The 133363-nt window shown below is 41.2% G+C and overlaps 2 protein-coding genes across 2 annotated transcripts; both read right to left on the bottom strand.

The window, feature by feature from the left end:
- Window positions 1–3574: 3574 nt before the first annotated feature.
- TLR5 (toll like receptor 5) lies at window positions 3575–6157 on the bottom strand (the record flags this gene model as incomplete). Its single annotated transcript, XM_080342065.1, has 1 exon — window positions 3575–6157. The coding sequence occupies one exon, from the start codon at window positions 6155–6157 to the stop codon at window positions 3575–3577; it is 2583 nt and encodes an 860-aa protein (XP_080198191.1).
- Window positions 6158–33254: 27097 nt separating this feature from the next.
- Window positions 33255–109785, bottom strand: SUSD4 (sushi domain containing 4; the record flags this gene model as incomplete). Its single annotated transcript, XM_080342240.1, has 8 exons — window positions 109598–109785; window positions 64268–64480; window positions 56347–56526; window positions 52704–52892; window positions 37615–37806; window positions 36982–37126; window positions 34966–35348; window positions 33255–33283 (listed from the first exon to the last, which is right to left on the bottom strand). The coding sequence occupies exons 1-8, from the start codon at window positions 109716–109718 to the stop codon at window positions 33255–33257; spliced, it is 1452 nt and encodes a 483-aa protein (XP_080198366.1). The 5' UTR covers window positions 109719–109785.
- Between the last annotated feature and the right edge of the window lie 23578 nt (window positions 109786–133363).

Genomic DNA, 133363 nt, shown 5'->3' on the forward strand with positions numbered 1-133363 from the left:
TTGAACTCTCTGTATCATATCTGTGCTAGCGTTCTCCACAGAGGCAGGACAGCTATTGGAGTGGGAGCAATGATGGATACTAACTGTACATTCACAAGGTGAGAGACCTACCAGCATGTTGAACAGTCTCTCTGAGGAGGGATTAGCAACTGGGATTAGCAAATATAATTGGATAACACTTTCCTGAGAATGGCATGGATGTCAGATGGGATGAGGAGGAGAAGCCTAATTTCACTGTGTGTGAAATAATAATAATGTAAAATATGCAATAACATGTGGACATATCATTGTTGACTTCTGGTACCCTCCATAGGGATATGTTTCTAGAATATGGGTTCTGGTCCGGAGTGCCTCGACTTCGAGTAGGAGCCCTTCAATCTCTGGACTTTGACAGGTTGGTCAGCTCTTGCTGTAGAACACCACTGCCTGCTTGACCAGTTAATGTTTATAACATATGTTGCAATGGTGGTGGTAGGCTTTTACTGTTAAATATCTGAGCTGATACCATGTGGCACTGAGTCACTGTCCTGTGATTATTCTCTGTGCTGCTACTGCAAATAAATTCACCAGCTTCCGTCTTAACAGCTTGCTTTAGAGCCAGTGTCACATTTCACACCCCATTCTGGCCACTCTCCAACAAGTTAATGTCTTTCACTGAGGAAGGTGACTAAAACTGATGAGAGTATCCTTAACTAAAGAGCCATAAAATGCTAATAGACCGGTGATGTTCCCAGCAAACCTGAAGGGAATCTGATCAATAGTTATGAGGTTGAGGCTCAATTTATGGCCTTAATTCATCAAGCATAGTCATTCTCCATTTTTGTACAGGATGCTTTTGTGGTTCCTGCTGAGCACAGGAGTATATAGTCTGCACAAGCCCTTTCTTGACAATTCCCCAGGCTTTGTCATTTAAGAAGAGGTGACTACAGAGGTGGTGGTCAGGGTCCTGTGATCTATTTGAAGTCAATTTTTCATTGTGTAGGACAGCACACCGGCTGGGAAGACTGAGAGTCTCAGGCTTAGAGTGCTTTCACAGTGAGTAAAAAATAAAGGTATTTTGGATCTCTTTAAAATTTCACATTGCAGTTATTCATACGCCTGCAAACCACTCCACAACCAGGAATGGTTCAGTAGCATGTTCTCCAAAATCATTTACTGCCCTTTGTAGACCCCTTGCAGTAGAATCTGTAAGGGACAGATGGGGGCTGGGCTACTGCAATGTTTCTAAGCTGCTTCTGTGGTAGAAAGAAGTTTTCCCAGCTGCTCCTGACACGTTTCATCTCTTTAAGTTTCCAAAATGCTATATAAGCATGGAAGCAGACAATGAAATTTCATCCAAAGGTTTTATTACGACCTTTATGTAAAAAGACAGACCTTTTCAAAGGCTGAAGTAAATGCAAATTTTATGTAGCCACCTCCCACCACTGTCATAAGCATGAAGTACATAGAAACACTTAAAACAAAATCAAAAAGCCTTGGTTTAAAGCCATCTCAGTAATCTCTGTCCTACTTGTCGTTCCTACATACGTAGGTTACCTGAAGTAAGTTTTAAGTATCTGAAGCGATAGGAGTGACTAGTAAGAATACGATGAGGTCCTAACAGAAGAGGGGGCTCAGTTAACACTTGATCAAAAATATTTTGTGACGTTCATTCAACTATAATTCCTTAAGCGTGCTTTTAAAATTCCCATCTCTTACACCATGTACAGATCCATAGACTAACAGCCTAGACCTGCACATGATCTTCATTGTACAGATTCATTCTTGCTTTGGCTACCTGTCAGTGATTTTTAACGTGAAATACTCCCTGGTATAACCTCTGACTTTAAAGGATGCCTATAAATATTTGCACTAGTTGGGGAAGAAAAAAAAGTTTGGACACTTTCAGATCAATGTAAGAGAGCTGAAATGCAGATGGTGGCTTTTCTGGCAGCTCATGGGGTATATGGGAAACCGGGGCTGCTGGTTGTTTTCCAGACCTTCCTCTGCAGCAGCATTTTGTCCCCAACGCCAGCAGCTGCAGCAGACGGATGCTGGAGGCATTTGGGAAGCCCTGGCTGTCACCCGAGCCCACAGCGACACCCAGGGCTTCATCCACATCATCCAGGCCATTTTCTAATCTGCTCCGCTGTGCCTCCTGGAAAATTTTCCAATGTTTAGCCCTTTTCTGCTCTTGAGTGACTACACTGATTGAGAAGGAAGTAATATTTTCCTGTAGTAATTTTATCAATAGAAATACTGTATACTGCTACACTGACAGTAAATTAGATCAGCCACAGGCACATCTATATTCAAACAGATGCATTCACAGGAAGTGGGTTGTACTTCTTAATCTCCATCAAAATAGTTAAGATTGTAGTATTTGTTTGCAGCTAAGGTCAAGACAGCTTATAAACCTCCCATTCCTGCTTCCTCGCTACAGCAAAAAACTCACTGAGGCCATACTGAAATGATTTGGTAAGTTTTTGTTGAATAAATGTATAAACCGAGATGAACAATACACAGAAGGAGTACGTCATCATCGAAATAATAGGTGCAGGTTTTGTAACAGTGAACACTGAGTCACACCTATTTAAAATGACCCTGAACAACGCCCTGAAGACACATACCTGAACAAACAGTGGTAAAGCGATTAGAGAGGTAAGAGAGTACCACGCATTAATGATTCTAGAAAAATACTTCAATAGAAGCAGAAAAACACCCTAGAGTTGATCAGGACCCAGGATGTACAGAGGACAACCCAAATTACACACCAATTGTCTGTACTTTCCACTCCCAGAACGTGAAAGCTGTCTGGCCATCGCTGGGCTACTGGCCATGCCACCAGTGTACAGCCCATGCAGCTGCTGAGGTAGTTTTCTTGTTTGCTTTTCAGATCAGAAGGGGATACCTGTTTCCCTGCAAGGCAGGAGGCAGCTCAACTGCAAAAGCACCAGGCTGAAACAGCAGCAAATGAAGTAGACCAATGACCATAGTTTTACCACCAAATAGAGCAGTTGTGGAGGGGAAAGGTTCAAAGTTTGTACATTCCAGTTGAGAAGCTGAGGCTAATGGAGTAGAAAAAAGAAATAAATGAAATCTGTGTTACACCAATTTAAAGCGTAAATGTGCAAAGCACTGGTTGTACTTTGAAACAGAGCATGAGCAGTTACAGAGTTCAGAAAGCACAGGAATACATAATCCATGAACCAACAGTTCACACGTGAGAACACGCTTGCTCCCGTAAAGTACTGTGGGCTCTTTAGAAAAAAACAAAAACAACAAAAGCATCCTTCTCTAAGTGAAACAGACCTGTAAGTAAGTAGTACACTGAAAATCAGGACTAAAGTGTCTGAAGCTGAGCATCCAAAATATGAAGCATCTGTGATTCATTTAACTCTTCTGAAAATGAGTGTCATAGTCTATAAAAATTGCACTTACATACATTTTCTGGTTACTTTCAAGCTGTTTCCATGTTTAGAAGGATTTATACTGAAATAGTTATCTTTCTACCTGAAAGATGATGCAAACTTCTATTTATTCTTGCCGTTCCTGGCACAGCTGGAAATGGAATTTATAGAAAGCCCATACAGTGTCAATGTGAGACCGTTGTTACAGTCTGCAGCTCTATACCATTGGCCGCCTTCTGCACTTTTTTCTCCTTCAGAATTTGACAAGAAAGATTATTTAAAAACCAGTTTACATCTTGATAATCTTCAGGCCATCGCAAATATTGGCTCCTTTGTAAAAAGTTCCGAATCGGTTTGTGTTTCATCAGTTGATATTGAGAAAGTGATCCAGCCACTACCATAATGAGGACATCTTTCAGATCAGTAAAGTACCTGCTTTGGGCAAAATTAAAGGCTTCCACACACCACCCGTCTTTGAGAAACTGCCTGGTCACAATGCAAATTGTCTTCTTGCTGTTCGAAATGGCATCACGAATATTGTTGATATGTTCTTCCCCAGGTAAGAAATCTCTTTCCTCAAAGCACAAGGTAAATCTGTTTTTATCAAAATACTGTGAATCCAGATGCTTTATCAAGGAATTCTGGACCCATTCAAAGTCATTTTTGCTGTAACACAAATATGCATCATATCTGTATTCACTTTTATCTGCTGCTTGTGGATGCCTGTCTATAATTTTTTCTGTGATAGTTTTATACCAGACAAAACAAATCCCTCGGCAGCGAGTAAAAATGATGACTGCTGTCAGAAACATTAGAAGAGTGACAAAGGTGAAGACAAATAGTGAGAACCTGAGCATCTGGTGGAGTTCATCTTCATCGCAATCATCATATGTCAGAAAGGACAGTGGTACCCCTGCAAATGCAGGTGGGTATACACAGTACCTGTCAGCTTCTGAGCCAGCCAGGGTTACATTGGTTTCATTTAGCCACACTAGTAGATTCTTTAAAGTACAATCACAGACATAATTATTATGTGTTATATCCAGAATACTCAAAGTCATAAAGACTTCAGGCTCAGGGGATAAAAGCTGATTTCCAGTTAAGTTTAGGTTGGTTAGGCTTTGTGGAAAAATCCCAGGAGAAAGATGAGACAATAGGTTGGAAGCTAGATTAAGTCTTTTTAGAGATGTTAGACCTCTAAAAATCTCCTGTGGAAGAGCACTGAGGTAGTTGTTATTCAGATGTAGAACCTGAAGTCTTGACAGTGCCCCGAACACATCCAAACATAAACCTCTCTCCCATACAAGCTGCAACATATTTTCGCCTAGATCCATATAGATTAACTGACTGTTTTCTATAGCATTTTCACTCTTCACACAGTAAGAGAAGCGATTCTGTTTTAAGAAGATATACTGCACATCTGGAACTTGGAAAAGAATATACAGGTCACCCACATTTGCCAACCAATTTCGTTCCAAGTCAAGGTGTGTTGTTGCTATTGCTGTGCCAGCTACAGACATTAGTTTATTATCACCTAAAAAGACAGAGGTCACATGTGGAAAGGAAGGGAGTTTTTTAATGGCATTGTCTCGGAGATCAATTATTTTCAGGCTTACTAAGTTACTGAATGAATTTTTACCAATCATCCCGATATGATTTTGCTGTAAATCAATATACAGTATACTGCGTAGACCCTGAAAAGTATAATCATACAACTCACCTATAAGATTACTTGACAGATTGAGAGCTTTTAGGTTTCCCAAGCCAAAAAATGCTTGCCTTTGGATTTGATTTATCTTGTTTTTGAAAAGGTTCAGAAATTCCAGATTACCAAGGCTTTGAAAGATTAAAGAATTGAGAGAGAAAATGTAACCATTTGAAATATCAAGCAAATGAAGATCACTTCTTGCTAGCCCTGCAAATGTATTATTATCTGGATTTTTTAAGTTATTAAAGCCAAAACCCGAACCCATTATATGAGGGCCAAATATTAAAGAACCAATTTGAGTACCTTTAATGGCTGCACAGAAATATTGGACTTTCTCTGTGCTCCAGCCATTCCCACTAAGGTCTAGTGAGTCAAATGTAATATTTCTGAAAGGATTTTGGCATTTAGCCCAGACCGTTTCATTCGTCTTGTACAATTCATTAGAACTGAGGCTAAAAAACATGAAGTGTTTTCCTCGGAAGCTGGTAAGATTGCTTTCACACAGGTTGGATATCATGTTGAATTTCAGGTTCACAGTTTTTAAGACTGTTAGATTATAAAATAAGGGATGAGGATGAAGTTTAGTGATTTGGTTCCCTGAAAGATCCACTTCTTCTAACGAGCTCAAATCTTGAAAGTAGCGGTCCTCTAGGATGGAATCTCCCAGGTTGTTCTGAAACAGACGGAGTACACTCAGATGTTGCAAGCCTACAAAAGCATCAAGATCCAGCTGAAGAATGTTATTGAATCCCAAGTCTAAGACACGAAGGTTTGGCAGGTTCCTGAAAGCTCCTTTTCCTATGGTAACAGGATAGACATACTGCGCTCCGATTTCCAACAACAACAAGTGCTCCAGCAGTGGAAAGGAAGTTGCAGTCACTTGTCTGATGTAGTTGAAAGCTAGCAAAAGCTTCACTGTGTCCTTTGGCACAAGTGGAATATCTGTGAGGTTGCAGAAATGATACAGGGAGACTTGGGCTTCTGAAGAACAGCTTCTAGATGCACATATATCACTAGCTAGTGATATTCCAATGACAAGTACTAGCTGTTGACGTAACATCACGAGTCTATGTGAAAAAAGTGAAAATAGTAAGCATTAATTCTGGAGTTGGCAGTAAGCTGTAGAGCATGTTTTTAACAGTTGTGCAATAAAAGACTAACGTCACACTAAAACTGACTAGTGATTTGAGATTTATCCTTTCTCTGGAGTACCTTTATGTACATTCAGGGTGGCACCAAAACCCCACTAGGTAAGCATGAAAATCTTGGCCTAGCTATTTAAATTACATCATGGGACTGATAATGCTGTTGTATTAGCTTAATTCCTTAATCAGTTATCCAAACAGTTGAAACAGTTTGGATTACCGAAGTAAGGTGCAGTCATCCAGTCATCTCAACCAAGCAAGCAAACGCTGCTCTTTCCCTGAGCGCTCTCCTGGTAAGAGCAATCTTGCTATTTGGAGTTCACATAGAAGTCCCTAACAGCCATGGCTGTCACATAGAAGTCCCTAACAGCCATGAATTTTTAAAAGAAGGATCTCTTTTGGGGGTCCTTGAGCCTCAGATTAACCATGTAATGTGAAATTGTTCTTGAAAGGGTTGTAAAATAGTTTTGCAAGTATAGGCAGGAACAAGGCTAACAGTGAAGGAAAAGAAAAAAAACGCAGCGTCCTGAAACTGTGCTGCAAGATTTCATGCTTTGTGAAAAACTGCATTTCCTGAACTGTAAATTCCTCAGACAAAAAGGTGCATAACATAATTTATGCAGCTCACTGATGAACCCATTCATTAATTTATTCCCACTCTGGATTTCCCTTGCATTATGCCATCTGTCTGCCTGTCTCTATCTGAGACAAAGACCTCTTCAGAGCAAGGAATTTCTTTTTTATTGAGCATGGTAAAAAAAACAGAGCAAATTATTAGCCATAAAGTGGTTGTTTATGTACTGTAGTTTTTTTTTTAAAAAAACTAACTAAGATTGTAACCATCTGCCTCTCCTTTAAAAAAAAACATTTATTGAAGTGAAATGACAGCTCAATGGAAGAATTTTTTGTGACCTCCCACTCAATCTGCTTAAAAATCAGAAAGCGTAAATTCTTGCAGAACCAAAGCCCCGATAGCCATCTAATGACTGCAAAGTAAATCTACTTCAGGGAGGAAACAAGTTGGGCTTTGAGCCAGTAATTAAGAAGAGGTAAACCCCACTAATTACTATTATGATTTGAGCACACTGCTTCTTTAAAGCAGAAGTACAAAATGCTACGCAGAACATTGCACTTGAACTGAAATCATCTTATGCTTGTTGTCATCCTACAAAGTGATTTCTGGGAAACGAAAAAGCATGTCAGTAGAAACCATTATGATATTCCCATTGCAAATGCCAAGGGAAAGAGCTGGCCATTTTTTAGACTATCTGCTAAATAGGAAGAACAAGGATGTTGTAGTACCATTGAATCTCATAACTGACACAATCTCACTGTACTTAACACTTTCAATGATGTTCTCAAAGTCATCTGATTATACTAAAACTTTAATTTGTAACAACTGTGACTAACATGGGGAGTCTGCAAACACATACATGGAAACTTAAAATACTACTCTCATTTTTTAAGACAATTTCATGGTTTTGGAACATGATCTGATTCTTGAAAGTAAAAAATATTATTAATATAGGATTGGGTGCTAAATTCTGAAGTCCTGGCATTCAAATTTCATTCACATTTTGTCTCATTAAGGAATTTAGGATGTGCTGCAAAGAAAAGCAAATCGCAGGTACTGAGTATCAAAATTCTGGTAAGAGGTTTTAACTGAATCTATGGGGAATAAATCCTAGGACTAGAAAATCATAGTGTTTTCTACCCTCTTTTTTGACCTAGCACGCACTGTTAAAAGGGGACTTTATAAACAGTAAACTGTATAATGTTTGTCTTTATGACCACGAAGTGGTGTAGGTTATTAAAATAAAACAGAACTAAGCATAGAGCAGGTTGAGATCTTGTTTACTTTTTACTCTTCTGTCTGCTTGAACCATGGAAACAAATGACCACATTTCCCTTTTATTATTTGTTAACTATCACTATTACTTGTTGACACCATAATATAAGATGTTTAGCACAAATGGTTTCAAATTACATTTATCTTTCATACATTTCCATTTCCATTCCTTGTTTTTTTCCCAAATGCAATGGCTGGTTTTTCACATATGGGCAAAATGACAGCATCATCAAAAGCAGTGACAAATAGAAACTACTTTGGAAGTCAAAATTTAATAGACATGTATCAAATTAGCCACAAGAAAAAGCTCAAAATGTTTAGAGTGGAAAAACTGGAAAATGTTGGAGTTTTTTAATTAAAAAAAATATTTTTATTATTGGAAAATAAGAAAATGGTGAAATATTTCTCGCCATCTTTGCTTTATACTTATCTGCTTTTCTGTATTCTTGTAAGTTAAAGAAACCTCTAATAATCTCTTAACAGTTGTTACAGTCCGCCTCCACTCTGGTTTATTGACATGGAACATTTGTAAACTCTTTGCTCCCTCAGTTATTTTCTGCGTAAGTTACTACATTTTCCCCCAAATCGTGGCCCTCCGTGAGCAAGAGGAGGATGCCGACAGTAAGTAATGCCTCTTACTGCTCTCATGAGAACACCACACATTTTTAATTTAACAGAATCCCCTGTGTAGCATTCATACAATGCTTCACCATTGTACATTAACACGTAAAATCTTCTGGGAAGAATATTCTTCCCACAAAATGACCATCATCCCGTTAAGTTACATGCCTGGGCATGGAGGTGAAGTGATACGTAAATGCTTCATTTGTTACTGAAAACTGGAGCTATGAAGCTTAGAGAACCAGAGCTCAGCATGTGAGATTTTGTTTCGTTTACTGCATTGATGTTGGGCTAAAAGGTAATGGGAAAACGTAGGAGGGGAGGAAAAATGCAGCAAATACTTTTGGGGTGGAATATCCTAAGCTGCTATGTTTCCGAGCAATTAAAAGAACTTTTACAATGCAGGGTGGATATCCTACCTGGATGTAAAGGCAGCAGGCAAGCGCATACAGACTGCAAATGGTCTCAGCCTTCTTGGGAAGTGTGAGTCTGGATCAGGGAAGGCTGATGCAGATGCTCTGAGTAGTCTGGAACTGACCTACACTGTTGTACTATCTTTTTTGTTTTAAACTCAGTTTTGTTAACTTGGATTTAAATCACCCAGAGACCTTCACTGCACAGCAAAAAGGGAACTGGTGGTTCCTGAGAGTGGGTGCTGTAGTGGTGTCTGTCTCAGCACAGCGGCGCACACCTTGGGACATCCACAGAGGCTGATGCTGAGCAGTGCCTGAAGCATAGTTGAAGAGGAGGACTAAGACCGTCTCCTTTTTGATGTAGAAAAGCCAGAAAAGAAGTTAGAGTAACAACTGTCTGATGGAGAGTTAGCAAGCACTTGCCATTCCCCTTTCCACACCCCCAATGAAAACACACTGGAGTCCACATATAAAAAGAATGGGTTACATACCCTATTTTTGTCCTTGCTGGTGGCCGAGATCGTTTGCTTGCTTTTTAAGAGAGTGACCTGAAAGGAAAATTTTGGTTTCAGAAGTGGTTTTGTGTAGCATTCAGCAGTATGTTGACTCTCTTCAGCAGCCTCCCCTGCTTCCGTCACATAACCCTGGGTCAAATATGAACCAGCACACCCCAGTGGGAGTGAACAGACCCATCCCGTATGTGCTCGTGAAAATGAGCAGCGGACCTAAATGGTTCTCAGTTGTCAGCCAGAGATTTTGGGGAACCAAGCAGCAGAGGCGTTGGCTATCTGGGTGGACTCTAGAGAAGACCAGTCTGATATAATCATCAATGAGATTTACAGAGTTTAAAAATATTTTTAATAACCTATTGCACTGACCATTCCCTCCTAAGGACAACTTTCCTAGACAACTCAGTCAGCCAGAGGAATTGTGTGCCCACCACAAGCACAGACTGCTGAAAGTAATTCCACAAAGATGAAGTCCTGTGATCAAGAATACCGATCATTATGTGTTCGCGTTGTGGTCAGTGGATAAAAAGGTAAAGACAGAGGTAAAGCTGGTAAATATTCCATTATCTGCACCAAAAAACAAAGCAAAACTCCAAGATGTAAATATTTTGCTCATGTTAATTTTCACAAAAACAATCCAGGCTTTTTTTCTGTAAGTCACTGAATCACAGATGAGTAGGGTATATATATAATAAAGGTAGCAGTATCTTTTGATGAGTGTGTGAGAATCTCATCTCTAATTGCTGCAAGCCTGCTTTAGAAATAAGGATTAAGGGATAAACATTAAGCCTACCGCCAAGTTGGAAGGTTTTTTTCTCCCTTTAGCTCCATGACTAAGGGCTTTGCTGTTTGGACAGCAAGATGTGAGAGCTCACTTGGAGCCTGCCTGAGTGCTGCGGGTGCCCTTATGTCTTTCTATGAAACACCACTAGTTGTCACCAGTAGCACAAAAACTCTTCAGAGAAAGGTAAGAAAGAAAGAGGATTAAACAAATTCAGGGTGTATTTCTTGCCTGGAAAATCAAAGCATCGTCCTCTTTTCTCCCCTATATACCCAAAACCATTAGGTACTGAAGAGACAAGGACCATCTTAATTGTCCCTTATATATTTTTTTTTTTCTGTAGTGAGATGTATTTGTATATATAATTACACTGATTTAACTTAGAATTTTATATGCACAGTGCTTTCATCATCAGGGTACAACTTTTCCTGTGAATGTTTTGAAAATATATTTAAGCCAACTTCTATATGTATATGTCCAGAGTCCAGCTAACTGAACAGAGACTGTTTTGTATTCACCTAACCTAAACTACACTGAGTTTGCAGCAATGTTTATGAATAAATTTCTTGATACACTGGTGCCACACTTCTGCTTTCTGGTAAATTCTAAGATTTCAAATAATTCTCTGGTTTCAAACCTAATCACCAGTAGGTATTTCTGTGTAGAAAACAATATAATTTCAAATGTTTTGCTTCTGATTCTTAGATACTAATACAAATACATTTTTGCTGACTTCTGTCCCTCTCCTGCATTCACCAGAGTAGCTCTCCTGCCTGACAAGGATTGATACGTTTACATTTGTGACAGAATGAATTGGGGGTCCTGCCCATATACAGCTTCTGAATTCTGCTTGAAGTACTTAATGTTCTTAGTATTAAATTGTTCTGGCATACTGTCCTGGACCAGAAACAACAGTCAGTTTTTCAGTACTTTGGGACAAGGGATTAGCCAGTTCCTAGAAGAGTTAGTTAACCCCAGATCTTTCTGCCAGAACCTGTCAAAGTGCAGCATTCACAAACAATATTAATAAAGAAATCAACTGTAGGTTCAAAGCAAATGGGCATGAACAAGCCACAGGGAAAGGGAAACAGCAGGAAGAGTTTGGAACCTTTGGGTGAGGACATTTTTGCTTAGTTTCAGGTTAACTCTCACTCAGTATAGATAATCTCAGCTGGAAGGACTGAGATTTCAAATGGCTCTTGATTCAGTCCATGAGTTGTGGAACAAGGTTCCCAACAAAGTCAAATAAATCCTTTCTTCTCTCTCACTTCCTTTTTCAAACCTAGTTTACTTTTGAGAACAAATGTTAGGAAAATGTTCATGTCCTGATAGTATTACAGTTTAAATACCTGATCTCTGTACATCTGTAACCAATCTTTGGCCATGTTGCATATAAGATGCTTGCAAAGGCTCCAGGAAAGGGGTTATGGCAGATACAGCAGTCCACTACCACTCAGCCATGGTGACAGGACAAAGCTGAGCTGTAAGATACAACAAAACACACATAGAGCTTTATGGGAGTTAGGCCTGAAACGGTCTCTCACAGTTTAGCAGCGTGGGACTGCTGAGCCAGCTCATTAGTGCTGGAGGAGACTATGTGAGACTCTGCTTCTGACCTGAGACTTGAAATGTAAATCAATGATTTCAGTTCCCATCTCCCTCTCCTTTTCTTCAGTCCCTTTCTCTTTTCCCTAGACTTTGACTTAGGCATGGACCAAGTGCACCAGCATATAAAGGGAGTCTAGCTCCTGCATTAGTATGACCACTGCATCTGTCCTCTTTCCACATTGCTGTTTAGTGTGGATGTAAAGGTAAGACTTAAGCTATCTGCCTGGGGAATTTTGGATGTTAGCTGCCCAATCAGAAAAGTAATTCCCAACCAAAGACCCAGAGTGAAGACTAGAAAACATGCACGAACCTAACGCAGCCCTTGCATAATGATATGGCCCATCCCTGGCACATGACTAGTGCAGCTCCTGCCTTATTTGGATTGCATTGACCCTTCTGTGGAAACACTCAAACAGAAGGAAGACAACTTGGGAGTAGGGGGGTGAAAGGAAGAAAATAACAAGCACTGCAAACAATGGAAACTTGTCTGTCATTTATATGTCATGGAGTTGAGACATTCTCTAAAGTATCTAGAACAGTTAAGGTGATTACCGATGACTTTAAAGTTTAAAGAATGGGTCAAAGCTATTGAGGCTGGAGGCTGTAACTTTGGAAACTGGTACCTCAAAGTGGAAGGTGATACTAAAAGAAGAACTGAGGAGTTAACTATAGATCCCCAATTCTGCATAAACAAGGGGAATACTGACTGGATGCAACATTATGGCAGAAGAGTGTACTAACAAAGGGAAGCAGAGGACAGTTGCTAATTCTGTACTCAAAATTAGGCTCTAAAGATGAAGTCTGGTGATGGATTTTAGCTAAACTAGCATTTTGGATTAAACAACCACAGTCAAGCAACCAATGTTACACTCCAAAGTAATTCACAAAGTTTATCTTACAATCCCTGCTCAGCAAAAAAATCCTCACAACTCTTGCATTCTTGTTTGCATAGCCAAGATTCTGCAGTAGAGATACAACATACTGTTACCTAACATACGTGCTTACAGCCTTGTGATTAAAGCCATTTCCTTGAAGGAGAACCAGACAAGCTTCTCAGACTGAGGAAGGTTGAATACTCAGGTCTTCCACTTCCTTTAATGGTCTCACTGGGTCATAATATCAGAGACCTCTCATTTCCGTGGCTAAAGCATGCAAGAAAATGTCCGTGGCTGGTATGCCTTGCACTAAACCCAAAGCTGCAGCTTTGCTGGAAGTGTTCCATGCAGGCTCCATGGGGGGCCGTGTTCTTAACATCCATCTCCACAACATCTGCAATCACTGTGCAAGGTTCCTCACCCTGGGGTGCCCCTTTGCAATGGCTTACACATGCTGGGAGCAGCAGCACAAATGGGGGTGCTGTATGGGTTTATGACTGAAGGAAGGGCCTGCTGGATCAGCTTCTGGGGACTTGGCTGCCTAAAATCTACTGAAATTCACCTGAACAGACAAATGTGTCTCAATTTCAGTCTTCAGTTCTTGGGCCTCTTCCTGCGATCCAAATTAAAGAGCCTCTTTGTTCAGTTTTCCCTATCTATGCACATGTCACAATTCTGTAGGCAACTGAGAGTAATTTCTACCTCTCGGAGAAAGTGCAGAACAAGTAAAATACCCTTGTCTATTTCCCTGATATCATTAGTCTTTTCTTCACTCTCGGCAACAATTATGGCATGTTTCCCAGAGGCTGGTGATACACACTGACCAGGAAGTACTATTTGTATTTCGTGCTTGGTAAAAATTTTCAGAAAAAAACCCCAAAGACCTTCAAAGAGCACATTTTTCTGTTCCTTGGACAGTCAGCCTACAGACAGGGAGTTTGTTTGTAATATTTATCTAGGCCATTAAAGAGATCTTAAAAGATATATCACAAACAGTAAGCCTTTGTTCTTAGACTGGCCAGATAAAGGCCAACTGCTATTGTGAAAATTTGTATTGCTGCTGTTATCTGATTAGATCAAATCTACTTACTGAAACAGAAATACAACTCCGAGCTTTTGTCCAGGCTCTAAGCCATCATAATATATGCATTTGTGCTCATAAAAAGCTGTGCAGTGTAAACAAACTTTTCTTCATGGGGCCTGTCTAGCTGATTGCAATCTAAAAAAGAAAAAAAAAAAATGTCATTAATTAGATGATTAATGAATGTGTCCCTTCCCACCCCATCAGCCTCTCCCTTAAATTGTTAGGATGCTTAACTCTAATACAGCATTTTGTGACTTAAAATTGGGAAGCATGTTATAAGGCAAGTGAGTTCTGTGACAGTTCCTAGCATAGATGGGGAAAACCTAACACAATAAGGCATTTCATGACTTGATAGAGCAGAAGGACCATGAAAAACAGCCACTAGTTTGGGTAATCAGAAGCTACCTATGGGATGTAATTATCTAGTTCCTGTTCATTACCTAGAATTATTTGGTTTGACATCCCCTCAGATTATATGACAAGATGCGACACACACACTTCAAATACAGTGTAATTCCTCTATTCTCATTACAACAGTTCTTGAAAAGAAAGTCTCCAGAAGGATGGGGAAATTAACTTAAAAGTATAGACTAAAATACACTCTGGCCTATTTCTCTGGGGAACAGGAGTAAACTGAACGGGCACAGGGAAGGTGCTGTAACCCCAGACTCTAGCTCCTGGCCTCATTCAGTTGTTTTTAGCCCCTGGCACTGTTCTGAGTGTCTCCCTCCTGAGCAGAGCCAGCTGGCTCTCTTCCCTGCTTGAGCAGCCAGCTGGGCTGGTTCTTCCAGTGAAGTGCCCCAACACTGGGCACTGGTCCATCTGCCAGCCCCAGCAGCCAGACTCCTCTGCCCCCGTGTCTCACAGGGAAGGGTGAGGGCAGAGAGCACCTCAGCTAGGCTTGAGCAGAGGACCAACAAATTGTCTTATGCTCTTCCAGGTCCTATGGAAATGAACTTCTCGAGCCTTCAGTGAAGATTCCTGAGATTGTTTCCCAGGAGAGACACTCATTCAAAGCTGCACAAACCACTTGTGGGCAGTCACAGTCACCACTCAGGTACTCTTGCCTCGCACCCTGAGTCCATGTTCACTCTTTTTTTGCTTTGAAAACTGTCATGGGATAACTGCTTGTTCTAGACTAGACGCCACTCCAGGGAAGTAGTGTTTCCGTCCTGTTAGTTTCCCTTCCCTCTTAGCCATCATTTTGGACTGTGTTTTTCACAAAGTGGATTTAGCCCAGGGACAAAAGGTCCCTTTTTGTGCTCACAAGATAATTAGAAGCAGCTAGGATTAAAACTCTCACCTGGAAAATATCAAAGTGATAATAGGAAAAGGACTCTCAAGAATGACAGCCTAGTTTTTAACTTACAGGAGGTCAGCTTTCACAGATGTGACAGAAATTCTTGAGGAAGCAGCAGTAAGCGGAGAAGCAGCACTCAGACTGTAACTCCTCAGGTCACAAGCAGAGCTCCATACAGCCTTCCCTGCAAAGCTAACCTTTTTATAAAGCTCATCAGCACTATCATACCAGTGAAACAGTGGTCAGGCATAAAACAGTGGTGATGGTTCAGTAGCTGAAATAGGCAAAGATGACTAAATGGCTAGCTGGAAGGGAAGTGGCATGGTTGCCACACCTGCACTCCTGAGACCCAACCTGAGCGTGTTACTTATTAAGGAATTATTAAAAAAGTGTGGAGACAGGTACCTAAACATTTAGAGCAAAACGGTAAAATTGATAACAAAGAGATGTTTTTTGCATCATGTTATAAGAAAAGCAATCAAAAGACAACAAGCTGCAAATGCCCAGTGACAGAATAACCATAAATGTAGTACAAAAGTGAGACAGTCAGTCAATCAGCCCAGCATTTAACTGAAGTTAGGAACCTGCTCCACTCTTTCCTGGAATGGAGACATTGAAAGGATACCTTCCAAATCTCTTTGAAAAAGGCTTTAGATCAGAATAAGTTTGTTGGTGGAGGAGAAAAATTACACTCACAAGTATCGCTGCCATAACTGTACTGCAGAACCTGTTGTGCAAAGTAGACCTAACAGGTGAAGAAGGTAGAAAAGCAGCTGGTAGCCTTTCTGAAACAGTTCCTGTGTGAGGCTGTTGGTGAGTCAGCTATTTCATTGATGCACAGGATGGTAGGACAGTCCTCGGGGTCACCTGCATGTCCATCCCAGGTTGAGTGCTTATCTACGGGTTATTCTTATACCAGATGGACCCAACCTGACCAAGATACCTATCTGTGACACAGGCTAACCTGCATGAAAGGCTTTAGGGTGGGAAGCAGGAGACCAAATTACACACTCCATGCAGAGCATGTAAAAAGATATGTGCCTGATTTCTGAATCCATAAAAGACCAGCAGTCTGACACCTAGAGACTGCCACAACAGAAATCCCTGTGCAGGGTATCCTTTAAATTCTGTCCCAGACCAGCTCTTTCTAGAGAGAAAGCTAGCAGTGTCTTCATTTAGCATTTTAATCTATCACATGAAACAGCTACACTCCATTCTATTTTCTGCACAATGCAATACCAAACCCTTTCATCTCACAAATATCCATTAACTGTGGAAGCACTGGTTATTTTGGACTGGAAGGCACTCTCCTCTTCTGCTGTTACAGCTTTTCCAGCTGATGTTCACGGTTCACTAAATCAAAGATATGTTTCAGCCTAATGAGGGGCTGGGGGATACTTTGCGTGGAGGCCAAGTGAGGGGAGGAGGAGATCTGCTCTGAGCAGTTTCCACATTCTGACTGTGCACATGTTCAGCCCAGAAACTACCCCTGGAGAACAGCTTCAAGGCCCTTCTTGCCCTCTCCTCTAGTTTCTGCCTCTTACCATCTCAATCGACTTCTAGAAGTTCTTTCACAGTGACGCAGCTTCAAAAGGAAGCTGAAGAGTCAGTGCCAAAACGAGTCTGTCGCCAATTGGGAGGAAAGATGGAAAGACGTATGTCTCATTTGCCTTCAGGCAGACAACGCAGTTGAATGAGCTCTCCCATGACCTGGGTGAAAGCTTCTATCCATGAACCACTGAATTAAAGGTGTACAGTAACAGTTCACCACTCCTTTTAAAAATAATTTGGTTGCCACTGGTGCATTTTGCACTGGGTCTGAGCTAGAAGTGTCTCTACATCAAAACACCCATGCGATGTAGCCAGATTAGACACTGACTGATCAGACCTGTCAGACTGAGGCACTGTCAGGTGTCCGCAGGAACAAAACATTTTGTTTCGGAATACCGAAGGGAGGGCTGGGGAACTCCGCTGACACTCACAGGCTGGACTCTTCCAGCATCAGGCGCAGGTGAGGCTGTGCCTAATCCAGTCCTACCTCAGGGCCTTCCGGCCTTTCGGAATTTTGTACCCTGCGTATCTCTTTTTCCCTTAAAGTGCGCATAACAATCCCTGCCTGCCCTGGAAGAAAAAGGAAAGCCAAATAACATACTGCTTTGAAAAATGCGAAGTGCAACCGAGGCGCAAAAATTTTTTCCTAAGCGTGGATAACACGTCCTATTTCGGAGGAGGGAAGGCTGAGGGTGACAAGGGATGGAGAAGCCTGATGCTTACACAACGGCAGGTTGCGAAGCAGCTGCACGGAGCTACCGCACCGTCCCCGCCTGCTGCCCGCTCCCCGCCCGCCGGCCGCGGTCCGCACCCCTGGTGTGTCCCCGCCGCGGGACCCGCCGAGCACCGGGCGCCGGCACCGCCTCACGCCGCCCGCGCTCACCTCCGCCGGCACGGCCCGCGCCGCCACCGCACCGGCCCGACCCGCGGGGCTGAGCCCGGCCCGCCCCGGAGCGGAGCGGCCGTTAACGGAAACGCGGCGCGCGGCGGCCCAGCCGTAACGGCCGCGGGGCTGGGACACGCGCACCCGAGCCGGCGGCTCCGCGGGGCCTGAAGAGCGGTCACCCCGGCCCCTACATGCACCGGCCGGGGGACGTGAGGAAGCTCGGCCCACGCTCGGCCCACGCTCGGCCCGGGTGACACGGCGCGGGTGCTGAGCACGGTCAGGCCCTGGGCATCGCGGCTTTCCCGTTGCAGGAGCCTGCCTCAGGGCGGCGGAACGAGATGCTGCAGAGGGGGGGTCTGGGGGTTCTGGTCGACGGCAAGTTGAACTTGAGCCAACAGTGTCCCTGGGAGCCAAGAGGGCAACCGTGTCCTGGGTGCACCAAGCACAGCATGGCCAGCCGGGCAGGGAGGTGATTGTCCCGCTCTGTTCTGCACTGGTGCGGCCTCACCTGTGCTGTGTGCAGGTCTGGGTGTCACAGGATAAAAAAAGATCTAAAGCTACTGGAGAGTGTCCAGAAGAGGGCTACGAAGCTGGTGAAGGTTTTAGAGGGGAAGGTGTATGAGGAGTGGCTAAAGTTACTGGTTCAGCCTGGAGGAGACTGAGGGGAGCCCTCATGGTGGCTACAGCTTCCTCACAAGGGAGGAGCAGGGGCAGGTGCTGAGCTCTTCTCTCTGGTTCTGATGGAACTTGAGGGAATGGCAGGAAGATGTGCCAGGGGAGGTTTAGGTTGGACTTTAGGAAAAGGTTCTTCACCCAGAGGGTGGTGGACACTGGAACAGGCTCCCCAGGGAGGTGTCACAGCCCCAAGCCTGACAGTGTTCAAGAAGAGACTGGACAACACCCTCAGACACATGGTGTAAATTTTGGGGTTGTCCTGTGCAGGGACAGGAGTTGGACTCGATGATCCTTGTGGGTCCCTTCCAACTCAGGACGTTCTATGATTCTATGGCTTTCACAACAGCAAAAAACCAGAATTGGGCTTAAGCTACTCACACACACAATGCCATGGTACAGAAAGGGCAGCACAGCACAGGTGGGGTGCTGCAGGGGTAAATAGTAGTGGGAAATGGTGATGGTGTGGATATGGAATGGGAAAAAAAAAAGCTAAAAGAAGAAAAGTAGAGACGTAAAGTCATCTGTGAAGAAATACTGGCAGGTAAATTCCCCTGGAAATCCTCCCTGGCTTTCTAACCACAGCCACTAAATGCCAAGAAGGGGTCAGGCAAGGGGAAAGAAACTAGGCTGAGAGGTGCAGCCAGGGCACAGGAGCCAGCTTTTATGGCCTTTGCTCAATGTAAGCGTTGTAATGATGGTCACTTGGACACAACTCAGCCTAAGCAATGTAAAAAATTGTGTTTTCTGCTTGGTGCTTGAGCTGTTTCTTCTGATCTTTTGCAGGTAGAAAGAGCTAGCTCATCTCTGTCTCTTACCTGCAATCTGGCTGACCCTCTGATGTGCACTTAAATTGACCCAAGGTGACTGCAAACAGCTGATTATCTACTCTCATTCTTATTCTATTTCTGATGGTCATTATATCCCGTTTTCTACATTATCTTATACTAAGTAGAATACTTAGGCTTACTAAAGAAGTTAAGATTGAATGATAGATCTGTAGCTGAAGTCATTTATTTGCCTGTTACTGTAATTCTTAAAGAGGATTCCAGGAATGAAAAAATAGGGTAAAAGAGAGAAATTTTTATTTTAAAATATTATAGTCACTTACATTGTATTTTTGCATTTAAATAAAATTTCTGGAAATGGATGCTGTTTGAGGAAGTGGCCACTTCTAAGCTAACTCTGGAGCACACCACACTGCCTGGCTGTATCCACAGCAGTGAGCTGGGGATTTAGTAAAATTGCATGGGAAACACAGGTGACTAAAACATTGGATCTACAATATACAGCATGTTAACCAAAACATGACCTAATCTGGACAGTTGGAAATGCAGAACTTGATGGTTGTGTCTCTTTTACTTATAATTTAATAGATGGAACTGGATGCCTGAAGTTCTGGATATTTTCAGGATAACTCTCAGCTGTAATTAATAGGAAATGCAGTAAGTCTGTACTAAGTCTCGTTTCTACTGAGCCTGCCACTGCAGCACCTCTTTCCAGGTGGTGACGGTAAGAACCAGCATCAGGATTTAGATGTGTTTGCACCCAGTTTACACGTCTTGAAGTGGGTCTAATGTAGATGCTTCATGTATAATTCTGTTGTAGCTCGTTGAGGCAGGTAGGGAACACCCAGGTTTTTGTGGATCCTCTCAACTTAGGCCTGTTTGTTCATATACATAAAAGGCTGATATATTTTATATTGATGTTACTGAAACAAGGCCTAGAACCCAGTGAGAGTTTAAGTGCCAGCTGGGCTGGTCTCAGATTGTGAATAAAAACTTTAGAAGTGGCTGAAGCAGCAGGTAAGCAGGACTGCTATCCCTTCACAGCTATAGTCTTTGAACATCTTTTTGTTTAACATATAATGTACATTTCAGCATGGAAACAAAGTATTCCCTGCTGCTTGTTGTACAACTGCTGCTAACAGGTGGCCACAAATTTACAGAAGTGTTTTTTGCAAAAGCTCTTGCCAAGTTATGGTTGAAAATCCAACCTGGAATTTTTTTTAGTTTGGTGCATTGACTTTGATTTATCACTGAACAATGCTCACACACTATTATTACAATTGCAGACTTACTTCTGGATTACATCTTTTTGATTCAAATTACTAAAAACCTCCAAGTTTAACTTGTGTAAATCACAGGACTCTATAAAAGATGCCAATATATTCAGGTAGTTGTGTAACTCAGAAAAGAAACAGCTAAGTTGTCTGTTAATGCAGCAGTATTTTCTGTAGCACTGTGCTGACATCTTTAAACGCCTTCTTGCACAGAGGAAGTAATGTAATTCCAAATGATCTAGATGAGCATGTTATATTTTGAAGACAAAAGGCATACCTACGCAACCGTCTCATGTTGTTCTATCACTTGTAAGAAATGATGGAAACTAAACCAAAAGCTGTCTTTCTGCCAAGCTGTCTGTGTTAAGCAGAGACTTGTTTTTTGTTCCTCTATTGTTTTATGCAAGTCACATACATGTAGCAAGCTAGCCACCAAGCAGGCACTATAAGGGATCAGGAAAGAGGAAAAAGAAACATGAAAACACCAAAAATTAGGAACAGTTGCTTATAGAACTTTACTGTGTCCTAGATTTATGCAGTTTTTTCAAATTAAGCACTGAGATACCTAATTTTAAGCATATTACTAATTTCAAGAAAATACCATATGTGACGGTTCATTTATAAAAGGTCAATAAATGCTTTAACATATTTTGTAACACATAGTCATTTGTCTCATGTTTTGATAAAGACTGCAACAGGTTAATAGGCTGTTTATTGCCATGGTTTATTACCAGCTATGATGTCTTCTACTGATGTGCTTGTAATACTTCCAATGTAGCCCACTCCGTTTTAAACATGCTAATAAAATACATTAATAATGTGCAATCTTTATAAGCCCCCTTAAAATGCAACTAGGATATAATCTTTATTGAAATAAGACCCAAACAGGTGCTCTCTCTTGTGTTTAATGGAGTGGATTTAATATGGAAAAAATGTGCTTCCAGCCAAAGAACAGGCTTTTGTGTGTGCCGATTGTGCAAATGACATTTGCCAGTTGTAATGAACTCAGACTATGAAATTCTAATAGCCACTGAAGGTTATCTATGGCGAATGACTAATACCTTCTAAATTAAGGTCTATAATTACACTCTACTGATCATTGCATTAAATTACTGGTTTCTTACATGTAAGACACTTACCAAATGTGTATCTTATTGTACCTCTGGGCTCAACCTATGATGTACAATAGGAAGGTGAAATACATGATCATTTCCCACAGGCTGCTTCTAAAGCAGGCTTCCACCCACACAAGATCAACGCTGTAATAAGGTCATTATTTCTAGAGACATACATTTTCATATCTTGTATAGGTAATGACATTGGGGTCCTTTACCTTGTAAGTCTCAGTTAGAATTATAATATTAAATACCAAGAATTATTTTATTTTTTCCCACATGTATTTCACAACAAGCACAGGAAAATCTGTGATCTTCTTAATAAACCTCCAACTTGAAAAAAAAAACAAACCTGTGTGGGTTGTGTTGTGTGTTTGGGGAATTATTAATGTGTTTTAGAAAGCTTTTATCAAAGCAATGAACTCAACAGTTTGTCCACAGAATGGACAGAATAAGATAAATTTCAACATGTACAAAGATAATTATTCTCCCTTTATGCATACAGAAGGATCAAAAGTGAGCCTCTACAGTTACATTTTTTCCTGGTTAAGTTAGCATCAATTTTGGTCTGAATGTGCTTCTGTGAGTTTCATTCTTAGCGAGACTGAACACTTCAGAGAGGCAGGTTTTTGCATTTGTATGCCTTTATAGCCTTGGATACTACTGAGTTCAATTACAAATATGACTGTTAATTTGCACAAAGAAGAGAAGAGCAAGATCAGTGAAGTCTGAGCAAAGTTTGATCAATTGATGAAAGTGCTTTGTCAGTCTTGACATAAGAATAATTAAACATACTACATTTTAGCTTGAAAATTATGATATTTTATTAAGGTCTGAGTAGGCTGGAGGAGAAAAATGTACTCCCACACTTAAAACTAGCCTATAAAATACAGCCCCAGATTGTCTGACATCCACAGCTGTACAGGGCAAGTCCCAATTTTGGGCTGTGTTGTCAGGCCAGCCAGATGCAGCAGCAACTTCTCCCTGCGGCTTCTCAGGCTAGAAAGAAACCTTTGTTCAGGCAGCACCCACTGGCCAGGCAGCTGTTCCCCGTATTCTGCAAAGAAAAGCTGCCCGGAGCTGAAACCTGGTTTTATATTAACCGAAATACCTTTCAAATTTTGAGACTGTAGTAAATTGGCCTGTGACAGCTTTCTGTTATTGAATTGTCCAGCATTTGTATGTGAGTGTGCATATGCACACACTTGTGCAAGCTCAGGTCTCTGCCTGCCAAAACCCCCCAGGAATCACACAGTGCAGTATCAGATAAGAGAGGACAAACACCCCCAAGAAATAATTCTTGCAGTGTTAACAGAAAGCAAAGAGGAAGGTAAAACAAAATCCACTGGTAACACCAAAAGAAATGTCCTGTGAAATTGAAAATTGTACATGCTGACAACATGCCAAGTTTCTGCGTGCAATTGGGATTTGAAAGTCAGCACCTCCACGACAGCCTTGTGACTCCTGTTGCACTTGAGACATCTGTCAGTTAACAAGAGCGTATTCAGCTGGGATGGCTGGATTGCTCCATTCTGACCACTTCTCCACTGCGAAAATGACAGATGAATTGCAAGATGTCATGTTGTGCCACTAAAAAAAAAAAAAGGCTGAGCAGAGCGTAAAAGCAGCAGATCACTTCTTGCACTCCCAGGCATATCTTATTAAAGATGTCTGAAGTGGGTTATTAGCAAAGCACTTAATATCCTAGAGAAAAAGTCCTTCATGGAAAGATGCCTACAACAATAATAATCTGGTCTTGATACTAGATCACATTTGTAGCAAGTATCAGGAGGAAGAAATAATCCAGATTCCAGAGGAAGGACAGCTGGGCAGCTGTGTGAGTTCCCAGGCTGACTGGCAACCCCTCTGCTGCTGCTGCTGCTGCTGCTGCTGCCTCTGGCACCTACACCCAGGGCAGGAGAGGCCCCAGAGGTGTGCAGGAAGGGAGACCTGCCCACCATGGAGCTGTGCTGGAGCCCCCACTTCCCAGCAGCACTCTGCCACCGCAGCCTCTCCGGAGAGGTGACCTGCCACACAGCAGCTAATCGCATCGACTGGGGTCTCACCTGCCAGGATAGAAAAATAGAGCAGTTGTGCCGCACCTCACTCGGTGCCTGCTTTAGCCAAGCTTCAACCAGTGCTGCTTGCACTCCTGCTTTTACACTGACAGCAGGCTGCCAGCCAGAAGTAACTGGAGGAAGTGCTTGGAGCGGCATGTGACATCGCTTCTGGCTTCATCCACACCTGAGAGTCCCACCTTTCTGACATGAAATGTTTTCACTGTTGTATGGTCTCTTCCTTTGTTTTTCCTACCTGGTTTGACTTGACAGCAGCTTCTGCTCATTTTGTGCTGTCAGCACAAGCCATAAGACACTGCTCTTATCTACCCCTGTTCCTGCCACAAAAAGCGCTGCCGAAGGAAAAAAGAGAGGTGCTGCAGAGGCTAAGTTTCTGTGACTCACTGCCTATGAAGCAACCATCACCTCACAAATCATGTTTGCCTGAAAATAGCATGCTTGCCATTTTCAGTAACCTCACACATTGCTGATCTTTTTCATTTACTTTGTACATTTGACAGAAGTTTGTGTTTAGTCGCCTTTGCTACTGGTTTTCCCAGCCGATGCGCCAGTATTTGCATTGACAGAGCTGTGTGGGTCAAGACCCAGTGCAGATAGGCTACAACAGCATAAACCCACGTCTTTTTTGCACTTGTGTATATGGTGCAAATAAACAGCCTTCAGCAGCGAACATCTGGTGTTTTTAAGAGAGCAGAATCAATGCCAAGGAGTAAAACAGTTGCTCAAGTAGAACATTTCCCAGTTGTCACAAATTTGTGCTTTGGAATTTTTTTTTGCATTTCCTACCTTTTTAGAACTATCTAGAAACAGTTGTGTTTGGCATCTGCACATGTGAGTCCATCTACATTTGGTATTTAAATCTATTGCAATCTGCTTGGCATGAGTTTCCCTGTAAGATTTCAGCATATACTTACTGCTCTCCACAGTCGTTCTTAATTTCTTTCTCTGTGGCCATGCTAATTAAAGCCTTAGCTCATCTTCCTTTTAAGGTCCAAATTCTTTTCACTCTGTAAAAGAGGAAAATATTAATCAAATGTCAGAGGTCTTCAAGCTGTTGTATTTGTATTGCAGCCTGCGATTATTACGCCAGACTCTCTGTGACCAGCAGCCTGGGGTGGATGCCTTTCTCACTCAGTAAACAAATCTTTTCCACAGAGCTTAAATATGTAATTGCATGGCAGAGGCTGTTTCTTTCTGCAAAAGCACTTATGAACACATCTTGCATTAAGCTTTGCGATTTCAGTGCAATCATGGGCTGATATTTTTCTGCTTTACACGCTGCTTTTTCCTTCCAGGGTCCTAATTGTGAAGATGAGATTTGGCTGTGCTGTTGTGAACTTCCAATTCTTCAAGTGCATGGCTTATCTGAACAGAAAAATGAATGCACAGGGACAACACGACAACGAGGCTACTCCTAAGCTTTATTTTTTTTGTTTAAGGTTTTTTAGTTTGTTTAATTTTCAGTGGCCCTCACTTTGGAGTCAGCGTGAGTTGAAAATAACTGATTACATGATTATTTGGGAAAAAAGTCCCCTTTCTACTTAACTGTGTTTGGATTTGGACCAGGGAAATGAGGTGGATGGGGTTCAGTCTTCTTTTGGGCTAATTAAATGATCATTTAATTTCTTGAGAAAGGATGGCCACTGCCTTTCCTTCTGAAGAAACTCAAAATCTAAATTTATCTTGGATCTTTTTTTTATTTATAGTTTTTAAATTATGTAGTTTAAAAAAAAAAAAAAGGCATTTAGAAAATGAGGCAGAGCAGCAGGTTGTTCTTGCCAACATTACAAACAAACTGAGGCAATGCCCCTTGTGCTGGAAACCGACAGGCAGACCTGCGAGGATGAAATCATATTTTAACACTGAATTTGGAAAGCAGCAAATCCTCTCAAGAAAATCCGTCTGCGTTAACGGATGGAAGTAATTTTCTCTCTTGTTAGATATTCTAGAGCAGGCAGATACTTGATTTACATCTGCCATCTCCTAGCGACATAAAATATATGATTTGGTGACATAGTCTCAATGAAGAAACTGAAGTTCAGGGAACAATTAATCACTTTCTTGCTCATAATTTAATACAAAGATATTTAGGGTACTTAGGCATCCAAAGGTGAAGACAGCACCATGCTTGATTTAAAAAGGGTCTAAGAGGGGAACTGTCTTGTTCTCACTTACTTGTCAGTGCCGAGAGCAGCCAGAGGCTATTGACAACCTGTTGCACAGCCCTGTGTTGTGAAGGTGTAAATGAACAGAGTACCACAATGCACCCGCTCAGCCTCAATTCACCACAAATAGTGGAATGCGAGTAAAATCAGAGAGCTGGGTGGAGTTCTAGGGTCCAGTTTTCCTCTAAAGGAGTGTAATGCTAAAACCCACCTTTCCTTGGATGGGAGCATATGGCCTTTCTTCTGCTTCTGGGAATTAGGAGAGGAGGGATCCCGACTGCACGGTCAGAAAGAGCTCGTTGCTGAAAGGGGCTCAGTGGTCTCAGTTCCCATCCATTTCACTGGAAGCTGTGCATATATCCATATGCATATGTAACAGCTCCGAGATTCAAAATTTAAGGAACAGGCGACCACCAGACCAGAGAAAACTGACTGGAGAGGCATTATTACCTTTCAGGGTGCTTCACCTTGATAATTCTTTCCCCACTTTTTCCCTAAAACGGAGAGAACATTATAATCTAAGTCTTGTCGTAGCTATGTCTATCTCTAGTAAGATATATTTGTGACAGATTGGCCCAGCACCATAAACATAATTAAAATGCTGGACTCTTTACAGCTGCCATGATGTCCTTTTTAACGCCAGGCTTCAGCACTTCTGCAGCTGTATCCAAGCTGAACATTGCTGCCATGTGAATGGATACAGAAGTGAACCTGGTAAGTCACTGTGGCAGTTCTCCTCCCACGTGATTGCCCATAATCCAACGGAAAACCAAGCATTTGGTGTATAAGCAGCCAGCTGACTTTGCCAGTTGGACTAACCCTCAGTTTTGCTGCAGCACTTCAATAAAAGCCAATTATACCAAACTCCATTGACGTCTGTATCAGTGATAGCCTACAGACATTTATAGTCCATCAATGAATAGGCTAAGCTAAGCTAAATTGTTCTGCTAAACTTTTAGTATATAATTAACCCTGAATTATCAACAACAGGCAGCTATGGTAATGGTTATGAAAGAAATAGCAACCAGTTGCACAGTTATTAACACAAGAGCACTAAACAAGGCAGACAAACAGCATGTGCCATGGAATTAATAGAAGGGACAACGGTGGCAAGTGCAACCTCCCACAGGGTGGTACAGTTCCAGGGGCTGAGATCGCTGCTGAAAGACACTTGCTTTGGCAAGAGCAGCAGGAACTCAGCAGTATGTGGATGGAAGTCAAAAGCGGATGGTAATAAGGAGTGTTAAAAATAAATCTAGCCTAATTAGGTTAAAACAAAAAAAAAAGAAAAGAAAGAAGATGTGAACCTGACAGCTCAGCAACTGGCAAGTGTTTAGTTCAAGCAGTTGTCCTGGGGACAAGAAATTATACTGGAGCACCGGGAAGCAGACAGATGAAGTGACCTGCTGTGCACTCTGTGCTCCCTCACTGGACCATATCAGTGCCCATTTTCTGGAGGTGTGAACTCACCAGTTTTAGAAAGGAGGGTCTCTTTAAAAAGTCTTCCTTTGAAACACCCTAAAATATTAGCTAATTCTTAAAAATCTTAGTTACTGTGTTTGTATAGGAACGTTCACGTACATCTGTGAATTCTGGGCCAATTAAAGATTGTGAGCTGACAGGCTTGGGACCAAGGCAGGCAGATACACCATGCGTGGAGCAGTGTGGGCTCCCCTTGGTGTCCCTGTCTTACCATTTCCACAGACCATTTGTCAGCAGTGAGGAGCTCCACGCCCCTCCTTGTCCTCTCTGCTGAGAATGTAAATGAGGAAGGCAAATAAGAGCAACCTCTTATGCGGGAAGAGACGTGTCCTGCTGTGTACTGCACAGCAATTAAGCAACTTGTTTCACTTCCCAGCATGACTGAGATGACGGGATGAAACTGGAACAACAGTATTAGTTACCTTAAGAAAAAAAAAAGAGCAAAGGGGAAACACGGAGCAAAAACCACAGTAAAATGAAGAAGTGGATCCAAACCAAAACTAAGGCCCTACTGCAAGCAGAACCAGTCTGACCATTGAAATACAGAGGTGCTGGAAAAGAGCCACTGGAACCCCAAATCAGGAAACTTGTCTTCCCTCCCTGCTTCTTGACTTTGTTTTGAACCAGTTGTATTAAGAAAACAGCTTCCTCTGTTCTTACTGGAGAACATGGCGAACTTACTCATGTACTCCCTGGACTTTATTAAAATCTATGTGGCTTTTCTTCCTTCTCCAAGTTTCTGTTTAATATATTTTATCATGTGAATGCAGTTTTCCTGAGTTATAAAACGTTCCTATACAGCAGCTCCCCTGCCCTGTAGGACAGTCCCTTTGCTTTGCTGAGGAAAGCTGCCTCAAGAATCCCAGCCAGCCTTAGCTGTTCAGTTTGTCTGTGTTCTTTGTGGATTATTAAAAGTCTGCTCTGACAACTGGACAGCAAATAATTTAATCTCAAGCTAGTGCCCTTTCTGTTATTGTTACATACCATATGTCCTAGAAAAATGGGCTGTAAGGATGGGCTGTATGCTACTATATAATGATACTGACAAGAGACATCTATCATAGAATCATAGAATCATTTCAGTTGGAAGAGGCCCTCAGGATCATTGAGTCCAACCATAACCTAACTTAACTCTAGCACTAAACCATGTCCCTAAGAACCTCATCTAAATGCCTTTTAAACGCCTCCAGGGATGGCGACTCCACCACTTCCCTGGGCAGCCTGTTCCAATGATGCATGAAAGAACATTATTCTGGGGGAGGAGGATGCGTCTGTCTGTTCTGGGTGCACACCCTGGCCTGGGGGAGTGATAGGCAAAGCAGGGCCTGTCTCCCCTCTGCTGTAGTGCAACTCTTTTGGGAACTGTGTTGAAGGAACTGGACATCCTCTTAACAACGGAAGATGCTCCTGGGTGTTGGGCAGATGTTTACTTGTTTTCTAGTTCTTCCTGCCCACAAGTCCTCCCTGAGAAGCCATGGGAGCCCAAGAGCAGGAGCTTGAGATGTGCTTCTTTCATCTGTGCTCCTCCTCCTTCTCTGATAGCGGATGCGGTGAGCTATGCTACTGTCTGCAGCACAGTGCAGAGAGAACAAACAGCTTTTGGGGCATGGGAAGCTAGTTTTGCATAAACATGACAATGGGCTCTGTGCTCCAGTGCCTGAGCTGCTGTTTTTCCTTGAATTCAATAGATGTCTTCAGATAATTGGCAAGAGAAGATTTACTTCACCTAATGTGCAGTGGAGTATTAGAAAGGCTGCATTCATTTAACTGCTTAATATAGACATGAAGACCAGAAAATCCCAAATTTGGATTTGTCACAGAACAAAATTCTGAAATCAATGTCACTTTAATGCAACAGGGTTTAATTCACAGGATTTTACTGGAATTCAGCCCACGCTACACGAAAGCTTCTGTTGGTGGAACAGAGAGTATTTCTGGCTGTGATTTTGACCACTGCTGACCAGTTTGCCCAGTACCATCAGTTTGGAATTAGTCTATATGGAGAAAACCATGCATCAGCCAAGTTTAGTTCTCATAAGCGGGGAATCACACACAAACAGAACAAAAAGGGGCCCCAAGAATTTGCATAGTGCATCTTGCCCTAGTGTTTTCTTGTCCCCTATTTATTTCAAATAGTCTTAAAAAATCTCCAGTAACACAGTTTTTTGATAGCTTTCTTAGATCATCTCTCCCTGCTTGTAACCATCTCTATGGCTAGAAGGTTTTTCCTAATAATCTAACCTAATTGTCTCACGCTGCAATTAAGCCTATTATTTTTGCCTTACTCATGTAGATAATTCCCTTCTTCTTTGCAAAATATGCTTCTTACAAAAACCCCAATTTCTGTGGCCCCTCTGGTCTCCTGTTGTTCACACTGAACAACAGTTCCTTGATCTCTAACATGACCTGTGAGGACAGGCTCTTCCAAACTTCTAATCATTCTTGATTCTCTCTGCTTGGTTTCCCTCCAGCTACTTTACATTTCCCTTGAAGAGGAAAAAATGTGCTCAACGCTGGACACACTGCTCTAGCCGAGGCCTTACCTAGTGCTGAGTGGAGCTCAAGGATTGCTTCATGCATTTTAGAAGTTATAGTTCTGTGTAAACATCGCCGTATTGACATTTAACATTTTCACAACAGCCAGGTCCTGTTGACTCATGTTCAGGTTGTGATTCACTCCCTGCAGAGCTGCTGCAAGACCTTGGATCCCACCCTTCCCCCAGCAATCTGCAGGTCAAGCCCTTGTTCATAAGTCAGTGTTGAAGGCTGACACATTGCTCATTTCTCCTCCTCCCTTTTCGCTTTTAGAAATATTGGCAGGCTGAAGCCAGTTCTTGTTTTTCTTGCCTGGAGTTCTCAGTACGTACCCTTTCCTCCCTCTGCCGAAGGCACACACATTGTCTGTCCTCACTAACAAGCTGCTTCTCCCTTCCACAGCAAGGGTTTTCCTGGGTTTGTTTTTATTCACATCCAGTTAGCTCAAGCGACAACAACTTATCTGCATAAGACGTGCTCATTCTCCCATCTGGTTTCATTTGCACAGCAAACACACTGTCACAATCTTCCCAGCACTCCGGTCTCTCGGAGCCCCGAGAGCATCCACCCTCCCAAAGGTTTGGTTGCTGGGGCTCAGGGTTTGAGGTGACCTGTGGTCTTAGGCCAGGGTGCTGTGGGGGGTCTCCAGGCTGGTGGGGCAGCTGGGGGGCTGGGCAAGTTGGGAAGTAGCCCTCAGCCCAGGGCATTGCCTGTGGGTCAGGGCACGGGTGCAGATCTGGGGGAAGGCAGAGGTCTCATGAGAACTCAAGCCCCACATGGAAAAAAACACGCATCAGGAAGTCCTCTCCCCTCAAATATTAAAGCATGCCAAAACCCCAAATGCAACCACATAAATTATCCCCCCAAAATACCCTTTCAGGAAGTCTTATACACACTAAGCAAAAAATGGTATAAACCTCTCTTTTACCTTTGCAAGTTAAATTCAGTACGGTGCTATCAAAGGACTGTCAAGCAATATTAAAACATCAATGTTTTCTAGTGTATTTGCAGTTCTGCACTTTTTATAATAAAATGGTCTAATAAGCCATACATTTACATTTCTTAAGTTAACCTGTCTGGCTCCCTTAACAAAATGACTGCAATACAATACATATAGCAGTGTAAATCTGTAAAATTGTAGAGCTACAAGTATTAATCAAAAGCTTTCATAACAGAAATTAATAAATGGAAGTCCAGAAATTTAATAAGGAATGAAGTTTCACAAGCTGTTAAAAGACCAGCAAAACCAGATTTAATAATATTTTATAGGGCATCTAAAGTAAGTTCAATACTTTCAATGACATTGTGAAACAAAAATCACTTAACTGACTGTAGGGTTGAGACATGCTTCAGTTCAAGGTCGGTATTACAGCACTCTTGTCTTGTTTGCTGAGGTGACAATCTTGAACCTCAGCTGGTAGTGCAAACACCTCTGGAAAGCACAGGACCTAAAAAGAAAGGGGTAGCAAAGGAAGTACTAACACCCAATGGAGATGACTCTGGGATAAACCTTAAGATATGATCACAACTGAGACAATTTCAGAGGAAAAAATTGCTAAGGCTATATAAGCAAGCATGGAGAATAATGTGGAATATGTCTTTCAATACTCATCACTATGTTCTCATCAACGATACTGTGGAATAACTGAGATTATTGTAATAATTACCTCTCCATTATACAGACTTTCTCTCCATTTGCTTCTTGCTGTCATATACAGTTGCTGACAGGGTGCTGATAAACACTTTCTTGAATGGTTGCAGCATTTCTATCCTTTTACTAGCCTGACTCATGAGTGGGACCACTAAGATGCTACCATGATACAAATAAGTAATTAAAAAATAATGAAACAATAACAGCAACTTGTAGTGATCCTTTTTTTAGTGCAATAGAGATATTATTGGTTTACTTTGTACACAAAATCAGAACTCAGTTGCATTTTTCTTTCGGTTTGGATTGGCTCACATGATGGCAATCTCTGTCATTAACATATGGTAAGTTCTTCCTTCAAACACTGACAGTTTAACATATGTTTCATTTGTGCAATACCAAAAAATAAGACAAGAAAATCTGCTTGGCTTTCTTCAAGTGTATGAAACAGTCAAGAGCTTTCCTGACAAATAACAAATAGCCTGTAACACCACAAAGATGAACCTTTCATAGAGACTTCAGCACTATGTTCCGGCATAGAGGAGAGAAAACCCAAGAGCAGGATCCGTAGAAGCTGTGCCACTGCTGCACCCATTTCCCGTGCTGTGCTTCACCAAAACTGTCCCTTCAGAGCTGGATAATGACTGCTGAAAATGCTACAGATCAGGTGTCCTGCTGCCATCTCAGCCTTCAGGCAGGAGCAGTTGAAACAAGTGAGAAAGGGAAAAAAAGGCCAACTACACACAGTTGGATAAATCAAAGGAACTGAAACTGAACTTTATTATCTTTTTAAAAAGTATTCTACAATAATGGCTCAGAATACTACCACAACATACAGGGACAAGGCAGTGCTCTGGGCTATGACTGTAGATTACTCTAGTATATATATTTGTAAGAGCTTAAGAAAGGTTGAAGCTTGGCAGTTCAACATTTCTTAAGCACATATTTAATAATTTTAACATTTTCTAGATCTCTCATATTGTAGCAGGATTTATCAAATGCAATGTAGTCACAGAAGTCTTGCATAAATACAAATATCAATATTTTACCTTGAATATTGTATATGCTATAAATTCTTCTTGATCTTTAAAAAAATCTCCAGATCATTATGTGACCTGAGAGTCTTTCATTTTCTTTCTCTTTAAGAGTTTTTAAATATATATATTTATATATATTTGCTATCATACATCAAAGTATATATGAATCCCATCATTTCTGTTATATTTTCTGCAGACATGGTCTGAAACAAAATCACCAACAACTAAATCAAAAGCTTCCTGGTTAACATAGGAAAGCCGAAGAGGATCTTTCCTCTTTTATTTTTCTGTTTCAGTAGTAGTATTTTTTTTAAACTTGTAAGGATTCTTCATTAACTAGAGGTCCATAGATCATTTAAAGCAGTCTTTATAAGCAAATATACACACTTTGACATGCTTTTGTGAGGCAGTTAGTATCAAAATCCAGTAGTATTTCTTACAGAACCACATGACATTCTGCGATGCAGATATACGTTTCTAAAAAGCCACAGTTCTTTTTCTACATCTGCTCTCATCAAATCCCCAGGATTCATTCATAAAACTGCTGCTGTTCCAAATGCTGAGGCTATTATCCCCACTGTGGATTAAGATGTACACCCAATCTGGTGACATCAGCGTCTGAAAGACTGACAAGTAGGAAAATACCCTCCCCAAATCCACAGATAGTCTTTTCTATCTCTAAATCCGCATGTTTCATGTCACTCAACAGTGCAAAGCAACGAAGATATGTCTCTGTGCAGGCTAAGGGTCTTCTTCCATCAAAGGAATCTCTAGGGGAAAAAAAGAAATAGCATTGATTGCTGATTGTAACTTGCCTTTACACTTTTGCAGAGCATATTAGCAATTCTGCAAAACCAGAAATTGATGGTGCAGAAATCTGAACAAGACATATGGTGTCTCCAATTCTAGACTCACGCTCTAACACCAATATGAAAACTAACCTATCAATATCAAAACCACACAGATCTTCTAAAACAAGTTAGGCCCACAAAAACCTGAATGCAAACATCCTTTCTACTACATTAATCCCTGGAACAGCATTCACAGTAGGCAGAGACTTTTAGTGGCATTATTGTAATTTCTCCCTCCTCCTTCTAGCTGTCCTCATCCCCTTGTGATGCCGTTACAAGTGAGCCCCAACCCTCTGGAGCAGGAAGGCTTCCTCCACCCAGAGCTTCAGCCACACTGAGTTGAGGACACTGAGCTTCAGCTCTGCCATCGATAAATCCCATGGAGATTGCTTTGCCTAGCGACTGCCAGTGCCTGTGGAGAGCAGGATCTGAGCCACTCCTTTTCAGTGTCTCCAAGGAACGCTATCAAGGTTCCTTAATGCACTGAGCAGCACACTGTACAGCTCCATTAGAACTCAGTGAAACGATATCAGTGCATACTCGTGTTTGATGTTAATGCAGACAAGAATATATTGGGTGAGAGCTTGGGTGATCCTTTCCAGGCTGCACATGAAAAAAATACACTCCTTCCATCCTTGGAACTCAAGTGCTTAGAAGGGCTGTGAGGACTTGGTTTCTAGAAGTGTTGGATTCATTACTTCCAGTGCTTAAAAGGGGCCTACAAGAAAGATGGGGACAGACTTTTTAGCAGGGCCTGTTGTGATAGGACAAGGGGTGATAGTTTTAAACTAAAGGAGGGGAGATTCAGGCTAGACATGAGGAAGAGATTTTTTTACAATGAGGGTGGTGAAATACTGGCCCAGAGAGGTGGCAGATGCCCCATCCATGGAGACATTCCAGGTCAGGCTGGACGGGGCTCTGAGCAACCTGATCTGGGTGAAGATGTCCCTGCTCACTGCAGGAGGTTGGACTAGATGACCTTTGAAGGTGCCTTCCAACCCAAACTGTTAATGACTGATCCTATGGCACTCTCCCTTCTCATACGTGGTCCGGTGGGTACGTTCTCCTTACTCTGTGTCTCCCATGTCCATGGCTTAATGCGTACATGCCTTGGACCGAACAGTTTGCTGTATGCACAGACACTATGAGTTTGTTAATGAAGGCTGCTAATTTTGGCTAAGTATGAAAACATAATTTGCTTTATGTTTTAAGGAGAAAGTCCTGTTCTTTGCTGTGAGCACCATGGTATGTGAGGGAGTTGTGAGAGTTGGAGCTGAGGAACAGATGAACAAACCAACATAGGCAAGCTTTGCTACTGACATCCCTGTTGATGACACTGCTGTTACGGCATCTGGAGATAAACCTGGCCTGTCCCACCCTCCGGCAGTCAAATCCCTTGTACCACAGCTAGCAACGACGTATCTCAGACATGAAGCTCTATGACCATGGAGTAGTATCGTTTAAAAAATGTCCAAATTAAGATGTGGACAAAAATTGGAGAAAGCAGGAGCAGGTCAGCTGGGTTTACTCCTGCTCTGACAGTGCAAACAAATGATGGCTCCTGTTTACAGACTCATCTATTGCACCTATGCAAGACTCACCATCTGCAATATCGATCCGCGGACTTGTGGATGCAGCCTCCCCGGCAGCACTATGGGATACATCAGTTCGATCTGGACCGGGAAGCACTGCCGCTTGGCACGCTGGGGAGGGGTACAAACTTTGGAGCAGTTCAGAGGAGCCTGACCTATTGTCACAGGTCTCACATTCGCTAGGCATCGTGTCTGTAATCTGGGGACCAGGGTAAGCAGGAGGATTCTGATCTTCTGTTGGCAAAATATGCCCCTGCTCTGTGGCAGCGGAGTATCCAGGTGCCAGAGCATTCAAGCCACTGCTTACAGCTTCATCGTAGGAAGGCAGCATGACCGGAACGCCATCCACCACCAAGAAGTCAGGGTCACCCATGGAGCCCTCCTGGTTGCCTCTATGTCAAACACAGACAAGTTATCACAGAGAGCAGGAGCATGTCAGAAGCACCTCAGAGCCACCACTGAACTTAAGTAAATACAGCACTTTCCTAATCATCCAAAATAAAGCTACAGGGTCATTAGCATTCACAGAAATGTTTGCTTCATGGGTTTGTTCAGGTTGACAGGTGGAATCTGTTACAATTGGAAAAATGAAACCAGTAACGTGAAGAATGGTTTTGGGAGGGGAAAGAAAGCAGGTGCTTGGAAGAGATTAGGAGCACTGTTTGCTGTACTGTGCACAGTGAGTATCATGGATATAAAATCACAGATGTAGTTCACCAGTCAAAAGTGTCTGCACGCCTGGAAAGATGTGTGCTAGGGAAAAAAAGTGTCTACAGCCCACGTAAACAGGCACTGAAATTACTACTACTGGATGCCAGGGCTTTGGTGACCTTCTTCAGGTCTTACTTTCAAAAGATGAGGGCTTCCTTAACCAGTACTAAGCCAGTTTCTTTCAAAACAAATCTTTTGTATTATATTGGAAAGGTCTGTTAAACCCTAAAGTATCTGTTTAGTAGCCAGTTAAACCACAGTAGAGTCCTAGCAGGAAGGAATTGGTCCCAGGTACCTGTAGGTCATGAAAACCTCTGAAAAGGAGAGGACAGAATGCCATTTCAATAAGACAAGCTATAAAGCTATCCACAGTGCAACCTGTTACCCTTAAGATCTTCCTAGTTATATACATATATGTGTACTACTCCTCCTTTACTGTATATGTGCATATAAATTCACACATTACTTACATAGTCTGTATACTTTTATGTACACATTTCTTTAACATTAAAATCACCAAGTCCTTTCTGCTGCATGTATTTAGTTACATACAGATTTTTCACCCCTGTTTTCTGCATGTGGTAGAATAGACACAAGAAAATGCAAGTGCAGCAGAGAAGGAGTCACACAGTAAAGATCCATAGCAAACTGAGCACACTGAAAACCTGAAACAAGTCTAAACTCAGATACAGTAGTAGCTTTGCCTAAAATTCTACATGCCTGCCTTTGTTTTTCCAGTTGTAAGATAATAATAATACCCACCTAACTGTCTCATGAGGAGTGCTGTGATTATCAATGACAAATGCTCAGAGCTGCACCATATTTTATGGAAATAAAGGAAGATGTAGGAGATATTTATGAATTGTGATGAAAATAATACTCATGAAGGGAAAGCAAACTTTTAATATAAATTTGTCCGTAGAGAAAAAGAAACTCACTCTTAAAATTTACATTACTAAGTCTATAGTAGTTAAAAAATTAATTCCCCCAGCACCTGAAAATGAGTATTTAAAAATATTGTCAGCTATTTTTACATGCAGAAGCAGCAATTTTCAGTAGTAGAGCTGTAATTATTCCCAAAGTGAATCTGGCAAACTTTGCCTTTTATCTTAGTTGCAGAATGGACTACTGCAGGTTTTTGGGGCTGCCCTTCCACACTGGGGGTTCAGAGACTTCTGCTCAATGCAGAAGAAGGTATCTGCAAGTCTCGTGAGCTGCTCTGTCTCCTCAGTAAGGAGTGCTGAGTGTAAAAACTGACTCCATGCCCTCAATTTTTTTTTAGAAAAAATAAATTTTAAAAAAAAGAGTACAAACCTTGGAAGGAAATGTGTCTTAAATTTGGTCTGGAACATCCTGGCTAAAATAACCAGTAGCAATACTAATAAAACACTGGTAGCAGTAAATGCCACTATTTTCCATGTAGTCAGGAGAGTCTCCTGTGTATTTGGCCAGGTTTGTTCTGTAACAAAAAGGCAATACAAGAGTTGTGCTTGATTATTACTGTTACTAGTTTGTATTAATACTTCACAATACTCAGAAGGAGATCTTTTATATGTATGTTTTATAAAAACACATGAACCCAATCCCAGATATGAAAAGCAACCTTAACATTAAGCTTGCTTTTTCTCCTTGACTTTTTTAATACAAGCAATCATGAATTTAGCTTTAATACATATAAAAATATCTAGAAGATATTTAAAAATACATTTGAAGAGCTTACAATTGAAATGGTTTAGGATCATTCAGAGTCTTGGAAATAAAAATATACTGTATTTAATAACATCTATATATACTGTATTTAATAACATAACATAACTGTATTTAATAACATTAAAATCAATGTTCATCACTTAACCCTAAAACAGATGAAGTTCGCCAGGCATTACAGACCAACAAATTTTGTCTAAAAAAAAAAGGGTGGAAATAATGCCATTGCTGTTCCCTTACCTGTTTTGACACAGTATACTTGGTAGGAGGGGAACCACTCTCCATACTGGCAGGTGATGTACTTGTAGTCGTTGGTGAGGGTGTAACCAGGATCACAGTAGAACTCCACCACCGTCCCGTGGTTGTAGCGCTCGCAAGGCCGTGGGTGGCAGATGTAGTCTCCATGACTCACCATTGGAGGTAGTGGACAAACTTGGGCAAGGAAACAAAGAGAAAAGGAGAAAGACATTAACGCCAGCACCTCACTGCCGGGTAGCTTCAGTGTGTCAAAATACACAGGGCACGCTTCAGGCTCCCTTTCGGGGTCACGGCAGTTTTGGGGTTCATCTCAGCGGTACCAGACCGCTGCTGGGGGATCACCAGCGGATGGATGTACACACCTCCAAGGGCTGGGTGATTTTCATCTCTCACCGACACCAGCAAGCTCTGCTGTCACCTCTTTATTTAAAGGCCTGGGAGATGGGATCTGGGAAGATTCCCAACTTCTGGGGGGAGGCGAGAGGAAAATAAAAGGGGAAACATATGCCTATATGGGGATGGAGAGGGACATTCAAAATAAGGACAATCCCTCTCCTTATGAAGCATCTCAAATTCACCTGTAACGTCCCATATTTTGTTTCATTAACATAATTAAATTGTTATATGCACTAATTAAATATCTAAATATTCACTCTTCAGAATTAGCTTGTCATCAACACAATGCACAATGACGCTTAAGCACTTACAGTCTGTACCACTGTAGAATTTTTAAGCTGGGCTCAGACTCTACCAGCACTAGTTGTGTTTTGTTATCTCTGAGCAGCCCTACAGATCTCGGTGGGATCGCTGGTGGAGTGAGGTCTTAAACTGAACTGAGGCTGAGCCTGTGTTAATTAAGTACAGCAGTTTACATAAGGTTATGTAAATAAGACAGAATTGCAATATAAACATGTGGAACTTTAATTGTAGGCCCTGAAACTATAAGAAATGTCTGAGCAGACGAACTCAATGGAGAGCCGAGGGAGTACTCTCTAGGAAACAGTAGCAGGAAAGCAGCTCACAAGCAGTATTTTTATAAGAGAGGAAACTTTTCCACTAAGTGTTAGTTGATAAATATTTTCTTAAGTGCTCCTAACGCAGAGGAAAAAAAGCCCTACAAAGTGTAATGATGTCTCAAATGGCTACATACTGGCCCAAAAAGGGCTTAAATTACTGGATGACTTGTTTTATTTCCCTTCAGAGGCAGGAACTAACTGGCTCAGTGCCCCATCTACAGGCTGTTCCCTTTGCCTCCTGCCTGCCTCATGCAGGCAAGACCTACTGCATTGATTTAAATAATGAAAATGCCATCTCTCGGAAGAAGAATCTTCCCAGAAATTACAATTCAGCTGCTTCTCTCTGTGAATCTTGTTACATGAATAATGCATTTTGTAAAAAAAAAAATACACAAGATATTAAATGAATCTTCAAGAGAGGCTGATTACAATGTGTACCAATGTCTATTCCCCATCCCCTGGAGACATGGCTTTGTTTGCATTTTCACTGGCAAGGCTTAATAATAACTTGAAATCAGAGCAAGTAATTCACATAAAAATTCACATCCTCAATACTCTGCATACTTTCCAAAGTCTCTGGGGCCACAAGAAAAAGGAATGCTTTACTGGTTAGTCAACTCAAGATTGAAAACAATTTTCTTGACTAGGGCAAAGGTGTCAGACTGAAATAGTAGAAAAGAACCTGTTGTCCCTATCAGGGATTAGTCTTATATTAAAAGAAAATGATCAGTGAAAGCAATGATTCTGGCTTGCCATAAAGAAACCTGGTATGTTTTTATTCTATACACTTAGAGCATGAGAACAAAGTTTGAGCTTCTTTGCAACTGAGTTTTGCCAAGCTACAGCAGGCTGCAAGAGATGTGTGGATGCCCAGGACCTTTCTAGGAATGAACAAGTAGAGCACACCTCATCACAAAGAGCAACACTCAGAGAAACAGATTTTCCTCTCCAGCAGTGTACGTGATGCCTCGTCCCTCACCTCTTAATGTCATTAAGAACCAAAGCAGACTGCTGAATAAAAAAAGCCTCAAAGTTGGTGTCCCAGCAATGTGGGTCGGATCAGGAATGACACATTTCCAGGCAGATTGAAAACTACACTCTGCGGACAACCCAGGTACGGAACCGTCAGTCTATTTACAAATAGAGAGCTATTTTATAAAACCTGACAACAAGAGCATCACTCTTTGTGTAGAATATGTCTCCGATGCTAAAAAGGAGTGCCACCCCTTCCACTGACACCTGCCATATTTCAAGGGAAATGCTCATGTGATTGGTGCTGCCTGGAAACTTCTGCAAACATTTATTTAATGGACTGCCAAGCAGTCATCATGAACTGCAGTCGAGTTTTAAGCAGTCATATGTGCCAACAGCTCTTGAATTCAACACACTTAAAATTAGCAGATGCAATGGAGCAGGTCTGAAAACTTTATGTTCATCCAGTTTCAGAATTTCCCAACATTACCATGGGCAAACTGGCCGCCGTCAATAATGGTCGGGTTCAGAGCCTCTTTTTCCAAATCAAGTCAAATGAGATACATCACAAACAACCAAAAATGAATTTGCTTTGGGCAATTAGTTGTACCCCCGCATCCCTTTCTCAACTTACTCCATTCCCATGGTCACTCTGCCCAAGATCCTTTAAAATCAGTGGACGGACAGTCATGAAATGGCTTTAGTTTTGATCATAGGAAAGCAAGATTATTAAAGTCTGGAGGGCCACTGAACACTCTTGGCTCCCAAAGACAGAAGATTTTTTAGTGCAGAACTAGTAATTTTACAGGGTCAGATCCCTTATTTATGCTGAATATCACTGTATGGTACTGGTTCCACAGGTTAAAGGAATGTGCCAGGTCAAACATGGAGGAAAACCTAAGCCCACTGAAATTTTCTAGGAAAGTTAAAATTCTAGCATTCCCAGTGATCAATCCTAATTGTATTTGGAAATTACGGGCCATGGACTTCAGGCGAATGCATCAAACTCAGAGAACGAAAGTAGCCACAAGCTGATTAAAATAAAAGTGTGTCTGACAAGTGCATTTTAACTGTCAAAGCTCACAGCAGTATGAATGGTAAATAATCATAGAAACAAGTGAATTCTACTTCAGGAAGTTCTCACAACCTAAAAATGCCCTAGGTGCTGTTCTTAAATATGACACCAAATCTTTACTACCAACAGCTTTCAGCATCTTCACTTTATAAGGCTTCTGAGACTTTAGTGCACTAATTACAACATCCAGAATGGATAATTTAGTATTATCTTCTGACAACCAACATTAAAAGGCCACATGTGTGTGTCCTTAGCTTTGGAGCTTGTCAGAGGGATGGACATAATTCAGGCAGTGTCTACTGATGGTTCTGCAGCACATGATCCTGGGTGTCTGTCTTTGTAGAGCAATTGGCCCCAGACTGTAAGGGGATTTACAAGAACATTACAGGGCAGAATTCTCATCTGAAAAGCTGAATCATTAATCGAAAAGAAAGAAAAAGTGTGTTTATATGGCAAACAGATCCCTTCTGGGATGCTTAAGATGCCTGTTACTCCAGGAAGTTGGAGGGATTCCTGATAGATTTGATGGACCTCCCTGCCTGTTCTTAGGAGCTGCTGGCTCTCCTCTGAGAGGAGCTATGGGCTTTCTGCTCCGATTTTAATGCAAATTTAGTCTTCTTAGGAAGAGCTTAAAACCTGGGGAGTTGAGTCTTGTGTTACAAACAGTGTCCCATACTGGCTTGGATCAGTGGCAAAGGCAGGTCTGCCCCACCATGTGCTCCCTTCATCGCAGCCTCCTCAGTGCAACAGCTGCATCCCTTGGACCAGGGTCACAGCAAGGGTGACACTGGCTGCGGGCACCTAATGCCCAGACACTGGAGGAATAAATGGGGTTCACCCAGTAATTTTTCCTACTCATTATGGTCAAGAAGCTTTTTAAATGCTGCCCAGAGGATGTCACAGTAATTCTGCACTGTTCACACTGGAACTGCAGGAGGGAGGGAAAGATTTTCTGGCATTAGGATATTCTCAGTTAACATTGATGGCACAGAATAAAGATGTCACATCACTTTTTAAAAGTGACTGGTAGAGAGATAACAGTGGAGTTACAGATATTTACAGTGCTTAAAACCTTCTTTTTAGCTAGTCAGTTCAGTTACTAGTTGGTTTAGTCTCTTGTCAAAGTAGGTGGGAGGTAAATTATTCAGGTTTTGCCCAGCTTTTACACATGAGCCAAAAAATAAAAGCAAAAATGTCTTGAAATATGTTCTATTATAAAAAGGGGGTAGGAATAAGCAGGAAGCTTATTTTCTACTTTCGATTTTTTGAATAGTAGGTTTTTCTCTCTAGCTACTAATCTGCCTTTCATGCAGGACATTAGTTGTTCATCTAGCTGGGTTAGTAGATAAATCCAGTGCAAACCCAGACATTTTCTGCTTGACACAGGGATGGACAGAGTTAGCGACATTTACACCCAATAAAAAATAACACTTCATCCAAACACACCGTGAATGCCTGCTTATTATGCAAAGAGTGAGAAAAGATTAAGATGAAACTTGATGAGAAAGACACAGATAAAAACCTGCCAGTTCCAATGTGGGGGGAAAATGATTGTGTATCTTGCTAGACAGCAGAGAGGTGGGCCCACTGGTTCCTGCACAAACTGGAAGAGAACAAGAGCTTCTCCTGACCCTCATTTGTTCTTGTACATACCAATGAACAGCAGAAGTCTGGACACCTGTCACCTGGCTACTGCCATTGATTCTCCATGAGAATGCAGCAGTATGTGTCCCAGCAAGTCTGACTCTTCCCATCCAGGGTGGCCTGGTCCCCACCTGAGACTTTACCAGCTGGAGTCTGAGGCCTCGGTATGGATCCTTTTCCAGATACTGCCTTCATACAAACACATGCTTGGGTACATAGGATCTAAAAATTCATTTTCTTTTTTACAGGCACACAGAAGATGAAGATTATTTTTATTCCTTTTCCTGCTTCTTTATGAAGACTGTGCTAAGACAACTTGGTTCCTTGGTTACTTCAGTGTCATCACCCTTCAGACCTTCAGAATAACATAAATACTCAACCAAGAAGCCTTTCTCTCATATACCTCAACAATTTCTGTCCATTTCACCTGTCAGACCTGGCCATTTCCACAGCTGTTACCAGCACATGAATCACACTTGTACACACAGTAGAGAGCTAATTTCAACATCCTTGTCCTCTCATGTATACATAACAACACATTATAAGATAGTCAGTATGGAGGGGAACGTAATGCCTGTATCCTGTATTCAGTTGATGGAACACTGGTATCAGCACCTTTCACAAAGGAAAATGTTTCTTAATAGTTATGAGTTTGTGAAAAACAGCAAACAAAAAGAAAATAAATTAATGGTATTCAAAAAAAGTAGCTGTCAGTTGTGGATTATTAAACTCTATATACTGTTTAGAGAATTTACAAATTTATTTATTAATCAAAATATCTCAAGACAAAAACTCATAGACAAAAATTGGTATTTCTAGTGCAATATCAAATAGGAAAATTCATGGGGGAAAGAGAAGTGGATGGCCAACAGGAAGAAGAGGAGGCAAAGGGAATTACTTCTGCATTTTAAATATTAATCAAAATGATTTTTTTATTATTAGATTTCAATTTATAGTAATATTTTTTGAAGTATTTTAATTCTAAAATTGCAAAACAAAAATTCCCATTAAATTGTCCAATACTGTAAGTAGGATTGAAGAAAAACTGTTGGACTCAACCACTCGTAACTAGTTGAGAGCTTGAAGAAGATATTAAGAGGTTTTTTAAAGGAAGGAAGTAGCAAACCCACTTGCTTTAAAATAAGCCCTGTCAAAACATTTCTGTCTAGAACAGCTGCTTAACGAGACTTTATTTTTAATGGCGCTCTTCAGAAATGTAAGCAGAACAGGAAGCATTATTAAAGTAACTTTTCATTTACTGTGAACATCAGCTTAACAATATCCTAAAGATACATTCCTATAACAAATGGTGCTGGCATTGTGAAGAGAGACATAGTGCTTATTATAACTGTGCTGGAACAAGTGAGAAAAACGTTGAGGTCATTGGATGTGTGTTTTGAAAGTGAAGACACGCTTTGAGGAACTTTTCTAATTACTTATTCCCACAGCAAAACAACAGCACCCATAGTAATACCAGAGTAGAAAGATTAGTGGAAACTACTAAGCGAGCACTAATATATAGAGCAACTCCTATTAAGCCTGATGGCAAACATAACTTAAAGTAACAAAGATACAAGATGCCTATTTTGAGCTCTGAAGTTGCCAGCAAATTTATTTATTGAAAACCTACAGCACGAATTATTTAAAATACTGTATTCTTAGCCAATAATTTCCAAATTCTTTCCAATTTTAACCTTTCTCGATTACTTAAACCTTCACAAGGCCACTTATGTGTTTTGTTCTGAAAAGACACCTAATGGTTAAGCAAATTCTTCTCAACCATTCAGCAAGTCAGTGTTCAAGCAGCGAGGAATATACCCCAGAAGCTGCTTGGTCAATCCCTAGATGACCACCCCTGGGTAATTCTGTAGTAGCTACAATAGCAAGGTTGGCCTTTCAATGTGTGTACAGTGAGAAGCACTTTTCACCTTCTATGAAGTGTGAAATGAATGGAAAATCAGGTTTTTAATGAAGAGCTGCTTCTCTGGTCTAGCTTTGACAAACACCATCTTGCTGTAAATCGTTATCACTGACACCAGCTGTATGAACCCAAATGAAACGTTATAAAACTAGTTTCGAGCTTATTTTAATAATAGTTTAACATTAGCTGATTCCTAAATGGAAACAGAAGGTGATTTACAACTACTTATTGTACACAGAGCTTCCCTGTTACTGGAGTTACAAATTACGGAGCCTGTTTTGCAGTTCCATTCAGCTGAGCTCCTGGAGGGGCATCACACCAAATTCACACTCATCCTCAATAATCCTGCTGTCTCCAGCACAGCAACCTGTGAAGCATTGATCTTAATGCCAGAGTCTTCCATTTCAAACGCATTTCACAACAGACACAGGATGAAACACACCCCAAGTGATCTTTCTTCTATAACTTATAAGTTAAAAAGTGCAATTTTCATTTAAACTACAAAAAATGACAAGCTTGCAGCAATAGAGTGTTTTATCAAGAGGCCCAAAATTATCTTTAAGGAAATATTTACACTTGTTATTCGCATGGGAGTCCTTGGAGCACTGTGGTCTCATTTACAGGAGACCATTTAAGCTTTCTTCATCACTTGCTTTTAGGTTTTTTTTCTTCCTTTTCTCATGAGCGGTTGACTTTATGATCAATAATGGTCTTTTTAGGACTGAGAAGCAGACACTGGGGACTGCAGAGACACCTAACAGGAAAGAATCAGAGAGCTTCAAAATAATTCAAGGCTTGGGTATTTGACAAGAAACACACGATAACCCCAGACCTGGAAAAGGTTGAAGTGCTTAGAAGATGAAGGGAAGCAGAGGAGGGAGAGAGAAAGCTGCTGGGAAGGTGGCTTAGAAAACCAGGTAGATAAAAGCACCTGACAGCGATGTCTGAAGAAGCCAGTGCTCACTGTGAGCTGGACAGATCAGTGTTTTTATGTTGCTGTAATCCCTCTTTCTTTAATAGCCTCTTCGCCTTTGCTTATAAACAAGAATCCCTTGAGCCTGTGTGATGTCACCTATAGCAGTCATCAGCGATTGACAGAGAGGAGGAATGCCAAACCCAGCTGGACCTGCTGGCATAGACAAACTATTCCAGGGCTTAGCTGAAGGCTGAGGATATCAAACTCTACCACTTGGGAAGGAAGAGCATGAGACCACATTCTCAAAGGAGTGCTCCTAGGAAAAAAACAATGGGGACGAAAACCAGCAAGTTATGTGAGCACTGTAATACCACAAGCCAGCTCTCAAGACTAGAGGTGTCAAAGAGTATCCATTTCTGTTATTTATGTTTAGTTATCAAGTGCCTGCCTACACTAATTGGTAAAAATGTCACACTTTAAATATAATTTTTATCTCTGGAAGTGAACAAACCTACACAGCAAGTAGGCTTCTTAATGCATAGAGACTGTAGCTACATTTCCTGCCATTTCTGGAAGATGTTCCATGATTGTGCTGTGCTGCCACTTCTAATGAATGTGTCCATAAAGCACAAAGGTACTTAATTTCAAGGTACACAATGCAGTGTGCCTTTCCTTCCCAAGGAACCCTGCCACATACAGTTAAAGATTAATATTATAAAGCAGCCTTCAGGGAGAAATTTTGTCTGCTTTCCCCCACCTAATCATTAGCATATTTAAAGCGCCGTGAATAAAATACCACATGCATCTGGCAGCTAGTGTGGAACTTCAGGGCAGAAATTATGGCTCCATAAAAAACTTGGGATGTCTGGCTGATTCTGGAAATGCTAAGGAGTTTCTGAAAGGTGCACAGGTGATAGAGCAGGAGTAAAACAGTGATTTACTGCCAACAGTTCTGTGCATCAAGCAGAAACAGAAGACATAAAAGAAACAGATTACAAGTTGTTGTTCTGTTGCTTTCTTGAAAAACTAGGAACGGTGGAGAAGGCATCTATTACAATCACAGCCAAGATCAAAGAAGATTTCTGCAATGCAGAAGAGGAGCAGTTACTTAGAAATACAATAGTATTTATCTTCTTCAAACGATGTCTTCAACTTGGAGACTGTTCTCTAAACCTCCATAAAAAGAGCTGTAAAATGTCCACGGCTGTGTATCATTCTGTCTTGAAACGTGGTGTGGTTTTCTTTCCGTTCCACTTTGCAACACGCTTGCTGGAGCTAAGAGATTGTATTAAGCAGTATGTCCACAGAAGAATATGACATATCTGCCCAGTATTTCATGTCACTGCGCTCTTTCTGAATTCAGTTCTTTTCCACGCCTGTGGGTAAAGGTGTACAGATGAATTTCAGCACAAACCCCCCATATTCCAAGTCACCTATGAGCAGCTCCTTAATGTGTTCAACTTCCACACTCACAGAGAGTGGCCTGATGTATAATTTCTGCAGTCTCCAGTGATGAATGAATGAACTGTCTACAGTGTGCAGAAACACATAGAGTTATTGAGGGTTTTTTTAAAGAAAACTAACCTTTAAACCTTCTTCATCACACTTGTTTTCTGTGACTCAGTCACCCCCAAGGGTGAAAGACTTTCAGCCAATTTCATCCTTTGGCCATCAGCTTAAAGGTGTCACCACTGTTGAGGTGTTGCCCAAGTAAAGGTGCTTAAAAATATTGCTGGCTGCTGCTGTTGGAGTGTTTATTGCCGGTTGTCATTCCTGAGTTGCAAGAAGTATTGCTGTAGGCAGTGAATATATTCTGAAGCGCCACTCTAGTCACAGCTGTTAAAACCAAGGCCATCAATGTGTCTTATGTTAACATTAACTCAGTTAACTTGGATGACCTCTTTGGCAGTTGAGCAATATTTATTCTCCCTCCTGCCTGCAAGCTGAGTAGGTGTAAACATAGAATAGAATCCTGGTATCTACCTGTCTTAATTTCTTAATACTATAATGTCTCACAACTGGCTTGTATTGCTGCCCTCTGCTCTCTACAGGATTTTCATCTGTTGGAGATCTGCTGCATCAACATTATCTTCCCTGAGGATACGCATCAGTCTGTCATGTTGGAATTTATCTAAAGCCTTCTCAATGTCAACAAAGAAACACAGAGAAAAATCCATTCATAGCAACGTACAATATCTCAAGCTTAGGATTGCTTACTTTATTCTGAGGCCTGAACATAAACTGATGACAGGCTGACTTGTATCTTTTTTCTCAGTGTATTGGTGCATGTTCCATCAAGAATATAAAATATTTTAAGGGCACAGCTTATCAAATGTATAGCTTGGTGTCAATCACTGTTTATGACATTAGAAATTGTTATATAAAATGAAGATTTTTGAAGCTTTCCTTCACAATATCCTGCATGTAGTTTGTTAAAACGTTTAAGCTAATTTGTTTTGAAACATTAAGTGCGTATGGCATTTAATGTGTAATATCACCCTCCTGCAGTGCTCTTTCACACTCTTTACTTTCTAAGTTCTGTGTCAGAAATATCAGACCCTCCTTATAAGTGAATATCCTCAGGTTTATGAACAGAATAATTTTAAAGCAGTCCTGTATTGTTGCCTGTCCTTCCAGAATATTTTTTTTAAATTTTTATCATACTTTGCTGGTTTTAATTCTCATCTGACTAACCCTGTCTTGTTCTTCAGAAATTTCCTGGTGCTCTAGGTGGGGTTTGCCTTGCACTTCTTCTGGTTTGTTGTGCGATTTTCTTAAACCCTTCCTTCTCCTATATTTCTTTCATAGCTCCTATAACTTTCAGGATCCCTTCTGTAATCAGCTTAGTATTACATCTTTTCATGTCACCCCACAACGAGGTGGTTTTATATACCATAGTTCTGAAATGCCTTCAGTTTTCCTCTATGTTTTTCTTCTCCTCACCAAATCTCCCCTTTGACTTCTAGTCCTCATGTTTGTTTCATTTTTATTTTGCATCTACCCACAAAAGTTTGAAGTATTATCTATTTAACATTCTTTCAAGCCTAACCTCAGCTAGAGAGCCTGTTGATTCTAGCATGTAGAATGAAGTTTTGATATTGTAATGTATCTGATTTCCTGCAGCACTGGCTTTTGTGGTCAGCTGGGATGATGCTGAAACCAGACATTCCAGATAACAGGATTGTGTCTGTTGCTTGCAAGTTCAATCAACCTGTTTTCCCTTTTACTCTTAAATACAAAGCCAGGAATTCCTAATTACACTATCCATGAAACTGCTTTATCTTCTAGTGTTAGCACAATGATTAAATTCTCCCAGCCTTTCCTATCTCTGTCTGCTTTCCCCCCACTGTTCTTTATAGGAACTGTTCATTAACATCTTCTTGGAAATGTTCTGAAGGGCATGAAAGATTAAAATGCAGAGCCCAGATGGAAAGGTGTGTAATCATATGCAGATTTTTTATTCACCTTAAAGTATCATATCATAAATAATCTGTAGTTTTTACGTTTCGTTCCACAGAGTTCCATACCAGCATGTTTTCTAGTGTTTGCTCTCCTCCAATGTTTCTGGAAGCCATCTGATTTTCCAACTAATGTTTATACCCCATGTAGTAATCTTCAATTTAAGTTCTGCCCCCTCCAATCTTTCGCATATCTGATTTTACAGAAGGCGATCACTACCTCACATTAATTTCTAGAGATGAATGATTAACCCCAAATTGGTAAGTTAAAAATCATATAAATAAGTAAATTAACATTTTCCTTAGATCCTTGAAGTGTCTAACAAGTTTCAGTAGAAATTTTAAAAAAGGTTTGCAGAATTATGGAATTCCGCCAGAAAAAAAGGATATTAAAAAACTTCAAGATGTTAACCAAGGAATTAAAGGAGAAGAAAATTTAGTATTAAAATGCGTTATCTTATTCTCTAAATGATTGTAAAATTTTCTAACGCTGATAAAACAACACAGTTTCTTCTACCTTCATTCTTAGATGCAGCTGAACAATTTCAACTGAAGCTTCCCAAATGATACAGCTTGAGACAGACGCTCAAAAATTAATCTGAATGTTTTAAATTTGGCAAATGTACAAGCATTTAAGAAGAGGATTTCATACCAGTAAATACTTGGCAGTCTGAGCTAGAGGCATCCTTATTTGCCTGAGCTACAACAACGTCCCTGAGCAGATGCAAACAGCTGTTTCTGAGAAGCCACTGCAAAGCGCTGCACTTCAGTACCAGGTAACATAATTTTTGTGCACTGCTGTGATTAAAGCAACAGTGATTTTAATTATCAGAAATATCTTTTTCCCTATCAGCAAAAATTAGTGTCCCACAAGGGCTGGTGGAAGCTCTGTGCTTGGCAATACCGAGAGTAAGACTGGCCTGAGCATTAGAAATCATGCTGTAGGATGGGGGCTGTGTGGTCTCTAATGTAACTATTTACATGGAGCTACAAACCCTTCATTCAGAATTTATTTGGCCTAATAAAGAGGGAAAAATTCACGTGATTGACACATAGTATTTATGTGATTACACACACATTTAAGGAACTCTTGCTGTGAAGGCTGCAAGAAGAACATATATCAAAACAAGAAAGCTGTGAGCAGCTTACGGCAGAGTAAAAGCTCTAAAATGATTTGTGATGGCTTCAAAACAACCATTTACTTTTAATCATTACTGTACTAAAATACTGAGCAGGAAATGTCATTAGAATAAATTTTGAGTTGATCACGGAAATAAATAAATTGAATTAATTTGTTATTTGCAGATTTCTTCTATGAAAAATACTGCTTGGTGACCTTATACCTCACACGTGAAAGGAATGCTGAAAAAATGAGCTTGACATCGGCATGCAAGGTGCAGAATAAAAAATATGCAGGGAAGGAGTTTAGTTCACTAATTGAGAGTAGTGGATTGCAACAGGATTCCTGGAGTCTGGCACTCCTTGCATAAATCACTTGAACAAACGCTTTGAAACGAGGGCATCCCAAGTTGATTGACCCTATCTGGATTTCATTTTGAAGTTCTCTGCATGCCAGCTGAAGCATCCCTACAAAAGAGTTCACAAGGGAGGCTGCCAGGGGTGACCTTTTAGTGATGCTGCTGCCTCTTCTGCTGCAACAGAAGCAGGTAGAGCTCCAAAGTGGAAGAGAACCTGCTCTTGCAAGCGTTATGCTTGTGCTGGTTTGACTGAAAATTGGTTCATTTTCTTCATGCAGATAGAAACCTTTCTTTTTCATAGCTAGCATGCTCATTATTTGGACTTAGTTTGAGAACAAGCAGATAACACCCCAGCACAGAGTTAATGTTTTTAATTGCTCTGGTCTGAGAGCCAAGGACATTCTGAGCGCTCTGCCCACAGGTGTGAGACAGTGAGGAAGGGGGGCATGGATTGGACAGAGCTTGACTGATATCCAGATTGATCAATAGGAGTATCCTATTCGTATCATGCTAATTATTTAAGGAGAGTTGGGAGTTGGGATCTTCTGGTTTTGCTCTTCTGCTTTCTTGCTTGCTTGCTCTTTTTTTGTCAAAGTTGGGGGAGTTTTTGGTGCGGGACATTTAGTCCGGTTTTTGCCATTTTGCAGAGGCCTCTGAGCCTTTCTGCCTTTTTCCTCTTCTCTCCCTGGGATCAGTAGTTCGGACGAGGTGTGGCTTGCTGGGACTGGCTGCTCAGTTGTGGACAGAGTTCATGAGGAATTGCCTTGAGTATCTTTTATTTCTATTATATATATATTTACTAGTAGTGTATTAGTATTTTGTTATTCTATTAAACTGTGTTTATCTCAATCCAAGTTTCTCCCTTCCCTTTTGATTCTCTCCCCTGCTGGGGGGGAGGGAGTGGTGGAGGACGGGGTGAACGAGCAGCTATTGTGGTTATATTGCTAGCTCGGGTTAAACCACAACATCCTCTAGACTTTGGTCTTCTGTAGTTCACTGAACACGTGAACAGATGGGATGCTAACATGAAATCACCACAGAAAGTTTTAACATTTAAAGACAGCAAGTGATTAAGAAAGTGATTAAAAGGGAGGATGGATCTAAACCAAGACTCAGGAGGCCTCCCAGATGGCCTTGACCCAGAGGCTGACACACATTGACCCCCTCCCATCACAGATCATTGTTGTTCACTGGGGATGATAACTTCTGACGTGTTATTTAAAATGTAGAACTGTCAGGGCAGCAGTTCTGATCTCATGCTTTAAATTATAAAGAAAAAAGAGCCTCTCCATGACTTTACAATACAAGCAATAAACAATGAGCACATGAGTTTTCTTGGGAATTTGATAGGAGCTGGAATGCTCACTTGTGTTAAGAGAGAGTAAGACACAACTTTTCCTGCTTCATACACTTGAACTTCTGTATTTTAATGCTCTTATATTCCTAACAGGCGAATTGTCAATTTTATCAAAACAGTTACAGTGTCTGGATTAAGTCTAACAGGGCCCTTCTGATTTTTTAATGTATTTTCCATGCTATGAACAACAACAAACTGACCTTCTGCAAATGTCATGCACAGAGCTCATTTGGGATTAATCTGTTATGGTGTGCCAAATATTTTTTAAAAATCCTCTTGTTATGTCATTCTAAAATTGCAAAGGCTTTTTTAAATTTTGGAACTTGAATTGTCAGTTAAAAGTAAGGATCATTTTATTACTTCTGTGCAATGTATCATGTTGTTGATGCTGTTGGCAAATTTCTGCACTTCCCGACTGCTTAGCATTTAGCTCAGTGACATAAGCATCACATATGAATTCCTACAATTGATTTTAGCTAAATTCTACATACAAATAGCTTCCTTACAGGCTTGAAATAGAGCAAAATGTAGTCCTTTTAGGGGAATGAAATGCAGAGGATTCTGATGCCTTCCTAGGGTGCTTCATTCAAGATGCAGTATGAAGATGGAGAAAGGCAGTTAACGAGGTTTTGACAGTATATGGAGCAATCCATTTGGTATCTTTGTTTTAAATGTATGGGATGCAAATACAAATGCACTACAATATCCTCCATTCCAGCACTGCAGACAGTCACGAAGTATTCCTTTGGCTTAGTATGATTTACCTCTGTTTCACACTGAATGCTTTTTATGTTCTTAATCAATAAACTAGCTCAGTCATTTTAGTTGCAAATCCTTCCTTAAGGTTAACTACTATAAGAGATAACAAGTATTCAAACGTGCAGCATCGTGTAGCACTCTGACCATCTGCACACAAATGTGAATGCCATAACTTCCTCAGTATTTCAATTAAAAAAGCTGCAAATAATTTACATTTTGAGGGCAAAGAAATCAATGTTAAGAGCTTCCCCTCTTGCACGTCGGACACCAAGAGAGCAAACATGAGTTAGAGAACACCAGGAGCTAACAGTGCAATGAGCCACGCTAGGTTGCACGCAACAAAACCCAGATACAGTCTGCATGGCCTGCAGAAACATTATATATAGCATAACTGTATTTATAACCCTGAGTTAAAATTATACAGAGCATGCTGATTTTTCAAAATGGAAAGAAAAACAAACAATAAGACATTTACCTTCCACATCAAGGCACCTAGGTGGGCTATCTGACCAGATAAGGTTATACATGCACTCAAGGAACTCTGCCCCTTCTAGTTTATATCCAGGAAAGCACTGATAATACACCACTGTTCCTACGGGGAAGGAGGACTCGAACTCAGATATGTTAATGTAACTATGAGGAAGAACCAATGGCCTCAGGCAACCTGCAAATTAAGAAAAGGGAGGTATCTTTTATTATAAGGTGCTTGTCTCAGACATCTTAACACATCTTTGTTATAATTCCTAAATCGAGGAGTACAATACTTTTCATCTTTTCTACTATGAATGGTATGCCTGCATGAGCTACCTCAGATACATGTCTCATTATCCTGTTTCAAACACTTTTGTTGTTTAGCCAACACACTTTGCTAGCGTAGAATTCACTCTCAGCATTTTGTTTCACAAACAGTCACTGCTTTAGCAGATGGCAATTTCTTTTTGAGGTAGAATCTTTAATAAGTAAAGATTGTCATTTATATAAACCATGAGTTACATTCCTCCTCTTAAAATTGACAGGCATGCAAAACAACTTTAATATTAAAACTGCTCCTGTGACAACTGTAAAAGATTTGAAGATAGAATTAATGATTTTGAAATTCCAGTTCAAGAAAGTCAAAAGGGACATGACTTCCTATGAGCAGTCCCATGATAAACACTGAACGAGGTCCCAGATTAGGTTATGAAAAAGTTAAGGTACCCGTTATCACCAGAAATTGTAAATGTAGTCAGAGACTATATTCTACTTCTGGAATTACTTCTGAGGGATTTGTACCATGGATGGCACTGAGCGGTGACAGTTAAATGGTCACCAACCCTATGTGGTGCAAGCAAGAGCAGTGAATTAAATAGATGCCATGATTTCATAACATGTCATTCACATATATTCCAAGTCTGTTTTGAGCTGGTATTTAGATAAGAGTTTGTACTAGAGGAAAAAAAATCCTCATGGTCTTAGAAATGACCCTCTGGGTAATACTTAATACTGTTGATTTTTTAATTTGCAGCAGTGTGAAGGAAAGATGATTAGTAATCAGGGAATGAAAAACAATATTATAAAGCTATGAGACTAATAGGATCTGTGTTATGGCAATCCATAAATAGGTCTCTTGTTATTACTAGGAATTTGTGAAGGATGTTCACAGGACTCTCCTAATTTTAAGCCTGAGGGGGAAACTAAAATCAGTCTGAGAACTTATTTTAAGATCCCAGCATCTAAAAGAAACAGTCTTGGCAGCACTTCAACTAGTTATTTCCTTGCAATGGTCTTTTGAGGGAGAGGGACAAAAGCAAAGAAAACGACAGAAAAAGCTTGAAAGGTTTTTATAGCACATGGTGCCACCAGCGCAATGGTTTTGATAGCTGTTTTACTAGCTGCTCAAATAAAGCTTCAAGCATCCTATCTACAGGTTAGTGCTGGCAGACCTGATCAAGTATGCCCCACACATAACACACCAGCTCCTGCAAACAGAGCAGCCCACTGAGCAGGACGATATAAACAGCTTCCAGTGGGACAGAAAGAGAGCGCGCAGGCTGCCCAAGCAAGGCTGAGCTTACTCTCCTCTGAACTGTATCAGGGAAAATTGCATCCTGCTGGCTCAGAATTTTAATGCTCATGGAGAGCAGGACAGAGATGTAGTTGAATTCGCATGAGAGCCAAGTGTTTGTGAAAATCCCCAGGCCTCCAAACACCTTGAGCTGCTTGAAAACTTCATTTTGACAGTTTTTGGTCAAGTCATAAATATTATTTCAGATCAGTAATTATCATTATTATTATTATCTCGTGGCAAAATAGTTTTAGGTTGGATTCTTATACACTGAACAACCCTTTCCTACTGCTCCGACAGAAAAAAAGACATCTTAGTGTCATGAGACTCCCCTGCCTGTTGTAATCAAAGGGCCACAGAAATGTAATTGACAGCCTGCCTAGTGCAAGTAGACAAGTGCCTTTGATATTATTAATGCTTGACTTAGCAAAAACAAAAATCTGGAGTCCATTTTAGAACAGGTTTACAGAATTTGGCAAAATATGGCATACACTTGAACCTGAATTGCCTGTTCTCTACCTGTTTGGTAGTTACAGCACTTTGCTCTTGTGCAATTGATTTAACAACTTTTATTAGCACTGCTTTTATTTTTAAAAGCAGTTAATGTTGAATGTTGAGTAGAGTATTCACTGTGTTTCACAGTATAAATATAGCAACAGAAGAAAGCAACAAGCCAAAGGGCACTTGGGGTACTTTTACTTACATAGTTAATACTCACACAAAATTTCCACCTGGATTTGTGGCAATACGGTACCTACAAATTAATCTTATGAGCATTCATCTCACCTACCTACAAGAATCTTAATTTACCTTGATTAGGTGTGAGGTGCACCCACTCCCAAAAATGGGCTGTGTACTTCATATTGCCACACCCTATGGCATTGCTGATCAGATACCCTGAAATTAGTGCCCACTTTTTAATGAGCTTGTGAATCCTGTAATATGCCTGAATTTCTACATGCCTGTACCATTGGCTATGACAAGACCTTTGAGACACAGTTTGACATGCTCCAAACTGAGGGTGCCAGCTGCGGAGATCCATACAAATGAAGCTCCTGTAACTTTGGACTCTGGTGCCCATCAATCTCATTGCTTCATAGCAGAAACACCAGTCCATGACTTTTGTGTCTTGCCCTGCCACCGTCACTCCTGAGGTGTCCCAGCCTCCCTGCCTGCTCCGACACTGCAAATTGATGTGATGGTGCAGGTACCTACGGAGAACTGTCAGCTTTAGGAGGCAGCAGATGGGTTTGAGGAAATTTAATCATAACTCAGTCCTCTCCTTAGCATAGATAGTTAAAATCTCTCAATGCTGTTCAGCTGGTCAGGATTGTTACCAAAAGGTCAACTGATTAAAACCAAGTCAATAGTACTAACCCATGAGTGTTATAAAGGTAACAGCAGTGCAGGGTTACTGAATTTCCATTCACTAAGGCTGGCTTACCCCCAACCACCGCAGCCTAAGCGAAGCTGGGATCTCATGCTACGAATACTACTAGTTCTATGGCTAATGGATTTTCTGGCCAAAAGTCATTCCTGTGCACACTCTGAATTTTCGGTCAACATCTATGGGTTTAATAGACTGGGAACCTGATCGACAACTCTGCTGAAAACTCCAGTAGAAGAACAGGTTCCACCTTCTCTCCTCTACCCCTGCTCACTGCACAAGACAAAAAAAAAGGTAAAATTGCAGTCAGAAGCTCAAATTTTTCCAGAAATTAATTGGTGCAAAAATGTCAGTTGCCCATCAGATCTTTTGCTGAACTTTTGGCCAATTTAACCCTGAGTTTTTTAAAAAATGCACTGTATCTGTGTCAGATTTTAGACTAGCAAACAAAAAGCAATATTTAAAGTAGTATTTTAAGTATTGGTATGTTCAGAAAGTGGCATCTTCTTTCCTTCAGTGAGCAATGGGGAAGAGAAATAAAAATCTTAGCAGCAGCAGCAGCACTATTCAAATACAGTACAGTGAAGCTTATAAAATCAGTGACATCCTTACAACTGTAGAGAAAAATATTGGCAAACTATCACAAGGTGCATGAGCTTTAAAACAGGATGTGCTGGTGTACTAAACCTTGACAAATGGGCAGATTATCCCATGTTCCATCGTCTTGACATATTGAAACCATGTTGTCTAAGTCAGGGTAACGGATCTGGAATCCTTCATGACAGCTGATTATTAACTTATCGCCAGTCCTGTATGTCTTGTTATGAATCTCTGCATCTTCAACATGTGGAACAAGGCAATCTGTGACTTCATGAAAAAAAGAATAGGAACTTCATTAAAAAATCATGACTAGCTACTCAATAATCAAGCTCTTAAGCAAAAGTTATCAGTTAAGGTAAGTGGTCTGCCCTAACTGCTTGGAAAATACATGCATTTCAGCAAACATGTCCTTTCCCTAGTTACAAAGTCTATAGCACTGTAGTAGAAGCTGACATGCTGCAATAATGGATCATTCCCCCAGACTTCTTAAACAAACAAAATGAAGAGCATTTAGGAAGACTTTTACATTTTGCCCTTCCATTCCGCATGTGTGCAAATTACACCGCAAAGTCTGACTATTCTGAAGTCCCAAGCGAAGGCAGATTCTTTGACAGCACTGAGGACAGGACAAAAGAAAAGATAAAATACAGACATGGCATGAGGAACACAGATAAACTGCTGTTTTGGCAGAGAGACAGATGAAAACCTGGTACATTTACAAGGGTTTATCCAGCTCCATTCCACAGAGTTCACTATGAGAATGTCTTCACTTTAATCTCATTGATTCTGTTTTAAATCAGATAACTTTATGTGCCTGAATTCATATGCCTTCAGAAGCCATGATTTTTTAGGCTCTGAGCATCATCTCAAGTGCTTATAGAAGACTCTCTGCAAGGGAAATGAGTGCAAACCTCTAGTGATGTACAGGAAGGTACCTGCCTGCAATATGTGTATCGGACAGTCTTATATTTCACTATATATACCAGTGCCAAAGACAACAAAGTATAAAATAAAACCCAGAAGACTAAAAAAATGAAGGATGTTGTGGGAAGTGGAAGGAAAGGGTGAGGCAGGGTAAAAAATCCTCTGCTAATGCTGAATAATGAAGAGAAAAGCCAAGAGGATATAAAGGGATAGTCCAGGTGACTCAGAGTTCGTCGTCCTCATACATGCAAAGTGAGAATAAACAGAGAAGAGAAAAAGCCTAAATATAAGGAAAATATAATCAAAATTATATGTTTGTCTGCCAGCAAGCAATCCATGAGAGAGATAGTGATAGAAATTTCCAGGCATCAAAACCCACAAAGTGTTTCAAACAAAAGCAAGACAGTAAAAATATTAGCCTGTTTTATGCTGGCTTTTTTTTTCCCCCAAGACTTGTGGTAATAAGACACAATTATCTTCATTTAGGAATGCAATATTTATTAAAAAAAGCTTCAGAAGTCCTTTGAGACTTGCATGAAAGAGAAAGATTCTGCCATTTTCATCGGTAATTCTCACTAAAGATGAAGAGGTAACTCTAAATTTGTATTTAGCAATTAATTGTGAGCATCCACAAAGCAAAGCGACAACAACAGTTTGCTTGTTTGCTTCAAAGCGCAAATAGAAGCAAGATAAACTGTCATTTAGCACAGCACAAGCAAACTACTAAGAGAAAATGTATTTCATAATGTATTTATTTATCTAGGCAAACTAGGGGAGCAATTATTCTGAGAGTCCATCACTACATTTCATTAATATGAAGTGGAAGAGTGTGCTTCCCCAGCTAAAACAAATTTTACTTTATACCTTCCTGTTACAGGGATGTTTTCTAAAGTACATGGTACTTAGTTAACTTTCTTATGGGGCCTGGACATATTATTAGTCAACAATTCCCCAGTTTCACTTGTTACTGTGAGGTCCTTGGCTGCTGCTGTGAGTACCTCCTGCTGCTGGTCCCAGGAAGGGCTGGCAGTCTGCCAGGCTGTCTGAGAACCTGCACCAAGAACTTTTATTAGAGTTTATTCATTTATAAATGCCCAAGTCTGGGAGGATGCATACATAACAGAAGGATATAAAATGCACTGTGATGAGTTGCAGCCATCACCTTTGAAGACTGGACAATTTTCTCTCTCTGGCAAGTGAATAATAGAATCATGGAATCAAGGAACAGTTTGGGTTGGAAGGAACCTTCAAAGCTCATCCATTCCAACCCCCCTGCAATGAGCACGGACACCTTCAACCAGATCAGGTTGCTCAGAGCCCCGTCCAGCCTGGCCTTGAGTGTCTCCAGGGATGGGGCATCTACCACCTCTCTGGGCAACCTGGGCCAGTGTTTCACCACCCCCATTGTAAAAAATTTCTTCCTCGTGTCTAGCCTGAATCTCCCCTCCTTTAGTTTCGAACCATCACCCCCTTGTCCTGTCACAACAGGCCCTGCTAAAAAGTCTGTCCCCATCTTTCTTACAGGTCCCTTTTAAAGACTGGAAGTAATGAATCCAACACTTCTAGAAGACAACTCCTAACAGCCCTTCTAAGCACTTGAATGCCAGGGATGGAAGGAGTGTATTTTTTTCATGTGCAGCCTGGAAAAGATCACCCAAACTCTCATCAAATATATTCTTGTCTGCAGGCCCCTTTTCAGTATCAGCAGAGAGTGCTGATGCTAAGCCCTCAAAGCTGTCATGAAGAGGCTGCCCTGGGCACCCCTAAGGATGGGCTGAGATAGGAGGGGGACCCTGCTCTGTTGCCACGCAGGAGGAGGTCAGAGATGGATGTCAGAAGATATCAGTGAACAGCTCACTCTCTTGGCATAACAGCTTTCTGTTGCTATACAAACAAAAGAGGTGTGTATACACAGACTACAGTAAAATATGAGAGTTCACTTTCAAAGTGGGGGAAATTGATTCTGTAACAATGCCCTATTACAGCGACTTCATCCCCATTATTCCAAGTAACAGCCATAGATCGAATCACTTTAATCGGCTACATGTTGGCAGGGAACAGCGATAAGTTGCTGACTGTACCATCCCTCGCCTGCGATATCCTGGCTGAGGTTGATAACAGGTCTGTCACAAGCCCTGGCTAAACATGGGACCAGTGGGCCACGGTATTACAGCTATTTTTCCTCATGGCTTGTAAGCAAATGCGTTCCTGCTGGCTGAATTTGTATTGTTTAGGAATTAGCCAGGCATAAATTGAAGTAGCCACCTCTCCTTTAATAACTGGATTAGGTGACACAAATTCTGCTTGGAAAAGCTGAGAATAAGTGACTGAATTTTAAAATATCCTGTCCTAGAAAATAAACTGCTTTATTCTAAGGACTTTTCAGCAAATCCATGGAAGCTGCTAAACCATTCAAGGGAATACACGGTCTTTAACCAGCATCGAACAGCAATGGCTATGACTTATGCTCCTCTCTGGCAGTTTTACACAAGCTGCTTATATCTACTGTGTGAATATTAAAGTGGGTCAGCCAAAAGAATGCCCAAGTTAGGAACACATATCTTATCTTGCAGGGGCACAAAGAGGTGGGGTGCAGCCAGGTGCAAAGGCTCATCTTCACCTAACAGAACCACAGAATGTTAGGGATTGGAAGGGACCTCAAAAGATCTAGTCCAATCCCCCAATCTACTTTCAAGTAGATGCAGCTTTGTACATTAGGAGCTCATTGCTTTAGCAAAGCATGTCCCCCGCCATCACAGGAGGATTTTTTTTTTTTGTCTGAAGAGTAAAATTTGTTAAATACTATAGTCACAGTGCTTTAGTTTATGCATATGTAAACCATGCATCATCTCTTAGAACTGTTTTTTCCAGCCCATGGGGAAGGAGGACCATCCTCCCTCCTCAGAAGACCAACTGCACCATAAAGGTAACTCAGAAGAAAGGCATGACCTGGACACTACAGAGATAGCCACAGCATCCATGGGTACCAGCTGGCTTGGCATGCCTTCTGTCTATGCAGGTGAACTCTTACCCTCCAAAAATTGTCCCTGGTCCATGCTAATCCATAGGGTGCTTGCAGGAATTGTTTGGGGAGCACTGCTTTACCTTGGTCAATACCGTGTCAGGGACCTTTCTAGCACCACAACAGTATGTGCAGTTGCACAGCCATGCCCTGGCTCATGCTCTGGCACTGTTTTGTTTACTAATCTACACGTAAACTCAAATGCAGAAGTCCAGTGCTCCTATGTATCTCACTGTGGAGCGGTCTCTGAATTAGCCTTGACCACATCTAGCCACAACACTGACAGGCTGGAACGGAGAGGAACAGGGAGGAAGGATGAGAGGAATATCATAAAGGGTGGGTTGGATGCTGAGACAACTCATCTGCACTCTGTCCTTTTAAAAGCAAACATTAAAGATCAATATTGTCTTTTTTGGTTTAGTTTGGTTTTGTTTTGTGTTTTAGTAGTGTTAAATCCATAGTACTGTCTTAGTACAGTAGTTCTGTGGATGGCAAACGCAGTATTTCAGTGCATACTAAATAACACCTTCTCTTTATTGTCTTTGCTTGTATTACAAGAGGGCACAGAGGCTTCGCCTGAGATCTGTGGCCGTCGTGCTAAGCACAGGTTACAACCATTGTATAGTGCTTGCAACTAGGCTTAAGAATCAGCAAACACTGGGCAAGACAGACAAGAGATGGAGAAAAAAATATTTCAGTTGTCTCACAGACCCAGGGACAAAGACAAAGAGAAATGAGACCTAAATGTCATACAGGAAAACTGTGGCCAAACAATGCTCTAGTCCACTACTTTTACGGCAGGTTTATCATCCCTGTCAGTGGGAGGATGAGGCACTGAGGACATCTCACAGGCATCTGCTTGCAGAAGCACTGGGAGAGAAGGGGACAGCTCTTTGCTTGGTTGCCAGCCTCACGTAGACTGTAAATTTAGATTAAACCTCATAGGGAAGAGGTCACATTTGTTCCAAGTAGGGCAACAGTCTCAGCAGCCACATTATCACAGTGGGGGAAGATTAAAGTTTGAACAACATGACATATTGTTCTTAAACACTAAATACAAAATTACTACCTTAGAGCTTTGGTATTTATGTGCACAACCTTATTAGAATTGATGGAAGTGACAGTCACAACATGCAGTAGATCAACAGGAGAACATAACTCTAAGCACACAGATTTTTGACAGGGCATTTATTGGGCACCCAGTCATGCAACTTCATTCTCATACTGACACATAACATCTCCCGGCTCTTAATGAGAAATGACAGACCTATAAAATCAAATAGATTGGATGAAGAGCTCCAGGCAAATGTATTAGTTTTAAAATCAACTACATTCTGGAACAGGTTGCTTTACTTCCTTTAGTTAATAGCATTTGCTTGTGATTAGAGATTGTTCTAGTAAACACATAACTACAACTAAATATACATAAGATATAGACATGAAATTATATGTAACCATCCTTAGTTGAATCCAAACTTCTGAGATTAACTTAAAATGAACTACAGTATCAGCTGGCAATATCTGACATCTGCATATACTGTGATGAGAGGTATGTATAGCACACTACAGCATACATGGCAATCAGCCCCTGCTTTAAATGAGTAACTGCAATATAGAGTTTATTTCGCCTTCTGATAGCTAATGATGAATGTCAAAACATTAACTTCTTACTTCTCCAGTAGTAGTTGCTAAAAATTTCAGATTTCTTTTTATACATCATTACAGAATTTCTGCAATGAAGACTTTTATGTATGTTATTAGTCAGCTGAGAATTACAAACTCTGTTATAATTCCTCTTTAACTGCTCTCCAGATGTGCCACCTCCCTGCTGTGCCCATCTCTCATCATTCTTCTCCCAGTACACAAAATGATCACTCTAAAAAGCACTTAAGCAAATGCTTAGGTCTCATGGATTGCCACTGAACCTTTGCTTAGTATTTGTTCTGAATCAATGCTTGTATTGTGCTTTGGAAAGAAGAATTAATTCCATCTTCTATTTTTTTTCCCATTGCTAAACCCTAGGATTGTTTTAATAATACCTGAGGTATTATTCTACTGTTAATCAGGAAAGTAATTAAGCACTTGCTTCACTAAATCCTAAATCAGGTTTCTGCTCTTCAGTCCAAATAATTTTGAGCACAGAACTTTAACAAGACTAATCACATAATTACAGTTATGCTCAAGCTTAAGTGCTTTGCTTGATCAGAGCATTGGCTTGCAATCTTTTTTAAGTGTTCTGTGCTGTAAAGTAATGATTATCTCTTCAGCAACTGTTGTCACATCACCCATCACATCCTCATCTTCCAATTTCTTCCTTTTTTTGAAAACACCTGGCTTGAGCGTTGATCACACTGACATCAGTGGCAGTTCTGCTGTTGATGCCACTATGATCAGAAACTTCCTCCATAGATGTCCACTGGACTGGGTGGTCTAAGAAGAGGTTTGAATATTCAATAAAACATGCTAATGCTTAATGTAACAACTGCAGTGGATGACAGAGGTACTATTTCAAAGATGTGCATCAACATTCCTAGAAGCTACCTGCAATGGTAGATTTTTCCAAGCATTACAGCTTTTTCTAGTAGTCTGAATACCCAGTTTAGACATATTCTGCTGTCACTCTACATGTATTTTTTCTTCAATTGCCATGAGGTGAGAGGCAAGGGCATTTATGAAAGGTGGCTGTAATGGGAATGGGCATGAATTTCATACATACATTATTTTCAAAGGCACCAGGTTGTTTCTTTGACGTTGCCCCATGCCACCATTATGACCAGATGCTATTGGCCTCAACTGCCTTTACATTCTGTACATCAGGTGTCATCTCAGTGTATGCACTGAGACAGCTCCAATCTCTCATGCACCCCTTTCACATAGACCATTGTTTAGGGTTGTGTCCTTCACGTGTACCTCCTAAGCATGGTCCTCCCAGGCCCTGCTTGCTCCTGTTGTGGCACATCCCTTTGTGCAGCCCTGTCCTGGCACAGGAATCTCATACCCACCCACCCATCAGCATGAACAAGTACTTGCGGCTTTTATACACGCTGAGTGATGCATGATCCTATGCAGGAAATGTGGTTATTAGCCACACAATTCTTCATCTACTTTTGAATGAAGTCCATATATTTATCTGACTTTAAATGACAGAAGGCATCCTGAAACAGATTTTATCTTACTCCACCTTGAAGACAATGAGGTCATGGCTAACAACTTCAGTAGAGAAACCACAACACTAAAATGTATGCAGTTGATTTAACTAACACTTTTCATGTCTGTTGATTTTAATAGCTCTGTTGACAAAAAATAAATCAACAAAAATAACAAGTTATATCTATAATATACTTGGTGAAATAAATTGTTTGTGCTGCTATGTGCTATTCTGGCCAAAATTTACACTTATGACATTCAAATTAATCCTGTCTCTGTCTAACTCCTACAAGAAGAAAGTAATTTAACGTCCCAATTATTTAAAACCAAATATAATTTCAAAAATGCAATATGATAAAAATAAATTGGTTTATGTTATAATAGTTGAATTATCTCAAAGTAAACTTCTACTGTGACCTTAAACTTCTGCAGTCCATGTGTGTTTGATTTTACTACTTGAATCATGTACACATCATAAAATGTAATTGTTTAAAACTCCTGATTAGCAGGAACAATAACACTGGAAATTCATTATATTTTCCTAGTAAAATATTGCATAAAGGATTATTAAGTGGGTAGCTTTAACAAATAGTTACAAACAGTTTACTTATACTGGAGGATGTTTTCTCTCTCTGCATCCATTTGTAACAAGCTAAAAGGAAAAATGTATTATTTTTTCTTCAGATTTATATCCCTTTCAACACATGCATGCACTCACATAACTTCTCACAGTATAAATTTAACTGACAAATGGGGATCACGGATGGGATGGATGGGAAACTAAATTATGTATCAGATAAGACACAGCAAAATGGACTCCAGTCTTTTGTGTTTTGTCCTGAGACACACGTACATGGTACATGGACAAGTGAGAAGAACTGACACTGGTGAAATGCTTTAAGAAAACTGCCTTACCTTCTTGTAGGCACACAGGTTTATCACTGGGTTTCCAGCTCAGGGAGCCATTAAAGTGTCTCACACAAAGTTTTTTTGAAGTACCATTAAGCCTGTATCCTTCTTGGCAATGGAACCGGACTACCACGCTTTCAAAGAAAACACCTGCACTGGGTGTCTTGTATCCATGTTCAGGAGCTCCAGGATCAGCACAAGTATGTAGGTCATCAAACCCTGTGTCAGGCAAAGAAACAATCAGACTGTGTTCACTTACTCCACATGCAGCTGTAGTTGCGCTTTTTCTACATTTTTCCATTTGATGTTTGCTCTGCGTGGAGGGCTCATATCTTCCACTAATGATTGATAGCAAGCCAGGGGAGGTTTAGGTTGGACATCAGGAAAAGGTTCTTCACCCAGAGGGTGCTGGAGCACTGGAACAGGCTCCCCAGGGAAGTGTCACGGCCCCAAGCCTGACAATGTTCAAGGAGACTGCACAACACCCTCAGACACATGGTGTGAACTGTGGGGTTGTCCTGTGCAGGGACAGGAGTTGGACTCGATGTTCCTTGTGGGACCCTTCCAATTCAGGACATTCTATGATTCTATGATACTTGGTAATGGGTACTCCTGACTCGGGAGAGGAGCAACCTCCAGCTACAGCAGAAATACTCAGGTGACAGAAACATTCCTGTTGTGTTGTGCAGCTACTGAGGAAGCAAAATCAACCACACTCCTCAGCAGCTGACCTGGAGAAAAAATAAAGCACTTGACCCAGCCTACCAGTGGGGATTGCACAGTAATGTGTCTGTAATTACTCCTGGGGACTATGGGATTTTGGAGGTCTAGTACAGTCACTGGAAAGAATAATAGTGTGTCAGAAGCAGAGAGGAAGAAGAAATAAAGAAAAGGGTATGAAAACTAACTGCTATCCAAAGGCATAGTAACTAAAGCAGAAGATGAGCGGCTAGGTACAGGGAGATTTTGAGCTGGGAGGGAGCTCTACCACAGGGAAAAAGGACACTGCAATGTTGGATGCAAGTGATCCCTTATCACCTTAGCTTGGTGGTGCTATCAAATTCTTAAAATACTATTGTGGGAGCACTGTATTACTGCACTGATGCCAGAAGAGAGTTTGTAAAGCCCTTTACTTCCACAAAATTAACTGTAAAATAACAAACAAAAACCCAACAGTTGCAATCGTAAAGTGTGACTGTGTATCGCTTTATCAAACTCATTTCAATGTCATTTGCATAAACTGAAACTTTTTTTACTGCAAAGCAACAAAGGTTTAGAGCAGCACTGAACAAGTACTGCACACTGAAAGAGCAAATAACTTTGCAACAGGAGCAGCGGGGGGGCAATTAATGCCAGTGGGAGAGATGCCTGGAAATTTGAAAATCATTGCAGTGTAGCTTTAATGTTTTGGGTTAAAAGAATAGTATCAGAGAGCTACTTCCTGCATGATAAGGATGAAGTGCCTCCATGGTACAGTCAGAGAGAAGGATGATATTACAGTAAAAGACTTTTAAAAATAAATCCCTGTTTCCTGAGGCCAAATCATTCCCTCCACCAAAGGGCTTGGTGTGACGCTGTGGCAGCCAAATGGAGAGCACTGAAGGTGATAAAGGGCTCCAGCACTTGAACACTTAATTTCTCCCTTCAGCCCCCTGGCTGAAGGCTGTTAGTGCAGAACACAAGAAGCACATGCTGAGCCACTGTGCTGTACATCTGACTAGCTGCTCCTGCCCGCAGAGGCAGGGCACAGCGCTGGGTCACCAGACAGGTTTGCATCTTCCCAATTCTATCCACGGCTGATTTTATGTGAGTCTGGATCACTGCACTGATCTCCCCAACCAGGCTACAATTTCCAGAAGGTGACCTGATGGCCAGAACCCAGACCAAATAGCTGTGTGCCATGTCATGGTGAGACCCTACCTGAAGTCCTGTGTCCAGCTCTGGAGCCCTCAGTACAGGAAAGACATGGACCTGTTGGAGAGGGGCCAGAGGAGGTCACAGAAATGATCAGAGGGCTGGAGCAGCTCTGCTGTGAGGACAGGCTGAGAGAGATGGGGCTGTTCAGAGAAGAGAAGGCTCTGGACAGAACTTATTAAAGCCTTTCAGTACTTAAAAGGGGCCTATAAGAAAGATGGGGACAGATTTCTTAGCAGGGCCTGTCCTGATAAGACAAGGAGTAATGGTTTGAAACTAAAAGAGTGGAGATTCAGGCTAGACATGAGGAAGAGATGTTTTACAATGAGGGTGGTGAAACACTGGGCCAGATTGCCCAGAGAGGTGGTAGATGCCCCATCCCTGGAGACATTCCAGGCCAGGCTGGACGGGGCTCTGAGCAACCCGATTTAGTTGAAAATGTTCCTGCTGTTGCAGGGGGTTGGACTAGATGGGCTTTGAAGGTCCCTTCAACCCAAACTATTCTGTAAGTCTATGGGTGCTGGAAAGAGCCATCACCTACAGCCACCCGCTGCCCCTCTGCAGTGCTCCAATACCCAGCACTCTTCACCTAAAGAGGTCTCACTTTTAATAGTTTCTGCTTTCTTTGCTGAAGCAGCACAAGAGCAGCAGAGCCTCTGCTCTTAGGTGGCTTGACTCCTCCAGCCAGTGAAATTTATCATGAGAAGTGAAGGGTCAGTGCAGTAGCCAAGTCAAACAAATCTCTGAACTTCACACCCCTAATCTGCTGAATGGCTGAAGATCTCCAGTGCAAATTGCCCAAGACCCTCTGTTATTTGCTAATACGACAAACAAGAGAAACACAGTCATTATGTTCATGGGAATACATACTGTAGGCAATACTTAATAATAGAGGAGGGCTGTCCATTTTTACTGGAGATTAAAAAGAAGCTTCTTACGCTTCAGGCACCAAACTCACATCCTTCAATGAAGTCAGCGATGATCCTAATTATTTTCCACTAAACCAAGAGATAACATGACATTTAGCTCAATTTTATTACTTGGGTAATCTCAGAGTTTGCAGTCAGGCAAGGAATATCATAACCCACCTTGAAATATGTGTCCTTTCTTATTAACCACATCAGGGAAATGTACACAACTGCCTAATACTGTGCCTCTGCAATAACCAAAAAAATCCAAAAACAAAACAAAAAATGTGCAGAGGTCACATACAATTTGCCAGGTAAAAAAATAAGCCAAGCTCACTTCTCAGTTTTCATTAAGTCAAATATGCAAAGTTAGAGATTTGGGGACAATCAGCACAAAAGCCAACATAGAAGGCAAGAACGTTTTCTTCCCTGGTGCAGCCTTATTCAGTGACCATGCTGCCACTTCTCTGGTGACCTTTGACAAGCAAAGATTTTCATTCCTCCTAGGGATCATTTTGCAGTAGGTTGATCTCTTAGGTTATTTTCTCGAGAACAGTTTGTGAGCAGACAAATCTATCCCCAAGAGGAATTCCCAAGAAGAAACTGGAACACGAATAGAAAAATTGAATTATGTACTCCCTAGTTTCTACAAAGCCAGCAGCCAGCTGTTATTCAGCTACTGAATAAGAGATGACACACAGAATCAGCACAGGATCGCTGCTTCCATGCAGCATTTCCAGTGCTCGTTCCTGAAGCAAGGAAGAAGGAAAAAGCCTCAGAGAATAGCCAGTTAGGCGGATTACACAAAATATGTTAAGTTCTCATGCTAAGACCATAAAGGCAAAGTAAACAAAATCCCAGCCCCATCTTTTCTCCACCGATATCAACGGTAGGTTTGGCCCAAATCTTGGCTGCGCTACAATCAGTGGAAGTTACTTGCATGGCAAATTTCTTTGTGAAGACATGTATGATCCAGGTGCCGAGCAGTGAAGCTGGTGCTGTCCACCTGCACTATTCCTGAGGAGAAGGTGAGGACCTGAGGGAGGAACAGCGATGCTGGCATCTCCTGGTACTCTGAGGGTACCACAGGCATTTTGAAAGGGCCACTACAACCTAGAGAAGCTAAGAAGTGCCCTAATTTTCACCAAGGTTGCTCCTCTCTTGCACGAGAGGTGTGATGAGTATTTGACAGCTTAGTCAGCTGAGAGCTAAGTCCATCAATCTTCTCCAATTTTAGTATAAAACTTCTGGTACAATATTCAAGAACAACAATGCTGAAACAACCCTGAGAATTGCCATCTTCCAGTTGTCCTTAATGAGATAAGACTTGGACCCTTTACGTAATAATCCTTTTCATATCATCTCACCTAGTTAAGCTCCACCCTATCAAAAATGAGTAAATGCATGTCTCCAGTAAAATACAGCTTGGTATATTAAGTCTTTTATTCCCATGATCTTTAGTTTGTTTCCTTTTTCAAAGCTATGCTTTTAAGAGTAGCTACTCAAAGTTATGATATAGTATTTTTATAATGGTAGGAGTAATCTCATGTTATAGACAGGACATCTTTTGCTTTTGTCCCTTTAGAACCTGATTAAACCAGCCAAAATAGTTTTCAGCCTGAGTCATAAGATAAGTCTTTGGAAAGAACGATAAAAGTTACATAAATGGGTAAGCCAATCAATTGATGATAACAGAAAGGTGTTATCCTGCAGGAAAGAGTATATCAAATAAGATTTTAGATTACTTAGAACTACAATGGATTCTGTTTCTTTATACATCCTTTCATGATTCTTTGGGGAGGAAACAAATTAAATTTTACTTTGACTTCTGCACTTTTTCTCATGGTTACAAAGAGGGAAGAGGTACCTACTAGTAAAAATTATACAACACACTTGTCATATAATGCAGTAAATTTTCATGTTACCTATAACAGCAAAAATTTAGTAAGGTCAGCAGCCATCATCATAACACTGCATCACTAGAACAACTTTACGGGATGCTATTGTAGGGGTTTAAATCCCCGAAGTAAAAACTGCAAAATTAGCGCTGAAATGGCCTATTTCAGTAATCAGAATAAGTTAATATTCAATCTGCCTTGAAGTTTCATGGTACCTTTAAGGGATGTTGTATAAACGAGCAATAATACCTTATGGCAAGGGTCTGGTCATCTTTATCAGTAACACATGCAGTTGATACAGAACGTATTTCTACTGCTGGACCAACAGGAGGTCATCAGAAAATAGTAGTGCTCTTAACCTGGATAAAACACAAGCATTTTATGTGGGTTCCTATTTTACTTAAACTACTTGTCATTATCAGTCAGAGAAAAATTATGTCAAATTAGTCAGAAGACTGAAAAATAAGCAATGCCCTCCTTGGGGTGTAAAATGAACCATTATAATGCATCTGACTGGACTTCATTTCTAGAATTCTGCATTGTATGTTCTCAAACATCTAATGATTAAACTTGTCCCTGATTAAAACCTTGAGATTTCGGAAGCCAGGACAAAATCACATATTTGTGATCATAAGAAATTATGATAGCCACAGCTGAATTTCAGACACTCCTGAAAAAAAGGCAGGAGGAGGAACCCCTCAGCTCTTCGCATCATTCTCCATTTCTCTGCACGTTTTTCTCACTTTCCTCTTTTGTTTTTCTTGTTCCCCTTCTTTCTTCACCTCCATATCTTACAGCTCTCTGTAAATTCATGGTGCTGGCAAGGTGATTTGATGGACTTATTTGCTTCTAAAACTGCTATATAGCATTTCACTGACAAACTGCTGATGCATGTTAGCTCAGAAATGGCCGCACTCATTCCTGAACAGAGACATCACTCTCTTTCCAGTTTGTTACATACACACAGTGAAGGAAAAGTGACATATAATGTGTAATAATATTAAAGATGTAGAGAATTTTCAGCATTTGTCTTCAGTACAATGCAGAATGGGTTTCTGGTACAGCAACACCTGTATTTGGGTTCACTAAATCAGCAAGTCTGTTCTCTCTCAGGCAGTGGGAGGCAGAGGCTTTGCAGCTTCTGGCAGGACCAGGCTGCCTGCACGCACATTTGACAAGGAGTCTGTAAACACTGCAGGAGCAGGTTATCTTAGGCCAGCTCTCAGTTAAAAGCCATACTAGGACTAAACCAGAAGGGCCAGAAGCGCAAACATGCTGAGGGCTCGCTTGTCTCTTACAAAGGAAAAGTCATTTTGATCCCTTTAAGAGTTTCTGCCCTGTTTTTGCTGAAGCCACACATGCACAGCCTTTTGTGCCTTTGGCTGTTTACGCTTCCTCGCTGTTGATGATGTTAATTGAACTATCCACATACCCCATAACAAGAAAAGGAAGGATGTGGTTCAGTTAGCATCTAGCCTTGGAAGTGAAAGGAAATTATAAACCTGTGATTTCATTAGTGAAATGCCTGCTAAAATCTAAACCCTCTTCAATCCCTTAAGGGTCACTAATGCTTAAGCTTCCCTGAGACTTTGGCAGCTTTGTAAAACCCTGCACTGTTTAAGATGTGAATCACAACCTCTTTTGCTATCCTTGCAGAACATACTCCCAACTCCCAGCACTGTTGGACATCCCTCCTTACTCCAGGGCAGCCTAACAAGCCACTGGAAGAACAAGAGAAGTTCAAATTACTTTGTAGGAGAAACAGAAGAACAAATAAGACCTCCAGGGTGTGGGTACTTTGTTTAAGCCACAAGCAGATCTATAAAATGAAGAACACCACTAAGCTTAATTCTTCATATAACTCAAGAGCGTCATTGCAGAAAAAAACCAAAATCGGAGTGTAATGCAGTTCATGATCACCAAAACCACCCATATGCAATAAAAAATGAACATGCAAGCCCCGCACAAAGGGCAACAGGCTTCAAGAGAGGCAACTAATCATTCAAAAGGCTGAAAGGTTGCCTCATTTGCAAGTCCCCATTTATCTTATTTTTCCATTTCACACACTCCCACCTGTGCTCTGCACCCTCCTTCATATCAATTCACCCAAGCCGACCCAGCACCTGCGCTTGCACCCTCCTACTAAGACCTCCAGGCTTCTAAATCTTGCCCACCACCCTGCTCACCACTTCTCTTTCTCCTCTTCCCAGCGTGTGCTTGGAAAGGAGCTGTCACTCACGGAGGCTCCTGAGAGCGATGGGTCAGCTCAACCTTGAAATCCCTACTCAGGCATGACAAGTCCCTGGGCATTTCTGCGCTAAATCAAACTGACATCTCCCTGGAAAGCCCAAGGATTGCTGCTGCTGCTGCTGCTTCCAGAGGGGGCACAGGGGAAGGAATGCAAGGAGCTGTAAGCAGGACAAAGCACACATGGGGGGCAAAAACAGTTTTCCAGGAGCCAGGCTGGAGCTACTTCTGCCTGGGAACCTCACCAGGAAAAAGGGGACAAAGCCAAAGCGTCACCAGGGCAGGTCCAAGGGCACTGCACAGATGATTGCGGATATAAAAACAGCATCTTTATTTCAGGTGTCATGCCTCCAATTAGTTACTCCAATTACTGTTCAACACTCAGGGATGATAGCACACCCCAGCTGGTGCTTGACCTGAATTTTCTACCCATGGAGGTGATCACCATTTTTAATTTTGAATGTGAACCTTGATATAGGATTCATTTATTGCCTTGACATTAGGCTAATGCAGGAGGAAAAACTGCTTAAGACTGCTGGGAAAGTAAGATGGTTTAGAATACAGTTAGCAGAGCACTTCAGTGAACCCAGAGCAAACTAAAAAAAGATGCATTTGTTTCTTCTGGAAAATGAGTTTCTTCTAATTAACATCTTAAACAGCACAGGCCTGCCCCTTTAATCATAACTTCGTGCAATTAATATAGCTATGTCATCTTTGTAAATAAGCCATTTCATTTATAATGCAAGAAGTACTTGTTGCTTTCAGCCTTTTGTAATCCAACAAGTCTGACTGCATAATTTATGAACCCTTATGAAATGTCATGTGCTACTGCGTGATCCTCTGAACCTCCCGTCACTTAAATGAAAAACAAAAGGCAGAAAGTACATCTGCTGCTGGTTCTGCTGGCAGAGCTCAGTTCTTCTATGTTTTTATTACAGAAAGTTACTGTGGCTGTCCTGGGGTATGATTCAGGGTGAATAAAAGCCAATTTATCACACCAGAAACCCCACAACCTCCTCCCAGTTCCTAAATATTTAAACTGGAAATACAGTTTTTGAAGAAAGCCACTGAAAATTATAACACTTCCACGCTGAAGCCTAAACTGAAGCCAGTTCAAATCAAGCATTAGGCAGAAAAAAACCTAAAAAGCTGAAGCCAGAGTTCGTTTTGCCTTCTGCAAATATAAGGTGAATATTTTCTTCATTTCCGTTTATTCAACTCTTTTGGCTTAATGACTAGTCCTATTCAAGCTGCAAACTCTACCAGGAGTTCAAAACGTATGAAACGATGTTTTTCTTTTCAATTCTGTGAAAAAGAACCAGGTGAGAAGGAATGACTTCTTCCATTTTCTTGTTACAGACAATATTTCACAATTCTAAGTCTATTTTTAATACTAAGTATGTTTAGATAAACTTATTTTTATGCATATTTACTAAACTTAAGGTAACTTCAACTACTTTTAAATGGTTATTCTTTAGAATGGTAGTTCCATGCTTATTTTCTGAACCCTGAATATCTATGAATTCTAACTGCACAATACATGGTTTGAAATAGATGCTGAGCTTTTGAAACAATCAAATAAAAAAAAAATCAAAATACATATTTTACCATAATAGAAACAAGGATGCAGTAAATGCACGCTAAGCTCTATATACTTCAATAAATGCGCATATACCTAACACATCCTCCTATTCATTATGCTGATTACACGCTGTAATAAAGATGATATTTGCCAACATATGCTTGTTGACTGGTGACCCATAAGAAACATCATAAGGAATATGTACAAATCCAAAATATATTACTGTATCACTTATGCCAAGATTTCTTTTTTAATGATTTAAATTGATATATGAGCTCATTTAAATCAACCAACCCCACTTATATTTTCATCCTCATATGTAACATTTCATATATTACATGTCTAAGGATTTCATTAGAGTTGCAATATTGTCGATGTGGGAATCCAGCCTTAGATCACTAAACAGGATTAATAACAACATAGAAAGCTACTAATAAAAAAAGTGCCTAGTAAAATAAAACTATGCGTCCATAATTTCAAGAATGTTATGGGCCTGCTGTGTTTTAAAAAGCAGTATCTAAGTATTGTTGTTTATCAGTCCCATATTTTCAGCACTCTGGAAAAATTAATTACTGTTACTAAGAGTTAGCTTAAACATTTTTAGTCTAGACATGCATCCCTTAGGAAATATAGCAAAAAACATAAAAAATGAATAATGAGCTAGTTACTATAGTAATATTTCTTCTAGGCCGATAGCATATAATATTATTCATCATAGCAAATCCAAAGTAATGAAATGTCACACTGTTCAGCAGAGGTCCTTGTTTCTATAAGATGCAGGAATCAAAGACTCAGAGGTATAAGTTGGGGGTTTGATATTTATGCTCTAATCGACTACAGACTTCCCTAGATAATGCTATATTTTTATTGTACACAACAGTATGATAATTCAACAATTTTTGCTTTTCAGCTGCACTACAGAAATTGATTTTATGCTTTCCAAATAACAGGCAGAATTTGGTATAGGGACAATCAGGATTAATGTGTGAGCATTATAATATTACACTTCTAAATAATGTGCTCTCTAGAGAAGACTGAGAGACAAGGGATTTTAAAAGCTGGTACATACTTAAAGCAGGGGAGCGGAGAGACATATTTTCCAGCTTTTGTGCTTGATTCCTTATCACAAATCCTCTGATGCTTCTGGATACTCTGACAGCTCATGCCCTACAGTGATTTTTCTCTATATGCACCTACCCATGACACTGTGCCCTTTCCTCTTAGATGAGGGGCCTCATTGCAGCCATCAATTTTTTAATTAGCCTTTTCCTCTCTGGATGTTTTGCTTGCTGATACTTATTTGGCTAGCCTTGCAAAGCTGGGGCATTATTTTGCTGGTTCACCAGGTGTTTTTCCACGTGACGACTGCAACTGCGCCTTTTACATTTGATTCGGATCACACCACAAAACACTTCTATGCAGGTAAAGCTCTTAGAAAGCAAGCAGATAATATCGACTGGAAAAAAATACCCTGACTGATTTCAGTCCTAATCGGGACGCAAGGAGAACTTTTGGTTTTCTTCTATATTGAAAAGTGGCTTTCTGTTCCTATACTCTGCTAGTACTGTTAGCATTAAGCACAGGTTTCAGTCTGTTTTGTCCCTTCATGAGAATGCATTCACTGACGAAAAATGAGACAACGTTGGCTTGTTATTTTCCAAGAATGAGACAAACCCACAAAATTGTATAGAAAGGAAGCAGGAATCCAGTTGGGCACTGACAATGAACCACTGTCATCGTACTAAAATGCTTTTTACTTAAATTACTCATTTAAAATGCTCTGTCCTGTGAGTTATTCCTTCCATTCTGAAAAGGCTGGAAAAATCAGTAGTAGGTTAAGATGATACAGAAGCATATTTTTTTCCTTATGTGTTGATTCATAATTGTGTTCAATTGAATATATCGATACGGGGTAAACCCCCTAAAATTTGTTCTGTTTAAACAGCTGGTCAGGAGTGGGACTGTAACAGCAGAGAATCCAATTGCGGGGCTGCCTCCACTAAAACTCCTGTGCCCGTTTCACAGGTGCAGTCCTACCCAAGGACCGCCCAACAGCTGGAACGCCATGGCAGCCTGTCCGCAGCATCAGAGCGAGCAACTTAAGGAACAAAGTCACAGAAGAGCTAGTGAGCAAGATGGAAGCATTTATAATTAAAACATTGTGCCACTACAGAGCCATCATATTTAACGCCCTAAAAAAGAAAAATCAAGCAAAATGTCTATGACAAATTTCACCGGTGTGCTCTCAATTCTTGAGGCATCATCAAAAAATCATCAGCCTGTCAAGGGCCCTCTGGCCCAATATTTCCCCTTTCAACACAATCTGTTTCCTCTACAACCAGCTTCTACAATTCTTCTATTATTCCAAATCTTCACCTATATTTTCCCTGGTGGCAGTTTACGAAAGTCAAGATAGACAATATCTCCTGCATTACCCTTCCATGGGAAGCCAGCTGCCATCTCAGGAGATTCACAGATTAATCTGACACAATCTTTCTTTAATACATCTATGCTTTATTTTATATCATACCTCCAAGACCTTTAATATTGCCTAGATCATGGGGTTTTCTTTCTTTTTTTAAATTGTATTTCTTTAATCTGTGAGTATTAGAGGTAGTGTCTTAGGACACTATTGAAGTCACTCCCTTTCAGTTATGGATTGGCAATGAAGGAGGAGGAAAGAGGAGGAAGCTGAAGACAGAAGAGAAACTGAAGAAACTGGAGCAGGAACAGCAGGAGCAACTTGGCAAAGGTACAGAGATGGGATGTAGTGACATAAAACCGTGTTAGCCTGGAAGCTGACTGACAGCTATCTGGATGGTGATACCACTAGAAGATAAGAGAGAAGGAGATGGGAATGCAAGCAGCAGCCCAACAGGGTTCCCAGTAGGCTAAAATGGGGAGCTAGAGTGGGACAAGAGGGAAGAGATGGGGAAACCCCGAGTCACAGGTAGCAGGAGTGAGAGGATGGGCAGTGCCGGGAACAAGAACAGGGCATCAATGCCAGGAAGGTGCCTGGCAGAACAGTTTTGGAGGCTGGAAACCCCCTATGAGAGCCTTCCCGAGGGTTAATGGCCTGTTCTTTCGGACCAGAAGAACCTGATTTTTATTTTTTTTATTCTGCTGACACCTGTGAAAACAACAGACTCTATAATGTACTCTGCAGTGATGACACTGAAGTTGAGACTGCCAGATGAAATCTAATACACTTTATATAATGTACACACACCGCTACTAGTCAGTTGAAAGATTAGGAGTTATGGCATTGATGTGCACAGATAATAGGTAATGCTGAGCTACCTGATGCTCAAAATATTTTCATATAAGCCAATCTGAAAATCACATATACTGGTTAAATTTAAAGACTATGGGCTTCTGTTCTTTGGAAAGTATTCACATCCCTTTCTGTCATGAAAATATATTCTCATCATTTTTAAGGACTAGAGGAAGAATGAGCTGTTATTAAATTTTTCATGGTACTGTACATCGATTAGCTGGGAGCTAAGAAAGGTTCAGAACTAGCAAAGAGATGGTTCTTTGTTCTTTTCAAGGGGTAAGAGTTTTAACCACATAAACAAGCAATTTATTTTAAACTTATTTATGTTAACAGATATTAATTTGAGGATTTCTGAAGCTTCTCTTTCCCCAGAGTGTTGAATTGTTCTTTTCAGAGCAACAGCTGCAGCAAACCTAGTTAAAATAAAAAGCAGGCGGTACACAGATCCATACATATACTTTGCAAGAAACAGGCAGCATATGCAGATTTATATGTGTGCCTGTCCCCTAGGATGTCATAATTGTGTTTGTTCTTTTAATAACTTTAGGCTCCAGTGATCAGAATAAAAATTATATGCTGAAGCTAATGCTTCATCTTTAGTTCACCTCACTACCCTGAATTGTATGGTAAGCAGACTTAAATAAATGCAGGAGTCTGGCTCTCTCCTTACACCGTAGACCCAGCCACGCACATAATAAGTTGCCTGATTTAATTCAGGGTCTCTCTTTTCAAATCTTACTTTGTTTCTACAAAATATTTGGCTCAGCCATTTCTTTTTATAACTGCACAGATTTTCGAGCCTGCCTTCCAGTGTCAAGTGATTTGTAGTCTCTACCAATACAAGCAGCACATCAAGCTTCCTGACTTGCAAGAACAGGTGGGATATTTAGACAATTATGTTATTCCTAATTATTATATCTACACTTACCATCTACATCTTCTTTCTATAAATGTAGCCCAAAATAGTAAGTCAGTTAAGTAGCTTATTAAGTAGGTATGGCCTTTCAACACCTATAGTGATTACAGCATGCCAGTACTAATCTTATGATAATAAATGATTTTTTACTCCTATAACCAGACTCCAGATCACCCTATAATGAAGACAGGCACACATATTACCAGTTGACATGAGGGGCACTGAGACAATTAGAAGTAGGTCATAAACACCACAGGCTAATAGCACAGTGGTCAGTAGAAAGCCAGACTCCAGTCTGCCAGTACCTTGTCCAATATGCCTTACTACATTAAGGTTAAATGTGAGCTGAACATGCCTAAATATCCTGCCACTTTCCGTTTCTGACCACGTTAGAAATATTTTTTTAATAATCTGACACCATCTTGAGCCTCATTTGAGATCAGAGATGAACTGCTTTAGGAAGATCAGATGATCCTTGCAGGCCTTGCTGGATTAGGCAAGACCAATTGCCTTGTTTTGTTATGCACAAAATTCATGGGCATTTTTTGCTTCCAATAACTCAAAATCAGTTTCACAATAAATTCTGAAACTGGCTGTTGATAAAGCTGGTGTAAGAAGAACATTGATGTCATCCCTGCTCCAGTTTCCTGATCATTACACTATCTTTCCCCTTTGTTCTTCATCATTACCAGTTTAACTGTCCTCTCAAGAACAATAACGACCCTTTCTTTCCATATCTCCTTTATCTTCACCCAGCTTTCTTCGGTGACTCTCTTGTGTGCCACTTTCCAAAAATCTCTCTTAAAATCTTTTCCTTTCTTTCATCTCATTATAACTGGCAGGAGTCATCCACCACGACTTGGCATATAGCATTTGGTGCTAGAAAGGCCTTCCTAGAGCTGTCTCAAAGCCCGCGTCTCCTCACTATTCCCACTAACATCTCTGCTCTTGCGTCAATCTCTGCCAGGACTCTGAGGGCATTGATAGGCTTTAATGGCACTGACTCGCCTCACCTGGGACCCTCACTGACACCCTCTGCCCATGGCCCAGGAGCTCCAGGTTGCCCAGGCCTGGGCACCCAGACCTTGCCTGGGTTATGCTGCAGTCATGCCTGTCTCCAGCCCTGTCTCTGGCCCCATCTTCTGAGTGGACCTTGGATCCATGTTGTAGATCCATCTCCTGCTTCTCTGACTGGGTGGCCCTGGACCTCGTTCATCCCCTAGCTGTGTCTGGAGCTGTTGATGGACCCCAGTACCAGCACCCAGCTCTGCTGAGACCCTGTGGAACTGCACCCTGACCAGTGAGGGCACAGCCATGCTGGGGTCACCCTTGGCTCTTGGGTTGTCCTCCTCTGTGGAACAGCCGCACTCCCATTGCTCCCTGACATTCGAGCCAGGCCACACATACCCACAGCCCTTTCCCTTCCTTTCCCTTTCCTTTCCCTTCCCTTTCCCTTCCCTTCCCTTGTTCAAGCCCCTCATCCTGTTCTTCCTCACCATACTCCTCTGTTGTCTATTCTTTCTGTACCCTACATTTCTTCTACATTCTCCCTGGGACAGACTTCTTTAGCTGCTTTGTTTTTCTCTCGGGCTTGAATTTATCTTTTTATGTCACCTCCATATCCACTCGATTCTCTCCATTCATGTCCTGTTGTCTTTTAAACTTCTTCTCAAAACCCCACTTATTTCATTTATCCTTCACCAGGCCCAGCTGCTTTCCACTTTGAGGGTTATTCTCCATGAGGCCTTTGAGTTTAGGCTATAAAATCCAAAGACAAGAAAGCAATCTTTCCACACTTGGTGGTCTCTTACATAGTCTGCCCTAACTGTGGCCTGAAAATGTTCACCTTTTAATTATTTTGCATTCCTGCAAAAAAAGCCACAGGTACCTTCTGAAATTTCTTCATCTGCCATTAATTTTCTATGAATACGTTGCAATACCTAAAAACCAGAGAGATTGCAATTGATCCGATCTGCCTTATTATTAAGAAACGCTTGTTCCCAATATGAAAAGAAGTATCTCTGCTCCCGATTTCTGACTCAAGCCATTTCATAGCCCACATGCTGCTCAGCAAAGATGCATCAGTCATCACACATCAGGCAGGAGTGACCTCCACAGGTAGTTAGGAGTTCCCACGCTGAGACGTTATGCGGTGTGAAGTGTATGACTTGACTTGAAGATCTTTCCCACTGACAAAACATGCCTTTCGACCATGCATTTAGACCTACTGCTCTCCTAAAATGCAGCGTCTTGTGCCCTATCGGTGTCATGTTGAAACTAGGCATTGTTAAAGAAAGGAGATTGTTTTGATTAAATGAGATTAAATGAAAGGCTAAAGGACATATACACAATACTGTAAAGGAATAAATGCCAACTTTGTGTTTAGTAGCTGTCTTAATATGGAAGAGGCAACTTACTCCTTAGTCCAGATACTACTCAGACATTAAGAATAGGGCCAATGTCATTTATTATCCCTTGTCAAAGCGATCTTTTGGAAGAGCAACCTGAATGTTTAGCTGTGCTAGGATTAGGCCTGACTCTGTAAGCACGGCTCTGCATTGTCTCATAGAGGGCCTGTGATGAAGATGAGAGCATACACACCACATGTACACACATACACATGCACATACATAAACATATCCTGGGCTTTAGCTTCAATAGAAACAAAGGATTGAAGGATTCTCTCAGGGACCTCACCATTCTTCCTGCCTAGCTAATTCATTTATATTACAAGTTTAAACTTCTTAAACTCAGTTGAAAAGGAACTTCCTCAGAAAAAATACCAACTAGGCAATGTTATCAATTGCGCTTGATTCTCTGAGGGAAATACAAAAGCTAAGTTACCCTTGCATGTCCAGCACTTCATAAACCAATCCACTCTATAGCTTACTTGATGCCTTACTAGACATAATGCCTTATAACTCTGCTATCGTAATGAAAATAACTACGTACACATATGTCCTTGTACGCCTTAAAACTCAGCATGCTTCCTTTGTCATCATACAATTATGCATACAGTACAGCACTTACATAAGCCTAATTGAAAATGCAGTGAAGATTGAGGTAAACTGACAGTATCCCATGGAAAAAATGAAGAAACTGCTATTCCTCAAAGCCTCTGTGTGCATTTCTGGCTTGAAAAACCTCAGCTTTCTCTTAGGTGGCAAGAGATGCTGTTTCAACTTTATCAGCTGTTCTACATGGTACAAGAACAAATAAGCCCAATTGGGATGAATTCAGCAATTTAAAAAAAAAATAATTTAATCAGTAATTGGGTAAACTTAATCTGACACAAAACCCCCCACATCTTGTTCACTTACTTTTGAAATACAGCATACCCAAACTGGGAGGAAATTGTTTTAGTGTGATTTGTAACAGTCATGAAGAGTTACATTATTTTCGGTAATGACATTGTGAGATACATTTTCTCTTTTGGGAGTAAGCTTCTGAAGTATTTTAATCTGTCTCATCTACCGTTACAGACTTCAGCAAAACTGTGAAATCCTCATGAGAATCAGGCCTCTATATAAATCCAGTAATAACCCATGATCATCTCTCCACTTTGGTTTTATTTATGTTGTAGATACTAGGCTTCTGCAAACTTCCACCAATCAGTGGAAATTAGCTAAATATATAACCCAGTGGGCCATTTAAAGGGATTTTGCTGCATTTGTGGGCAGCTTTCAGTACCCAGCCTGAAACCTTCCAAGTATTAGTCCATGACCTACAGAAAATGTATGAACTGGACAGCACGAGCTCTCTGTGTACAAGTGGGAAGGGCGCTACTTAAAACCTGTCCTTGCTTTGGCAGCTGGGGGAGATGTTAATACCCTCTCTTAGGCTGGCAGAGGCTGCCTAGAGCCTGGTTTAAGCTGGTGTCTGTACAATCAAGCTATCGGGGCTTAACTAGGTAGTGTGTGGCAGCTGAGCAGTAGTGACAGGCTGTGCATGCTCTTTGCACATGAGATGAAATGCATTAGCTTTAACTTCTTGCATCCAGACTATTTGCCAGATGGATTCCTAACAAACAACAGAACCAAACTGCTGAATTATTTTACATATGCTCGGAAAGCTTGGGAAAAAATAAACACACAAAAGAAGTAACTAATGGGAACTGAGTGATGCGCTTTCGAGCACAATGGACTCCATCATTATTTAAAAAAACATCTGTACACTACAATTCTATTAAAAAAAAAAGTCAAAAGTCAAAGTAGCTTCCCATTTCCAAGTGAGAAAACATGTCCAATTTTTTAGATAATCAAAAAGAGAGGCTTTATTTTGACTGAGTAGATCTCACGTGTTTTTCCTATCTGAGCATATTGCTCAATAGCGATGGTGTACAAATGTGTTAAATTAAAGCTGATACTGTGCTGCAAATTCTTTAGCTATCTCTGCAAGAAATCACCTTTTCCCTCGTCAGTATGAATATACATTGCTGCTCCTGTACAACAGTTGTGTTATTATTATTATTGTTTCTTTTGGATTGGGCTTCCAGTCCTACAGGGCACTCTGCCCTTTTCATCTTTCTTTAAAAAAAAAAAAAAGGCAAAAAATCCCCCAAACCAAATTAAGATAACGTAGCCACCAGAGGGAGCCTCTGATATCTTGCTAGAGAAGAAAAAAACGATTGAAAGCGACAAAGAAATTAATGAAAATAATTATAGTTGAGAAATTGGGTTCCAAGAAGCAGCAGGTTTGCCTTAGGACCAAAACGTGTATCAGTGTAAGGTTTTGTAAAAAGATGTAATTTACAGCATAACTGGCTCCTTTCAATTTAGAAAGCATGCTGAGGAAGGACAAGAATCAGACTGGGATAGGAATGAATTCGATTAACAGTTGCTTCACCTAAAAATACAGCAACTCTTCATTCTCAATGAGTAGCTAGAAGCAATTCAGATTACTCAAGAGAGCTAGCCTTTTGCAACCAAATGTTAATATATAAATACACTGATGCAGTAGAATAGTATCAAATTTTCACTACCCGTACATAAACTTTTAAACGGATTTGCAAAAGAAAACATACAACATGTGTCCTCTGTATGGAACCTGTGTGTACACAGGTTTTATATGCATCATAGCTGCCTTGCCAACCAGATGGATGAAAGCAGAGCTCTTTAGAAAAGGCAGCAGAGCTTTTTCAGACCTCTCATCATCTTGCACAATCCCTCTCATGTTCCCTAGGTAGCTGACCTTCAAAATGTCATTAAAAACATGAAATATTAAAAATACACTACTACAGAGTAGCATCTGTGTTTTATATCCCATTCCTTCCATGGCTCTTCAGAAGAAATCTGCCTTAAAGCATATATTGCTTAGAGGATGAAAAAGGATACAGCATGTTTGTATCCAGTATCTCCAAAAGTACATTTATTGAAATATTCATCACTTGTTCTCGTCCCTGAACTACTTCTGAATTGCTTATTCTGTCTTTGAAAAGATGCTTGCTATATAAAGACTTCATGTGTTGTTATTCTTAACTATCACCCTTCTAACCAAGAAAACTTGCCAGAGGGGCTTTACTTCACAATGACAAGAATTTATGCTTTAGTTTACGTAGTTTGCAACTGGGATGTTTCCCTTTCTCTTCCTACTAATGGAAGAAAATGTTGCCAGGCAGGCCGATTGCTAGATAATTCATGGTACTTGGTCTCTCAAGATGCTTCTCTTGTATGCTAGGGGACTTCAGTTCTGGATTTTTCTCTTCCATAACTGAAGAAAAAATCCTACAGGAATCAACACTGATAACACTGATCATTTGAAGCTTTCTTTCACACATCTAAAATAACCCTACACAGGCAACCTGGATTAAACTAAATTATAGTCTTGAGAAAGATCACACATGTCTGCAACAGGCTCAGATATAAGAGGACAGGAAGAATGGCCTTATGAGCAAGCCTAACTTCAGCATTTTGTAACCTGAGGATTTTGCAGTCTGATGTCCTTTCAACCTCTTCAAGTATGTCTTTAACTGAGTATGACTTTAAGAAGGCAGACTGATGCTTTCCTTCACGTGGCTCCGTTCTGACCAACACTCTTCTGGGTACAAGGGTAGCTCCTGCCTCAAACTCAAGCCCAGTTACTCCTTCCCTCAAGTTACAAAGGGGAGGCTGCACCTCTCTCCTGCAACCTGAAGCTCCAGGTGCATGGGGCAGGACAACATGCAGCGTAGGAATACTGACATACTTTTGCTAGCACCTAAATGCCTTTTGAGCATTTGCAACCTCTGATAACTAACTGACGCAAAAAGTAACACATTGGGCACAATTAGGTATTATTAAAATCTCGTTCTAACATTTCCTGAAATCCAAAGTTATGAAGGCAGAGCTAAAACAAGCATCGAAAATTTCAGCTAAATGGTTATGAAGTTAGGGCTTATAATCCTTCTAAGGATTTGTGCTGAAGCCGCTCTAGATACAGGCATCACCACCAACTCCACCTTTCCAACACAGCACAGCACAGCACAGCCTGTCTTGACAACACAGCAGCTCATCACAGCTAATATAATCATGGTTATATAAACAATCCCAGCACAAGGCACTTGCTATAAATGTTGATGTCACAGTGATTTTTTGAAAAACAACATTTCTATTAACATTCTGTCTCCAGCTTTCCCAGCTGGCTGACTGCAGACCATTTCCCAGGATGTTCCAGTTCCTCCCTGCAGAGCTCTCTCATGTATTTTAATAATAATTCATAACATTTCTATTGCACCTTTCACTTTGACTCCCACTGACATATTCGGCTGTGACTTTCAGAGCAGCAGTAATACTGTTGTAGCTGTGATTGCCTTCACGCCACGCCACAGCAACATTTGTAGGGAAAAGAAATATATTTTGCTAGACCAATTAAGTTAATTACAAAAAAATGGACCATCTCAGAGTCATACAAGGCCTTCCTCACAAAATCTGCTGTATTTTCTCTACTACAATTATAAACTAGAAAATACCCATTTAATGCCATGCTGGCCAAAAGATTTAATTGATTGGCAATATAACCTAACAAGGCTGCAGGAGTTAAAAGTTTGCGAAGATTTTATATTTAGAACCAAGAGCAAAATCTAATCAAGCTAGAATAATATTTTCAAATGCACCTTTCCTCTCCCTCTTATTATTTGTCTCTTCAGTGACCTTTTCCCTCTTTTGATATATATATGGATCAGTGAGGAACTACTTAAGTTTTATGCATAAAATTAAGAGACCAAGAAATACATGTCAGAACAAAGACACATCAATCTAATGCAACAGCAATAAAAGCGAAAATGAGAAAAAGTCAGATCTTTTCCTAGCATTTTTACCCTGAGTTTCAGGAACAAGTACAGTAAGCAATCACATGCTGACATAAATTAGTCTACATCTAGTAGCAAGGCCAAAAGAAAGTAAGCAAACATCAGTGAATACAGTCCAAAAAGCATAAAAATGATGCAAAGTGCTAGAAAGTAAAAAACTAACACACTTAGTGGATGGGGATTGCATATTTCTTCCACAGCCCAGTGGATGGGGATTGCATATTTCTTCCACAGCCCCAGCAGCATCTCTCCAGCCCCAAACAGTTAACTTCTACAACCAGGCACTTTTTGACTTCCAAGATCTCACCTAAAACTGGCATCTCTGCTGAGATTGCGCAAGGTCATGAGGAGAGCAAGTGTGATGCAAACACTTGAGCAACCATAAAATCCATTTTACGTTTGTGAGGTCATTTAATACCTATTTAGATGGCAGCAATATTTGAACTAAAGTCACTGAATCAGGAGCTTAATATATAATTGTTTCTTTAACACTCTGGCCAGATTTAAGGTTTCAAGGCCATTGTGGATTTTATCTAAGCAAGTATGAGATGCTGGCAACAGAGCATTTTATTGCTATACTATGAAAATATTGGCTCTACATGTTCAGAGTGAGATATGGGAAGAAGTGTCTCAAGATGCATGTCTCTGAAATCAGATATTTTGCATCTTACTTTTAAAAACCATTCAATTAATTTCTGTGTCATATATGCTTCCCATACTTGAGAGACCTTTGATCCTCTATGGGCAAAGCAGGAGAAGTACATCTAGGATTGATTGTTAAACAACAACTAACTGTAATAGCCAGCATATTCCAATAAAAGCCAGTTCATATGACCCTCTGCATCTTTGTTTTAACCAAGCCAAGAACACTCCTGCTAAGCCATCTGTTCCTATAATGAAAGCAGCAACACAAGGACACTGAAGAATGTGAGCTGTGCCTTAGCAGTTTGGTCCTATTTGCGCCAAGGCAGCATACGGTCACGTTGTGTGTTCATAAAGACACCAATGCAACAAACTGTTCCCCTAATTTCAGCTGAGGGTAGTAGCCAGACTATGTAAAAACCAACTATGTCAGTCATAATAGCAATGACAGTGCTGATAATAGTAATAACAGACCACAATAGCACTGCCACACATAATGTCTCTATAGTTTCCTAATTTTCTAATGGTCATTGCCTTTACTTACATTGCACTGTAGACATGTAACTCTGTATTGAAAGGGTTGTTACATTATTTCACCTTGATCAAGTACTATATTCGTTCTAGACTAAAGTTAGAAGAGTTATGAAAGAAAGGGGAAGAAACGTAGATTATATGCTGCCAGAATAAAGTATTTCTTAGGCCATATTTTCAGTTTGGAATCATTCAGGCTCTTGAACATGAGCAAAAATATCCACATGTGTACTATACTTGTTGGATAAACTTAAAAAATTCAAACAGCAGGTCTCAGATTTTCAGCTGCTTCTTTGTGTTAGGAACATACCTCAGCCTTGCACCCAACTTGCTCCAAGTCCATGCGCTTTGGACATGACCTGTGCATCATACTCAGCTATTCCACAACTGTATAATGTCTGTATAACAGAGTGTGACCCACACACTTCCCATGTCCTTGACAGGATTGATAGACAAGGCTTCCTCTGATGTGAGTTGATATGTGGTTGATATGTGAGTTGATATGTGGTATATCACAGAATAACATGCTGACTAATAGGATTTGTAAGCATCTGAAAACTAACTCCCCTTTAAAATGTGTGCCTGCGTAACACCAAACTTGGATGTAGATGCACAAATAACAAAAAAAAGGTACTGTACACTAGGCTGGGCAGTGGAATTTGTTACAGCTGACTATGAACTGTGGATGAGTCAAACATGAGCCAAAGTGGAGAGCTCAGCTTGCACTATCCTGACTTACAACATTCCTCTCAGACATTCACATAGGATCAGAACAGACAGCTAGTCTTCTGCTTTGAAAACATCTCCCTGGTGTAGTTTTGTAAGATTCAATTCTCTCTTGTATAACAAAAGGAGATAAATTTCCAGTGAAGGCTGTGAGGTTTTATGTCTCCTGTGACACACAGCTGATACTCTACTTTGTACATCCATCATTTCAAACACACAGATGAAACTTTCACTGAACTATCTTGATTCCCAGGTCTGGCCAAGGAAGAATTGAATCCTTGAAAAGGAAAATATTTTAAAGAATTTGCTATGTTGTGAAGGTTGCTTTCGATCAAAGGCAGGTGGTAGGTAGTCTGTTGCAGTCTTGAGTGTCTTCTGGATTCTTTACTTGGTATACACATGGTTTCTGTAATTATAAATACTTCTTCCACTGTTGAGTCACTTATTACTTGAAGTCATTGCCAAAGCGTCTTTCTCATCTGGTTTAACTACCATATCACACTATACATGGAGACAGATGAGAAAGCTACAGAGTTTATAACTGAGGGGAAAGAAGAACATATTCCCAATGACCCAGCATGCCATATTTGTTTCAGGACCCCAAATCAAACTAATCTTCCAAATCTCAGAGTGAGAAGGTTCCACCCTCTCCTGCAACTGCCTCTATATGGCTACAGCAGCTGCAATCTCTCCATGTCCCTAAGACCAAAACGCCGAAGACAACACCTGAGACTACAAGAGATGAGGGTGACAAAGGCTGTCACAATTTCACCTCTTCTGTGGAGTTCTCACGTATGGAGTATGATCATGATCTCAAAACTTACTGTTACCAGAATGAAACAAAAGAGTCATATCACAATATAGGTTTTTTTCTATAGGAATTTTCTCAATGAGAACAAGTGGGAAAAGCATAAGGAAAAACTATAGCCCTGTTGCACTCTTGCTTTATGCACTGCAGAAGAAAGGGAAATATATATGGTCAGTGATTGCTTTTTTTACTTTTTTCTGCACAGAAAACTTCAGTATTCTGTGTTTAGTATTCTATAGTTTACAGATTAGACAGATGCACAAGGGCAAATTGAGCTTAAAAATGTGAAAGCCAAAGTGCACGATTCCCATTACTTCTGCGGTTCTCTCTCAATGCGAAGTTCTACTGCAAACCAGTCAGATTAAATCTTTTGTTGGAAAATGCATGCAGGACTGATTATGAATGACCTCAATGCATCTCAAACGATTCAACCTAGTACAAGGACAGATGGGAAGCTACAAGTGATGAGATCCTCCTTCCAGGAGATTTAGAAGAATGTGATACACAGAGGGTTAGTTTTAAAGAAGCACTCAAAACAATGAATAGCTTGAATCTTAAGTTTTGAGGATGTTCCTAAGGAAAAATATGCTTTATTTCAGCTATTTCACAAATTAAATCTTAAAATTTCATCAACTCCTGACCCATCATACAAGGCAGAACTTTTCAGAGGCAGAAATAGAACAGAAAGAAACCATATGTGTGGAATGATTGTTTAGAAAACCAAAATGTTGTATAAAACACATGCAAGGCATTAAGGAAACTGAGGCAGGAGACCAGCTCCACTAGTTTCTTCAGCCCACACAGACACATGCCCAAAGGATGAAACAATCTTCTTCTACATGTTATATCTATTCTTTACCATTATAATTCAGAAACAGTCAGATATTTTGCCTAAGGAGTCTTCCCAGCTGGCAATGCTAACACATCATTGAAAAATCATATATCCGTTTCAAAACTAAAGAGAAATACAATTTGGTAACAATTACTTCAGCTATTTATTCCTCCAGATTTCACATATGAAGACACAGCTTTCCATCCCTGAAATAAACTCACCCTGCAGGCGGGATATGGGTGAGGGGTTCTCACCACTGTGTCCCAGTGAATGGAGATGCATAGAAACATCTCAGCTGCTTCTGTATGACAAATCCAACATGCAGCGGAATCGTAGTGGCTCAGCTCATTTGAGGTAGACTATGGGCAGGCATTGCCTTTATTTCACATAGCAGCTTTTAGATGTGGTCACACAAGCTGTAGAAGACGACAAAGACAACACTACACCTACTGATTCCAAGGGTACCTGTAGCACAAACAGTGCTTGAAGAAGCCATGTGGCGAGGCCACAGCAGGGACAGTATCTGCGAGCAAGAGTGGTAACCACTTCAGAATGAGAGGAATGCTCTCCTGCACGTACAGAAGACACACTTACGTAGGCTTTGAACAAGGGAGAGATGTTCATCCTGAATAATCAGTCTTAGAAACTGTCACCTGTGCTGGCAGAATGGACAGAAGATCCATGCTTAAATAAATATAACTTGTTTGATTTCACTGCCTCCAGCAAATGCTGCAGTATATATTTACATGAAGAACTGAGGAATGAGTAGGTGGAATACAATACTCCACTCCATTCCAGAAGTACGTTGCATGACAACCCCACAAACCCAAGCGTGGAGCAATTTTACGATTATTTTTCTGCCTACTAAAAATCTGTAACTTTGCTGTTAAACTTGACATTTGGAGAAGATTCATTAATGGTCTAACAGGAGGTGAATCTACTCATATGGCACATTTATTTTCAGTAGCAAGGGATATATGACCTCACCCAAAGGCTGTGGGAGAGGTTTTCAGTTCAGAGCACCCGGGGGACAAACCCAAGCGTCAGGAGTTGGACTCCAAAGTAAGAAGACAACATTAAGAGCCACTACAATTAAAAGAGCACAATGATAAAGGCACTGCCCTCGTTTAGCAGGCAACCAAGTCTCTGAGCAGTTTTGCAGCCAGAATAACCAGGGGATCAGACTGCAGCTCTCATGTGTAGCTCCAGTTCTTAAAATTTACCCATTTAGGAACCTTTTTGTCGTAGTTCATTCAACTCATAGCATATACAGCATTATCTATTGACAAATAACCATTACAACATATAGGCATAGGAGAACATGTACTAACAAATTGTCAGATTCAATATTTGCTTGGTTGTAGCTGACTCATTATGCAACTTGAACTTTTTATTTAAATACAGTATGCGCGCACAGTATGTCTCTTGGTATTTGCTTTGTTTTTTGAAATATGCTGTTAAGTGAAAAATGTTCTGCTGTACAAACCAAAGATGTTGAACACAGTAAGCTACTGTCAGTCTTAAAATACATACTAATTTTTCTAACAGCTACATTGCATAAATAGATATTTAGAGTCTGTTTAAAAACAGATTATTTATATAACAGTTCATAATAAACCCTGTAGCAACAGCACCATTTTCATGCAAATTTGTACTCCTTTTGTCTAATATTATTGTTCAAAGGTAAAACAGTTCCAAAGACAAAGCACTATTTAGTGATGTAGTTTTTCATCTACATAAAATCTGATCAATATCAATTTTATAAATATAATGGGCAAAATTCAGCTGTATTATAAATCCACAGCTTTCAGAATATTCTATAATTAATATTTCTTGCCTTTGCAGAACGCTGGGCAGATGGTCACATTTTCTAGAGATTTCAGTACAGTGGCGAGAAGTCATTCCCCACTAATGGTGCCATATGATTAAGGTGTCTTAGGTCAGGGTCCTGTTTTGAAAGATGGTACAAAATCACAACTTTCAAGGACTTTTACTAGAAACTTGGGGTAAACCAGCTCTGAAAATGAAGTACTTTGATTAAACTGGTGGTCTTCAGTGCTTCTTTTTATGTTAATAACATTTGATCGTGGGATGCTGCCTCATGTGTCAAGGGCTCAGCCCCAGGCAAAGATTTTACATTAAATGGTAAAATAAATGCTTAGAGGACAAACTCCAGAACCCAAAAGAAACACAAGCAATTGGTTGTTCAAATAAACTGCAGGCACAATACAACCTTCAGAAGGCCAGTGGGTCTCCCCTGCTCAGTTTTACAAGTTACACGATCAGGTAGGGCAGAAAAATTTTGCTGTGTAGGCATTAGCCTAACACAGATGAAGTCTATTGAGTAGAAATATAAACTTCTAAATTGGTATTAAGATTTAAAAAACTGAAGTGAGCTAAATGTTATATTTTAAAATGTCTTCAATGTTTATACAGCATCTCTAGAAGTATGATCCTGCAAGGAAAATTTGGCCATTGACTTCCTCTGCTTAATTGTGACATTTTATTTCTGATGCAATCCAAAGCATAAGTCCTCTGGTCTTCACTGAACCAGGTAACATTCAGAAAATACATAGGAGAGGCCACAGCACCAGCCTTGTGTGACAACTGGCCGCTAAATATAAAACTTTCAGGCACAGGCGAACAATTCACTCTCTTTGCCTGTTCAGTACTGGCTTTCCCTTCAAAACTGACAGCAGTTATCAGGAATTAGTGCCAAGCGACCTGGGGCTATGAGACAGGTAGGTATCCCACAAGAGTACAGTAAGAGAAGGCCCTCAGGTGAAAGTAACTTCAGATTTGGAGCTAACAAGTGATAACCTATTGAAAGAAGAAGAATTGATGACCAAGTACAAATGCCTGTTGTACTCAGCCCTCTTGAACATACCCCATTCAAAATTCATTTTTGATTTTTTTTACAAGTCAAAAAGTCCTATTTCTGGCTGCTTAACCTTGCATTCTGTATTACGCATGTGTAAAGAACAGGATTATTGTGTACAAGTATATTTTTTCCTCAAGCAATGTAGAAAGGAGTTGGTGTTCGCATATCTGTAAGGCGTATGTGTGAGCATTCATCCATATTAACATTTTTGGTTTGTCAGTGGCTAGGTCTGTGTGCAAGTAATCAAAAGACAGGTTGAGACACAACAAGGAAATATGTCCCTTCTGCAAAATTGAATCAATCATGTGCTGTCAACAGAAATTTAACTCACAAAGAGCTTCAGTCTTACAATATGTTATTGCCTTAAAGGCCATGCTGTTAAAGGAAATTATATAGATTAAGTCATTTCTCACCACAGTATTACATCCTTTATTTAAATGTCTAACAAAGGAACAAACAAACAAAACCCATAGCTGTCAAAGAATTTTACCATCTAGGTCTGTAACTCAATGACCACTGCTAAAACCAAGGTGGCTGGGAGCCTTTGTGCAACCTGCCATACACATGTCAGGGATATTAGCTTTTTTTTTTCCTGACAGCTCTTTTTTTTTTTTCACCCAAGCAGTGTATTGCAGTTGACACAATTTCTTTTCTCTGAAGAGCAGAGAGAACAGAAGTCATCTGAGTTTCGTTTCTCTGCCTGCTCAGGGGATCTGAGGAAACAGGGAGAACAGATGGGCGAAGTAGCACGTGTAGAAGTATCTCTGAACCCAGCAACTCACTCATCAGAAGACCTAAAAGGGACACTTCAGCTGTCACATTCCCTAAGGTATCAGGTAACATTTTTGGTGTTGTTTTTTTGTTGTTGTTGCTGGGGAGTTGTTGTTGTATGGTTGGATTTGTTTGTTTTTTAGGTTTCTTTGTGGGGTTTTTGTGTGTTTGTTTTTGTTTGTGGGCATTTTTTGGTGTGGTTATTTTCTGTTTTGTTTGGTTGGTTGGTTGGTTGGTTGTTTTTTTTGTGGTTTTGGTTTGGTTTGATTGTTTTTTGTTTTGTTTTTTTTTTTAATCACAGGCATTTTAATATATTAAGCCTGAAAGGAGAACATCTGTGGGACTTTTGGTATTGATAGCATTCTGTTAGTCTAAGAAACCAAAAGGCTCTGTCCGCTGGGACAAATTTATGACCTTCCAGAAAAGGGCTTGGATTATGATGTGACTGAAGAGCTGCCCAATTCCACTAATAGAAACCACTACAATTAGCACAGGGAAGGTACAACTGAGCTCTGTTCCCACCGTGGAACTTTATTTCCTGAGTCTGGGTAGCTCCTCATAAGAAAAAGGATTTACATCCTAGCAGCACATAACACCCACGGACCCTGACAGATTTAGTAAGAGGTACAGTGATTCAGTACAGAGAGGAGGGATTAAAAATAGTGACGTTGTGGCTAAATTGCCTCCACTGTGTCTCTAAACACTGACAACCTCAAAGCAGCCACTTAATGACACTTAAAAACCATCTGTGCAATTGCAATTGTGTGTCCACAAGCAAAGGTCATGAAGCATTATCTGGACGTGAAAGCAACAAGGCCAAGAAAAAGACAACTCAGAAAAAAAGCCCAATTGTGCAGGTAATTAGTGAACTAAACCAATATTTCGTATTCCAAGCATTATGGCTTTAAAAAGGAATGAGTCAAAAAAGCAAGAAGAGAGAGGCATAGCATAAGCTCAGCGCATCACTGTGCCCCAGAATATAATTTAATGGATACAGAAGAGCTCATATAGACAGAGAGACTGATTCTACTTCCACTATCTGCAATCAGTAGGTTTGTTCTGGGATAAAACAAACATCCATAATCAATACTGAAGAAATACTTGAGCAACTGATCAAGGAATAATTCATCCCTGTACAAAGCTTACCCTTGTAAGTCTGCCAAGGTCAGTGTCACTTCAGGTTATCAGCTGCTAGAAGTGCTGGCTAAGTTAAAACTGCCTAGAGCAAGCCTTGAACTTACATACCTGACTTCTTTGACAAAATGTATGTGTCTTACGTTATCTGAGTTTGCAATCCCCTGATAACACAAGGCACATTCTTCCCCCATATTCCTTATTCTCTGCCCTGACTTCCCTTTTCGGCTCAGATAAATCTTCTATATGTAGCAGAACGAAGCTTGATTACAGAGAACATACTAGTATCGCTCAGTTAACATTCACCATCATATGTCCTTCTTAAGAAATAGTTCAAATTAGACTTAAATACTACTAAGATTTTGGTGGGTTTTGTTTTGGTTTTGGTTTGTGTGTTTGTTTTCCAGGAAAAGGTTTCTCTATGTGCAGTTTCCCACTGTGATTTAAAAAAAACAAATCTTTTCTTCAACTTAACATTCAAGCAGTAATCTCCTTATCAAATATGCTGCATCACCATTATGAGCTATAGTCTGAAGAAGACCGAAACCTCATGTAATCTGAACGCAGGTTTTTGCCTTGGTCATACTCTTTGCAAGTACCCCAAAGGGAGCAGCACCTCTCTGATCTGTCCCCTACCTTTGCAGCAGCTCAGGGCCTTTTTTCCACTGAAAGTTTATGGACTTAAGTTTACTTCACTGCTTAAGCCAATTCTAAAGCAGTTCTTAAACTCCAAAGTCACTTAAGTGCTTTTTTTTTTTAAGATGCAAGCATGTTTTTTCCTTCCAAATCTCGACAGTTCCACCGCTCACCTTTACTTAGAAATTCAGTGTTAGAAGCTGAAAGTTCTTGGATGCCACATGAGGTTTTAACGCCAGTTAATTTCCCAGGTAACCCAGGCACAGACACAGAGGCCATGCAACCTGCTGGGCTTTGCAGCACTCTACAAGACTAGGAGTAAAAGCTTTCAGAAATCAGTGTAATTTTCCAAACTGAATCTGGATCATTTATCCCACAGGAAAATGTGATTCTTCTGTTATTATATCAGTACTACTAAACATTCCACGTCTGAAAATTACTCTTCAAACATAAAATAATTAGCATTCTGAAGGGAAATTGAGAAAATATTTATGCTTTGACTAGCACAAACCAAATCCAAAGACTTCTGTGTTGCTGTTTCAGTTAAATCAGCCACCTTTTCTACTTCAGCTATTTCTAGCAACAGTTCAAGTTGCAAAGTCTCTCTCCTTAGAAATACTAAGCAAGGACCCATACTGCACAAGAAGAGCAGAGAGCCATTCTCTCAAGGAGTGAGCCTATTGTGAAAAGAAACCGAACAGATACATAACATCCTGCAGAAATCTGATTAAAACAGAAACATGAAGGTTAAACCTCTCAGCAATATCAGATTGTTTAACAAAAGACGCAGCTGGTATGGAAAGATGAACCTTTGCTCTACTGTCTCCCCTTCAGAGCTAAAAATAATAGTGAGTCATGCCAGTAGCTGTGTTGCTATTTAGCTTTACAAATTCAGGTCATGAGGCTTATATGTACAAAATCATTCCTTTCCTATCATGAATCATGAAATGATAGTAAGGACATAAGCACTAAGGAACTGGGCAGCAACCAGCCCTTGGTTTCAAAACTCAGTAGGATAGTGCAGGAATAAACAAAATTAATACAGTCAAGTTCAATAAGAGAGTCAAGACTGAAATTACCATTACAACCAGGAAGAAAAGGGAAGCCATACATAAACCTCTGAGTAGCACATCACTCAATCCCTTTTTTCCCCCTCTAGTACATCCCTGCCTTTCCTTTTCTGGCATTTTTTTGGTATTTCAGATCAAGGCAAAAGGTTACAAAGTGTTTGTGAATAATTTTTTTAAAGCTAGCTGATCTAGATAGATACACCAGATGTTCTGTAGAAGGCTGCACACGAGCCAAATTACAAAAGAAGCATATTAAACACTTTTTAAGTGCCTTGTAGCTTCACAGAGAATCTCCCAGAAAAGGCACTACCAGTCCACCTGTTCATTTTATTTTCAGGTAAGTACTTTTGAAAACAGGTCAGAGGAGGAGATAAGCATGGACCAAGGCTGTAAGGGAGCAAAAATGAGTGGTCTTCAGCTACTGAAAGGAGAGGCTGTATATCCAACCAGAAGGACCAGCATCATCTTGTGTTCTAGAAATATGAGGTTTTCTTCATCCCTGTGTGTAAACTGAGGTGTGGCATTGTTTTAGAACTGTTTCATAAGGCCAAATGCCTTCATCTCATACAACCTGTGCTCACTCCTACCTCCTTCATTCCCAAGGTCATGTGTAGGAGATAAAACAGAGGATCCAGATTTGCTCTTGTAGGAAATTTGGCAACGTCACTGGCAATCAGAGCGCCCACGGCCTGAACAACTGCCTCAGGGCGAGAAAGGAAATTCACTAGAGAAATGGAAAGCTGATGAATAGGAAAATCCCCACATCAACTGATTTCCAAAGATGTCCAGATTAGGGAAAAAACGGCAAATGGTATTTCCAAGTAACAAATAGCAGCATTGTGTTAGTATTCGCAGTAAGCTGCCAGCCTCATTGGCTCCTGAAACTCTGCTGCAGCTCCCCGGACTGCTTTGGTTTTGTACTTCAGAGGAGATTTTATTATAACAGAATCACTTGACTGCAAAGACAGAAAAAATCAGCACATGGAAAATAATTTTTTTTAACAATATACATATAGATAGACTATCAAAGGACTTCTTCCTCTCCATCAAAACAACTGAAGAATTAAATTGAGATTAAGTATGCCAAAAAGCAATCATAAACAACAATTGCTAAGATGACTATACAGTTGCAACTGGGAACTGTTACATTGTTTCCTTGGAAAAAAAAATTATCAGACTTCTGATCGGATGCATAACTATTTCATCTGAAAGCCTGCATTTGTAAATCAGAGCTTTAAACAGGCCAGAATGGCAACTGTAATGAATCATTCACCTATGATACTAATGCACTGTGGCAAAATCTCTTCAGCTGACATAATCCTGAGCTACTTTAAATCAGTGTCCCCTTATATTTTTTTATATTCTAAAAAAAAAAATGCTTTCAGTACAATTTCTGTCAGTCTGCTTTATCAAGCTAGATCCCTGTAAACTTGGCCTGGCCAACAAAATAACTTTCTGAGCTGCATAGATCTACTTGCTCTGAGCACGAGGTTTCTCAGCCAGCCTGTAGGAATAACCAAGACAACATTATCACATGCAGAACCCAGAGTTAAACATGTACCCATTAGCATCGAGGAAACACACCTCCCATCACATCAACGCTACTGCAAAAAGGCATCTTTCATCCTGGTTTTGACAAAATCCATCTCCCCACAGTGAATGCAATTTATCTGATGGATTTCTCTTTGAAATGAGGAATGAAGTCCTTCTCTGTAATGTTACTGTATATGAAATAAAAATGAAACAGAATCTAAATATACGCAACACTACTGTGCTCTCCATCCCTCACATTAATCCGATATCATTCTTGCACCTAAACAGAAGCATTAGAAGCAACACTCATCCATTTTGCAGGGTAAAAACCAACCCTGTAAATGTTAAGAACAAGCATAAGAACCTTGAAAACGACTGTCAGTGAGAGTAGCATATACTTTACAATGTCATTGCTGGTTTGGTTTTTTGATTTTTTTTTTAATTTCTTACTCATGTCCAGCATATATGCAAATATCTATCTATCTATCTATCTATCTCCATGTGTGATAACCTTGAAGTGCTCCCCCACTTACCAGAACAAAGGACCATGTTATGCCATAAACATTTAGGTTTTGTTACTTTGGGAGGACAAGATAGATGGCTGTGGAGGGAGACATCTCATCTTATCTTCTCCAAGGTTTTGTGTTTGGTGGAAGAGACAGATGGCTGTGGTGGCAGACACCTTGTAAGATAAAGGCAATCAACAGTGTTGCTCTGAAGGCCTCATGGCCTAACTGGAATTATAGAGGTGAACCATTTGTCAGACAACCAATTATTAGGAGAAACCACGAACCAACAGCTACTCCTGACAGGCAAAACAATTCACTTCTGGTCAGTACCATGAACTTTCCCCTAGTTTGAAGACCCCAGACCCATTTCCAGAAGAGTCTTCCTAATTAGCGTGAAGAGCAAACAGAGGGAGGAGATGAACCACCCAGATGTAAATGAACTGGGTTATAAAATGACCCCATGTGTGGCATCAGTTGTGGCGTGTATATGCTGTGCAGAGTGACCGAAGTCTTCAACGCGACCACCCTCCCTCCATAGGACATCATCACTGGATCGATAACCTGTGGAGTGGTGATTGATATCTTTCTCTCTCTCTCTGTCTGATATCTTAGTCTCTCTTCTCTCACCCTTTTTTATCTCTTCCTTTTCTAGAACATATAAAAGTAATATCATTTTAAGTTCTGCTACTAAAGTCTTGTTAAGTTTTGCATTATAGTTACTAATTGTTCCCAACTCACCGTTTTTAGAAGGACGTTTGCTGACAATATATTGATAAATCTAGTCACATTATAACATACTTTTGCCAAGTCACTGATCACTGTAATTTGTATTCCACCACGTGCTTTTAGTAAATTCATAATTGAATTGGAACCCTGGAGTGATTGTTATTCACTTCGCATTACCATGCAGAAATACCCAGAGTTAACTTGCACCTGATCTCATCTGTTGGGTCAGGGTGTGTGTCACGTTCAGAGTTAACTCATCCCTCATCCCATCTGTTAGGACAAGACACCATGTAAGATTAATACGGGCACACTTAAGTATATCAGAGTATGGGTGCCTTCATCCCTCCTTGATAACCAGATGTCCCTGCTAGTCCATGTGCCCTTTCCTGCAATTTCTTCCACTGCACCTCTTACAGCTGGTGTGCAGCGGTGTGTCCCATTATGACCCAATTTCAAAGAGAACATAGGTATAATGGAGTTTGATTTTATCTATATACATTTTACAATAATTTGCAAATTTTGTTCGGTGAATATTTTCACTGGTATATTCCCTTTGGAATAAAATATCCTAGCCTCTGCAAGCCAGCCTAGTCTTGGTAAAATCAGTCCCAGACTGTACCTTCCTCATGCTGGTCTCCAAGACAGACACACTGCATAAGGGCAACAGTGACAGATGACACACAGGCTATCAGCAGTGAATGGCTCTGCTAGATTTGAAAGACTAATTCTTCCATCTGCACAACTATTTCTGATTGTCATTCTTCAAAAAGAGAGGGGGCTAAAGCCTGAAACAACAACCCTGCTCTCTGGGATGTGAATCATATATGGACAGAGAGAGAGGGAGAATTTTAAAATGTGGGTAGTACACTGGTAGTACAGAGGTATCTGAATGCTGTCAAAAGACCAGACTACAGCAAACTAACAAACTAAATTGCACAGCAGCACACAAAAGTTTCGTAAACTAAGGATTTTGTTGCTTCTGATAAATCTACACCATTGATGCTTCCAGACAGAAGGAGGGCTTATTTGCTCTGTTTCTTGCCTGCTGCTGTGACTGAAGGGCTTGCTGAGGAGCTCAAAGGCAAGTGGGACATCAGACGATTGCACCCTTAGGCTGGCTACAGTCAGGTGGGGTGGAAGGCTGTGCTGCCACAACCATGTCATACCCTTCAGCCCACCCCTGTAAGTCCAGGTGATATTAACCTGGAGTTATATTTAATTAAAAGAGAGGCTGCATACTCCATACATCACAGAATCACAGAATGGTTGGGGTTGGAAGGGACCTCTGGAGATCATCCAGTCCAACCCACCTGCTACAGCAGGTTCACCCAGAGTAGATCGCACAGGAATGTGTCCAGGCAGGTCTTGAATGTCTCCAGAGAAGGAGACTCCACAACCTCTCTGGGCAGCCTGTTCCAGTGCTCCGGCACCTTTGAAGTAAAGAAGTTTCTCCTCATGTTTAGATGGAACCTCCTGTACTTCAATCTATGCCTGTTACCTCTCATCCTATCATTGAGCACCGCCGAAAAGAGTCTAGTTCCAACTTCATGACACCCACCATTGCCATATTTTTAAGCATAGAAAGATACTTCTTCCCTGGCCTCACAGAAGAATCTCAGGTATCAGAGAAGAGAGCAAACAAGGAGCACAAAAATGGGAGCATATGCTTGTTTGAGTCAGCAGTGAGAAGAACTGCCCAGGGTGGTGTCTCTGAAGCTAAGGAGGGATAGGGCAGGAGTTAGTGTTGCAATCAAGCTTGTGTGGTGCTCCCCCAGAATGGCTGTGACTGTACATTTTAGGGGTTGTGGTCCCCCTTCAGAAGAGAGAGAGATGTTCTGCATTTTACAAGACCAAGACAAATGTCCGTGTATTCTCATTTTTGCTATTGCTCATGATAATGCCATTTAATCTTCATTCCTTCAAGATTACTGCAAATCTGGTAATTGCAATCAAGCTATTTTATAAGTCAAATTTACAGGAGATAAAATTATTTATTTATTTTCAGTTCTAAGTGGATCATTTGTGTTTTCCCTGAGTAATATGATGTGTACAAAATATGCCTAAAAATGTCAGCTGAGTGGAGAGATACAGAAAAATGACTGTCTGTCATAAGTACCCATGGCTTTCAGAATACGAATCATTATTACGCAAACATAGGAATAGCATAGTAGGCTTACACAGAGTATTAGAAATAGATAAAAGACATACTCTATGCCATGAAGTTCTTACAGCTAAAAGATTTACTCAAGCAAGTAGCTCTGTTGACTTAAATTCCACATCATCACAGTCCTCCTCCTGCTAATTCAGCTTTTAGCATATCTCTAAATCTCTCAAACTTCCATTTGAGCCAAAAGAAGCCACTCCTCCACACACACTCCCTAATATACCCACTGTGCCACTCCAGATTACAGAACGACACAATCTTTGTGGATACCCTCCATGAGCAACCGTTTTACTGGCAATGGGAACACAGGCACTGGAGGTGACAGCTATAAGTAGCTGCTTGTCAAATTTCCTGTTAAAATTGTTTATTTGCAAATACACATGAAAGTCTTAAGCTACTGACTGGCTTTTGTGTGAATCTAATCTATTACCATGGGGCTAGTCAGTATACACAACTCCACTCAATCTACAGAAGTAAAATATGAATTCACTTGGGTGCAATTTAGTGTGGCAATAACCATCCTGTTTACATCACGATCAAGTACAAAGAGTAGGTCTAATATCCCCAAGGAGAACAGACTGTGTAAATAAGCATCTTTTACAGGAGGGCTCTGAGATTTATTCCTGATTCTTTCCAATAGTGACTTTGGAAAATCCTTGCAAGCCTTTCCAAACTAGCAAGACAAAGCTGACCTTTCTGATAGCTGCTGGTAAGATACCTGATCTCCTGTTAAATACGAACTTAGCTATGACCTTCAGTAAACTAGCAAATCATAAGTTCCACCCTGAAGAATCACAACGGTACCAACGTATGAACAGAGGGCAGTTACAGCTAAATCTCAGCTCCCAGGCTGTTACCTAATATCTAACTTTTCAGAGACACTTTGCTGGGCTGGAGCAGCCAGGATTCTTCCCACCCTGCCCCAGGGCAGGAGTAGTTGGAGTCAGGATGGCCAAACACAGAGCGCCAGTGGGTTTGCACTGACAGGCAGCACAGAGGAGGAAGTAAAAACTGAGAATCTTACACCAGAGACACAAATCCTCAGAGAGTCCTATGTTACAGCAAAGCAGATTCAAATTAGACTTCAGAAAAACCTTTTTGATGGCTAAGAGAGTGAAGCACTGGGATAGATACTTGTAGAGTTTCCAACACAAAGTCTTGAATGATAAGTGCCCTGAGGTACGTATGCGGGTCCTGTTCTGGGCAGGAGGATGAACCACAGGTGCTTCTGAGGTCTTATCCAGCAATATTTCTGTGATGCTGCTCTCAAGTCCATTGTCCCACCTCCAGAAAAATAGAAGTGAGTTTTTAATTCCATAGCTTTTTTTTAGTCTACACATTCACTGGTGCTAATGACCGAAGTGAGAACAGGACGACACGTTTACAGCCTTCCACTTAGGAGCATCTTTTCCTCCCCCCAGCATGTATGGGAGCTTTTCTTGAATCTGTATGGTGCTCTCCAGTCTCCTGACAGACCAACAACCATGCGTGCTGCTGCCTTTCTGCACTGTCAAAAAAAGAAGATCTGAAGGCTTTGCATGTTCAAAGACAATCTCTTCTTTTTAGTGTATTCTCTAGGTCTCTGGAATGGGAGTCCAGTGATATAACAATTCCCCTGTTTCATATGCATGCTGTATTCCGCTTTTTCTTTAGCAGTGTACAAGAGAGTTTATTTTTAGGACGCTATCCCATGATACCCTTAATAACGCAACTTCTACATAATCTAACCCTCAGTAACTTATTTTCTTCTTCAATCTATTGTAAGCCCTGTCTCCTCTTTTCAGCTTCCAAGCAAACTTTTTTCTTCCAGATTTAGTAAATTTTTATGAAGTGCAGAATTTGGCTTTACACAGAAACTCTGCTGCACCCTTAGCCCTGGTATGCTTCCCAGCTCTGCATTTTGCACAGCTTCACCACCAGCAAATGAATCAGCAACAAACCAGGCACTATACCTATTGCATCCTTCTATGTCCTTTACATTACACCTTAAGTTTTCATGAGCAAATGATTGCAAGCTGAACTCATTTTTTACATTTTTATATTATATATCCACTGATTTCTAAACCGCAATGGGCAGTATAAGGCAATGGCACTCATGACACAGACTTCACGGAGCTGCAATGCTCCTTTCCTCTCTAACCACTTAAGTATGTTAGAATTATTTAAAAATTATATGCAACACTTTTTTAATGTTGTCCTTTCATGTAAACTATCGTCACAAACCGCATGATTGAATAAAGCAGAAATATTCCTGCTAATACGTGCTTTTCACTATGAGAAACTGCATGAGACCATTTTTCAGTGCTCAACCTTAACTTATAACATTTTATTTTCTTTTTTATTATTCAGAAGAAGATGTTTTCAGTGTCTGGAAAAATACCATGTACTACCTCAGACATAAAGGAGTAAGGCAAACAAAAAAACCACAACACACTCGAAAAACTCCCTCTGTGATTTGCTTAAGTGGCAATTTATGTGGATAGGAAATATGTTGCTCATTTCAGTTAGAAGAGAGTCACAGCCAAAAAAAATCCTATTATAAACTATACACAAATGTGGATTAGGAATTTCCCTAAATTCTATTTACAGAAGAAGCGCTGGATGAAGATCCAGAGGATCTCTTCCCAGTCTATGGTGAGATCTGTTTCTTATGTGAAAAGTGGTTTTAAGTATTTTAAGTATTCTATCTTTCTGTAGTTATTTTGCCATCTACAAAGGGACATAATAAAACTTATTTTTTATTTATAAAGTGATGTGAACTCTATGGATGAGAAGGACTATACTAAAAACAAGTCACATTTGTAGCATTATTGTTACTATTAAGCTAATACAAGCAAGAATATCTGTCAACTTCTAGGTTTAATGGGATATGCCTATCAAAAGTGACACTGGCAGAAAAGACCCATATGCTACTTTTTAAAGTTGGTCATACTGACAAAAACCAAGGTTTGTTTAATAGAAGAATGTTCCTGATAAATTCTGGAGCTTCCCTACAGAGCAAAAACTTAGTATAACCCCTTAATAACGAGCAGAAGAGAAAACCAGGTTGGCCACTGTCCAGTTTAAAAGCTGATATGACTCAGGGGTCATCCATCACAATCCATCCATCGCACTGCTTTCACTATGTGGAGAAAGAAACACCCCGATTCAGATAAATCCCATCAGCAGCCCGGCTGTTCAGGAAAAGCCATCGGGAGCCCCCTCTGAAAAACAGGTGGCCAAAGTGGGTGTGCTCAGAAGGTGTGGACATCAAAAGCTGCTGCTATAAACTGCTCCACTGTGAAATCTAGTCAATGCACAGCCTGTAAGTGATTTCAGAATGCTATGCTTGTGCCACGCTAAAGAAAGTAGCTGAGAAGATGTAAAACCAAGTGAGGAGATGTTGGTTTCACAGTTAAATTGCTGAATTTGGTAAGATGCATGTACCTTCAGCCCACTTAATATGGTAGTAAAGCAAATTTCTACACTTACAGAATCAAATTGTACACAGTACACCACTTCATCCCTTGAGCTCATTTTCTGACTAAGTTAGGTTCATCACTAAGTGCAGCCCAGGTTTTCATTCACATTTGCACTAGCATATGGCAAATATGAATTCAGGCCATACTTTGTTGTCTTTCTGACACCTAAAACCTCACTGAAATGCACAGCACGAGTGCAAGGTTTTCTGCTTTTTAATAGTGTGTTGTAAAAATATGAATTGCAATCCGCTGTAGGCAATATTTAGAAAAAAATGAAGTACACAATCAATGCTATAGAAAAAATCCAGAATCTGTAAAAGTCAAAAAGGAGGTTCCAGTATAGGTTGGGAAATTACATATTAGAGAGCAGTGTAAAGGAAAGGGACCTGGGGATCCCGGTGAACAACAGGATGACCATGAGCCAGCACTATGCCCTTGTGGCCAGGAAGGCCAATGGCATCCTGGGGTGTATTAGAAGGGGGGTGGTCAGTAGGTCCAGAGAGGTTCTCCTTCCCCTCTACTCTGCCCTGGTGAGACCCCATCTGGAATATTGTGTCCAGTTCTGGGCCTCTCAGTTCCAGAAGGACAGGGAACTGCTGGAGAGGGTCCAGCGTAGAACAACAAAGATGATTAAGGGAGTGGAGCACCTCCCTTATGAGGAAAGGCTGAGGGAGCTGGGTCTCTTTAGTTTGGAGGAGACTGAGGGGTGACTTTATTAATGTTTATAAATATATAAAGGGTGAGTGCCACGAGGACGGAGCCAGGCTCTTCTCAGTGGCAAACAATGATAGGACAAGGGGTAATGGGATCAAACTGGAACACAAGAGGTTCCACTTAAATTTGAGAAAAAACTTCTTCTCAGTGAGGGTGCCAGAGCACTGGAACAGGCTGCCCAGGGGGGTTGTGGAGTCTCCTTCTCTGGAGACATTCAAAACCCGCCTGGACATGTTCCTGTGCGACCTCACATAGAAGTTCCTGCTCCAGCAGGGGGATTGGACTGGATGATCTTTTGAGGTCCCTTCCAATCCCAAACATACTGTGATACTGTGATAACATCTTAATTCTGGTAAGTATATTTGATTATTAATCCACACAACAACAACAAAAAAGAATGTTAAAGAACCTGCTACTTTGGTAAAATTTAGTTTATACTTTGTTAAAATCCCTATTTCTCACTCTGTAACATTTTCTTTAGGAGGTTCTCAAACTACCTCATAACATGCCCATGAAATACATCACTTATCTACTTTACAGATGAGAAAATCAAGCAAAGCATAATTAATTAATTCTTCTAAAGTTGTAATCATCCTTAATACAGAGATCAAAGATATTCTACTGTACTTCTGGGAATAAGGGAGCAAAGTAGAGAAGTGAAGTTCACCCCAGTCTCTGAATTCCATGGTAAATCAGAGATAAACTTCCTGCTTAAATGGTGCTAAGTAACCGATTTAAGATTAATTTATCAAATATGCCCACCTCTCACAAGGTTTTAGGCAGAAGGATGTGCCACTGAGACAAACAATGAGCTGCCATCCTACAACGTCACTGGTTTTGCCAATTGCAATCAGAATAGCTACAAAATGGTACTTAACTACTAACTTAAGTCTGCAGAGAGGGCGACAAAGGTTGTATGACAGAGATCTGGGATTGAGGATAAGATTGTGTGATGGTGTGAAAAAACTGTTCCTTCCAAAATCCTCAACACCTCCAATAAGCTGGAGGTTAAAAACAATCCTGCAAAATAACCGATGATTTAATCAAATATACAGAGACCTCTAGGCTCAACTGCCTACGTGGCTTGATAAGTGAAGCAGACACACTGAGAGGGAGGGAGTAAAATACATTAGCTACAGTGTTACCAAGAGGGTATCCGAAAACATTCTGATTTTTGGGAAAATGTTATTTATAATGTCACACGTATGCAGGGCAGTTAGAGGGAACCTTTGGTTGAGTTCTCTTGCAAAGAACAACTGCAGGTAAGCCCTATGGTGGGCCCATCATCAGCACAAAACAGAAACCTGTGTGACCGCAGGGAAACAAGTCCACCATCCTTAGAAACTTGAGTGATGCGGGTTTGGTAACCACTACATCCAAAGGCTGTGGTTAGATACTATAACCAAGGCGCAACCAAGACTTCAATTAAAAGAAAAAAAAAAACATGGAGCAGTAAAAATTCAGCTTTGGTCTAGAAAAAACAAAAACAAAAACCCAAAACTGAACACAAACAAAACAAACCCTACCCCTCACTATTTTGCATGGTATCGCATTCAATATCAAAATCACATTCAATGCATGGTAACATCCAATACAACATTGAAGGCCTCACAACATGCCAGATTTCTTTACCATCATGCATGATGTATAGCACTTCCCATCCTTAAAACACCCACTGATGTTAAGGGATGCTGCCTGCAGGACATGAGACCAGGGTTACCAGGCAAATTGATTGCAACGCCAAAAAAAACAGTAACACAGCATGGGAAGAACCGGCCAGGTAGCAGCACTGCAGGAACAAGCCTGGGAGCTACAAGGAATCATGAATATAAACCAACAGCAACATATAATGACAGCAAAGGTAAACTGGGATGCCTGGACAGAAGCAGAGCCTCTAAGGCAAGGGCAGCTATGCCTCAGCTCTGTTCAGCGCCAGTGAGGCTGTTGAGCAGCACATTCCACAGGGACATGGCTGCACAGGAACAAGTTCATGGTCTGAATGACCAGCAATCCAGAAAGTATGATGTAGACTTAGGAAAAGTTTGGAGAAACTGGAGCCATCCAGTCTTTGGAGGAGCTGGAGTCTGTCTTTCTGCGGCAGAAGACTAAAGAGATGGAACAGAACATGAAAGACACAAAGCTGAGGAGCAGTAGATCTGCTGAACATCTGCCATGAACAGGATGGGAAATAGCAGGCTTAGACAGCAGCAAGGATGCTCCAGATTAGACCTTAGGAAAAAACTTTATAGTGTAAAGGACAATAAAGCAGTGGTAGAGGGTGCTTAAAGGAGAGGTGGAGACTTTTAAAGAGGATTAAACAAGCATCTTGCAAGAATACGAGTACTCCTGACCCTGCTTGAGGCCAGCAGGCAAGACAAGGTGACACCACATAGCCCCACCCAAGAGGGTGTTGCAGGACTGAGCCTCTCCAAGGCGCCATGTAGAAGACACTGCAGGAAAACAGAGCTCACCCAACTGACATAGGACAATAAAGCAGTCATGTGCCCAGGAGACATCTGTGTAGAATGACAAAATCCTAAGGCCACACGACCTCAAAAACTGAAGCTTACAGAAGTTTTTCCTCTCCTTTCTCGTCTGACTCCCCTCCCTTGCAATTTTAACATAATCCCAGGGATTTCAAATATATGTAAAAGCATATCATTCCCCTGTACTTGGCGCTGGTGAGGCCCCATCTTGAATCCTGTGTTCAGTTTTGGGCCCCTCAGTACAAGAAAGACATTGAGGTGCTGGAGAGAGTTCAGAGAAGGGCAACGAAGCCAGTGAGGGGTCTGGAGCACAAGTGTGATGAGGAGCAGCTGAGGGAACTGGGGCTGTTCAGCCTGGAGAAAAGGAGGCTGAGGGGAGACCTTATCACTGTCTGCAGCTACCTGAAAGGAGGTTGTAGCATGGAGGGGGTTGGGCTCTTCTCCCAAGTAACAAGTGATAGGACAAGAGGAAATGGCCTCAAGTTGCACCAAGGGAGGTTTAGATTGGATATTAGGAAAAACTTCTTCACAGAAAGGGTTGTGAAGCACTGGAACAGGCTGCCCAGGGAAGTGGTGGAGTCACCATTCTTGAAGGTGTTTAAAAGATGTGTAGATGAGGTTCTTAGGGACATGGTTTAGTGTCAGAGTTAGGTTACGGTTGGATTTGATGATCCTGAGGATCTCTTCCAACCAAAATGATTCTATGTTCTTACGGCTACAATGTTTGGACTCAGTGATCTTAAAGGTCTTTTCCAACCAAAATGATTCTATGATTTGATGATCTCCATACTACAGGTTTAACAACTTAGAACTCTGAAATAATTTATCATCAGCTTCATCCACTTGCGCATTTCATTTTTCTTCTCACTAGCTTTCCCACTCTGCTCCTACTTTCTTACTTTTTTTTTTTTTTACCTCTACATCATGGAATTATAGCAAAAAGCAAGATGATAAACAAAAATGATTAGATGAAAGCCACAAGCTGAAGTATGGGAGATTTACTTTATCCTTGGTATCAGCAGAGTTAAATACATCAGGGAGGAATGAGGTATATCGATAGCTGAAAGGTTTTTTCATTTGAGTTCACTTCTACAGCAAATTTTCTGCTAGATCCACTTTTGAGAAAGAATGTAATAAACAGAGTTATTCTCTGTAGGGTTATTGACAAGAAAAAAAAAGAGTTATAAGTAGTATTGATTTAGGGTGGAATGGTAGAACGTGACAATCAATAGAGCTTAGTCAGATATAAAATAGGAGGAGTGACACAAGTCATGACAGGGTTATTACAAGAGCCAAATCCTGATACCAGCTAAGAAAGAGCGGAAGCTCTAAATGGGATCCAAAATGTAAGCCATGGATTACTTTATAGAAAAAAAAATAACCCTAAACTATTCATTTTCATTTTGTAATATGTGAGATAGTTTTTATTTCAGCATATTGTCACTGCTGTTTTTCTAAAGCTTTTGAAATAAATTCTTTCCACCTCCATAGTATTTTCATTAAATGTCATCAAAGCTCTTTTCAAATCTCTGAGAGAAGTATGATTATCCTTATTTAACAGATAATGAGAAGATAGAAAGAGATTTGGACTACATTTTCCGAAGCAGTTAGTAATGTCTCTGCCTTCTGTCTGGATACACAAATCCATAAACCAAGAGTCCTACAGACGTGAAATTTTCAAAAATGCCAGGAAACCACAACTTTGGTTGATGCCAATGGCCGCTTACAAGTTCTCAAACTTGGGGTCACAGGCTGGGGAGCCAAAAGCTGAGCCTTTGGGGCAAGCTGTGTGAGCACAGTAAGCTCACTCAAAGATACGACAGAGCCTAAAATAGGAGGGATTCTAATTTACAGTCCTCTATTCTAATTACAGAGCTCATTATTTTTACCACTCAAATGACTCAGGGTGAAAAAATCCCAACAACTGTATATTGTACCACATGAAAGATCTACCACATTTACCAGTATTTATATAGTACTTAACTTCTGAGCACAATCACACTGGGAAATAATAACAATAATAACTTAGGAACAGCAATGACTATTTTTCACTGGCTATTTTAACCACGCGCAATCGTTCAGTGCATTGTCATTTCCTAGACTCTAGACCAAAAAACCCCGAACCTCTTGAAAGATCCTGAAATGCCTCACGAATGGAATTTGATATAAATTAGTTACACTACCAAGGTGAAAGGCAGTGGTGTTAATAACAATGAACATCACACATGAATTTATTGCAGGCATTGATGAAAACATTCAAGGGAGACACGAGGCATATTTTGAAGAACCTCTGGCACAAATCAGCTACATAAATGCCGACAATCAAACAGCAGGGTATACACAGCCTCAGGGAGGAGGGGGCCTTGGATCAGTCTCATTTTTATGAATGGAGCCGTTAGAAGGGGGCTAGAGAACGACAGGAACTCACGCAACTCCAGTTGCGAGGAACGTACAAGACAGGCAGCATGGCATCACCACACTGAAACGCGAGCTGGCCAGGAAACCAAGGGTAACGCAGTTGCAGGGAAAAAACAACAACAACAAAAAAAGCCATTGCTTTCTAAAGAGGGATTCTTAGAGACTGCAACAGTTTAAAAGCTTGTTTAGCTGGAATCACATTTGCAGTCACGGGATTTCTATTGGAAAATGGCATTATAGGCTCGAGATAGAAAATTAGGACTGAATCACATCAGGAGGAAGATGGACAAGACGACCTCTCGAGGTCCTCTTCAGCTGTATTTCTGTAAGTCTATGTTCAGTGACCGAAAACACATCTGGATCAGAGCTGCTTGGGCTCAGGCATTCAAGTTAGAAAATTTTGGCATAAGTCTCTGGCATGAGAAGAAGTGCTTGCAAATTTCATATTGGTCTCTGTCTGCCATTAGTAATGCAATTCAATCATAAAATGGCTTATTCCCCCAACACAAATATATAATATCACAGCAGAAATGGGAAGCTTCTTTCATTATCACAGCTAAGTTCATTTTACAGCAAAGCAGTTTACTTTAAGACTTTTCCAGCAATCCAACTCTAATTATGGAATGAATTTAAAGCAATTTTGTAATTAAATGTACCTGCTGAAAATATCTCACAGGCTCAATAATTTAAAATGATAGTGTAAAAATGTAATTAAAATGAAAAAGGCCAAATAAGACTGGGTCGCTCCTCCACAAGGAAAAGCGCTGAAGGACATTCCAATCGTTCCGTTTTCCGACCAAATTGCCTGTTTCCTCCCCAAATTTCTGTTTTCCCCAGTTGCGGGGAGATTTAGCACCAAGAGTCATCTGAGAGATCTCCGAGTGAACCGCGGGGGAGGGGTGGCTTTTTTTCTTTTTTTTTTTTTTAATAATAAACCAACACGGTGTTTCAAAATCCTGCTGTACTTCCACGGAGCTGCTGCTCCCTGGCAGGGGCCGGGCTGAGGCTCCCTCCTCCCGGGGGTCTCCACGCGGGGGGCCGGAGGCTGCGCACCCCCGCGGCGGGCAGGGGGACCTGGGATGGGGCGGGGGGCACAGGACGGAGCGGCACTCCACTCTGCTCCCCTCGGAGGGGGCGCCGGGCGCTGGGGGAGGAAGTTTCCCCACTCCCCCCTCCCCGGGGCTGCGGGGGTGGGGATGGCTCGGCCCGGATACCGGGTACCGGGCGGAGGAAGGGGCTGGGGCCGGGGCCGGGGTCGCTCACTCACCGCCCGCCGCCGGCCCCTGGCCGAGGCTCAGCGCCAGCTGCAGCCAGAGCGCCGCGGCCAGCGCCCGCCGCCGCGCCGCCGGGAGGGCACCGCCGCCGCTCGCCTGCTTCCCATGACACATCTTCTGCCCGCCAAAGGCATCCGGTTCGCCGCCGCCTGCAACGAGAGAGCCGCTCCGCCTCGCCGGTTGCCCGGGGCTCAGCGCCGGTTTCGCGGGTCGCCCCCGCCGCCCCCTCCCCGCCCGCCCCGGGGCACGCACCTGCCCGACCCCGCAGCTCCGCCGGCCGTGCGCCCCCGCACTCCCCCGCCGCGCTGCCCGCCCTCGCCGCCGCTACCTGCGGGGGCCCCGCCGCCAGCGCCGGCGGGCACCTCCGCGGCTGCTGCCTCCGCCGCTGCGGCTCGGCAGCCTGCCGAGGCCGGGCGGGCGCGCACAGACACGCACACAGACACGCAGAGACACGCACACGCAGGCACGGCTGCCCCTACCTGGGAGGGGGGCAGCGGGGAGCCGCAGCGCGCACCTGCCCGGCCCGCCCGTCCGCGGCCGCGGAGCGGAGCGCCGCCGCGGGGAGCCCTGCGCTGCGGGACCGCCGGCGCCCAGCGGCAGCGCGGGCAGCCCCGCCGCGGCGCACACGCATGGCAGCCGCGGGCACGGCTGCGGCGGCTCTCCGTGGCGCGGCACGGCGTGGGTGTCCCGCCGGGTGGCAGCCGGAGAGAGGGGCTGGCGGCGGGGAGGCCGGGTGGACGCGGGGGGGACTCTCACTGCACTGCTCCGGCGGCGCCGAAACACTTCCAAGGGCAGAAAAACGCGAAGTTAAGGCTTGTGGTCCTCGTAGTTTCTGGTCGTTTTCTAAAGGGAGTTAATGGTTGGCAGCTCTGAGGGAACATCCTTAAGATGTCTTGTGCTTCATGGGATAGGCATAACGTTAAATATGAGATACAGTTTATCAATGCCAATGCCAGTGCTGCATCATTCACAGTTCGTGGGAGGGCGAAGGTGTATAACAAGTGCTCTCGACCATCAGCTGCTGTTGAGGAAAGGCAGTACACCCAGGCCTGCCGGCTGAAGCAATTTCCCTGGTGGGAAGCAGTACCCAGCTGGATTTAGTTGATCTGTGAAATTCACTGCCACAAATCACTGAATGAGACACTGTCTCGTAGCTTAAACTGCTGCGGTATAGCTCTGTGCTTGCTAGTACCATCTGCAGTGACAGAGTTAGGGGTATTGCCCCTTCACCCTCAGCTGGGCACTCCAAGCCTTCTCTCGCTCAGAGGCAGCTGAAGGTCTCCTCTAACTGAGGAGGTTGCAGAGATGGTGTTTTTGAAACGGATTAAGGTGTGCAGCACATTCCTGGGACACAGAGAGGGGGAAGAAAACCGGTGACAAGAGAAGGCACATTTGTGACATAACACACTTGGGTTCAATGCAAAACCATATCCAAACATACACGGGCTCCTACTTAGAGAATGTGGAAATAGCACATCCCAATGCTTCAAAGCTGATAGTCAATATTGGTAAATGGATACGTACAGCTGGAGTTGCTTTCAAGTATCTCAGCTACCTGCTGCTGTCTCCTCCAAGTTAAAACTTAAGGCTTTTCAAGAGGGATTTTAGCTCAACTCTGTGCATCATGCATCAGTTCAAAGAGCAGTGTAAGCAGCATAGTTCTTTATCTCTCTACTCTCCCCTGGAGAAAATGAGCATCTTGTAGTGAAATACAGGTCTTCCATTTAGAAAGGAAAGAAGTATATGGCTGATTTTCAGCTAAGAGAGTGTTTTGTCTCTGAGATACCTTTGCTACTCCTTTTAAACAGGAAAATTTGGGAACTATAGAACCTTTGCACCCAAGCATCGTTACCTGACCAGGTGAGTTTTCATCTCCCCAGTCCAGCCCAAAGATAGAGTTCAGGTTAGTAATAGCACTTTTAAGCCAAGCAAATACAATGTAGAGACAATTACATGATAGAGATGGTTCTTCTAAGGCTATAAGCTGCTAGCTGCTACAAGTGACAGGACAGAGCAATAATGCAGCAATTTCTATTATCTGTAATAGGAGTATATTTATTTTTATGTCACTGGTTTGATAACTTTAATTTTTGAAATAAGAATAGCAAAAGATACTGCCCCTAGTGAGCTAGTACTATTCCTGTTTTTCACCAATTAAAATGCAAAGTGCTGGCTGTTAAATCTATGTTCAGTGTGGAGGGGAGCATTACACCCTGATACATACTGGCCTTCTGAGGAGGAAAAGACTAATGAAATAATGCCCATCGGTGTTGATGGGTACTACTTAACCCTCGTTACTGCAGTTTGCTCCTTTCCTCACATGTGTGTGGCTGTGCTCCTGATACTGTTCAGACTGAGGAAGGACAACCAAGCACTCTGGGCATCCATCAGCCACCCCAGGTGAATAGGAGTACATTCAACCTTTTGCTTGTGGAGCAGCTCTTCTTCAAAATCTTATTGAGCTGTAAAAATTTACCTCTTGCTGAGTAACATGTAGATGCAGTCTGTAAGATGGAGATGGCGGTCGAAGGGCTGGAGGGGCTGGCCCTCAGGGTGTGAAGTAGTTTGCTGTCAGCCAGGAGTGGGAAAGGACTCCTGCAGCCCAGGAAAACTCAAACTGAGGCAGGTGCAGCAAGAGGTGGAGAAGGATGGAGCCTGAGGCAAGCGTGACCACAGAGAGGCAGAGGGGAGCGAGCTGCTCCTCATCAGCTTGGACTTTGTTTCTGGAAAGTTTAGATTGCCTGAAGGGCTACAACAGCTCAGTGACCAGAACTGACATCTGTAATCAATTTTAGTGCATCCCCCTGAGCTGAAGTGGGGCCAGAACAGTGATGAACAGGCCAGATCTAGAGCTCCGAGCTGCTGTTACACAGCACAGATTGTAAAATACAGGAGGATTTCTCCCCTGACAATCCCTCCCAGTGTTTCACAGCCACAGATTTTGTGATTTTGTGCCTTCCCACACTTGGTTGCCCCTCTGCTATTTACTTTAAGCAAGTTTGTAAACTGTGCCTCAAACATGTAGGGTCTAATCCTGAATTGCCTCTGGGGGAAATAACCCCTCATCAGCGCTGGCACAGACAGACTGGAAGTAAGTCAGAAACATTACATGAGGTTGGTTTTGGTTTTTTTTCTCTGTACATCCTCAGAGCTGCCTTCATCTCCCCACACCATAGTTGTGGCTAAAATCACCTCTCATTAGCAGCCATTCCCCAGAATGAAGAAGAAAGCGCCAGTACCTGTCTGTGTCCACCAAAAGCAGATTCCTGCTATTCGGATCTATAAACATCAAGGTGGTGGTGGTGGCAGGGGGAGATCTCCGCTTCCTCTCAGCAGGTCATAGGTACTGCCATGTGATGCGAGGCATTTCTAGCTGGCTTTGCCCTCGTCAGAGGGAAAGGGCTTCAGCTCCCCTCCAGCTGCTGCACACAGCAGGCTCCTGGCTGCTTCTATTATAGCAAGTGTAGGGTGGGCATCCCAGCTAGATTCTGGCTGTTCGTGGACTTATCTTCTCACAGAGCTTCGTAATCTTCTTCATGAGTAAAACATTGTGCACATATTTAAAGTCACAGGATTTTATTTTTATCTTGCCATGCACACTCATTTATTTAATTCACTTATTTTCATCTTCTCATGTACACTCAGTTATTTGATTATCTTGTTCTGAGATCCATGCTGAACAAAAGGCTAGGTTAAAAAGTGCAGCCAAGTGCATCCAGCCCAGAAAGTGGCCCCTCACTCCAGGCCAAGTGACAAGAGCAGTCACATTGACTCTTCTCAGGAGTAAAGAACGTGAAGACCATACCCACCCTACACAGCACTGGGCCCTGAGTCCTTAATACAATATAATCCTTCTGTGTGTGTGTGTGTGTGTGTGTGTGAAGGTGGGGGAAGTTCTGTTCAAAGCATCCAAGACAACACGAGAGTCTGTGCCATCACCGGTCGGAGTGGTGCTCTCGCAGTGTGACCCCGATGATTGGTGTTGCACGGCTGGTGCTGCAGCACAGGAAAGTGCTCAAGGATGCTCGAAGATGCAAAACCAGGACAAAAGGAGGCCAGGGGAAGCCAAATCTGGTGTAGTTACATTCACAGTGCTTATTGGGAATGTCTGTGGAGTAAATTATTTCCAGAACTGCAGACAGGTATTGTTTCAAAAGGAACAAATTCATTCACTCCAAAAATATTGCTAGGGAATGAGTTAACATGTGTCCAGTGTAGACAATCTGGGACCAAGAGCTGTGAGTGAAAATAGAGCAGACACATCCAAAGAGCTCTTCAGTACCTAAGGTAGGAGTCAGATGGAAGGGAGGCTTTTAGGTCCAAATTCACAATACAGCTTTCCTCCCATAACCAAAACAGCTATTTCTTAGCCTGGGATATGCCAAAATTCATGTGGTTCTTCCTTTTTTTACCCGAAGCTTTGGACACTCACTATTGCAGTTATTCAAGCATTGTCCCATGCTCAGCAGCTCAAGAGCCTGAACCTGTTCAGGACCAGGAGACACAGGTGGGGCCACATGTGATGTGCACCATCAGCGCACTCCTTGGTGCCAGGCAGCTCACGCTTTCCACAGACCAAACTGTGTGCAAACTAGGTGAGAATAATGTGATTCTGTCCATCTTTGCTGGACAACAAAACAGAGCTCTCATCCAGGAATTGGGAAACCAAATTCCTTGGTCTGATAGAGCTCCAATCTCTATCTCTTTGCTTTTCTCAGTGTACAGATGCTATAGACAATGAAGCTACATCTACATAAGTAAATTAAACAGTTCTAGGACACCCCATCCCTGGGAACATTCCAGGCCAGGCTGGACGGGGCTCTGAGCAACCTGATCTGGTTGAAGATGTCCCTGCTCATTGCAGGGGGGTCGGACTAGATGAGCTTTGAAGGTCCTTCCAACCCAAACTGTTCTATGATTCTGTGACACCAAATGTCATTTCTCTGTATTGTTAATTTTTTTATCACAGCGTTAGCTTGGGCTATCTAACACTCTTCCAAGCCTGGTTCAGGAGATGCTGTGGGCCAGAGACTGTTCCCCATAGGTGGTTTGTGTACAGCTTCTCAGTTCTGGAAAGCAAAGAATTTTAATGTTATGAACATCAACCATTCTGTGATGGTTGGCCTCACTGCATCAGAGTGGCTATGAACACCTTAAATTTGCTAGCAAAAATGTAACCCAAAATGTTGGGTACTGTATCTTTGTGTGATTAATTATTTTTTGTTGCTGTTGGTCTCTGATTGTTTGTTTTTCATTTCTATATATATATATATATTCCATTAAGATATTCCTTCTCTGTATCTTACCTGCTCAAAAGCATGGTCAGAAGGAATTGTCCTAGTGATGTGTCTGTTGGCTTGTTAAGTTTAGTCCTTTAGTTAGATTCCAGCTGGGGTGAAAAGGATGTACTGGTGATTGTAGCTGAGGGTAACAAGGGAATGTCTTTGTGACAGTGTGAGACAATAAAAAAGACACCAGGGCAAGTTAGTTGCAGTTGAATGAGTGTAGGGGTGGTCAGTCCATAGGGAAAAGAACAGCTTAGCACGCAAGTCTGCAATTAATTATTTCAAAATATAAAATGGCAATGACTAGCATTGAGATTTGGCTGGCAGAACATAATTCCAGGCTCAAATTACGAATTGTTGCAACACATCCTCCAGATCTCCAGGCCACAGCCCAGCTTACTTTTCATCAATGACGAGGAAGAACTGTTGGTTCCCAGCCCCTCAGCCCACAGGTATCATGTTGTTAAACACAATTCTGCATGTAAAAGAAGAAAAAAGCTCAAGCATTATCAAATGAAATGCAGGAGTGTGTTAAGGGGAGTTCTGCATGCCGTGTAAGGCACAAAACTATTAAGGGCTAAGATTTAATAATGACCTAGTCATGTCCTTATAGCAGATAATAGCCTAAGATATGTGGCATTTATTATATTTTTAACAGGCTCAAGTTTTCAAGCATTTTCAAATAAACATGTGGCTGCTGATGTTACTCATTTGTTAGCCCCCCATATAGATCAGATAAGCCATTCAGACAATTTCTTCATACATAGAGTATGCTAGATTTCTGTTTTAATTTAAAAATATTAATAAGCCAAGATGTCACAAAAAGAAGATGTGCCTGGGTGACCCGGGGAGGCATACATTATTAAACACAGATGCTTTGAAATAAAGGTTTTATCTTCTTAGGTGTTAATGTTGATGTCTTACTGTTAATATTAATGAATGAACAAGTTCCTTAGTATTTTCCAATCTATTTCCAAGTGTACTTTTGTCACTACTAGAGCATTCCTGGAGACCCTCCTCTTCACTGTGGGATTGCCTTTGCTTGACTTTGCAAGAGGATACCCCCCAGCACCTCTCTGGGTATATTTGTATCGGAAATCTTGATTTCATCACTCCATTTCATCTCTGTCTAAAAAGGCCAGTGTTCCTACCTACATCTGCCTGAAGAACGTGATTGCCGTCCATTCAGTAATTGCAGGAAAGCAATTATTCTAAGCAGAATACTTTAAGGTGATTGCTTAGAGAGAGGTTTGCCTCCTAAGTGTGCTTTCAAGAACAGGTATGCAATTAGGAGGACAATTATTTTGATAAATTCTGAACCACTAACAATTACGATGGCTCAAGAAAAGCAGCCCTAAAATAGTTGACTCCTGGTTCTGCAGATACTAAGTGCTGGCTGCTTTCAACTCCTACCAAATTCAGATGAGAGTTGAAGGCATTTAGTTTCTTACAAAGTCAGGATTCAAGAAGAGGCTTTCCCTTCCCTAAACATAATCACTCTTTTTTGAAGGTGGGAAGACACCCTGAAGAAAATGACAGGAATATGAAAGGAGAATTATTTTTCCTTCACTGAGCCATTACCACTGACAGGTGTAAAACCACATCTGGGACCAATACACAAACATTAATAACCAGCCATCAGTGTAGTTTTACCAATTAGTGCTAATTACATTTCCTTAGAAAAACTGGCAGCATAGGGAGGGTGGAGTTTGAACTACTTTTTTTTTGTTTTGTACTGACCTATATAACTAATGAAAAGTTTTAATTAACGGAAACATATACTTTATTTTTATTACTGTCAACACAGTTTAGAGGAGATTACAGGAAAAAAGTGATACCTGGCTAATTGGAGAACTGGACTACATAAGACTTAGTGGAACATCTGTTCTTCAGCTGAACACATGGAGATTTTTGTACTTTTCTGATTATAGCTAAATTGTACTTGCCACTAGTCCTGTGACTACATTTGGCCCTTGATTTTCATTAGACAGTAATTTACAGCAAAAGAATGTGAAGTGAAACAATTCCAGGACCTAAAACAATTTAAATTGTTTATGAGTGCTTTTCTTTTCATCCCCTGGACAAGAAGAGGCTAGCAAATACGAAGTGCAATATGCAGTGTTTGATTTGCAACACCATTCTGAGCATGAATGGTATTCATCACCTTTAAGTATAAACTCATGATTAATTTTTCTATGCCCACAGCACACTTGACACAGTTAATTTTCTTCGTATTATGATACCTGAGGTTCTGCATAAGAGGGCCCAGCGTCTTTCACCTCCAGCTCACAAATTCGTTACTCACTGAAGGCTGGTCTGTGTAAATTAAGGTGCTCAGCCCCATTCATTTTCCCACTGGAAAAGTTCCAAAAATCTCACTTTCTGTCCCTTTTTGCCAGTTTGGCAGAGGCAGCCAAGAGCAGAATTAGGAAGCATACATTCGACTTCCATCATGCCTTTGGGGTGGGCAGCACAGCCCAGTACATAGGGACCTGTACAGGGACAGCAGGACACGAATCCCTTCCTACCACTGAACTTGCAGCTATTATACAAGCAAGTCTCTTGGACTCCGCTTCCCCAAAGGACACTTAAATTCAAAATTGCAATCTCCAGACTGCTGCTCAGCTGCAATTTAACTCAAAGGCGCTTCACTGTTTCTTAGAAAAACTTCCCAGGGGTTTGGGGCGTGTGTTTCTGGGTGTGGGCTCAGCCTCGGCAGCAGCGATCTTGTGCTTGCCTAGGAAGTGCCGTACCTCCCTGTGCTGGATTGACAGGAGCAAGTAGCAAGATGCAGCCCCTTTCAAACCAGAAGGGATGTGCCTTCCCTTATCCAAGCTGAGCAGCTGAGCTTTCCACCCAGGTGCAGAAGAAATCTGCTTCCATGGCCCAGGGGGATCCAGGACCTTGTGTCTCATGTCTCTGCAGGGTTGGTGTAGACACAGTGTGTTTGCCTAGAAGCATTTAATTAACCATGTAAAAAGTGAAAAAATGGCGCTACCTTTTTCCTTGCAGAAAGAGCAGCTTTATGTGTTCCTTCAGGACACAAGGAAAGAAGGAGGAATCAGAATGGAGTCCCCATGAGAGAGAAAAATGAAAGAGCTGAAGCAAGTGCATTCACAAGTATTCTTGGAAAGGCTATGGCATGAATAGAGCTGATGTTTGAGATTGCTTCCAGTGCAAATACCTCTACCTTTACTATCCTGAAAGCAGAATAACAGAAAAAGGTAATGGTATGATTATATAGCACTATGTAATAGCTTTCTAAGTTGTTTAGATTTTTATATTGGTTCCTAACCAAATGCCATGCAAATCCTTAACTTAATAACATGTGGTCAAATATGAATTTGGGAAGAACTGATTTACCTGCATCTTATATATCTATGCATTTTTTGTTTCTTGATAGAGATACAGTGGTTTGTGCTAACTTCATTTGGTAACAAAGCCATGCAAAAGCTACAGAAGGATAATTGTGTCATTGTTACACTAGCATTTTTGTAAATTTATTTGGGATCTGTTCTGATGCACATCTTAAAACCACAGTATCAAGTTGCAAAACTTTTATAATAATCTCCAATGTAAAGCACCAGCCATACAGTTTGAATTAGTGCAGCCAGAAGAAAGGGAACAGAGAGAAAAACCTACTAGACAGCATTCAGCATTGGGAGGCTTTGAAGAAGCAGAGATTTGGATCTGAGCTGTTCTCCTCTCTTATTTCCATGTTTATTTTCTACTTTTTTCATGTCGTCACAAAAATAACTCCGTTCACCTATAGCCGCATTACCACTGAGTCGTGCCAATTATATCAGCTGCTCATTTGGCTGTCAGTGCAGGCAACAGTTCAGGTTTGTTCAGGTTTCTCCCTGCATGTGATCCTTTTTTCCTTTTTGGTGCTACATTTTTGTAGTTGATTATCTCTCAGCTCTTACCGGGTGAGACGATAACAAATCTAAAGCTGTCTAGAAAAAGCATGATCACCATTACTGCATACTGTTGCCACCCTGAAATTCCAAACAACAACAGGATTAGTTTGAACTGAAGACTAAACTAGATTAGGCTGCATTAGCTGTTCTCCCTTATCTTAAAAAAAAACCAAACCAAAACAGAACAAACAAACAACAAAAAACCCAAACAAACACCCCACCCCACCTACCCCTGCCCCCAACAACAAAAACCCCCCAAACCCCGAAGAACAAACAAGAAGAAAATCAGCAGTTCTTAAAAGCAGGAGAAGGAAATAAAATCAGGATAAGTCCATGCTGGTACATGCCAGGGTGTGTGACTTTGGTGGCAGTCCTTCCGTTCTGTAGTCCATGGAGGGGAAGCTGTGGGTCAAGAGCCACTGGACAAGTAAAGGCAGGAGAAGAAGGGTGATAAGAAAAAGGCTTGTTTGGAATTGGGGTGAGTTACCCTATGACAATCTGTTTGGAGACAGAAGAGATGAGAGAGGGAGAAAGCCCCCTGTAGCCTGGAGGAGAGGGCAGCAGTCTGCCAATGACACTTTGCATCTGGCAACAGTGTGGGTTGGAAAAGCCTTTGAAATGATACTGCCTTCTTCTTTTCTTTATGTTCCTGCCTTCTCCATGCAAGGTCTCCAGACAGAAGCTCCCCAGAGCAATGGCTGAAACTCTACTTAGCTACACAGGAGTTCTGGGTTTTTTTTTTTCTGAGTAAGATGACTTTCAGGTATTTGGATCCCCATGGGAGTCATTTAATTCTTCATGCTTGCTCATGAAAAGCAAATCCATCCAGGTCTATTCTTCATTAACAGAGTAGTTGCCATAATATTAATTATTCCTTTTTATGATGTTTAGTGCCATTTAAAAGCTTTGCCCTTCTTTGTAATTAGGTGTTAAGGTTATACTATTTATATGAGGTGATTGCTTTCTTTGAAGTGTAGAACACAAACTGAAACATAAACTAATTTCTCTGGTATAGCAATATCAACACGTTTTTGGTGCATAAAGCATCAGGTATTATATAGATGGATGGAACTATATATGGTGGTAAAGATGGCAAGAGCTTCAGATGACAGGGTTTCAAAACCTAATGCCGTGGCAGGTGCACTGCACTTTCCCCCAAGCCTCGAAAACACTTCTAGGCTGATGGACCACTATGGTCATGCACATGCCCCTTGGCTGACAGAAAGGGCCCTTGACCAATGAAACACCTTGTTTGAGACAAGTTTCTGGACTACAAGCATAAATAAACACAGCTCAGATTCAGCTAGGGTGTAAATGGAGCCTGCTGAAGGACCCCTTTGGTATGGTCTTCCTTTGAACAGCAGGCATGTACTGGAAGGCTCCCCTCCTTAGACTGGCTATCTAAGGGATGTTCCTCAAGGACTGAGGCACCTTGCTGAACTGGTAAGTGATCTTCAGGGTACCCTTGAGAGTCCGTCCTATGTAAGAGTGGGAAGGATGCACATTTTGATTCAACACTCTAGAATTTGGGATCTAATTCCTTGAGTTTGAACCAGCTGTGTAGTAATTGAGCTCCTAACCAGTATCCAAACCTGTGTTTTATAATGTTGTCGGAGTTTTGAATAATTTTGGATAAATCCTCTTTCTGGTTGGTTTTCTGCTAAACAGTTCTGTTAGAATAAAGTCTGTTTGGAGCTTATTGCCTACCTAAATTGATTTTTGGGGTGTATCCGTGACAAGTGCTAATTGGATCTTCAGCTGATCAGACCTTCCACGTCTCCCTATGTTTCTTTCAGTTGCCCCAGTACATAGTGTATGGTGAAGCATTAGTGTTTGGCTAAACCTCAGTTTCCAGAAGGGAAGTTGTCCAGTTGTCTTGTGGCAGTTTGTTCAGACAGTTAGTTACCTGCCATGTGAAAATAAGATCTCCAACTATCCAACTTGATTTTGTCAACTGCAGCTCCCAAACAATGATTTCTCAGAGCCTTTTTCATCTGAACTTTGGAGTCCCTTCATAACTATACTTTTTCCCATGAATATACTTCAATATCACATTCGAACCACTCCATGCGATTCTTCAAGGTAAGCTCAGCAGACTGAGCCCTTTTGCTTTTCTCATTCCAAGGGTGTTAAAGAGGAACTTGTTGGAGCAGCTCCCAGACCACCTGGTACCTGGGGAGGCTGAGCAGGGACAGGGCCCCTAGGTGACAGGGACACGCCAAGCTGTCTGGTCCCAGTTGCCTGAGCTGGTGGTCCGTGCGAGGGAGGGAGAAGCCTGTGCTGGGGTGGAAAAGGCTGGGAGAAAGGGCAGGGAGAAATGGACAGTTCAGTCTTGGAAGGTGGGTCCTTCTTTTCTTTGGAGCAACAAGCTTCAGACTTGCTTTCCCTGTTGAGAAGCTCATAGTAGCCCACGACCCTTGTCAAAGGGATTACTCCATGCTGGGTGATGACAATCACCAACCCCAATGCTGGCTTTGTACAAAGCTCTTAATGAAAAGCCCAAACTGCCTTGTGCTCAGCCAGAAAGGAACTGAAAGAATCCACTGTCATGTCTTTTTGTCCCTTCTCCCTTCCCCACACTTCAGAAATTCTCATCTATATTTGATTGTTATACGTTACCCTTTTTGATTGATTGTACATCACTGCTTATTCCTAATTGCTACTTTCATTTTTTTCACAGAGTCTGGATGGCCTTTCAGGCAATGCTGTCATCTTTCTTGGCACTGGAATCAGAGGATTTTTGGCTATTTAATGAGCTCTTCTTGAAAGAGCTCACAGTTCTCTATCACATTTGTTCCTCCTGATTTTTTTTTTTTCTTATCATCAGTCTCACCATTTTTTCTTCATTTTTGGGAAACTAGTCCTTCTGAAACACTAAAAATCTGTGAAAGTCTGTTCTCTTTTTGCCCATTTTGAATATTTGTAAACAGTGAATGCTGTTCCATGATTGACAACTCAGCTTTACCTGTCACAGAAGGGTCCAGAACAGGTTTGGTGTATGGTAGATGTTCTAGATTAGGAAGTCACCCTTATACCTTTTAGAAAAAATGCCCTCCAAATAATCTCAGAGGATATTGCAGTGCTTTCCATACACAAAACTTGTGAAGAAAAGAGGAATAGTATACATGAAGTTTTGTTGCAACTGATTGGAATCCAGGAGTTCTTGTTCAGTCCATCATAGTCAAGCCAGAAATTATTTTTCTAACGTTTGAGAGTGTTTGGGTAGCAGGTTGTATTTCAGCTGATGATTTATTTATGAATCCGAGAAAAAAATACTATTTATGACTGCAAATGTGGGATAAATTGTAAAATTATACCTGTATCGAAAATCAAATCACAAAACTTCAGCCTATATTTTATTCACAAGCTTCCTTCCTAATATGTTATTTAGCAAACATAACATTATCTCATTATATGTGGTCTTTGCCTCAAAGAGTTCGCAATGTCATTCAGGCACCAAAGATTTTTTAGCAGACGAAAGCATAATGAAGTAATTACTTTTGAAATAAACAGACATCATTTCAGATTAGAGAGGATGCACTTTAATTAAGGCATCATGCAGAAAACTTCATCTGCGAGGCACACATTCTGCACTGGTGATGGCAAATGATATTACGCGAAGGACTTCACCAAAGCAAAACCAGCCCTTTAAGATTATGACAGTGACATAATTTTGCCCATGCCTAGGTCGTAGGTCCATCAACAAAACACAAAAGACAGTGATTTAAAAAACACACATGATGTTTAATCCTCCTTGCGATATGCTGAGTGCGTTACCCTGTGATTTGATTTTGCTGGGAACTGAAACCATTAAGGTGCAGGGTCCTCAGGCAGAGTGACAGCGCTGAGAATTATTCCACCACAGTTCAGTGCAATTTACCATGTCTCATAATGCCTGAATACAGCCAGCCTGTGAATGCAAATGAGGAGAATAATGTCATTAAATTATTTTTATAACTGCGTCATTTTAGTAATTAAAACCTTTACTTATACTGATTCAGGAGCGAACAGAGTATTATACTAATGCACTGCACTTACTAAATTTTTAAGGTTGACTAGTAAATTTGTGGGCGATGCAAGCTGTAGTTAAAAAGCTTTGAGGAGAAAAATGGTCAAACAGCATTTTGATTAGTACAAATATATCTGTAGAAATTGTCTCCACAAATTCAGCTTGATGGGAACAGATGGGCTTTTTCACGTACCTGATTCTATGGCTATTTTACTGTGCTTCAGATGTTCCTGAGGAACAGGTGTTTCTAGGCAACATTTGCTGAATTCCCTGAGAGAAAATATCAGCATAGGAAAAGCAAAACTAAAAACTGCCTGACCCAGGAGCTGCACTGAGTTAGCTTGTTGCCCAGTTCTTCAGTTATGTAAGGTTAAAGAAATATGCTTATTTAGTTCTTTAGGCCTTGGGTCAAGATTTTAGGTTATGATCTGCAAAACCAGAAACTCAAACTAAGCAAAGCCCAAAACATATGTAAGGGAGTATTGAAAAAAAGTCATCAATCAAATACTGATAATCATTCAGTCACGTCCATAAGCATGCTCAGGACAAGGAAAACAAATACAGCAAAACATGCGCGTTACATGAAAATTCTGAATTTATGTATATTTTATCCTGCCAAAAACCCTTCATATCCCACAAAAAAAATTCATGTAAGGGAGCAGGGCTCTGTACATATTTAATCGCCGTGTCTGGTCCCAGGTCAGCTTAAAAGAAAAAGAGAGAAGTCATCTCATCTTTCAGAATTCATTAGAAATGTAAGTTAGACACTACAATTGATTCAGAATAGTACATGACATTTTTTTCACTGTCTTTTCTCTATTTCTCTGCCAGAAAGCTCTTATATCTCAGCTTCTTACAAGATTGTTAAATTGCGAGTCAGAAGAACAAACCTTTCAAAAGATTTAAAGGTTTTACCTTCTGGATTATATACCATGGTGATTTAATGCTAACATGCTGCGGTGCTGACTAGGGCAATTTCATTCATAAGAATTTATAGGCTGCTCAGAATATATCCCGAACGATGATTATAATTATCTGACAAGTTGCTCTGTGAGCCTGGGGACTGATGTTGCCTCTGTGTCCCTCAAGCCTCTCCCATCCCAGGCATCTCATCTCTGCCTCCTCCAGCAGCCCCTGGCTGTGACTGCAAATGTCCCAGCCGTTGCCACTGGTGCCACGCAAAACCTGCAATAGGTTCTACACTTAAAACCAGCACGCGCAAAAGAAGAAACAACTGGTTAATTGCCTTGGTAGAGAAAGGCTTTCTTCTGCTGGTACCGTCAGAAGTCTGTTTACTCTCACCGCTATCCAAGCAAAGGCAGGTTTGCCCCTGCAGCTTTAGGGACCTGCTGGAAACCAAGATCACAGGTCCTTTGCAACTCATCAGGGTTTGCCTTTGACCTCAGTAGTTAAAAGAATCGTTATTGAAATCTTTAGGCTCTCAGCTTGCCCCTGTTTGTACTCCAACAGGCAGGGTTGACGATTATATCTCCTGTGCCTGATCACGGGTAAGTGCACAGACCAGCATCACAAACCAAAAAGTCCCAGCTGGGAACATACTATTTACAGTTTCACCTATCTGTGCTCTTCTGTGACTGTGAGGTAAAAAATCATAAAGAAAAAGACATGACAACTAAAAAGGGAGTACAGGGGGGTGAAATTCTCTTTTCTCACCATGGAATCACTCTCTGGAGATATGCAGCCAAAGTAAGTGGATTTACGCTCAAGTAGATTAGAGCAGATTTAGTTCCTGGACCATCACCTGTATCTGTCTCTTACCATTATCATGGTTGCACTATACTATTTAAAACTGTCAAGGAATTATACCTCCATTTAACACTGCCCACAAATCTGTAATTTCATGTGCACAAAAGCAAGGTTTTAACTGCTGCTGAATTTGGCCTCTACTTTGGTTCTTTAAGAAAACAGGTGTTCATAGCCCTAGTATTTTCCTAAGCAACATCCATAGCATTGCTCACTCACGTTAGCACTAATTTCACTTCAACGCTGATCAAGCAACATCTTGAATGCCTTTAAAGAAGGAGACGTACAAAGTTGCTTCTGATCTTCCTAATAGCAGAGCAAATCAGGAACCATAAGTTATTAGAATTATTCCAATTGAAAACTACTATTAAGCCAACTCTTAAGATGGGAAATTGTAGCTAAGTACATGCTACTGATGGTAAAGAGGATGATCTCACACACCTGTATGTTGTTTCTAGCAATAACAGGCAATAAGGTTGTAAAGAACCCCAAGAGGTCCCCTGTGACGTTTGTGGATCATTGGCACATGATTCTGTGCTTTCCCACAGAATCTTGTGCCATTCACTGTGGATGTGAAAAACGGATTTTTCTCACCATTTTTACAGCTGCTCTCTATGTAGTAACTGAAGACTGTTACGGTGTCTTACTTCAGTCTTCTCCAGAGGGACATCCTCCGTTCCTTTAGTATTTTCTTACATGTAACTTTTTTCTCAATCCTTGGTCATTGTCTTTGCCGCCTTAAGCTGTCACCAGTTGTGTTAGATCCGTTTGAACTATGGTGCAAGAAGCTGAACACAGAAGCTTGAAAGCAAAATGCTGGTGTACCCTACTAGGTGTGGCTGCCTTTGTGGGGAGAACGGTCCTAGGCATGTGTCTAGAAGACAGCATCATTGGTCTTCTGATCTAAGTGGCTTTCTTCTCAGCCTCTGCAGTATCTCTGTCACCTCTGGCTGTTATATTGTATATCCGCCTGTGATAATAATGCTGGGGTCATCGTAAGCTCTTATTTCATGGTTTTCAGGTGCAATTTTTGTCAGTAATTCTAAAATAGCAGAGTTTCAGCATTCTGAGAAGCTAAACTTGTTAATGCCCTGGCATCATGTCTCCTGGCTGAATTTGCTTGGTATTTAAACTACCCCTGCCCTCCACTGGAAAGTTTACTAGCTTTATTTGTCAGAGACTGCAATAATTAATTTCCTGTTACTTTCCTGTGACAACGGATTAACCTATTTAAGGATCTGAAGGAAGACTCCGTCTGTGAAAAGAAAAGCAGAACCACAGTGGGCATTGCTATTGTGGGCACCAGGGGAGTCTAAGAGTTTGTTGCATGCTCAGAGAAATCCATGAGTGGGCATTTTCATGTAAAGTGCATCTAAAAACCAAGGCTTCATGCCACACTCAATTGCCTAGAATTACAGATTGGAAAGCTAAAGGCTGTCAGAAAAAATAAGAGCTTCTGTGTCAGAAAAAATAAAAGTTTCGATGCATAACAGAAGAAATACTTGACTACTGTACAGTATCAGTGGGAGAAATAATCTGCAATCCCATTCAAACTGCAGAAGGAGGAAATCCATTAACACCAAATCACATTAGAGTGTTTGTGCTTATGTCTTGCATAAATGTCTCGCTTTCTATAAAGTTTGACTCTGATGAGAAGGAAAGCTGTGGGAGGAATGATTATGTGCTTATTTTCATAGAAACGATCCACCATTTTCTGATGAAAACAACACAGAAGCATGCTTGAAAGATACCAGCTCTGACATCAGCTCGCTACACTAATTTTCTTCTACGAATACTGAACTCTTGAGATAAATCTCAAAGTGCTCTAGTCGCTTAGGAAAATGAACAAACTCAATTCTGGAATGATAAGTTTGATATTGAAAATCCAACAAGCTACAGAACAGCATCCTTTTGTGACAATACTTGGGTTTATGTGTTGTTTAGGGTACAGTCACTGGAGAATCTGATCTATCACAGCAAAGCCGATATGTCATCCTTTACAAAACAGTCTGACATGCATTCATTGTGGGAGAGAAGCTGGCAAGGTGCTGATTCTCTTCACTCTGTCCCTACTGTCTAAAACACGATAGCAAAAAAAAACCCACCCCAAGCCCCAAAACCATACAAAACATTTATCTTAAATAAGGATTTGTTTAAAACCTTACAAGCTGTCATATCCAGCCGCGCTAAAAAGCCTAAAGCAGAAAACACATTAAGAAATCATGACTCACATCCAGGTGCAAAAGGATGCAGTTATGCATGTGCAGTTCACTAACATTTATTGAAATAACTTACGAAAACACAGCCCCACATTATACTTCAAATCCCAGCACAAAGAGTAAAAAGTTTTCTTCAATATATCTCAACAATCTCCTCTGGTTGGGCTTGTAGAGAATAAGGTATTTTTCTAGGTATCTTGGACAGAATAGCCAAAATTTAAATCTTTACGGTGTTATTAAGCATCTTGGAAAATGTCACCATTTCTCCCCCTGCTTTGTCTACAGTAAATAATGGAGATCTCATCCTCCTTGGTGCTGAGAACTTGGTCTTCTCCTAGATAATGCCCTGCAGGTTTGCTGGACTGGGAGATAAGTCTCCAGCTTCTTGTGGTGTTTATCACTCTTCCCACTGCTATGAGGATACTCACTGTGTAGATGAATATTTTTCTGTGTTGTAGTAGGGGGTCTGAATAGCTCAGTACTCAGGCCATTTAATTCCTTTCAAAATCTGTATGGACAAATTATGTGCCACAGAACAAATCTTTTATATTTAAATATATTAAAGAGGGAATGCCACAGTGGTATGGTAAAATTAATTTGTTTTTTATAACAGGAACATTGCTTATTACAACGATTTCAATAGAAAGATAACTGTATGAGCTTGCATATTTTGGGAAAGCCTAGTGTGCCAATTGATAATGTATTTTACTTTGCCTTTACGTAGTGAGCTTGAGTTTTCTTTCATTGAATCCCTAAACAGCAGGAGAACTCAGTTCAGCTGAAATGGCCATGCTGAGTCGTAACAATTCAAAAGCTGAGCAGGCAGAAATCTAATTATCCTGTGGCCCTCATCATAGGTCAAATCTGCCTGGGCAAAGGTTGGTGGCTATAACTAAATGATGGTGAAAATCTTATCTGTTCAGATCCTTCTAGCTAGTTACTGCTCTAGGGATCAAGTCATGGTCCCAAACTCCAGCTTTCACATTGCCTCCTGCAATTTCAAAGTAACTAGATGTAATCTGAACAGGTATCATTTTTACATCATGGCATTCTGCAAATTACATCTGCTTTATCCAAGAAATTTGCAGCCAAGAGGAATCATGTATGTAAAACTGTCAGATTAGTGTGGGTGTATCTTCAAGGGCCATGTAGCTAACATGCAAGGCAAATTACAACGGTGGAGCTGTTCACTGTAAACCAAATACTTCAAAGTGCTCATGCCTCCTTGTGAATGTTCAACAGGTGGGATCAGGCTCTTTTTCACAAATCCTCTCTCCTCTTTCTTTGAGATTGATTACCAGACCTGGCATGCAACCCAGCACTTACAGCAAGACTGATACTTACTCCCAATGGCTTCTTTGTCATCTGGACACTTCTATAAGCAAAACCCTAAAGTAAAGAATCACTGACCTTGAGAAACTTCAGACCCTCAGGCTGACATGTCTGGAAGATGTGGAGTAAGAGGCAGCTTTGAACAGAGTCTGGGAATAGAATCAAGTAAAGCACCCTCTGAACTACTCTTCATTATGTTGGCCTACTCAAGAAGACATGTGGCTGTTTCTAGAGGTGGGATTCTTGGGTCTTATCACTCAGCCCAGCAGCCTGCATGCTGCCTGTGTCACACGACAGAACAGAGTGGAGCACCAGCAGCTATGGGGGGTGCCCGGGTGTGCTGGGAGAGGTCTGTACAGTGCTTCGTTGCAGTCCTTGCTGAGCCAGGAGTGAACCCACTCATAGTCCAAGCTAGTTTAGAGGCACGGTGTTACCTCTCAGCAGAATTTAATAATACTTTAATAATATTTCAAACAAGTCTGAACACCAGACAAGTTATGTCATATACCTGCCCACACAAGAACAAGTAGACTTACTCTGGCCATGTGAAATATGAGGAAAATGCTAACTCACTCTGGACAAGGAACCTTGAGCCAACCCAGGTGTTTACCACAAGTAGCTTCCTGGACATTTAGGGTTTCACTAGGAGTCTGACTCAAGAAGTAGCCAGGCACTGCTCTTCGCTTGGAGATGTAATGACAAAATGATATAAACATCTTCAGGAGAGGAGCTGAAGGTGTTGCTTGCTAGCTTTGTCTGCAAAGTGATTTTCTGCTCATATCCAAGATACAGAGGCATATGGAAACGATAGAATATTAGCAAGATCATCGTCCAAACCTGAGAGCTTCGTGAAGCTCAGTGCAGAAAAGTAATTTTTGTGACTGAAATTTTAGATGACACAAAATGGAAGGATGAGAGCAAGAAAAGCAAAGCATAAGATTAAAAACTTCCTCCCATTTAGCTATCCCCTCAGGTTCCTCTCTGTTTAACCTTAATTAGTTGATTAACTTCTCATGGGTGTCCTGGGACAAGTAAGGCTAGAGGACGGATTTGGAGACTGGTCAATCTACATTGGGGGACCACCCAAGCATCCTGACGTTGTCTGTTGAAGGTCTGAGAAGGTGTTAAGATCCTTGGAAGAAAAGCAGATAAACAACACGTAAAATCCAAAGTACATCACTGACATCTAATTAGAAAAATGTTCCACCTCAGAAAAAGGTATTTTCCAACACTCCTGCAGTTCCTAAGATATCTATGATGTCTGGTGTAGTCCACAGATCACTATGCTTCGCTCCTAATGGTCCGTGACCATTAATTAAAATTTCACTGTACACCCATCTTTTGAAGGATGTCTCCTCAGCTTGCCATCTGGAAGGTTAATAACAGAATTGCAGGCCCTACTGCAACACTCAGATCCAAAGATGAATTTCAAACACTTCTGATAGCAGCAGCTGTTCAGATCTGCATTTTAGGATGGTTCTCAAAGAAAGGGCCCCTTCTGAAAGCTTGGATTCTGTGTTAAGGCTTTAACGGGGTAAGAAGGGATTCTCTGAGTCTCCTTGATGGATACCACCTAAAGCTACTCTGACAAGCGAACAGCTTCAGCCAATATTTGCTGCCATCTTCTCTTACATGATGTTGAGCCTCAAGCCTGGAATTCAGGTACAAGTAATAACACAGGAAGGTTACAGCTCCTCTTTTAGCATCAGAGAGAGAAAGATTAGTGAAAGCTTCCTGGACAATGAACTTCTATGCCTTCTCTGTGACTCTTTAGAATGTTTTGGGATAATTGCTGGTGACATGTTCACAGCTATGACAGCCACGGGTTGCTGTTCATAAACAAGCTTAACTCCTTCAATGGTCTCATCTCTCTCTTTTCCAAAGAACATCCCACTTCATTATATTTTTTAGAATTAAATAACTGGTGCTTGCTTGTGCCTGGCATTTGTAAAGGTTTCAGAACCAACAAATCCTGTGCTTTAATCTTGGTGTGTGGCTTTGACTTATAACCTCAACTAATTTAAACATTCTTTGCATCCAAGCCATTGCCTAAGAGGTGCAGAGGAGCACGATGACATATAACCCAGGTATGCTGTTCATGCTTGGAAAGTGAGGTTGCATTCTGCACCTTATAATCCATGTAGTGCTGTGGTCTTTCACCACACACAGATTATCAGCTACTACAGGCAAAAATACTTGACCAAGCTGAGCTGTCCTATGTGCATGGAGTCTTGTTTCCTGGTAACATGCTGCAGCCCATACAATAGAAAAACAGCACTCAGAACTGTAGACAGTATCCCCAGAGAAGAAGAATTTATAGCTAGAGAAAAGGCTGTTACTTGGTACAATATTCTGACACTGCTTGGCATTTTGATTAAGTTCTGTTTGGGAAAACATCTCTTAATGGATAATGTCTCACCTTATGAGAGATGGACAGCAGCTGCTGCAGAGGGATGAGAGGTCTTTAGGTGATCAGCTGCACTGGGAATAACTTGAAGAGATGAGAGTTAATTAGTTCAGGGTAAACCAAGAAGGGATCTGATTAGCCAGAGTACTAAAAGCCAATTAATTCCAGAACACAGCTAAATGGCTTTACTTAGCTAAGAAAAGACAGCATCTGATAGCTTTTCCAACACTTGAGCTCTGATCACTAAAAAAACGACCCTTTCTTGCCCTCTCCCAGAAAATGTAACTCTGGATGAGGGCAAATTTGGGAGGGGTTTTGCTTTTTTTTTTTTTTTAATAATTTCTGCAAGGGTTTGTAAGATATGCAGCTACTCATGAGCAGAGTTTAATGTGGAGAAAAGCTCATCATCATGAACCAGAATCTTCTGGAGAACTGCTATTAGAAGCAAACTGATCTTCCTTGCAAACCTGAGTAGTCCCTTCTTCAAGTGGAATTTGCTATTAGGCAATCTGGCCACCCTGGGAAGAGCATCACGCTAGCTTCCCACCAGCTGGTCCCCTCTTCTCTGTCCTGTATATAACTAAGAACCCAATTATTTTCTTCCCATGAATTGCACATTAAAATATCTAAGAACTCTGCTTGTGGTCTTAACCCATAGCTGGAACATTAAGAAGTGCATTTCTGGACATTCAAACACATTCAGTAGCTTGCATTACATTTGTAGGAAAACAAAAGCACTCTCAAGGCAGGCAAAGCTAAGAATGTGAGCAAGAAGTGGACCATCTGTGGGCTTGTGTGTGGCTGCCTGTGTGGCTGCTAACACTCAATTCCAGCTGGACCTGTCAGCTCCTTTCTTGTAAGCATGCTGTCAATGCAAATTGACAGGAATCCCCGGGCTTCAAGCCTCAGAACATATTCCCTTATGCAACGCTAATTGTTCACAACAGGAGAGATATCGCAGGAGATGATGTTTGACTAATTGCATATCAAATTGCACCCAAGCCAAAAACCAGTCGCAGAAGAGGCAGTATGTAATTTCAGATAGGAGGAAATGGGATCATGTGAATGCATGAGCTCAGCCACTTAGATTCTGCTTCAATTCTCACTAAATATTCAGCAGAATTTGCAAGGCCATAAGCCAATGCTCTGCCTGAATGTGAATCGCATCCATAGCACGTGTGGAACTCTGCCTTGTATAATTCATGAGAATAGCCACACAGGGTCGTACCAAAGACTCATTGAGCTCAGCATCTTGTCTCTGAGTCTGAACAGTGAAGGATATATAGGAAAAGAACATAAGAAATAGGATCAGCATAGCATGCTGCTTCTCCTGCTGTACCCTCCATCTACTGACAGTCACTAGTTCAGGGATTTCTGGAGGCTGTTGTTGCTTCCCAGAGCTTAATGGCCCTTGAGAGACTTTTCTTCCCTGATTCTGTCTGATTGCTTCTTCAGCCCATTCATACTTGGGATATCCAAAACATCTTGTGGCAAGAAGGTGCACAATTTAATTATCTATTGTATGCAGATGTTCTTCCTTTCATTTATTATGATTAATAATTTCATGTGTTGCCTTCTAATTCCTGTGTTATAAGAAAGAGCGAACAATCTTTTCTTACTCTTTTTTTTTTGCAATTTTCACTTCCTTTCGTAGACTGCAGATTATTGTTAGGAGAAAATTTAACCTTGAACTGACTCATCTCAAATATTAAGATGATAAGAGATCACATCTACTTGTCAACTTCCAGCTGTATCTTAATAGGGGGCCTGTTTTGAATTCCAGGTACAAGAAACGTTGTCTCTGTAGTGTTCAGGCTTTGAATACAAATTACAGCATGAATCCGCCCCCAGCATTATTATCCATTGGGCTACTGGGATTTAGAAACTCTTTGTATTTTGTCTGGTAACTGTGGCCATTCTCAGAGTCTCTTATTTCTATACTTTGTGCCAGATCTAAGTATAAGGCTATGCTTTAGGTTGCCTTTAAAGGTATACAGCATTTCAAAGAAAATCTGTCCATGTTCAGACACAGAGGTTTTGGCAGACCCCCAGATGTGAAGACCAAAAAAAACCCCAAAACCTTGGGTCTAACAGAAATAGAATGACAACCTTGTCCCCACTTTCTCCTTGTCTTCACATATAACATCATAAATGCTGCTATGAAGGTGTCTCTCTGCAACTGCTCCACCCATGATTGGCTTCTCCATCTTATTCAAAGTTTCATGTATATCTACTCTCATTTTATCCCATGTACCCTGCTCCTAAAAATGTACCAGGTGCATCCTTCTGATTGCTTGCCATGGGTAAGCTTGGTTTTGAAGCCCCTTATATGAAATGCGCAGTGGATGTGAAATGTCAGAAAATCAGAGCACTTTCATTTTGTCTTCACCCAGTGCTAGTCTGAGTGGCTGTAAAAAACCACAAGCCTGGAGTTTTCAGCTCCCTAGCTCTCAGTACTCTCATAGCTCTGTTTCTGTTACACACTTTTTTCCCCCTTGCCATGTCTGAATTTTACTGGAAGTTCTCAAAGGTAGGAAAAGAGTGATATTTACAGTGCTGCTTTTTTTTATTTGCCAGTGTCTGGGACAATTAACAAGTAAGTGCTCCCTGACAATGGTTCACTTCAAGTATGGAGCATTAACATTCTCATCAAGGGGAAAGAACCTAGTGCAGTTTCCAAGAGCTCGGGCCTTTTTAAGGTCCTTTTTAAAATGTCACTTCTGTAGACAACAGAACATTTAGCTGAGTCATTCCCATGCAAACTGAATGAAATCTTCCTGTTGCAGCTCTGTGTGATCAATAGGGAGTGCATCGTTTCAGGAG

Source organism: Nesoenas mayeri (assembly GCF_963082525.1).
Source record: "Nesoenas mayeri genome assembly, chromosome: 3".
In the NCBI taxonomy this organism is placed as follows: Eukaryota; Metazoa; Chordata; class Aves; order Columbiformes; family Columbidae; genus Nesoenas; species Nesoenas mayeri.